Here is a 144179-nt window from a genome sequence, read left to right as displayed (position 1 = left end):
AAATCTAAGCATGTTTCCAGGCTGTAACGAACACACTTTGCATGTCTCGGTAAAGCAGTCTGTCATCTTTGGAATCATTTCAATCAGGGGTGAATGGTCTGGACTAACGACCTTTTAGATTTACAAGACTGAGTTAAAGACACTCACTCTGCGTTGTAATCGAAGCCCTCCCAGTGACCTTCTGCAGTAGGCAGTTCGGGCAAGCTACTAGTATTCTCTGTTTCATCGGTTTCCTGTGGAACTGGTTCTTGGTTATTCCCGTTCAAGGCCGGAAGTCCCCCAACGTCCTCCTGTGTGCCCTTACTCTTCCGCCGTGTCACACTCGCCGGCTCTTTGGTAAGAACTGCTGTCCGAAATCGTTGTTGCAAATCTGCGTCATTGCCGAACCCTGTTGGATGTTCGTAGTCATCCTCCACCTCCACACTCTCATCGTCCTCGTCGACGCTCGAGTGTACCGTGCTGTTCCCCAGAGATGGGATCGATTTTGATCTGGACGAATGTGGGCCGTTGTGGGAGCTCGTTGGCTTACTGTGGGAGGAGATGCTGGACTGTTGACTGTATGACAGGGACAGAGATTCGCTTGACGCTTCCGGGGACTGCGGGTCATTGGCGGTGGAGCTTCTCTTCGAATCATTGCTAGTTGAGCCATCCTGGTGGTGACAAGTGATCATGAAAATGTCTGGTTGTGTTTTCGTTTTGTTGTTGATGTTGTTGTTGTTTTTTGCCTACTCAAGAAGGGAACCCTGACTACAACATGCCGCCTAGATTTACGAGATAATGTAATTTTGAGCAAGCAGTTCCAATTTTTGTTGGAATGGTGGAAATGAATTCCAGTTGAATTGAATAATTGAACTGTAAGTACTTACTGTTCTAACTTTGAATGGTGAAAATGAATTCCAATTGAATTGAGCAATTAAACGGTAAGTGTTCAATGTTCTAACTTTGATTTCAAGATACGTTACCACTGGCATGTTTCGCTGTACAAAAATAGCTCTAGCATCACCACGATTGTTACCATCATTATTACACACGTAACTATAATATATCATCATTGTTATCTTTACTGCGATGTTGTATAGATGTCGTATTATACATTATTATCACTTTTATCGGTATGCCGTATATAGAGATTCATTGTGTAGATGTAGGTATTATTTCACATCTAAAGGAGATCGAGATCGAGATCGAAATCGAGAGAAATTAAAAGAGAGAGAACAAATATCTAAAGAGAGTGAGAGAGGGGAGGAGGATATGGGGGGGGGGGGCATTGAGAGGAAAAGGGGAACTGAAAGAGACACACATACCAGGAGGAATGTGGAACTGGGGTCATCCCACAAGACCGACACCCACGAGTCATGCAGCAAACGAGTCCGACATTGAAAAGAGGTCCATGGGTCATACAGCTCACGAGTCATACAGCCCATGAGTTCGACATTACGCGAAAAAAAAAAAGCCCATGAGTTTGACACTAGGTAAAAACAGCCCACGAGTTCGACAGATACAACACGGGGCTTAATTTGTCGGTCTCTTGGGCCTTCGTTAGCTTAGTGTCGAACGCATGGGCTGTATGACTCGTGAGATCCATGACTCGTTGGCTGTATTACTCGTGGGTGTCGGTCTCGTGACGTGTATCCTGTGGAACTTACCGTAGATAACTGCGATGACGGTCGATCTGAATAGAACGTCTGAAAAATATTGATGGGTCAAATTGTAACTACATAACTACATAACTTCAAGGCAAGTAATAACACATGCACCATCAATCATAAAGTTTGCTCCTCTTGCTAGATTTAGCTAGCTGGTAATAGTATAATCACAGTCAGGGTATCATACTACAAAATTTTAGTCTTTGTTCAGATTTTTTTTTAATGATGACAGTGAACAATGATAATAATACAATGACAGTCAATATAACTTCAGCTGTTAAAAAAAGAAAAGACAAATGCAGCAGTGTTATCGTGAGGACATTACCATGGGTTCAGATCTGTCGGAATCCGCAGTATTTCGCCTCATTCTTTTTCATGACACTATATCATTTCACAGTGACACCATTTTACAGCTGATTTAGAAGTATGTTATAAACTTTCAAAGATTATAATGTGTAGGCATCACAGAAGTAAACATATTACAGTCAAGATGATATCGTGGATGAACAATAGAGAACTATGAAAATAATGACGGACTTATCACACAGTCAACATGATCATCTTGTAAAACAACAAGAAACGAGAAAACAATGTCATTTAAATAATTTTATCATTAAAATCCGCATAAAATGTATGTAAGCATGATTTAAAGAAAAAGTAAATAATACATAACAACAACAACAACAAACTCATCTGAGCTTGCCAACAATTGAGAGCGTAATCTATACAGGGAATAAATACTTTGGTCATGGAAATAAAGTGCCCTTGCATAAACTCTTAGGAACAGGGTGAGAAGCTTTCAGGGAAACTAATGATAAAAAGAATAATGCCAAATCAAAATCAAATAACAAATTTCATTGAAATCACACGAGAAATGACAGAGCCATGATGAAAGAGTGAAAAGTAGTCAGGAGGCAACAAAGCTTATATTGCATGGGGAAGTGGATGGGGAGGGGGATTTCATGATCTATTTGACATTCAGCGATTGATACCTGTTTTTCTCGTCGGAGGTGCTGAATCTTGGTCTTGGCCACGAAGAGCTGCCGCGATATCTTCAGGTAGGAGGCTCGCTCCGTGTTGAGCTTCTTCACTAGATCGTCCCGTTCCACCAAGGACTGCGCTATCTCGGCGAAGGATCGGTTTCTCTCTTGCATAGCCTATATTGGGAAATTATTATCATAGCGACAGAAGTGCTAACGATTTAACTTTTCACAAGTGGTACAGTCCGACCTCTCCTATTCATCTGGATCTCTCTATTATCCGGACGCGATCTCGCCGTGATTTTTTTTTTCCCAATCTAACCTAATTACGGGGAAAATGGGAATTCCAAACTCACATGAATAACAGATTATTCTCAACATAGTATACATTGGCGTATCAATTTTTAATCTAAATAACATCATTTAGATCACTATCCCCAAGTCACAGCAAGAAGATTGACAGAATTTTTTTCTTTCGGTAAATCAGGGCACGACCAAATTATCAGAAAATTCTTAAAGCAGACCAGCTGGTGAGGACGCGACATGTTCACGCAAAACGAATGCATGTGCATGTAGCTATACCATTGGGTAGGTAGTTGTGTGTATAAAACATTGAGTCTCCTATATCCGGCCAAATCCCTTATCTGGATGAGTGCCGGTCCCGATACATGTCCGAATAGGAGAGGTTGGACTGTACTTCAAAACATCATTGACATGGTATGTGCAATGAATACCAGTGATGATGATCAAGAACAAACAAGGTCGAAATTGCTATGTTTGTGGTCTAGATGAAGTATGAAGATGAAAGGACAACAGTAGTGGTCTGTAGCTACCATACGTATACACACACAAATAAACTGTAAACCTCGCCCAGGTCGAAATTGCATATGTCGACAATTTACGTAAAGTCGACGCAGTCAGAATTTTTGCTTATAGGATTTTTATTTCTTGTGAAATTTCTCACATATACTTCTCAGGTTTCCTCATCGAAATGGAATAAACGCTCCAGTTCAAAGCATTAGTTCATTAGGAGAGGAAAGGATGATAAGGTATAGCTCATAATAAGCTGCAACTTGTGAATTCATTTATTTATTTTTCAAGACGACTGGCTGAATTTCCATTTCTGTTTCCGCCATATCATGTATCACAGTGTAGGGAAGGGAGTTCAACGATCATTGTAACTCCACAAGTTCATAACATCAGCAGCATAAACAAAGTGTGTAGTGACGATACCGCTAACTCCGATACCGCTAACTCCGCATAAATTGACATTCGCATAAGTCGTAAGATGTTCTCCTGTCCGTGTACTAGTATGTCGACTTCACTTAGTCGATTTACTATTTTGTATGATATGGATAGACCTTGATAACATATACACTGTACACAGACTCACCTGTGTTCGCTCGGAGCTCACTTGTTCCAACTGATCTTGCGCCATCTGTAGGCGATCGGTGATCATATCGATCTGCTCATTTAGGTGAATCACGTGATTTTCCAGGTCCTCGTTGCTCGTTTCCAACTGAGGGTGAAAAACATTAATTTATAGTTTATTTTATGTTATTCCTTTTCTTATATGAAAGTTATAATTTTTATCGTCACGATCATCTTTAACACCATCATATCACTGTTACATGATTTTCATCATGAATAGGCCTCCAATCAGATTCCTTTGTAATGCAATCCTTTGTTTTCAAAATGGAATGGACAACATAACTTGTTTGATAGTGTGAAAAGTTAATGTTTGCTTATACACCGTAGTCGAAATGTTGTTGTTGTTGTTTTATAGAAAGAAAGAAGAGAGAAAAAATGGGGCCCTATACAAATAATTTGCCCCAGACAGCACTTCACATAAAACAGACATTATAAATCTTAGAAAAATATAAACAAGATTATTAGTCGAAATGCATCGACGAAATTATGTGCTCTTGTTAGCATTTCATTGTTTCTCTTTCAGTGCTCCTGTTCTTATTTCTATCACATTTAGCCCTGTTTTGAATTGTTGCTATAGTGCTGTTAAACAAGCTGTTTGATTGCGATAAATGATCCTTGTCGTGGAAGAATATGCATAAACAATTCATAAAAAAGCACCAGTACATCAGTCTATTTGATTGGAAATAATTATCAAAGAAAGAAAAAAAAATCACATGTGCAAATACTTCTGCCACAAACGAAGATTTAGTTTGATTTATGTCTTGGGATTCTCCTCCGACCCCTTAGTGTGGTTACTGAGGTGGGTGAGGGTAGCCTACTCATAATGTTTAAATCTCTGTCTACTAAAGAGGGAGTAAATCACCATTTTTATTTCGACAGAGAGGAAAAACTTGAAATGTTTGTCGAGCAGACAAACTTGTCAAGCGAACAAATTCCTCGGTTAGCGCAAATGAGGCAGGTTAAATTTGTCTATTCTATATCATGCAAGCATGATATATTTCAGTCGTTGTCAATTCTCTCACTCTTACGTGTATGACTCAAAGCATAGAATGAGATCAACATTTGGCTAAAGTATAGGCGTACATAGATACAGGGCAGACTATCAAATCTTGTTTGGTGCATGTAACAAACGGAGACGGATTGAATTAGACAGTTTCTCATCTCTCGGTTCCACAATCAAACAAACAGACAAACGACACTTCCCTCGTGACACGACAATAGCTTGAGAATTTTGGCGCAGGCACCTTGCACCCGGATTTCAACACAATTATCTCATGTCATCACCGTATCATAGTTTCTTCAACAGCCGTGTATTTAATGAGGCTTAATCCCCGAGTCGCGGGCCTGGGACGTCGTCCTCACCTTTTCTTTGATCTTGCGCAGTTCGTAGTTCGCCTGGCGGACTTCATAGAGCTCCGTCACCGCTTCCTCGCATTTCCGCAGGGCAGCGTCCCGGTCTTCCCTCATGATATCCCGCGCGGTGTCCTCCTGCATCTCCCTCTCCGGTTCAGACACGAAGGATGATTGCTTCAACGTCCCCTGAAGGAAAGAATGAAATGAAAATTAAGATAATATATTATAATGATGATACTAATATTATGGTCTTATTTACCAAAGATAGCCTCTTCAGTGTTGCCACTGCTCTGCCAGAGAGCCCTGCCATTGCACCCTAGAGTTGCCAGGTACCCATTTATACACCTGGGTCAAGAGGGACATTGTAGGTAAAAACATCTCGTCCAAGGACGTAGGCACTGGGCGGGACTCGAACTTGGGTCCCTCAGGAACTTGGGAATCGTGAGTCTTATCCACTTTGCCACAGCGACCCGATCAATACGGTCTAGCTTTCGCGCAAACATTTTGGCAAACAACGATGTTTGTTCGTTCTCTCTTGTATAAATTACATGCAAGGTAAAATGCATTGTTAATACTTAATCCCATAAAGTTTGTACGACCATATGGCCATCGCATCTGATAATGAACTCTTACTGGCCAATTGCTGATAGTATAGAACAGTTAGCCAGTGCATCACCCCAAAATTACCAAATACTATATACCGTATGTCAAAAAAAAAATATATACAATGGAACACTCCACAATGATAACTTCAAAAATAGGGAACAATCCAAATACAATTTCAGAGTATGAAACATCTTACAAGAAACCCCATTCGATTTGCTTCAGTGGTCAAAGAGAAATGAGGAGTTTTGTAGAGCATGTCAGGAATCCTTTCCCTTAAAGTTCTGTCCATTGTGTTTACGCATTAATATGCAGTTCCAAGAGCATTCGAGTGCTAAACTTGGAAGAATCAGACCCATGACATGCTTTACAACAATCCAAATTTCTCTGTGACCACTTAACCAAATCGAATGGGTTTTTCTGAAAATAGAGCTAAGATGTTATATCTTTAGACCCTGGAGTATGATTTAAATAGTTTTATCATTTTGGGAGTTATCAATGCGAAAATCCGATTGTAATCTTTTTTTTTTTTAGAGGGGGGGGGGGGGGGAGGGGTATACTGTATAGTAACCAGACTCACGGCGAGTCTGTCCTTGAAGAGTTCTTGCTGCAGCTGCTCGACGAGCTTCTTGAGGGTGTCCGCTGGCTTCATCTTTTCCGTGGACTCGGCTTGCTCCTGCTCCAGCCGAATCGACTTCTTGCGCTGCAGGTTTTCTCGCGCCCTCGCTTCTCGCAGTTTGTTTTCCAACGTGTTGTTCTCTAGCTTCGACTACAAATCAGGGAATATAAAAAAGTGAATATAATGTATATATGATATATACACACATACATGTATACATACATATACATCAATAAATCTGGATAAAACTTTAGGAAGACATTGTGTAGATAGTAGATAAACAATGTCGGCAGTAAAAGCATGCCATTGAATGGGATTCAATATAGTTGAAAACGACACAATTTGTCTCATTAAGGTCATGTGTCTCCTTATAGCAATTATGATATAATATTGCTGGATCCATATATATATATATATATATATATATATATATATATATATATATATATATCCTATATATTGCGAAAGAAGTCACTACTACAACAGGGTTTTGCATGTGTGAGATATGAGAAAGGAAGGAGAAATCGATGCGTAGCTTTGACATCATTCCTCTCACTGTTCCTCCTTTCGGAAAAGCGCAAGAGTTGAAAAATTGGTCTCCGTGGCCGAGCGGTTAAGGCGTTGGCGTTCCATGCCAAAAACCAGGGTTCGATTCCCGGCTGAGACCAATTTTTCAACTCTTGCGCTTTTCCGAAAAGGAGGAACAGTACGGGGAATAGTGATGTCAAAGCTACGCACCGATTTCTCCTTCCTTTCTCATATCTTATATATATATATATATATATATATATATATATATATATATATATATATATATATATGTGTGTGTATGTATATATATATAATGTCACAACAGAGAAATGCATTAAATGCCAATCTTGATTTTAATGAATAATCCGAATTTTCGAGGATCCTTCCTCTTCATCAGGGATGACTAGTGCTGCCAATACGCAGAGCAACTATTATGTATATATATATATATATATATATATATATATATATATATGAGTGTATTTTTAATAACCACTGATTTACCGCATAATTGAAGACTTACTTCTCTCAGTGCTTCCTTAGCGTACATCAGGTCTCGCTGAAGCTCAAAAGCCTGGGCCTGGAGATTGCAGATCTGCTCTCGCTTCCACTGGTTGTCCATTTTCAGCTTCCATGTAAACAAGATGAGAGAGATAGAGAAAAAAAGGTTTGGTTTGGTTCCAGTCTGGTGCTGACCCGGTGTCCTGGGAGGAGGGCTCGATGGGGTACTACTATTGTTCTTGGACCCAAGGGACAACCAATGTTACTCTTTAATGATTATCACACTCTACACTGCAAAAAGTCGGGTGTTAAATATGAAACACTGAGCTGGTGTTAAAATTTCCGGTGCTCATGTTTGTTGTTAAATTAACACCTCCGGGTGTCACTTCAAAATATAAAACTTTCATTTTTTTTTATTTTTAGACAGGTAATTAGTGATTGTTCTTCTTGTTGATTTTGAAATTTCAACAATATAAACAAGAACTCTCCGATATTTGATTTTTCATTTCAAAGTTGCAAACAAATTGACATCAGAGTAACACCAGATGCTGTGGTGGTCTCCTACTGACACTGGGCGGATGTTATACCATTGACATTAACTATCAGTAATATTAGGTCAACACCATGTTGTGTCATTATTGAATTAACACCAGCGCAGTGTCAAAAATATTACCAGCTACAGTGTCAAATTAACACCACGGAGTGCCAGGTGAACACTTTTCAGTACTATCACAACATAATTTCTACACCTGTCGGTGTGGTCCTCTATTAACACTTGATCGGTGTTAGATTTGACACACATGGCGTTAAATCTAACAACGATCTTTTTGCAATGTATGTATACCAGGTTGATATTGTCGTGAAAGAGGTGTGTGGGTGGGGAAGAGTGCATTCTCAAGTCCTGTGTATTCGTGTTTGTGTTTGTGTTTGTGTATCATTACAGGAAGAGTGTATCTCTCACCTTGTCAATCTCCTGTCTGTCTGACTGACACACATCAAATTCCCTCCTCAAGATGTCAAAGTCGTGCCGAATCTTCATCCTATCTTCTTTTATCTGTTGGGGATAAAATATTAATTAAAAAGGGAAATCAAATTTAAGTATGTTAATATTTCATTTAGAAACACTATCTCGTCCCAGCATCTGTATGAATGTACAATGCACATTCCAGTACTAGGAATTTACCCTGTAAGCATTAGTTGCAGCAATTTTGGGCAAGCCTCAAGGGCCTATCTCTTTGGAGGAGACGTGACATATGCTACTCAAAAGACCAAAAAAGAAAGAAAAAAAGCTTGCGCCCTTCACAAAGAAGTCGACTCTAGCGCAACTTCCGAAACGTCTAAAAACAAGCTAATTTTTCGACCCGAAGTCGCGGTGACATCTTCGAGACGTCTTCTTAATCGCGGCCGGCGACGGCTCCCACAAAACGACGTTACCAACAAAAAGAGAAGAGATCAGAAGTTCTTGACGAAATGATGTCAAGTCAACATACTGTCTTGTTATCTTGAGTGCTATCAAACCTGACGGCACGTGATAGGAAGCAGACTGACAGATTACAATATTTACTTTTGCAGGAAGTAATACTGATCTTATCTAACAGAGCATTACGAACTAATGAACTCACATTGACACTGACGCACATCGTTCAAGCCTATAAATGTTGATATACTCTATGCTTTTAAATAGATCATGAAACATCGTGCTGGTGAATCTTGTGTAAATATCTTATTGTATAGTCGAAATACTTTTACGCAGCACTGATTAACTATAAAACTTTCCAGTTCTAAATTCAATATTGCATCATTGTTGACGTATTCAAACTGTACTTAAAGACGATTGGATCCCAGAGCACTTCAAATAGGACAGTGTCAACAGAAGACAACAAAAATGTAAATCAGATATCCATATTAATTCTTTCGCACCTGAAAACATTTCCTTTCATTTCAATCTGCATCTTTGTCTATCATTCAATTTTCTTTATTGACAAAAGAAATAAAAAATGATAGTATGAAATAAATAAATCGTGAGAGAATAAAATAGGTTTCACATTTAGTGAAAGCTTAGGGAATATTGTTAAAAGCCGAAATATGATTGTGAATTATAAAGTGAAAGCAGCAATAACTACTAGAGTAAATCAGTGAAAGTTTGAGGAAAATCGATTATTTGTTCAGAAGTTATGGATTTTTAAAGTTTCGGAGCCAATATCGCTTGATTAGTAAGGAGACTATACACTTCAGGGCGTCGTGATGGATGAAAATATATATAGAAAAGGTCAACACATTTTCCTTTTTTTTTTCTAGCACGATGAAAGAACACTTGAGTCATCTTCTTCAGAAAGCATGGGTTATGAAATAATCCATTGTATGTCAGTAACAAGTCGTTTGAATGTGTAGAACCCTACTTGTTTTTTAATGAAAAACAAAATTTGTTGAATTCTCCTTATAGTTTCTTTACATATAGTTGCCCATAATCACGCCACGAGGTGAAGAAGACATTTTAAAATTTATAACTTTTGAAGGGATCGTCAGAGTTTCCTCAAACTTTCACTGATGTATTCGTCTAATATTACAGCTTTAAAATCGACGCTATGTTTGATGGGCTTTGGCTTTATAAAGTCCAAAAGCTGTATATGCTATAATGACATCCTGCTTTATTTCATATACAATTGTGATAGTGACCAATATCCTTTTCTTTCTGAAAGCATGAGTAATTTTTGAATTTTTGCCCGATCTCAGTGAAATTCTTAGTCATCTGTTCTCTTGCCAATGCTCCTTTTACAGAAATCAACATGAACCCGTTTCCAGGTTCCCGATTGTGAAAAATCAATGAGGTGACCCGACAGATAAACAAAAATGTATACGTTTGCCAGTTAGGATCATAAGTAATATCGTTAATCTCTATCAGTAAATACGGTGAGAAAAAATGATAAATTCAATAATTTCCTTCTATGCCTTTGAAAAAGAAACTGTCTTGAAGCCCCCTACCCCCAGGCTATGTATACACTATTTCTCTCAGGGTTCCCATCAGCATAATTCCATTATATTCCATTGGTATCCCCCACTATTCCTTCGTCATTTACCATTTCGTTAATGACAATAATGATGATGATGATAATGAGAATAATCATCATCATCATCATCATCATCATCATCATAAACAGTAATAAGGTCTTATTTTTCCAGGGTAGCTTGTTGTCACTGCTCTATCAAAGGGTCCTGCCATTATTATCACCCTAGCGTTGAAAGGTACACATTTATACACCTGAGAGGGACATGGTGGGTAAAACATCATGTCCAAGAACATAAGCACTGGGCGGGAATCGAACTCGCGAGTCTCATCCACTATGCCACAGCGCCCCCTACATTGTTCATTGCATATAGGCCATATATATATATATATATATATATATATATATATATATATACATATATATATGTTGTTTTCATGTTTTCATGTCCAAGTGAGATCATTCAGTTGTATTGCACTTTTTTTGTGGATATATCTAACTTGAGAAGTATATTGACGTAAATGAAATAAACACTGCTAAGATATTACAGTACTTTCTGTTCTCAGACCAGTAATTGCTTTCATTCACGCGGTGGTCTACAAGGCCGGTCGAAGCGCTGACCCTTTGTATATTGCAAAGCTCTATAGTTTCATAGTGGGTCACTAGATCTATTTTCATAAAACAGATAATGCTCTTGTTTAAGTTCGTGATGTTAGTGAAGATGTAATACTCTTTTGGGTATTCACAATGTTTGGCAACATATCTCTACTATATACAGTATAACGTACTCTATGTACAATGTACCATGTCACTGCGCAATATTATGTATATTGTGCACTGCCGTTATAACGTCCTGCAACGTGAACAGATTATCGGCATTTTTTCGTAAACATTTTTGCAAACATTTTCATTCAGTGAGATCAAACATGAACCTTAAACTTTGTCTAACCTTGTCCAGACTTGATTTCAACTGGTTATTTTGGCTCCTTAGGCTGATCGTCGCCTGCTTCTCCTGTTTAAGCGCCTCGACGAAATCGATGTCACTTCGGCTGCTATCGTGACCTGGAACAAGTTTGAATTTTGTATCATTATCATTAGTACTTTTAAGAATACATATAGAGCAAAAGCAGGAGTTTGTATTACTTGGTCCGGTTTACGCTTTCTTTTCTTTTTCTTTTTCAGAGAGGCCCACATTTTACAAGTATAATCAGGCCTATTGTCTTTTCAGTGGGTCCCCTCCACTTTTCGTTCATTACATATTCTTCGTTCCAATTATCTATTACAATGTTTCGCCTTTTTGTATCACATACTCTGTTCATCCCACATTATTTCTTGGCTTCACTACAAAAAACAAAAAGAGAATCTTTTTTTTTTTTGTCAAAGAATAGAAATAAAATTTGGATTGAACTTAATTGAAATGAAGTTTTGGTTTGGAAAAAAAAATGATAAAGAGGTAGGAAAAATACATATTCAAAAGCAATGTGAATGTCTATAATGGTGTTAATACAATTTTCGGTAGTGTTATTAATTAATGTTGATTGGTCGATGCACAATACAAGGCCTATATGTGTTTTGTACGTTTGTGTATGTTTGCTTGTGTATGGATTAGTGCGGGAGTGTAATTGCGAATATAGACACACCTTTATGAAGCCACGCGATCACTATGTACTAGTTTGTCTCACACTTCATTTATCAAAGGGTATGACATAATATGCTCTTGGAAGGCCATTTTAAAACTTTTTTACAATTTAATTTCGATTATAACATTATCATTACCCCAAAGTTGCCTGGTATACACCTGGGTTAAGAGGGACATTGTGGGCAAAACATCTTGTCCAAGGATGAATGCATCGGCAAGATTCGAACCCCAGACACTCTCATAACAAATCCAGAGCCTTATTCACCATACCATTACGCCTTATTTGACTTCCAACTTTGAGCACCACGTGCATGGAGCAAATCACCTGATGACACAAATAAAGATCTATTTCTGTAAAATGACGCCGAGAGCAGTCATGCAACAAGAAAAACATAATGATCGAAAAAGGGGATTGTTACGTACCCTACATATTTTCTTTCATCTACTTCACCCTTGAAAAAAGAAAAGGAAACTGGATTATTGCTTACAGCTGCATGAACAGAGAGGCTTGAGCTGTAGCGTCCATTCCTTCGGCTTGGGTTCTCGTCCTGTCATCTTTTTGAATAGATCACCATGGTCTGCTTCCAGACATTCCAGTACCAGCTGACAGGCCGGGAGACCTCGCTTCCGCACAATGTCCAAAAAGCAACCTAAACAATAACAATAATAATATTAATAATAATAATGATATATATATATATATATATATATATATATATATATATATACATATATATATAAGTATTATATATACATACATATATATATATATATATATATATATACTCCTAGATGGGTCATTTGGGAGACATTTCCATTTGTTTTATATGCAAATTTATTATTACATGTTCAATGGCAGTTTACGCAATGGAGACACGAAAATTGTCTCCTTAATGACCAGTTGTCTCCCTAATGAAGACACTTCCCCCCAATATGTCTCCCTAAGGTGCCAACTAGGGATATATATATGTATATATATATATATATATATATATATATATATATATATATATATAGTAAGTAGTCCACGTGTTGGTGCAATAATATCAAACACAAAACAGAAACCAAAGTCATGCTGTTACATGTGTATTACAAACAGTTTATTTCAGCACACACATTTTCGAGTGATTCGCCTTTTCTCAAGTGTTCTCATAACACTTGAGAAAGGGCAAATCGCTCGTAAATTTGCGCACTAAAATAAACTGTTGGTAATGACAGCATGAACTTGGTTTCTGTTATATATGTATAAATAAAACATAAAGCAACCTACACAAAAAAGACACACACACGCACACACACACACACACACATACACACACACATATATATATATATATATATATATATATATATATAATATATATATACATATATATGTATGTATATATATATCCCTGTCCCTAACTCATATTTTTAGACTATTTTGAAGCACTAAAGCGGGGTTTTGTTTTATCTGCAAATGGTAAATTATGTCTTTAATCTCAGAAATATGAAGAAAAAATATGAACAGAAACGAAATCTAGAAATGGATGTACGAATTTCAACCCGTCAAAACGATACAATTTTACGGGGAAGGGATGCGCTACGAAAAAAAAAAAAAGGCAAGCAGAACCTCGCTGAAAGTATAATATCTATGGATTGTAACAACCAATCAGGAAGTAGCTAGAATTTCTGTCATTATCAAGACTTGTTATACCAAGGAAACATTGCAGCAATGCTGATCGCATGGCAGGTTTTTATGCAGTGTAAAAGCTCTGGTGTCATTAGCCTTTTGTCAAGGCGCTCTCGCTCTATGGTGAAGAGAGCCCAGCCCAGTGGGGTTGTCGCGCTGTCGCGCTCGGCTCGGCTCGCTTCGCTCACCCGTTGCAGCGAGAGGGCCATGACAAAAGGCTATGGTGTCTTTCACTGCTGTCCGTGTTCAGCAGAGCAGGATTATTCCAGCACTATACATAATGGTTGATTATAATACTATCCGTGTGTATCCACCGAAGCCGTGAAATTTACAGGGAAATTCCCACTTTAGAATCTTTCCAAGTGAATGTTATTGCAACACAGCGCTCCGGAAGGTCATAAAACGTTTTGACCTCTCTCTTTCCCTCTCCCTCTCAATCTTCTTCCTTATCTTTCTCACAAATCTCTATGTCCTGTCTGCCGTCTATCCGTGAAGTGAATATCACTTCCCAATCTCTATCAATCGTTGCATAACAACAAAGCCATTCGAGTCGTTGGTAGTCACGCAACAATGCGGGAAGAAAAAGATAAAACAACAACAACAATAAGAACAAAAATAACAATAACAACAACCACAACAACACCACCACCACCAATAACAATAATGATAACAACAATAACAACAGCCGCAACAACACCAATAATCATAATAATAATGAAAATAATAATAAATAATAATAATAATAACAATGATAATAAATAATAATAATAATAATAATAATGGCAACAATAATAACAACAACCACAACACCACCACCACTACCAGCAACAACAATACACACTACACTGACGCTGACTATAATGACGATACATCGCTGCACTTTGTTTTTGTTTTTTTGTTTTTTTCGTGTTTTTTTTTTCTCCTCCACTCAGTGAGTGGCGACTCGAATATCCCTTTAATTTGTCGCACTGAATGCATGATTATTTCTGAGGCCTCATCTGTCTTTGGAAGGCATGCATATAATTATCTAACATTGTGGTTCTAAAAGGGATGACACAGCTTTAGTTGAGATGGAGATTCAGGTTTCCAAGGTTTTGATGATGATTTTGTTGTTGTTTTTTTTTTGAGATAATAGAAAGCCTCTTAACCCTATTTTAAGGGGGGGGGGGGTTAAATTGACCCCCCTCGACATTTTGCGCTACGATTCCGCAACGCGCAAAGATTTTGCCGCGTCGTTTCATGACTTTTTTTCATTGAAGTCTCCCACATATTTTGAGACCAAATTTGCGACGGCCGGGTACACTGTTCTGAAGTTACGCAATGCTTTGCATATGCATGTCAACTCGAAAACAGCTCAAATTCATGATTTCGTGTACAAATCCAATGCAAATTGTGTTTTCTTGTTTAATTGATATAAATTAGATTATTTCAACTTATGAACATTGAAATTAATTAATTCTAATGTAGATAAGCTTGAAAAAGTGCCTGCAACAAATTTTGGCAAAAAACAATAGAAAACAAAAGGTCGAAAAAACAATAAAATACATAAGAAATTGACAAAACAATAAAAAACAAAAGAAACTGATTTTGATTGCACTATTTTTTTACAAGAAAATTGTTTGATATGTCTTGAGGAACTCTGACACAAAAATTTAGCAATCCTTCATTCTTTTTGATGGAGTTATAGGTGAAAATATGATTTCATGCATAAATTTGGATAATCAATTTATTGAAAAATATAAAATCAACATTTTTCTATTGTATGACCATGTAATCTTGTAGTTGACATCCGGCTCTATGTTCGGGCAAAATTTTGCGGCGATCGCGCGATCGGCGGCCGAGATCTGAAGGGGGGGGGGGGTCAAATTGACACCCCCCCCCACCCCAGTTAAAACTAAAAAACTTGGTCTCAACAGTTAAAATAGGGTTAAGACATACTTCTATGAAAGGGCATATAATTCTATGTGGAATCCAAAGTTTATTTAATGAAAATTGCTTGTGAAATGGCTGAGATATCCAAAATCCAAAATTCCAATAAAGATTAGGAAACGCCTTTTATTAGGATCGATTTGTTTTACTTTTTTTTTTCATATCTGAGCCATTTCAAAACCGATTTTCACAAAATAAACTTTGAATCCTCTTAGAATGGTATGCTCTTTAATATTTCATGAAGTGGTTTCCAAGTATCTCGCAAAAAGTTAAAAGCTGAATCGTCACCTCAACTAATCCTATGTCATCCCTTTAAGTTTGCCTGTAATACCTGCTCGTATTCATTTTGTATTGTATCAAGGAATAATGTCGTACGATTAATTAACCACTTATCTGTTATAACTGGTACAGATTTAAACAAAATTGTACTCAATAACTTTGTTCAATTGACTTTATGTTACATTTATGTATATGACAACTACATTTATGTATGAAAACTAAAAGAAATTCAGAAACAAAACCAATTCATCGATCAATCAATCGAAATCGGCAGTTAAATATAATTGACATTATAGGGGACTAATAATCTCTCAGTGCATCAGCAATCATCTCACTTTGTTCGAGAGGGTTTTCTGGAGTCCCTGTAACTATTTGCACAGTTTTCTGAGTCATAAGTCATAACTGCAATAATGACAAACAAATATTCAGTAATTCCTTTTGCTGTTCCCATTGTCGATTGATTAGAGCTATGCCCACGAAATCTACGCTGAAAGATCGAGGTGAATGGCTGTAAACTTCCTTTCCGAGATAATTCACGGCTCGATGGTCTGTTTGTTTGTTTTGTTTTGTTTTTTTAATACATGACAGACATCAGGTCCCAGATTTTCCCCGGAATAGCAAATAACCTGTACTTCCTTTTGGAATCATAAACTGAAAACCTGCCCACATCATTTTCTGTTTTCTTTGTTTGTTTGTTTGTTTGTTTTTTACTTGTCACTCCCATGCATTTCCACTCGAGGTACCTTTTCTATCCTTCTCAATTTCCTTTAACTGAATTCTGGCATCTTCATTTTCACTCAAAAATATAAAAAATGCGTTCGTACTCAGTCACTTTTGCCACGTTTGACTGGCTTGAAAGGGATATTTCATTTCAATTATCATTATCGTTATTATTGTAATTATTATTATCATCATTATCATCATCATCATGATCAATATCATCATCATCCAACTTGTCATTATCATTTATATATTTTTTTTTTGCCAATAAGTAGCGCCGTCAGATTTCAATTATTCAACTACAGATAAACTTCACAGCCTCACAGTTGTGAAACATAATTACAAGATGCAGGTTTTGAGAGTGTCAATGAATGATTTACAGCTTTCGATTAAACTCTGTAAAGAAAGTTTTCACCATAGCACAACTCAGAATACCACGACTTCTAATTGTTTTTATGAGTTAGTGCATCCCATCGATACATTGCCATTTTCCTTCCATCAAGCACAATCTTTGCATAAAAATATTTACTCAGACTCAAACAACCCGAAAATTATCTATCAATGGATGAAAGTGGTGCAACAATAAACACAATGCCAAACGTCAAATTGTGCTATTACTATTGCGTGTATTTGATTATTCCTTACGCTTTTTAAAAAGACTGTTTGACATTTTTGTGTATCAAGTCGCACACTTCGAAAATACAAACACATAAAGAGATTTTGAACAATGATCTGCGCCGTCATTTATATTTCATCACAAAAGTTAATTGAAAACCCACATTTACAATTGCGGTATTTCGTGGTTATTTCAAAAATGAAATCATATGACTCCCGCCATCAGAATAAGTCATAATGATCTGTCGGTCTCGTCTGGAGAGGCTCTTTGAAAACGACGATTACAGAAAGAACACTGGTTTTATAGTTTACCATCACATTACTTAATTCATTGTGCATACAGCAATGACGCTGAATGAAATGCAGCCTTTGAAACACGTAGAAACTAATAAAAGAAAAAATGGTAAATATACAAATGAAATGTGGAAACAAATATCTATGCAAACACTCACGGAGAAAAAGGGCAAGTTCAAATGGAATCACATTTCACACCAATTGCAAGGAAAAGTTACGGAAAGAATTGCAGGGCCGGTGCTACGTTTTTAAAAGATATTGTTTACCACTGGGAGCAGTGATTTAAAGAATGTTAAAGTTATCACATTTGATGCATATATGCAGGTCAGTTGTATCACAAAACATCCTACCATACAAGAATTTCGCAATAAAGCCTAGCATATTATAAGGAGATATCACAATTTTTCTCAATAACCCATAACTGAAGACGGTTTATTTTACAAACAAGTTTATTATAACTATTGTTCATACTTTGTACATTTTACAATACTTAACAATGATTAAACTGATTCACATTTCTACAATGGCTGTTTTTAGCCCTAATTCACATTTTAGAACTATTTTGAAGAACTAATGCGAGGTTTTTGTTTCATCTGCAAAAGGTAAATTACGTCCTTAAGAGTGAGGGTGTCCAGTTTGTGGGAACATTGGCGTCGAATCATTTGGAGGATGGAAGGGGAGATATTTTGATGATATTTAATTGTGTCCCAAAATCGGCTGACAATCAAAATAATAAAAAAGGCTTTGAATATTTTCTGGTGCTACTTCCGGTTAAGCGCCTAATAAACGAAAAAAAAAAAGAGAAAGAAAAAAAAAAGGTCTTCACATTAAATTTTGCATGCCATTTCCAGGTTCCCTACCGAAGTCGGCTGTCAAGCTACACAGTTTTTGATTCCACTCCCCTAACAACATCGGCTGCTGACTAGCAAAGATAAACAACAAAAAAGTCAAACCCTATATTTTCTGCAAAAAGTGTAGGTGTGGGGGGGGGGGGGGACAAGTGATAAAATCCAAAATTATGCATTATGGCCACCGCTAACATGCAGTCGCGACGAGGCGGAAGTGATCGACACATTAATATTCCTTAAACCTCAAGATAGGCAGTGGAGGAATACAATCGGAAATGATTATACTTGTATAGTCGAAGTCAAAAGAGTATGTGCTCGTGTGTGAAGTGAGAGAGGGGTGGGGTGGTGGGGTATGTTTAAAGAGAAATTCCAGTCCAGTTATAAGTTAGTCTGATAAGAAAGAGTTAAATCTTTCGAGTATACAACAGCGAAAACATGATCAAACTCGGAAACATGGGGAACTTATGAAATCGTGAAGTTTCGCTAATTTCTACAGAACAGTTCTTGATATGAATATTCAAATGAGTGAGCTGATGATGTCATCATCTCACAGTTTTCCATTGAACATGTACAAATGTATGACGAAAATTCAATTATGTTATTTGTGGTTTGATAGCTTCATAACATATGATATAATGATACGTTAGATATATCAGGATTTGAGACTTGGGCGTAAATCCGTAATGAATGAAAACTGGAAATGTCAACATTTTATGTACAAACTCTATAGCTAGTTGTGAGGGATGACATCATCACTTCGCCATTTGCATACTCATATTGACTGTTCAAGAACTGTTCCCTGAAAACTTTAAAATGTCATAACTTCCTCATTTTCATCCGATTTTGATCAAATGTCCTTTGCTGCCCTTAGAAAATTTGACTCCTTCTTACAGACTAATTTTCAACTGCCCTGGAATTTCCCTTTAAGGAAACTAAAAGTAAACGGTCTATATTTCAACGTCAAGCTGAAGTTACAATTTTCTACTTCACGCTGCTAGGAAGTATATATCGAAACCAAACAAACAGAATGGTGAAGAAGTTTCGTCAAAACAATGTTCGCTATCCGTCAGTGTATAATTATGATTATATATACCTGCTTTTTTCGCCCGCGTCGGGTTGATGACGTCATTGCTGATTTCTTCCGTGTCTCTCTCGTCCAGGATGCCGTTGGCCCGGAGCTTGTCGAAGTATCGGTCGGGTCGCAGGACCTTGGTCAGCTCGTCGCGAAAGTCCTCCAGAGCGTCCTGCCAATTCTCCATAGTCCTTGTGTCTGTATGCGATCGAGAAATAAAGACGTCAAATTGTTTTGTTTAATCAGAATGGGGACAACAATTAATGTAATGCTATTCGTCGTAAATTTATTTGTAATGAATCATGGAGATGCCATACTAATGTTTAAGTGCATATTAAATGATTTGCATGGTTTGCATTTACGACGTTTGATGTATATAAACTATAGGCAACAATTTTCTACCTCCTGTTTTTCGAAGTTCGTCAAGAATGAAACTGTCCATTCATAAGGCGTACATTCATACCAGGCAATCTGATGAATTTCACTCGCCTTTGACCAGGACTATTTTTGCCAAATTTGTATTCTCTCTTTCTCGCCCGAAATTGTTGAATTCTCTTGATAGCAATATGAAAGGGACTGTTAGTATTGATACTTTAACTTTGAAAGACATTTTCAGCAGACATATTTACATTTCAGAATGAGTTGTGCCTTTATAAGCCTTAATTTCAAATCCCCCTTTTATAACAATCGTTCATCGTCTTCTACAACTCTTCTCAATATACCTCCTTGTGTTTTGGTGACCCAGTACATCCAAAGTCGTGCCTTACATGCCCTTGTTTTGACCCATTATCTCCTCTTTTTTCCTCCCTTTTCCCTGTCTACTTTATAATCTTTTCCTGTCATTCATTCCACGCTTACTGTCTTTTTTTTTTTCTTTTTCTTTTAACAAGAGGGCTGTCTCGTGTTTGTTTATGTATCTTGTGCACGTGTGTACTTCTTTTCTGTCTTTCTTCTTTCATTTTTTTTTCCCGACAATTTGCCTATTTTTGTCAGTTTTGTAATGAGATATTCTTTTTAACGCAAAGGAAAATTAACCAGAAATGTATATGCAATTCATCAGTGAAAAACTGAGCAAAGAATATGGGATTCCCGATGGAATCCCATTTTCTTTGCTCATTTTTTTTCACTTATGAGACATTTTCTATGAGGGGACTGTAAATTATGAGCCCTGCTTTTTAGCAGTTCCTTCCATTTCCAACAAATTTCTTTCGGTATTTTCCATAAAATTTACAAGATTGCATCTCAGTTAACAGTTTGTATGTTTGTACAGCATTGTCGTCTCTATACCATTTGTGTATTCAAATGTTATAATTATATTTGTTGAAGATGAAGTAAATGAAATGAAATTAATGATGTGAAAGTGTATGCATTGGTCACAAATTATCTTTACCAAGAATAACATATGACAAGAATGATAAACAAACATAATATTTACATCCACATTTGAGATACTGTTAAGTCGCATGTACGTGATATCCGCTAATTATAATACCCTTAAAGGGATGGTTCCAGCTGAGATGGTGATTCACGTTTCCAACTTTTTTATGATGACTTTTTTATAGACGTTCCAGCGAATATCATTTACCATTACTACGTAAAATTCTCGCCCGTTTTCACTGGCCCGAGGTTCTGGAACAGCCTTGATAATATTCTAAAAGATGCTCTGACTTTTCCTTCCCTTAAATCAAAACTGAAAAAAAAAATCTTTTTGTCATCCTCACGAAAACATTCAAATAGATGAAAAATGTTTTTTTTTGTTATTTTAATAGAATGAATATATAAATTAATGAGAAGTATTTTTTTTTATTATTTGAGAGTATGTGTTTTAAGCCAAATTTGCTCTTCTTCATGCCTTGATGACCTTTCCAGATAACTGAATGTAGACACTGTCTTGTTTTGTTTCACTCCTGCCTGTTCCGTCCCTGCTTTTGTTCTTGTCCTTGTCATAGTCCTTTTTTATTTTCTGATTACTTCGCCTGACATCAGGATATCAAAATTTTATACATGGAGTCCTTGACGGATCTTGAGATGCCCTTACCTTCTAGTGTAATTCACAAATTTTATATAAGCTATGCTTTTCGTGTGAATTCCTATTTTCCATGTGGAGTTACAAATTAAGATTGTATTGCTTACTTGATTATTTATCCAAACCAGAGTTGATATCATTACAATAACTGTATTCATGTTTTGTTGAAACTTACGTGGTTCAAAGTTCCTTTTATTATCACTCATGTAAGCGTTATGTATATTACTTTGTATTATTTTATAAGGAAATAAAATCATTTTGAATTGAATTGCATTGAATAATGACAAACCCCTTATGAAATATGACAGAGTATATAATTCTAAGAAGAATTCAAAGTTTATTTGATGAAAATTGGTTTTGAAACGACTGGGATATCCAAAACAAAACAATCCTAATAAAAGGTGGGCCATCTTTAATTAGGATCGCTTTGTCTAACTTTGTTTTTGGATATCTCAGCCAATTTAAAATCGATTTCCATCAAATAAACTTTGAATTCCTCTCATAGAGATTGTATGCTCTTTAACATTTCATAAAAACGGTTTCTGAGTGTCTCACAAAAAGCTCAACGTTGAATCCTCAGCTCAACCAATACTATACCATTGCTTTAATACTGTCAAAAAGCAAAGCCTAGCGTACTCTGTCCAAAAAAGCGTTAAAACAAAGCAGACGAATAAAATAGATACTACAGTGTTTTGTTATATACAGTAGCTTGGGTTGGGTGCATTTGACGTAATACTCGAGGACAGGTAAGATTGTTTACACGTTTACTTGGCGATGAATGGCTGTGACATCACACGCCGTGGTAAAATTCATTGTCAGCACGTAAGAGGGAATTTTCCACATTAGAGCCTCTGTTTTTTCCCCTCCCCCTTTTTCTCTTCTAAAAAGATTAAAACGCAGAAGTTCCCCTCATGAGTGATCTTTATCGTGCTTGAAGTTGCAAAGATAATGATGTTGCTTATTGTTCCATGCCTTTTGTTGCGATTGGTATCAGTTTAATCAAGGAGCTACTAAAGTAGCTCCTTGGTTTAATGCGGCACGAGTCTCAATTCCATGTTTTTGTATGTCTATGCCGTACAATCATGGTGCAAGGGTGCTTTACATGTACTGGTGGATAGCAGGCCTAATCGCTAAGTGCGAGGATTGCTTGATATGTATTTTTTTTTTAAACATTGCTTCTTTCCACTTTGGACTTTGAACTCCGCAGACAATACGGCATGGATATCAAATGTATACAAGCTCTATTCCAGTGGGGCCGAATGTTTTAATACGAGTCACAAATGCATGGCAGCAGATCATCATGTAGTCATTCCAGTCGAGAGTTTATCGTACCATGCATGCTGTAAAAAAAAAAAAAAAAAAAAAAAAAAAAAAAAAAAAAAATAATTCAACATCAATTAAATTCTTGAAATGAAGGATCATCTGGGTATGGTTTAATTGTCACTCATTATGATAGTTCATTTTTTTTTTTTGGGGGGGGGGGGTGGTGTATTAATTTTTCGTAATTCCTATACGAACTGTTAGTCTGCATTAAGACACCTATTTAGTGAGGATAAGGCTGATACACAAATTTATATTCCGTTACTGATCTACATAAGTAATAACATATTGCATACCTTATATTCTGGTGACTGAAAAAAAAAAGATGGCAAGATTTAAGAAGACTAGATAAGATCAAGAAAGGGAGATAAGACTTTATTGGCTTTATGACAATGAAAACTGTCGTTAGTCTCATTATTGTTTCATTGAATGTTTATTGACCATCGATGCCTTGCCTCCAAGAAACTTTACACACTTCCCAATCAGCTTGTTTCGTTTTCAATTCAATTCAATTCAGTAGTTTATTTATTTCCATCTGAGAGGGTAAAGAAAACATAATTCAAAGCGGCACAAATTGTCAATTTGACTTTCATTCGTCTGATAATACAATTCGTCGAACATAATATAAAGTATACGCACGAATGATATTATTAAAAAAAAAAAACAATGCACATTTTTTTCATAGTAACAAAAAAGTAAGTTTCGATTTTCCTTCTCATCTCCCTTTAAGATAGTTATATATGATATATATACATATACTATATTATACATATATACATACAACAATATGTACAGAGAAAGCGAAGGTGGAGAGGGATATACTTCTGCTATCATTAATTTGCTGCGTTTATGAGATTGTGACTGAGTTCTCTTAATGACAATAGTCATTACCTTGTATAGATGCAATTAGATATAAAGAAGCCCTAAACAGTATCAGAGTCAGGAAAATGACAAAGTGGGGGGGGGGGGGGGGGTATCACTATCAGTCATAGAAGAGAGAGCTGTCTCAGAATCAGTAATACAGTAGGAGCCTAGTAGTATGAAGAGTAATAGCAAAAATTGTTTTGATATAATACATATCTACCTATCTTCTATCTATCTATCTATCTATCTATCTATCTATCTATCTATCGTAATCACATAGCTCTTGTTGTCGAAAAAGTCGCAGCATAGTGCCCTAGTGACAGGTCATAACATCAAAAACTTTGTTAGGCCTAGTGTAGTGGTACAAAAATGGTACCATCGCACTATCTTTATTGATATGATATGCTATTATTCGATCTGCTTGGTGCGCTTGAAAAGTATTCGTCACACAAAAAGTGATAACGTGACTACCCGTGTAACATTATAGATACCCACGGCACCGGGGTAATATCGGCGCAACTTACTTTCCTTGCTGTCCTGTGTTCGTACTCCAGTGTGGTTGGTCCAAAGCAGTATATGGAACCTTATCCGTCCGTGTGTAAGCTAGTGCGTTAGTTCTCTCAACAAGTGGTCCGGTTCTGACAATGTTTGACAAGAGTTGTGTGGGAAAGCTAATTGAAGTGGTTCCTGACGAACGCACCGTGGCGTTGAAAGAAACTGCGATACCGAAAGCTTCTGCAGCGCAGTCTGCAAACATGCGGTCAGAGACGCGCGCCCGTTTACTGGTACTACATTGTATTGAAGGGGGAGCGGGTTGCTCAGGGGAGACAGAACTTACTGTTCATGTCTAGGCAGCGATTTACTCAACAACAGGAAGAGGATATATGAAATCAAAATCCTTCCCATTATGTCTCTAGAATGCCCACAAGTCCGTCAAATTCACAAACAGCCTAGAAAGCCGTGATGAAAAGATTGTTCGATTGTTGTTGTTTGTTTGTTTGTTTGTGTGTGTGTGTGTGTGTGTGATTTGTTCTGATTTTGAAGGGGGGGGGTGGGATGATCAAGATGTTGGCAAGAGATTGCTGCGCCGAACACTGAAGACTTTACATGGAGCCTGCGACAAAATTTATACAATGACGATGAAGAAATTACATAGAGGCCTACCCTATGGAACATCCACACCACACACAAACAAACACGAACAAATGAACATCCCTCTGTCCGCTTCGTTTTATTATACCGAGCAATGTTCGTTATTCCGCAAGTTCGTTAATCCGAAAATGAAATGAGGGTCGTTATTTCGAAGATTCGTTCTTTCGAAATCACAATAGCTGACGTTAATCCGAAAATTAAATAGGCCTAGGATTCGTTAAAAAAAAAAAAAGTTCTTACCAGGACCTTCGGAATTACGAACCTTAATTCGTTTTCGGCTTAACGAACCTTCGGAATAAACGACTTGTACACCAACCTACAAAACAGACACAGTGACCCAATTATTATCTACAAAAGAAATGTCCTTTCATTTTCAGTCTTCGACATGACACACACACACGCACACACACACACACACTCACACACACACACACATACACATACACACAAAACATATACAAATCAATGGCATCTGATGTGGAACTATAATAGGGAGGAAGTATAAATTTACAACGCAGTATGTACGCGATGTTTGGGATGTCATTACGCCACCAAAGTAAATATTTGAGCATACGCTGTTGATTGGCAATATCTTCGTATTTTTTTTCTCCTTATCTTATTGTTCATCCTCCCCCTAAAACTTCTGTCTTTACTTTGTCACCTTGATTAAGTAACGTGATCACATGATAAACCAAATCAAAGGGCCGTATGATAATATTGTCGCATGTCCGAAGTCTATAAGCCCTATAGATTTAGCGTCTTAATTTGGCTTGTGGTATAACTGACACATAACATTTCTTCCATAACTGAGCATAAAAAGCAATAGGACTGCTAAATGACTAAGTGAGATTAGAGAACCGAAGCGGGTTCGTGTTCCCAAGGGCCTTTTCGAGTTGCTCGTTTCTAAGACACAAGATACCGTAGAAACCATTCGCGTTCAGCAGCCCGCTTTGTTAGCAGTGTCAATACGGCAGACACGGTTCGGTTAAAGCCCAAGCTATTTTGACCCCTTCCAGGACCAAGGGGGCACATTGTGCCCCCCCCCCCCCCATATAGCTTATTTATCATATGATGTATGACCGTCATTTTGGCACATGATGAGTAGAGCAACTCATACTCTACATGACCCAACATTTGAAATTTCTCAAGGTCATCCACTGAGGGCGCTATTTACCAAAATATAAAGAAATACATAGGAAATACGCTAAAATCATATTTTTTCTTTATATTTCTTTATCCCAGTATATATGTTTTTATTTCATATCAGTCATTTTCATATTTACCACAAAGAAAAAGTAAGTCAACCTTCACTGTTTGTTACGGTTGAAATTTCCCAAGGTCAACATATGGGGGCGCTATTCATTACAATATAAAGAAATATATGAAACCTATGATGTATTGCTTGGAATGGGTACATATCTTTGTATCACGTTTCATATTTCAAAAATATTGAAATTTTAAGTTTTCAGATTGATAATGTGATAAACAAGTGACATTACAACTCACAATCATTACTTCACATTTAGGTCCTTCAGAAAATTACAGCCAAGAAAACCCTCATTTCATCAATTTTTATATTGTTAACTAAAATTGGAACAGAAAATCATGCAAAATCTGACGAACATGGTTGTCAGTTTATGGTAGCCATGGCAACCAACAATATCGGGCATGGCTAAATTATATATCAAAATGTTTGGAATAAGATTTCAGGAAATGACACCAAATTTGCTTGAAATCGGGTAAAGGGTGTAGGAGTGGCAAATGAAAATATGGTAGGGAGCACAATGTGCCCCCCCCCCCAACCCTTGGGCTTTTATAGGGTTAAAGAACTGGCAGTAGCAGTGTTGCAGCGTAGAGAGGTTGTGATTGTTGTATAAGTAGTTTGTAGTAATGGTATAGTAGTAGTAGAAGTAGTAGCAGTAGTAGTAGTGGTAGTAGTAGTAAAGTAGTAGTAGTATGGTAAGGGTAGTATAGTAGTAATGGTGGTAGTAGTAGTAGTAGTAGCAGCAGCAGTATAATAGTAGCGGTAGTAAAGGTAGTAGTAGTAGAAATAGTGGTAGAAGAAGTAGTTGCCGTATAGCTGTTGGAATTATAGTTTGTAGTAGAAATTGTAGTGTGGAAATAGTAATAGTATAGTGAAGTTTTACTGCCCTTTCTATTCTGCAGAAAGTGATGTCTTGATAGTATTTCAATAACTGTGCGCTCAACAGCTCAACTCGTCTAGTTGAACTGTGCTACTGATGTGCTGGTTGACAACAACTTGGTTCAGTATAATCATTATCTCCAGTGCTGTAGCATATGCTATATCATGTATATAAATACATATAAATGAGATACAAATATTCTGACAAAGGTTTTGACGTTCCTACTTTGAGATATTATATTTGAGGCATCATGCAGATGTATGACCACAGGATAAGAACACTATGAAATGATTATCAATTGGTTCAGAGGGCACGAGCAAAGTTGTCCAGTTAAAAGGTATGCACTTCAACCTTTGTAGCAGCAGACTTCGCGCACATAAAGGGGGAAAAGAGAACACAAGAGAACAGTACAGACCATCCCCCTTTCACAAGTCTCATGAAGGCTCTTGAATGATAAGAAGCTGTTGATAAGTTTATCAAACTTTGACTGCCTACTGTCTTGATCGAATGTTCTCTATCGCAGTTGTCACGTGGCTAAACTTCAAGCAATTTTTAGGTCGACGACGACGTTCTGAATATCATTAGGAGATTTTTTCGTTTTTGTTTTTGTTTTTGACGAATGAGGGACTCGAGCGCCTGTTAGAAAAGAAAGGTTTTATCACCATTGCTGTCATTATTGTTGATTGCATACTTGTTTTGTTGTTGTTGCTACTGCTAATTCACTTTGTATATGCTATTAATATGATAACGGTGCGTCGGGACGGTGTAAGGTTAGGATAAGAAGCTTTTTTATTATCATTTAAACTAATGAGGGACTCGAGTGCCCGTTAGAAAAGTTTGTCACCATTATGGCATCTTTGTTGCTATATATATATGTATATATATATATATATATATATATATATATATATATATATATATATATGTATTGTTTTTTTTTAGTTTTAATTCCCTTTTATAAGGTATTACTGATTTCACGCAACAGTCGGGAAAGCTCAACTCTCCTATATATTAACTCAAGACTTTATCGGAACCATGCATTGAGCTACACAAATAACGTTAATATGTATAATGCTTTGCACAAGAATAATATCAAGTGCATGCACACACATACAAACGTAAGAGGAACGAATGTGAAGGAAAGCAACAGAGTGTAACAAGCAACCGCGCCGGAACACTTCTGGTTTTGGGGGGGGGGGGGGGCAAAATGTCAACGGGGGCACATTTATGTGCGATGTGAGATCCTCGGCGCGGGAGCGGAACGAGCGAGCGGGGGGGGGGGGGTGGGGAGGGGGTGTGGAAAGGGGATCTCCCCCCCCCCCCCCCCCACTGTAGGGAGCTTTTGTAAAACAGGGTACAAAAGTCGCGTTTATAGACCATTCAAAAGCACATTTCTAAGGAATTAACATAGTGAAAAATAATCAGTGCGAAGGACTATGATTATTACATACGGGAGGTACATAATAATGTGATGGTGTGAGATCCTCGGCGAGGGAGCGAAGCGACCGAGCGGGGGAGGGTGTGGGAGGGGGGATACCCCCTCCCACGGTAGGGACTTTTTGTAAAAACAGAGTATAAAAGTCGCGTTTATAGAGAATTTAAAGTAAATTTCTAGGAATTAACATATTGAAAAATCAGTTGGAAGGACTATGATCATAACATACGGGAGTACATTAATAATGTGATGGTGCGAGATCCTCGGCGAGGGAGCGAAGCGACCGAGCGGGGGAGGGTGTGGGAGGAGGATACCCCCTCCCACGGTAGGTACTTTTTGTGAAAACAGAGTATAAAAGTCGCGTTTATAGAACAATTAAAAGCAAATTTCTAGGGAATTAACATATTGAAAAAAAAATCAGTTGGAAGGACTATGATCTTAACATACGGGGGTATATTATGTGATGGTGTGAGATCCTCGTCGAATGAGCGAAGCGACCGAGCGGGGGAGGGTGTGGGAGGAGGATACCCCCTCCCACGGTAGGGACTTTTTGTAAAAACCGAGTTTAAAAGTCGCTTTTATAGAGCATTTTAAATTAAATTTCTGAGGAATTAAACATAGTAAAAGAAATCACTGCGAAGGACTATGATAATAACTTATGAAAACTTTCATTTTACTTTAAGTACGGGCAGATGTACTCATTGAAAGCTTAAACGTGATCGCATCGTTCGAACAATGAAAAATATTCTTATAATGCTAGAAAACAAAGAAGAAAATGAAAAATGTAAGGTTTACTAAAGGTATGTTTCAGCGGGCACACTCGAGGACACGAGGCTACCATCTATACACTAAATTTACTCATAAGTTCCTATTAGTGTATAGATACAATACTGTATGTTGTTAGTGTATCGCCCCGTTAGGGGCGAAAATTGTTGCATTTTCAGTTATGAAATTACTACATTTAGACAAGAAATATGCCTTTATTGTTCATTTTGGTCTTTAAATCAGTGATTAATTATTTGTTACAGGGGGCACTTTGGGGGGGGGGGGGCAAAAACTCACCACGTTGCCCCCCCCCCCCCAACATTTTGTTTGGGGGGGGGGGGTAAGTGCCACCCCTGCCCCCCCCCCCCCCCCCCCCCCCGCCCGCGCCCTTGGTAACAAGGGATATGATATTATGTTATGGTCACGACTGGAACGAGTGTGAACTCATTTGTTTTTTCATCATTACTCTGTTATCATCATCATCATAATTTACCATATCTTTATTCATATATGCACTAGAATATTAACCTAATGCATTACTCATGTTCAGGTCTCCTTTCCCATTCTGTTAAACAATAGTGTCTACCCCGCCCTGAACCCCCCCCCCCCCCAGGTAAATTTTCTGGGCTGCCACGTAGTTCAAGCAACCGCTTAATAGTGGTAGTCCTTCTTCTCTATAATTTCTTAGTTAATTATTTGCAAATTCGGTAATGCAATATAAATTTTGTTGATGGAATCAATGTAAACATTTATTTTCTGCCAATCATGTACATTGCAATCCGTTAATTATTGATGTTTTCTTTGATATTACTGAAAAGAAATTAAACTAATGTATAAAATCATGTTGAAGAGAAAAAAACCGAATACTCTCGGTATAGAATTCATTTGTGTGTAAAGAGCAGGATAATGAATGATTCATTCGGTGCCTCCGAGTTTCAGTTTTTCTCACGCCATCAAGAATATCTGAAAGAACTATTTTGCAAAGTTGGGAGAAAAAACTATTAATAGGAACCTCAAAGATGAAAAAAAGTGGAACGAGATTAAACGAATTAACGCGTATAATGATAATTCGTTTAAATTTGTATTATTTATTCTCTCTTCGACGGACACTGCTGAGCTTGCTAGTAGTAGCACACACATACACATACGCATACATGCATATAGTAATAAGTAAAGTAAATCATAAGTAATTTCAGAACATTAATGAAAATCAATGCGATGTGCGTTTTATAACCTTCTTCTCAGTCGTGTTTATATTTTTATTCACTCGCGATCTGTGATCACAGCCCTGGATGCATGGCAACTGAACTGAACTGATGGCAATTGAACGTGGTATATCCGTTCATCAGGGCAAGAAAGAGGAAACGGGAGGAAGTGTCCTCTTGAAATATAACAGAACGAATAAGATAAACAACAAAACAAAATAAAACAAAAGGCAAAACAAACCGCAGAGACAGTGAACACGATCATGGCCGGAAATCGTTTTGTCGGTTTCAGTTAAGGCCGCATACAGAGAGAGAGAGTGCTTATATATTGTATATCATGCCTTTACAAACACAATAGGAAAAGGAAAGGGAAATGCAGAATAAGTTGACTGGGAGGAAAAAAAAAAAGATGCGGTTAAGGAATGGAATGTTAAAAATTACTAAATGATGTGTATATGTTTCTAGAAAGCAGCCAGCCGGCAGCGTCGCGAAAATGTGTCTAAATCATTCTACAGCGCAGCGGTGTGACCTTGAAATGGTCTCTCGTGCCGTGTTCGAGGACTGGTTTTCAATCTGCGATATTTCACTTCATGTGCATGATATCAAACCAGGTTTTTTTGCAGATGATCAGCGAAATTCTGAATTTTTCAGAAATCATAATATCAAGTAGAAAAGACTGCGATAACATTTTATAATTTCACATCAAAAATCGTGTCGAAAAAAAAATAATTCAATTCAAAATCATCCGGTAAATTTCACTTTTCTAGACAATGAGTTAATAAAAAACATCACGAAATGGGGGGAAATGTATCAATCAATCGAAAAATGTAACTCTTTATGGGTCATTTCGTGTAGATGGGTCAGGATCCAGCAAAATCTAGAGCAACTACACTGTCAACTAGCCCTAATGAAGACAATCCGATTTCCTTGTGCTGTGATTGGTCGATTACCGTCTGCAGAGGCTGCCATGAATGACGTCATAGTGAATCTCCACTTACGGCTTCTGCTTTTGCCGGGCCCGACGTAAAACTAACTGTTTATAGACTAACATCAAACCATTTTTAAGTTGATTTGAACACTTATTATCACATTTCAGTATGTACCTCGTCTTTTGATGAGTCCAATCGATCAAAATAAATGAAGGAATCGACAGAATAATGTGATATATACAGAGTGCAAACACGAACCCGTCAGTGTAGTCCCAAGTATTTCGTTTTGCAGTGTTGCGATTGCAGCAAAAACGGTAACTGCACCGAACACTCGCTGCGGTGAACCACAGAAGCAGGTATTTCCGTAAGAAGTATCACGTGTAGATCTATACGTGCCTATGATTGTTATGAACTAGTAGTAGTACACTGTAGTAAGTAGCTGTAGTAGTAGTAGTAGCACTAATAGTAGTACTAGTACACTGTAGTAGCTATAGTAGTAGTGGACTACTAGTACATTAGTAGTACTAGTACACTTGTAATACCATACCAGTAGTGCCAGCAGCAGCAGCAGCCAGTGGTAGTACTAGTCCAGCATAGGTGTACTTGTATTTCTCTGGACACTTGTGTGAATGGGTGCATTGGTCATTGTAGTGTCCAGATGACAAGACGGTACATAGGCTGTGGTAACTAAATGCACTGATGGGACTCGGAGAATGACGATAGTCAAAGCAAGCTGGCTTCCTTGCGGATCTGTTATGTTCTTAGATATTTAAATACAATGTATATATCTTTCATATTTTATTATTATTATTATTATTATTATTATTTTTTACATTTCATCTTTTGTCTCTGGTGGATGGAAGCAAGCTGCTAGCAAGACAAGAGAACAAAAGCTGAAAATCTACTATGGATTGTACAGATTGATGTACATGTATGTGTACTCGAGCCTTTTTATCAAAACAGAAAAAAGTAATCGTCAGTGTAGCATTCATTAATTTACACTGATTTGAAATCCACATTCAAATTCCACAAGACACGACTTTCACACTTTTGCTTGTTTTCCCCTCCTTAAACTGGACATCTCTCTCTCTTTCTTTCTCTCTCCTCTACCCAGTTTCCACAACGCTCTTCAGTTATTCTGCATTATCTTTTCAACTACTTGGCAGTATAGGATGACAGGAAAAACTTTTCATTATCATACGGATTACCCTAAAGTTCATAACAAACTAACAAAATATTGTAAACATTATTGCTCTTTGTTAAACAGGATGTGATGCAAAAAAACAAAAACAAAACAAAAACATTTCTGTTGGCAAGGTTGGTTGTTTACATCTTTTAAGGCACATGTACCACTAGTACTACATGTATTTGGCAAGAACAGCATATATATATGCTATATATATATATATATATATATATATATATATATATATATATATATATATTGTCGCTGGGGCGACAAGACCACGTATCTACAAAATGTCAAAGGTTCAGGAGAGCCAAAAAGCACTGTAGCGAATGGGATAGCCTTTCCTTTGACATGCCGTGGTGGCTTCATTTTTGGAGTAAGACAGTTGGGATTTGGACAGGACATCACTTAACCCATTATTTGACCATTAATCCAAAAAAGTCATTTTCACCAAAATTGCAGATACAAGGTCTTGTCACCCCAGAGACGGACTATTATACAGTATATGAAAGATGGCGAAGTAGAGTAGTAATGCATTTCAGTCCAACAGCGCTATTTATTCAGGCTGAATTTTCGAAGAATACATGAATGTCTTCCTCAGGGTTCACAATAACAATTATGAAAATAAACAAAATGAATATTTCCTTTAAAGTGGTAGTCATGGGGAATGCTTATGGCAATGCACGAGTGTGGTATCTGAGTAGAGGCATTGTGCGTTTCTTATGAGCATGCTGACTTGCAGTCAAGATCAATTTGTATTATTATGATGTAATAATGATAGCAACCACATGAATTTGTACATGCTTAACCAATCAGATCATCAACGCATGTAAGTGTATCATACATAAGTGGTAGTCATAGGAATGATTGTGACAACACGCGTATTTCTCAGTGTAATAACTCAGCTGTATATAACTCACATTTTCATAGACTGAGGTATCTGATGTCCAATATTTCGTTATTCCAGTTCTCTCCCAATCTTATACGTGTCTTTAAAAATGTTGGCTGCATGCCTGGTATCTATTATACATACAATATAATACCATACCAAGGAGGCTTAGTACCTCCTTTATCATACACAGCTACTTTCAGTGATACACCTGTATTTGTACTTTCCTTTTCACATACATAAAAGCTTTGTAAGAGAATGATTACTGTAAAAGTGGAAATTTTCGCGTTGTTGAAATTTTCGTGCATATTGCGCAACCAAAAAACTAGCGCGAAAATAAAAGTATGTGGATATTTTTGCTTGCCATATATTCCTGTGTGGGATGTCTTGATTCCGTGAAATTAAAATCACGCGAAACTGTTCTTACCCGGCCAAGCGCGAAAATACCCACTGTTACAGTATGTGGAACTTCAAATTTGATGAGGGTAGGTATTTGGTCACATTCTGCCCATCAAAACTTTAGTTTGCCACACAAACCTAGGGCAAATAACATAATTCATAAATGCATAAACTACAATACAGGCTTTAAACGAGAAAGCTAAAACAAAGAATCGGTATACTAGTAGTATGCAGAGGTAGGATTGCTCTTAGATGAATACATGTTCATTATTCACACACATTCTTCACACACTGCATTAGACAAAATAACTTATCAAAACTGACTGACACATCTTCACAGTGGCGGATCCAGGGAGGACCGCAACTGGCGCACACCCCCCCCCCCTTAATTTTTTGTTGAAACAAAAGAAATAAAAAGAAGTTTCTGTAAACAGGTATAAATGCACATATGCTTGGTTTGTGCAACTTTGATCACAATGCAAGCAAGGCTATACATTTGTACCATTTTCAGACAAATCTGCAGTGTCTAGATTTTACATTGTCACTATCACTACCTTCACTTTCCATAATTACATGGTTATCTAAATTTGTAAAATTCCTGCATGTACAACCAGGACCACAATTTTGCCCCTGTTTTTTACATTTGCACTGCTTATTCACACACTTATTTTTCTTACATCAACATTGTCTTGTTAAATATGCAACATTATTTCTTCTTTGTTCACTGTCTCTTGTAAATCCCAAAAAAGTCAGCAAAAGTAGAATCTTTTTCCTGAATAACTGAAAAGCAGCCATATTGAGTGATGTCTGGATACATGAATAGTGGGACATGTCTGGGGCATTTGCCCAGACAGTTCTCACCCAGCATGATTACAACCTGTGAAACCTAAGAGCAGAATGAGGGGGCAGCAGTTGATCTTCATGAGCATTCTACTGACTTGGGGATACACCTTGAGTGTTATACTGACCAAACAAAATGGGTTTAACTAGAATAATAATTTACAGATGCAATCCTGTACAGCATTCAATTTACCAGTTCCTGCGGGAGGGTCATACAAACAAGCTGTAATGGAGCATTTCCGGCATGTTCCATCTCTTGAGCACTCTTGGCGTTGAGCAAGAGCTGACTGGGTTGGTATCCCTGCAGTGACTGGGTTGGTATCCATGCAGTGGCTGGCTTGGTGGGGCATTGTTGGCTTGGGGCAGGGGAGATGGTGTTTGGTTGGTGTCTTCATACACCTTTGGCAAGAAGCTGCTTTTGTGGCACATATCTGGTAAGGGGTTGGTGCTGAAAGGCAAATCAGAGTTTAAAAAATATTCTTCAAGAAGAACTACAATTACATGACAGCCAGAGAAGGATTACAGTCATTCAAGCTACTGCCCATAATTCATTTGACTACTCTTAAAATGTGTACAATTAAATTTCATGACTTAACGTTCAGTGGCATCTTAAATAAGAACATTACACTTTTTCTATTGCTCAATAATCATTAACAAAAATTTACAATACAACTGTACCAACTAAAATTTCAATTTATTAATCCCTGTTTGAGGAACTTGAGTGCAAGTTGAAAAGAGCAAGAATTATAATTTACAGATGCAATCCTGTATCCAATTTACCAGTTCCTGCGGGAGGGTCACACGCTTGGATGTTCTGTCTCTTGAGCACTCTTGGCGTAGAGCAGGAGCTGACTGGGTTGGTGTCCCCGCAGTGGCTGGCTTGGTGGGGCATTGTTGGCTTGGGGCAGGAGATGGTGTTTGGTTGGTGTCTTCATACACCTTTGGCAAGAAGCTGCTTTTGTGGCACACATCTCGCAAGGGGTTGGTGCTGAAAGGTTAATTCAGAGTTCAAAAAATATATATACTTTGAGAAGGACTACAGTACAATTCAATTACACAACAATTATAATTATTCTAAATATTTGTCAGGAATGAAACTAATTGCAAAAATGTATACAACTGGAATTTATACAGTTCAATTCCAATGGCATTTATAAAGGAGAGCATTGTCTTTCTATTGTTCAAAGATCATTATAGAAATTTTACAAAGAGGCAAAAGAAAAAAGTGAAATAGCAACAATTGAGATGAAAATAAAATGACATTTGGCATGAACGTAGTATACGAAACATGCATTTGTCAAGTCTATTAAAACACAGTGGAACCAGAAGTAAATAATATTTCATTTGTCACAAAAACATTGGTACATCACCCCATTGTATTCAAATTGTCAAAATGCTAATGCTACGACTGTGATAGTATGACTAGTATGAGGTGGTACATTATTATGATTGTACATATTCCCATACCATCATAATGTATTTTGAATTCATCAAACTATAGAATGTAGAACTTAACTGTTGGTTCTATTAAAAATAATGATAATAATGATAATAAAATAGTGCAGGGTCTCTGCCAAATACAACAAGGGAAATTGACTGATGTCATGTACATTTTACTAGTAGATCGTACTCTGTCATGATCTATATCGATCTCTGTACTTTTAGTTCTAAAGTAGTAGCGCTAGCTGTGATACGATACCGTGGACGACTATTTTACAGAACAGGACATCTAATTGTACATACGGGACTACGGCCAGTGCGTGCGCGATCAAAACTTGCCAATGCAGAGACAAAATCGAGTCCGGAATTCTCATTAACGTGAAGGTCACGTGACCCTACATGCATACAGATGGCATCGCAAAACCAATATTTTCGGAAATTTGCTTCGACTTTGGGTGCAATTTTGATCACTTCGTTTATTTTTGAGCCAAAATGAGGCTGGTATCAAAATTTCCGCTAGAATCTCATCTATTCAAATAACTGATTAAAATAACCATAGGAGTTGTAGATGGGTCAGGATCCAGCAATGTATCAGTGCATGTCAAAATCAGATTCTATCGCAAGCAGCTTCTTATATCCATTGTATCTCCCTCAAAAAGTGTCAAATTCGGCTAAAAAAAGTATGGAATTAATCGTCATTTATTGGACTACAAGACTTACCCGGTCACGGCTCCGGAAACAAGTTCATGGCAACGTAACAACGAGCGATGTTGGGGATATACATTTTGCGTCGACGAAAAGCCTCGTCGCCAGACACATGCGCAGAATTCCTGCGCGTGGAATAAATTCGGTGGATTTGCTCATTAGCATACGACGCTGCGGACTGACTGAAAGGAATTAATAGAACCAACTTACGACTCCTTTAATAAAAAAAAAAAAGAAGTAGATTGAACCAGGAGGTCAGCGCATTAATGAACGAGTCAAATTGACATATTACATGTTTAGGTCTTTCAATACATTTCCTATTATCTTACACATATACATCATATGTATAAAATCTTATATGTGAAATACCATAAATATATGGATAAATAAATGCACATGTATATAGTGTATATATGTATATATATATATATATATATATATATATATATATATATATATGTGTGTGTGTGTGTGTGTGTGTGTCTGTGTGTCTGTGTGTGTGTGTGTATAATATATATATATATATATATATATATATATATATATATATATATATATGTGTGTGTGTGTGTGTGTGTATGTGTGTGTGTGTGTGTGTATTATATATATATATATATATATATATATATATATATATATATATACAGATATATATATATATTATTCACTTACATATAACCGGTATGTACATGTACATGCTCTGGTAATAATAACGGCAAGGTCCTCTGAAAGAGACCTCCTAACCCTGAAGAGGCTACCTTGGTGAATAAGACAACATAGCTATCATCATTGTAATTATCTTTATTGTTACTATTTTGCTCAGATGTATGCCAACTTCCATTCAATACACAAAATATAAAACGTAAAACGTAAATGAGGGATGTTATGCAAAAATACTGTAGAAATAAACTGCGAAATTTAAATTTTGTATATCACTATAACATTGCTACTGTGCGAGGAATCCCCAAATGCCCCAAACTACGCTTTAAGCATGTTAAGAATTAAATAGAACAAAATATATCACCTCACTGGATTTTTTTTTTTTTTTGGGGGGGGGGTCTGCATTCTGTTGCAGTATAGTATCCACTGATATAGTAAGAAATACACGGAAATAATCTAATTCATATCCAGTTATTACACAATTTTAGTGAAGCTAAGCCTAACGTGCACTCTTAACCAGGACAAAGTGCAACTTGTTTGCCTAAGTGAGACATTGGAAATAAATTTGGAATTGTAGTACGTGACGTCTAATCAACAAGACAAGGCAAGACAAGACAAGACACAACATAACATAACATTACAATTTAACACAACCCGACACAACACGACACAACACAACACATTTCGAGTTCATTATGTCATTACGTTGTTGTACTGATTTCGTGACATAAATACCCAAACATTTCATTGTATGCTAAATTTGTTGGAGATATAAAACAACTTGAAACTTGAAACACACCAAGGACAGCATTTTTAACGGGAGAGGAGCATTTTTTTTTTGTAAGTGCAAAAAAAAAAACAAAAACCACACAACACAGCACAACACCCAAGGACACGCACTTTTGACGAGAGGCAGAGAGATGAACACTTTGTTTTTGCAAGTGCAATACTTTTGTTTGTTTGTTTACGGGTTGTGGCATAACGAGATGTGATACTGCCAAGTACTTATTGCATGTTCTAACAATATCTAATCTAATTTGATCACTCAGCGAATAATGTTTAAGAAGAAGGCGAATGGCAATCCCGACCTCCGGTGTTTTTAAAAATTAGACAATTATTTTTGCTTTGATAAATCCGTGGCAACATAATAAAGGAGAGCATTATCAAAATCAAAACGAGAAGAGGGAGGTACATGCACTTTTGTTCTCATTAGCGGATCTCATCAACTCTTACTGCCACTGATCTCGTGCAGATTTTACAGAGTTTCGATGTTAATTTGTCCATAGTTCTGCAAGATGCAGCATTAATGACATTCAGCACAGTTATATAGAATTAACCTAGCAAGAATGCCAAAGGTCTGGCATAGTTGCATGATGAAGGTTTCGTGTCTCGGAATGTCACCGACATTACTCAATTTGATTGGACTAGAAAGTTGGTACGAAATATGGGCCTACAATTCAATGGAGGTAATCTCACGAGCCCGACACCCATGAGTCCGACATGAAGCAAACAAGGCCCACGAGTCCGACACGGCTTACGTCATGAAACCCCGTTATGTAATGTCAGTTTCGTGGTTCTTTTTTACCTATAGTGTCGGACTCGTGGGCCTTTTTTGGCTAATGTCAAGCTCGTGACGGGCGCTTACGTTTTATGGGATCTGCAGAGTAGGAGTTGAGTTTGGGATCAGATTTTTAAAGTCGTCACCCTGTATGAGCATTACTGGATCGCTTCCATACACGTACTACCATAACTGCACTCGAACTTCACTTGGAGGCTACTGTACTTACGCTCTTCCCCGAAAAGTGATCTTTTCCCCTCCTCACAATGTTGCCGCCAGATAATCTGGGTCACCATCATTACACTAAAACTTTTTATTACGGGCCTTAAAATGACGATTAGGGTGATTTTAGGTACTTGACTACCTCTCCCTGTCCAGAAAAAAGGGAGGAAAATACAAGGAAATATGTAACGTGAAAAATGTTTTCCTATATCAAAGCACAGTGATCTATATACTGGACTGCGAATTCAATTTACCCATCAAATCCCTTTCCTCATCTTATTACATGACTTTGTTGTTTTCTGAATATCTTATAGTATTACAATGACTGTTTTATGTTCAACAGAGTAAATGTAAGCGTTGGTCATAATATGCAATACCTAAAGGCATATAATATACAATTAGATCAGTTTCCTTTTTGCGTGAATTATACTTATCCTCATTATTTTTGTGTTCTTTTTTTAGTTACGACTTTTTATGTATTTCTTAAATCAAAATCCGAACAACATGGAGTGCAATAAGAGGCATCCATAGATTGTTACCAATGTCGGCCTTATTGAAAAAATACAAAGTGCTTTTTTTCTTAAAAGGTTGACTCTTGACCTGTCCTTTTATAACATTGTTCTGCCAGGACCCTGCAATACGCTTCTATGCAGTCAGCGTGCTCGCCCTTGGCCGTTTATTCCACATACACAGATTGATATTATATAATGACGTAACACTGCAAAAAGTCGGGTGTTAAATATGAAATACCGAGCTGATGTTCAATTCCTGGTGCTCATTTCTGGTGCTAAATTAACTCCTCCGGGTGGCACTTCAGAGTATAAAACCCTTTGTGAAAATATCACCAGGGGCCCGTTGCATAAAACTCCAACCGGATTTTTTTCCGGTTGAAATCACAAAATTCCGGTTGGAAGCTCCCAACCAGAGTTTTTATGCAACGGATTTTACATTCTTAGATTAGCAACCTTAAAAAATTCAGGTTGGGCAAATCCCAACCAGAATTTTCTAAGGTTGCTAAAAAAGTTTTATGCAACGGGACCCAGCATATAAATTGGTGTCAAATTAACACCACGAAGTGCCAGGGAAATACTTCCAACACCATCAAACAATATGCTTTCTACACCTGTAGGTGTGGTCCTCTAATTGACACTTGGTCGGTATTAGATTTAACACCCATGGTGCTTTTTTGCAGTGAACACATTCGAGTAGAACTCTCAATGTAGTATAGTAATGTGCACAAATGCTTCATATTTAGCCACTCCTAGTGGTATGCTCATTAGTAAGAAGTTTTTTTTTTTGCTTGCTTTGCACCCTGGTATACATACGGTCCGACAAGTCAAGGAAATGCTTGAAAGCGCCATAATGTACATCAATATCCTGTAAGGATCTGATTACTCTGCCTATATTATGCTTTTAATCGTGTCGTGTTTCAGAGAACTCCGGCCACGCCGAGATAAAACAACATCTCGGAGAGAAAAATCTGGGAGGTATAGTTTAGATAATCATCCCGTTGTATGTATAGTCTCAAGAGAATAGTACTACAGAAATTCATAATCTTGTCTTCATGCAATTCTCACCTCTAAATTCATCTCACTATACATGCTATATTGGATAAAGATAAGGTACTCATTGATGAACTCACTATTATCTGCCAAACTTCGAACTATTTTTTCAGAATTACTTTCTTTACCATTTCAACAAAGAAATAGGAATAGATCTCTTCTAAATTATAAGAATCCGTCACACAATTTTAGCAATTCAGCGACTAGTTAAAAAGCATGCACCTTAAAGGGACTATGCAGTGCAAATGCATGTTTAAATTGTGTTGAATCATGTATGATACCCTAATCGTCAATACGTGGCCAAACCAATATCTGAATGATATGTGTATATTTTAATGATAATGATAATGATGATGATGATGATAATAATGATAATAATAATGATGACGATGATGATAATAATGATAATAATGCTGTTATATCCTTCTTCAGATTACTTACATACCCCCACCAAAGAGAGAAAGAGAGAGAGAGAAAAAAAAGAATAATCCTTCAAAAGCAGGATTCTGGCGGTGACGTCATTCTGTTAATCATTGCTAAAGTGCCAATAATTATGTTTAACAAAAAAAAAACAAAACCATAAAATACACATACCCCTATAGACGAAGCATAACTTGCATGTTTCTGTGCAATGTCTTTTGTTAATCATATCAGTAATGTGGAAACGATGCCGCAACAAACCACCGAACTCTCTAAGAACCAACGCCTTCGTCAAATGACCATTGACTTTGTACAAGTTGACGATCGTAAATAGACAATAAAGAAATTCTTTACTGGAATGATAAAAAAAAAAAATCATTTGAATTTACTCCTACCCCCCCCCCCCTTTATAAGGTGCCATTTAGCGACCTTCAGAGATGTTTAGCAATAAATAGCAACTTTTGGGCGAATGTTTGCAAAGGTGTTTGCGCAAAGCAGTTGGCGAATGTTAGCGACCGCAAGCAAATAGAGACAATTCTTGAGAAGATCAGCAACTATTTGCCAATCCTTTTATTTACCACTATTTGTGAATGTTTGGGAAGTTTTGCTAATTCCTGGAAAAGTACCAAGCGAATCTATATATGGACATAACCCTATAACAAGGGTGAGCAAACGTTCCCCAACTTTGCGATTTCTTCTGACCGCAATCGAAGAATATTTTCGGGATGGATTTCCCGAATATGAAAATGAACTTCTGCCGGGAAGAGGCCCAACGTGCTGCTGCCCTTGTAGAACTGCTTTGCCTATAGCTAGTGCTGCCACAACTATCGTGTAAATCAAGAGAAAGAATTAAAGAAGATGAAGAGAAAGAAGAAAGGACGAAAAGGAAAGATAATTGGGTCAGTGAATACCTTGTTTCTTCCGCATGGCAACCTTCATAGCAAATTTCTTTCAATAGGTTGATTTCGTACAGTAAACATAATGGTTACTTGTCGGTAGCATCGGTGAAGTAGACAAAACTTCAACAACAACGTTTTACAACCGTTTGTAAAGACTTACGATTGTTTTGCAGACGCATACAACTATTTGCGGAAAATAAATTCGCAGAGGAGTTTTGAACACGTTCAAGATGTATTTGCGGCAAGAAAAACTGTTTGCAACAAGGAAATCTGTTTTCGAAATTTCCTTTTTCAACTTTTTACGAACCCTGGTGAAATTCCAAATTCTTAAGTTCGCAAGCATTCGCCGCTCAGTGAGATACCCACTTAAACGGATTGGTATTGACAGAACGACGTGTGAAATTCATCTATCAGCACATACCGATACTGATACATCCACAATGGGAGGGAAAATCCCTTTTCTTGCTTATCAACCGCAACGTGGTAAAAAAGTCAGACGGCTAATGAATGGCTTATAGATTTGTGTTGATCAGCCATGCATTATTCGTCCGTCATGTCTATTCAAAAGTACTCCAGTTCAATTCAATTCAATTCAATTCAATTCAATTCATTTATTTTTCATTCTTCTTTTTTTTTCAACAAAACATAACGCATAATAAATTTGGAATACTCCAATAACAGGGGCCGCGGAGCATTTGTTAGTGTGCATGTGTGTGTGCGTGTGTGCGTGTGTGTGTGTGTGTGTGAGGGGGGGGGGGGTTAGTGTTCGTAGTTTATCGGGTCAAGGGTCAATGTCCCCTATCTACTATTCAGACTGTTTGGAAAGTGCATTTCTTTTCTAAATGTACCAGTTCTGTGAAGTATCTACAAAGGATATATCGAAATGGAGATTGTCGGCCATTGGATATGAAAAAAATGGATTTTATTGTGAAGGGTGTAAACAGCTGCGTCATCGTTACCATTTGAAAGAACACGTAATTATGTGTGTTAGGAGATATGAAGTAGATTTAGTGCAAAGCTCTTGCCTGACATTCTTTTTTATTATTATTTCGTTACATGATATGATTGATGTCTTCATTTTCATTGTATAAATTCACGGCCTCTCTATTAAAAAAACAAAACAAAAACAAAAACAAAAACCTCACTTGGCTGATCGAGGACATTTTACTCCCCTACTAGATTAAACAGAACAAGCAAAACCGATGAACAAACAAACATTAAAATGACTGATTATTATACAATCATTATTGCAAATAATATAATCAACGTGATCAGCAATAATGCTTAATATTTTTCATCATAACCTTCCCCATTGATTTTGTCAACACACCATCACGAAGAATGTTATCCTATATCATTGTTACATTTACTCCTTCTCAAGTTGAATCATCATTAAAACCCAAAGTCTCCAAGCATTATACGTGCATGCTGTCACAATAGTGTTGAATGCATGGTATTCTGCATATGAATATCACACAATTCATTTTTCATGGTAAGTTCACCTTTCCTTGACCAGTCACTGAGATAATTGATATGTTGAGGCAAATTTTGTTCTTTATACGGTCTTGAAGAGCGAGGTCAAGTGCTCTTCCGTTGTTCTAGATCTTTTTGAATCCCACTTATATTCTCTTTATAGCATTCAGTTATACTACAGTGACGTGGTGAATTGTTCTAGGGTTCACATCTACAGAGATAATTACAACCTCGAAGTATTCAAACTTAAAGAATTTAAAACTTTGATTATTTGATTTTGCTGACGCTTTCATTGAATATTCTATTTAATCTTTTCAATCGTCATCCGAAGAAACAACTTTCATATGCATGTATACATGAACGACTTTTGCGACTGCTCGGATCAGATTACATAGATATCTTGAATGTGGACAGAACTGTACTAGCTGAAGCGTTGACAACCAGCAAGGTGCAAAATTAACTGTCAATATTCTCTTGAGAGAGAGAGAAAAAAAACAGGTCTACGGCTGGGTCGAGTGCAACGTATAATGTATATAGTACAGGAAGGTAAGAAATCGACCTATGTGCTATAGGGGAAAGATCCATAATGTAACTATGGTGTTGGACGATATATATATATATATATATATATATATATATATATATATATATATATATATATACATGTATATATATATATATATATATAAATATATATATATATATATATATGACCATTTCGTAAGTGTTACATATATTGTTGAAAATGAATAAAGTGAAACTGGAAGAAAGATTACAGGAGAGAAATACACGAAATATGACTGACATCAACTGATTAAATGAAACTTTGAAATAAAGATGGAATCATGAAATCAATGATTATTCAACAGTGAAATATGGGAATTTGACGTTTTTAAATGCGGTATGAATCACAAAACAGAACTTGTTTATGTTGATTGAATTCGAAGGTTTAATTTTTAAAATTGTGTGCCTATAAATGAAATTGAAATTGGTAGGCCTACTTAAGACGAAATTGAACGTCCATCCATAAAACAGCTGGCGCGAAATTGACTGGAAAGTTTTGCGTCGTCATAAGTTGAATCAATTTCTCACTAAACTGTGTGAAATAGAATTTAAAAGGAATGACATGAGACGAACTTAAATGATCAAAGAAATGAAATGAATCGTCAGAGCAGAGCGTTGACGAAAATCATTTGAATATGAACGCCTTCACATTGATTTGAATGCAAATCTGCTAAGGTTGGGTGGGAAAACCTCAGAATATAACTCAGCTCCAATATTCTACCTTCTTGTTTTCATATTTTTCTTGCAGTAATTACACATACTCAAAGAAGCAGAACTGCCAGCACGTTGAAATAGGCTCAAGATATTGCTACAAATGCGATTGTAATGCGAATGTCATTAATGAATGGTCGACCTATCGAGGAGCGAAGATGGTGTACAATCACTTATCAAATCTTTTAGAATCCAGTGCCCCCGCAAACTCTTAGGCCCGAATTCACGAAGGTGGTACAAATGAAACCATGGTCTAAACCAAGGACAAAAACCATGGAGCGCCAAGTGTCGCATGGAAAATTTCGTTACAAAATCAGTCATTTCGTCGGTGAAATGATTATTTTGTAACGAAATGACAACATTTTGTAACTAAATGAACATTTCGTCCACGAAATGATAATTTCATTATCAAAACGGTCATTTTGTCGACGAAAATGACCAATCTTGTAACGAAATATTCCGTGCAACACTTGGCGCTCCATGGTTTTTGTCCATGGTTTAAACCATGGTTTACTTTGTACCACCTTCGTGAATTCGGGCCTTAGATTCGGACACATTCCAAGACTGGAGATCCAGCGTCGAGATCGCTTTTTCGTGTCTTGTATTGACAAACCATCATCAAGTTATCGGGTGTTGCAAGAAAGTCCAGTTGCAATCAATCGCAAATATCTATTGCAAACTTTTTTTTTTCTAATTCGATTCAACTTATTTTCAGATTTCTCAATGAAGGAATGTACATAATAATAACATGAAGTGAATCACAATATCCGGCTTGGATGCACAGTAAATCAATATAAACACATAAAACATGGCGGTCAATCTTCATGGGTTTCGCTCTATGTATAACGCTAAAGAAATATGATGGAACCTACTTAAAAGCGAGCTTGTTAAGCGAAGGTCTCAAATTCTGAGCAGAGTGTATAAGATACAGATGAGGAGCACGGTTGCAACATAGGACCAAAAATAAAGAAAACAAAAATGATTCGAAAGGCAAAAATACCCAGGGCAATAACATAATCTTCTCATACAATACAAATAGTGATAAACAGACAACCACATTCTGCAGACGTAACAACACAGTTGATTTAGCAATGTTGACTTAGCACCATATTCAAACGTGTCTATAGCGGCTGCTCAAGGAAGACGAAGAGGTGGCCGCTATAAATAGGGTCATAAAAGTGACTTTTCTCTCGGAGGGATTTTCTTTTAGTGGCCGATACGGCAAGTGGCCGCTAAGACAGGTTTGACTGTATAAATAAATGAATAAATAAAGATACATAATCTTATACTATTAATCATCTTTTTTTTTTTCCTTTGGTAATGACATACTGCATTGGGTAGTAGAAGGCTTCACGGTGCACCACGTATTCTTTCTAGGGTAAGTGTGTGGCCCTGAAAAGGGCCTACCCAATCCCTGTGGCTTTTCTTGGGTAGGCCCTTTTCAGGGCCACACAGTTACCCTATAGAAAGAATACGTGGTGCACCGTGAAACCTTCTACACTGTACTACCCAAAGTTCTACCACCACGGAAGCCTTCAAAGATTTCGACATACACTGTACTGCATATAACATAGTACACATATGCATACATGGTGTATTTATATAAACATAATATATATATATATATATATATATATATATACTCCTAGATGGGTCATTTGGAAGACATTTCCATTTGTTTTATATGCAAATTTATTATTACATGTTCAATGGCAGTTTACGCAATGGAGACACGAAAATTGTCTCCTTAATGACCAGTTGTCTCCCTAATGAAGACACTTCCCCCCAATATGTCTCCCTAAGGTGCCAACTAGGGATATATATATATATATATATATATATATATATATATATATATATGTATATCATCAAACTATGAAAGTTCTGCGTCGATGTGTAATAAACAGATATCAAGAGTAAAGACAGTCGTATAAACAACACAGGAGCCACAAATTTGGCTCCTGTGGTGTTTATACGACTGTCTTTACTCTTGATTTATATATATATATATATATATATATATATATATATATATACACATATATGAGATATAATATATATATACATACATACATACATACATACATACATACATACATGTGTATATATAATATAAGTTGGTCAGATGTCGCAGTGAGGTAAAAACAACAGCGGTACTAGTATATAAAGGAGGTACTATATACGCGTACCTAGTACCTCTTTGCTCTGACAGACCACGATTTCATATTATACTTCCGGTAATGGGAAGTTTAGAGTTACAGTGGTGGAGCGCATGATAGAGTCATATATGTAATCATATATCATGTAGCATAATATCATATCTCCGAGAGATCTGGCATAATGCCTAGTGTTTCGTTTTTCAATGATATTTATTTAGTGTGAGAAGTGTGCGATGTATCTCGGGAGTCCAGCACTGATGAAAGTGAGTCAGGAGACCGAAATGCATTGATGAGAGTAGACTTTGATAATTTATTCTCAAATTCCAAGCTTGGGTCTCCCGGGCGAGTTGGCGTCAGCACAATCTCACATCATTGGGCTATAGGTGTCACTTAGGCCCTATACACTGTATATCGAATATCTGAATCGCAGCTGATAGAGTAGGCCTATATCAACACGCAGCTCGATACTGTAATAACAGTTATAGCCAAAGAGAGATCTGGGCCACGTTGCTGTAAAACTCGACTTGCGATTAATCGCAACTTCACGTCACACGCAAGTATCGCCCGCAACTTGGGTTTGATTTTGGAAGTTGCGTTTAAACGCAAAGTTTCTATCAACGGGGCAGTGGGTCCTGTATCATAAAACCTGTTATCAAGAACAAGTTACGATAGTTGTTATAAGCTACTGAAATCCTTGCATTTGATTGGCTGATGGCAAATTTGTCATAGAAATCTTGCAATTGTTACTGATAACACGTTCTATGAAAGGGGACCCTGGATTGTCTCTGAATGTCTTGAGCATCTCAGACTTTCATAACTGGAGATCTTTACTCTAACACGTCTAATGAACTGAATCCTGATTGGTTTATTCTAAAGTTTTATAATAATCTAGATATATCTAAATTAAAGTAGTAGCTATAGAATAGTGCAAGCTAGGAGAACCGGAGTGTGGTGTGATTCACATTAGTTTGACACACAGAAAGAATAAGAAAGGAGGAGGGACATGCAGCTGTGAGTGAATGCGGTATTATCCAAGATAATAATAGCTGTGCATATTTGGACATGAAAGGGCGTATGATTCACTAATGGGCTGGTATTATGTTCAAGGACGAGGAGAAGCCAAGGAGGTGCGACGGTATAAAAACTAGGAACAGGGCCCTATGGTCAGGCCGTGGTTTAGCAGAGGAGAGACAATTTAGAGGGGCTACTTAGAAGACAAGTGATGTTTGATTAATGATTTGATTTGATTTGATCTCTGCTTTTTCACAAAGTAAATTTAATGTAACAAACAATTTTCCAAAATTGATACATTGGACAAAGAATGAATACGTATATAGTCATGCATATATTATATACCAATCATATAACATAATCATACAATATGGTATACGTAAATTGTACGCGTCATAATAATACACGAACAAAATGGAAATCGCTGATTATTCAATAAATAATTGTTAGGAACAAAATGCAGAAGACCGCCATCTATAAGCAGAAGCTTGCTTTTAATGACGGTCTCAGAGAATACCTGTATGGTTTCCTTATCGTTACAAATCATTTCAAGGTGCTTCGGGTCGGAGAGTTATAGTCCGAAGAGGGCAGTGAACTTTATGTACCTATGATAACCTTTTAGTACCTCCTTGGTATACTGCATAACAAGTACAAGGAAATAGAGTGCATGCACTCTCTGCGTGCACTTCTAAATCCGGTGACCGGGACTGATAATGATGTGGTTTAATGGCGTTGAAAAGGCCCTGTTAAGTTAGTTGCTAATATAGATTTAGTATATCCTCACTGCTATACAGAATTAAAGTAAAGCCTAATAATTGAAGACGTCTTTCTTGTAAATTGAGGTTATTGGTACCGACGCTTTGTTTCGTTATAACTATCAAACTTTCGTTGTAATAACTAACCGTAGTTCAAAGCTAACTTCTTTTTATTTTTCTCTCTGGTGGCCCATTCGGGTCACCAGAGATCACAGGTTCACATCTCATTTAAAGATTTCGTGGCTCATTCGGACCACTAAATCTTTAATTTTGAAATTTCAGTGACGCGAAAAAGAATTGTAGTGGCCTGAAATAAACGAAAACACACTACGATCCATTTTGGATCGTCAGTGCCTCTTCGGGCAACCAAAAGATAGCATTTTGGAAATTCGGTGGCCCGACATCAATTTTTAGTGGCCCTGTCCCGGGCCACCGCTAATGTCGAGCCCCGCATAAAAAACGTACAGGCTAAAAACAAGCATCTTTTTGTGAATATTGCTTTGTATTTTGTGTACTGACATGGGTATTGTCACACATTCAACAGTATAACTGCACATACACTTGCAGAAACAAAAGTCGTATGCTCGTCAACATCAGATTTGACGACTGTTTGATGAACGCGTTGTATTCGCACGCTGAGTGAAAAACGCGCGAAAAGAGATTTGAAAGACCGCCAAGTTTGATTGACCGATTTTATTTCAGATTCCATCAGATTAATAAAAAAAAGATGTCATTACAAAGCATACATCAATAAAATATTAATAACATTAATTGCAGAACTGTCAACATGAATACATGAATGCAAAGTTTAGAGAACAGAAATAAGGGAAGATCAAAAAGCTCAAAGAGCTTGACAGTGGATTATCCCAGTACGTCATTATAGTAAAAATAATATGAAAATGAAAAGTTATGGAACAAAGTGGGGTTTTTTTTATGTTTTATTGAAAAATTATACAGAATCACACTATTTACAACAATTAACTTGATTAAAATAACACAATCACTGAACAATGTAGAGGAATTGTAAAAAAAGAACAAAAAAAAAAAAGGCAGAACATTAAGTTACCATATACAAATCAGATCTTGTTCAAGAGCGATATTCCGAGATGGGGAAGGAGAATAGAACAAGCAAACAAGCAAACAAACTAATGAGTGACCAATTAACAAAGTTTTGCTAACAACACTTGCGCGTAAAGTACATTGTAATAGATATTAGCGGTCTTTAAGATTCAAGATTTAAGATTCAAATAAGATTGAATTAGATTAAATTAAATTAGATTTAGATAAGTAACGCGAACGCTGTAGACGTGAAAAAAAAAAGAAAAAAAGATGGTGTTCTGCACATGCGCGAGACAGCTGTTTCCATTGTCCGACCAGAGAGGAGGCGTCGTCTTGTTTTGTTTTATTTTGTTTTTGTGAGGGTTTTTTTTTTCAAAGTCATTTTTCCACCTGAGAAGATGGCTGGATAGCCAAGGCACTAGCTGGTCTTCCATGGGTTCCAGTCCTGGGGGTTCCAGTAGTGTGGTTATGCACTCTGCTCTTCGCAATGAATGAATGAAGCGGCATCTTCATTGTCTCCTACGTGCATGACACACGGAACTTCCATTTTATGCCCTATCCGAGGGACAGAATGTTTTACCTCTTACTAGACGGGACGGTATAATTACACACAACACTAGTTGCTCATTTATGTTATAGACTCTGGAATCGAAGCCGGGTCTTTTGGATCCGGAAGCAGACGTGCTATACCGACTGAGCCAAATTACCGTCTTAGCGTGCGCGTCGCAGGTCTAAAGCTCACTAATAATAATAATCATAATAATGATAATGATAAATGATAAATGATGATGATAATGATAATAATAATAATAATGATAATAATAATGATAATAATAATAATAATAATAATAATAATAATAATAATAATAATAATAACAATAGTGATAATAATAGTAATAATAATAATAATAATAATAATAATAATAATAATAATAATAATAATTATTATTATTATTATTATAACAACAACAACAATAATAACAATAATGATAGATTGTGATGGAGGCGATAATGCTGTCTATCACAGGAAACGTGAAAAGTGAGAGTGAAGGTAAAGTGAGGGAAACCCATATTCTTCATTAGACCGCTTCTGTAATACTTTCAAATTCTATGCATTCTTTGTTCACAAAAGTTGCCCTTAACAACCACAAAGCTTGACGGAGGCTTGCCTGACATAGCAACAACTAGGCGAACTCCTGCTCATGAATGGAACTTAATCGAATTCGTTACTAGGAACTAGTTACTAGAAAAGAAACATCCATAAATTGTAATAAATTGCAGAAACGGTCTATTTGCACGATTCCCACAGACAATATTTACAGTGTAAATGGTACTATAACCAGACTGCACAACACAATAATTACACTGTAATGATGAACGCTGTAAATCATCACAGTTTCATTACGTATACAACACTTTAATGTCTTCCTTTTATCCATCGAGGTCTGAAATGGTTTCTGTTCGGATATCCCTGTTCGCTGAAAGCACACCAAAATGGTTTCTGGTTTCAGTTCGGCTATCCTTGTTCGTTGTAAGTCCATCAAAAAGTGGTTTCTGTTCAGCTGTAGTCATGTTTTTGTTGTTGTTGTTGTTGAAAGGACATTTTCTTCCAATGACAGCTATGACTCGATGGGGACGTGAACTTTGTGTTTCAAAATCTCGTCATATTTAGCGTGTTCTTCATCAATGGGGTGCATTATATTTAAAAAAAAAAAGCGTACCAATGAACCTTCTCGTTTTCGGATAAGCGAACCTTCGAAATAGACACAGTGACATATCTGTGAAAGAAATGCCCTCCAGTGTCCATTCTACACTGTAAAAACATCGGTGTTAGATTTAACACCATAGGTGTTAAATCTAACACCGATCAATCTTCAATAGAGGACCACACCCACAGGTGTAGAAAATGTATTGTGACGGTGTTAAAAAGTGTTCACCTGGCACTTCGTGGTGTTAATTTGACACTGTAGCTGGTGATATTTTTGACACTGCGCTAGAGTTAATTCATTAATGACACCGCATGGTGTTGATTTGATATTGGTGGTGTTAATTTCAATGGTATAACACCCGTCCAGCTTCAATAGGAGACCACACCAACTGGTGATACTGTGGTGTAAATTTGTTTACACATTTTTTCAAAAATCAAGTACTTTCTTCATCGTCTTGTTGAAGTTCAGAATTAACAAGAAATTCAGTAACTAAGAAACTATCAAAAAACAATTTCATGTTTTGAAATGACACCCGGAGGTGTTAATCTAACACCATGAATTAGCACCGGAAATTTAACACCAGCTCGGTGTTTCATATTTAACACCGGACTTTTTGCAGTGTAAGTAAAAAAAAAATTAAAAAAAATCAAACACAAGTCCCTGAATTCTCAATTATGATTGGCTGATAACAGACTTATATTTGATTATCTGACTTACGTTGACTGCACGTTTTATTCTTATTCTATTTATTTCTTACTATAAAATACTTTGCGTTCTGGATTGCTTATTAATCAAAGGTGGTCAGCTGGTAGGCCTATATACTGGATGGAGGTTGTTGTTATTTGCATTGATATTCACTATAAAACGATGTCCTGTTTCAGAGGAGAGTTTTTCATGTACAAATTGACTGCTGAATATAGCATAACTTATCTTTTGCAAATTTCACAATGATAACGGAGTATAATATCGGCCGTCACTTCAACGAGAATCACACTCAACTAAACGTACTGTACGTGAATTCTATAATAAAAGAAAAAGAAGACAAAGCAGACGTATACGCAAAAAAAAAGAGGAAAGAAAACAAGTTATTTATTTATTGACAGATCTGCATTCCAACAGAAACACATTTATTATGCATGAATAAAGGCAGAGGCATTTCATTTCTCGCATTTCCCAGAAGAAAAGCAGTTACTCCTGTATGCATTACTTCATTCCATGCCCTGTTCATAACTTAAATTCATATTATCTCAGTAAAGCTGAACTGGAACAAAAACTAAAACAGACAAGACACTCACGTTACAAGATTATGATGCACATAAGGGGGGGGGGGGGGTGGGCATTTCATCGAGCATTTGGTCGTTTGTTTGTTTTTTTCCAGACACTGGATTTGCTCTCAGCCAATCAGATGCAAGGATTTCAGAAGCTTAAAACAATTTGTCAGAAAAAATATCTGACAAAACGCTTGATGAAATGCCCCCCCCCCCCAACGTGCATATTTCATGCACGTCTTCACATATATAAAGCAATTACCCTCTTTATAAAAAGTTCAATGGAAAAGAGTCACATAAAAAAACAAAAACGCAGGAACTTCATTACATTTTCCATGACAAGATGATTTCTATTGAAGCAGAAATGTTGCTGCTTGGTTGCGTTTGGAAAATTCCACTTTATAGTTATTAGTTATAAACACATTCAGGTTTATCGTCATATCTTTAATGGCAAAACACCTTGGGGGAAAAAGGTTGGTTATACGTACATTCAAACAAACATGTTTGCGCCAAAGACTAATACTGACTCCAATCAAATTCATAATTGTAATATGCAAATCAGATAAGGTGACGTCATCACCCAGTAGCTCATATACCTTTTCCATACTTTGAACGTAAACTCTCGTATTAATGATCCAATTTCGTAATTGCAAAATATCCAATTTGTAATCAATAGATCCATAAATCTTTGTTAAATCATTCAGCTCCAACACGGAAGTTTCATGCAGTGTATATGATTCCACTTTGTAAGTCAATTTCAAATTTCAAACGAGGATATTTTGCAAAAATTTTGGCGCGCAAGCCAATAGGGAGTTTGCGAGGCGATGAAATCAACTGAACTACTAATCTTTACATATGGATGTTTGCAGTCGACATCGCTGTCTCCTGAAAATATATAACTTCCATTTCTAAAACTTCCTTTGATGTAAGGAAGATTTGTCTAAGTAAAATATCTGCCTTTTCGAACGTAAAGTGGAAGCTCCCCAATGCGTTTGTCACTTTTATACAATATCATCTTAGCGGTTACAGTTCGTTATTCCGAAGATTCGTCACTCCGAAGGTTCGTTCATCCGAAAATGTGATAACATTTGTTATGCCGAAGGTTCATTAATCCGAAAATGAAATAAGGTTTGTTATTCCGAAGGTTCGTTAAACCGAAATTGAAACACAGCTCGTTATTCCGAAGGTTCGTTAAGGACCCTATTTCATTGTTGGATCAACGAACCTTCGGAATAACGAACTCTATTCCATTTTCGGATAAACGAGCCTTCTAAATAGCGAACCCTATTTCATTTTCGGATTAACGAACCTTCGGAATAACGCCTCAAATGTTCGGATTAACGAACCCCTTTTCATTTTCGGATCAACGAACCTCTAGGTACAGGAATTTGTGTGTTTCGGATTAACGAATCTTCGAAATAACGAACCTTCGGAATAACGAACAGCACCCATCTTGGTACACACTGCTCGGAAAATTTCCTGTTATACAATGAAACACGCCGACTCGATTTCAAATACTGCTACAGATAGTTTGATCTATAAATATCCATGACGGAAACATTGGCCTTCACACACTTATATGGGTGTGCTTAATGATTTACAGCGAAAGTGACGTGATGAAGGAGAAATTCTGAAACAGATCTAGAAAAGGAAATGCAATGAAACTTTATCCGACAATTTAAGGGCTACCCAGACATGAAACGACATGCACAAACATCAGGAGGGTGCAGTGAATGTTAAAAATGCCATGACAACGCTAACCATAACAGCTAGGTCATAGGCCTGCACAAGAGGTGACATATTTACAATGTAGTGTTTGCTCCTGATGTACGTGACAATTGCTCCGGTCTATTTTCTCCAAGGACCAGTGGGGCTACAGGGTTAGGTTTGTGATAGGGTTTTAGGTTTAGTTTGACGTAAGGGTTAGGGTAATGTTTGTGGGTAGAATTTATGTGCGGCTTTAATAGCATGCAGATATTTCATGGGAGCAATATTGTCGCAGGAGCAAATGTCATGGAACCTGCACAAGAATTGCTTGAAAATAGCACTGTCTTAAAACATTTCGCCGGTTGTGTGTGACCAATCTCACATTCTCGTGAAAGGAGATAAAACTCACAAATTCAATTTATTTTTCTCATATCCATCAAAGATTTTCATTTTCAATAGTTTTGTCCTGTTCATTCTCTAACACAACACTTCCATGTGTGCTTACCCCAGGCCGTATACTATACAGTACCTTCGATATTCCCATGCTCATGTTTCATAATATTAGATAGCGTACTGTGGAATGTAAAACGTTCCTGTTAATTGGTGTTACAATGTAGTAGATAGCAGTCATTGCCAGTGTGTGTATCGTACGCACGAGTAAGACCACTGTGTACCCAACACCTCAGCATTTTAACGGGGCACTTGTCTATTCAGAAATCTCTTATTGGAGTCATTCTGACGTGTAATTTGTCCTATGTAAATATGTTACTATTATACTTCTTGTTAATATGTTTAAAACTTTAGTATGTTTTGTTTTATATGTTTATCCGGGACCCCTTTTTTACAAGCTCTGCTTCTTTTGGGGTCCCCAACCATTCATTATTCTTAATGCTGTATCCTTAATGTCAAATGTTTAATGAATTGGTTAAATAAAACTTGAACTTGAACTTGAACTTAAATCAATGTCACTGTGATTGATAAAAGCTTCACCTACAAATTGTGGGTAACATAGGGAAGGGGGGGGGGGTCTCTGTTTGTTTAAGCATTTCACTTTAACAATGCATGGTTGTGTGATTTCATGATTTTGTAAGTCAAAAGTGTTATTTAGGAGGATTAAAATATGTGCCAATGTATCACTCAAATTTGTCCTGGCTTTCCGAGTGGAGCGTTCACACTGAAGTATGTAAAGAGGAAACATGCTTGGTATTTAGGTATTGAATATTGTTTACACCACGAGTGCAGTCCATGGTTCAATCTCTCCAAGACGAGGTCATCCCACAAGACCGACACCCACGAGTCATACAGCCCACGAGTTCGACACTGAAAACAGGTCCATGAGTCATACAGCTCACGAGCCATACAGCCCATGAGTTCGACACTAGGCAAATAAAGCCCATGAGTTCAACAGATACGACACGGGGCTTAATGTGTCGGTCTCGTGGGCCTTGTTAGCTTAGTGCCGAACTAATGGGCTGTATGATTCGTGAGCTCATCTTATGACTAAAAAGCTTGCAAGTCAATGATACATCTATGAAGTACATGTGAAGAGTTTGTTTGCAAAAACCGATAAGTCCATATTTGCCAAATAGAGATATTTGCGATTAAAGGTCAAGAAAAATAAAGAGAATAATAAGAAAATGTGTGCTTCTTTTGACCATAACTTCAAAAATATACCTTTATATGTAGTGACCAATACATCATTTAAAAGGTATTATTTTGTCCTTTATGATAGAGACCGTAACTCAAAATCTTTAAAAATGGACTTATCGGTTTTTGCAAACAAACTCTTCATGTATACATTACTGGTTTTACGAAATTGAGACTTGCGACTTACAATAAAGGTGATGTCATGATCATCAAGTTAACATTTTCAAGATTGTTGAACTTGATATGATTTGTAGATAACAAAAAAATCAAATATGAATATGAATGATCTCTGTAAATGTTGATAAAAACCCCAGAATTTAACAGGAAGGACACTGGGAAGTCACAAAAACCCCAAACTGAACAACTGCAGTATCTCGGCAGTGATGTACGAGATTAATTGCTGAAAATATATGAACTTGTATTATTGAAAATGAAATTAAAACTAACATTTATGACATTATCATGACCTAAACTCGACTAGTGAGAAACTGAATGCAGATGTTGTGCCAAAAAAACAAACAACAACATAAACAAACAAAAACTAATCTGTCACCAATTAGAATGATATCATGATGCCAAAAATGATAATCTTCAACACAAAATCGAAAAATCCTTCATATCGAATGTGAACCAAGGGGGAAAAAAACAAAGTGAATCGCTCACACATAAATGCTGAAGTTGATTGACATTTTGGGAAAGAAAATGTATAACAAAAAAATTTGAAAAGTCTACAAAAGAATTGATATACTGTAATGCATTCATATAATTACAGAAATGCATCATCAATCCTCAAACTAATGCATATCGCTGCACTATTTTGCTAATCAATGTCACTTGCTAATACTGTAATTCATATGTGAATATGGTATAACAGCAAATGTAGCTCTCGATGACACAGCATTTCCCATGCTCAAACTAAACACCAGCACTTTAAACTTCAACAAACATAAACCATTACAATGTCACCCCTAAATAATACTTAATGTTAGAATCAATACTGATAGCAAATCAAACTTTGACATCAGATAATGATTAAACAATTAATAGACTTTACTCGCCAACCCATGACTCCAGACAGACAACTCTAAACGGTAGTGGTTGAGAGCACCCCATTACACATCAATTTCCGCTATATACTTTTTATCACAGTTCCTCTTTTGGCACTAATCAATGTTGACTTACGACGCAAATACAAGGAAATGAAGTTATAAAAGGTAAAGGTGCAGGGTAGCATACTATTCCTTATACACACAAGTACTTCTTCTTTTAATGTGAATGCCTGTTTCAGCTATAAATGACTTCCATGTAAACTCAGGAGTTCCAGGTTGTTAAAAATATTATCTTCTTACTATCCACATTAACCTGTTGCTTCCGAGATTACTTGTAGACAACAAGTTAAAGGACATCAACGTTAGTGAAGGTTCCTCTTGAAATGCCAACTAAAATAGTGCTTGTCTTCATGTGTTTGTTAACGTGTTCCTGTTTAGGAGCACAGCAGGAAGGATTTATCTCTTAAATGGACAATGTCCCCCAATCAATTCTATATACCCGTAGTCCCTGGCAACCTGCAAGCTCACGGTGATTGAGGCATTTTTGAGGTGGTATCTTTCCATCCAACTGACATAACTAGGACTATAAATTTCTCCCTAACCTTTCGAACAAAATTAACAACAAACGATGAGAACTAATGCAGAAAACAACTAGGTTTATGCTGCTATGGGCCTGTTCAGCAATAGTAATGTATGTATTTGTGCTCTTGCTATTAATTTTGCTGAAAACTGAACAAATGACAGTCTTAAGGTTTGACTTGACTATGGTCTTGGAAACAATTCACCTGAGCACCAATTATAATATACGACCAGCAAACTAATGGTCATCTCTTGCGGTAATACGATGTATCTCATCTATCATTTGAAATACCATATGCAAAAGAAAACCACTGACTCTGATTATGAGTTTGGCATTTCATGTTATATTTGTTGGAAGCAGGAAAATGTTCCACAGGAAAACATAAACGTCGTGCAACACTAACACATTGACCAAACACATACAGGGTTATTAGGTAGGACTGCACTAAAACAACAAGCAAACTTTTCCTTTTATTCCACTTGAGGACCATGAGGAATTAAATTTACATCCAGAAATGAAATGAGATATGAAGGAAATCTGATTATATGGGTTTAAAAAGACCCATAAAACTGAAACTACATGTATGTTGATCTTATTTGAAATGAGGACAGTTATCCTGGTATAAAAAAAAAAAAGTCCCTCTACTACAAACACGAAAGTAGAAAATATGACACATTTTAACAGGGGTGAAACCAGCAAAAAATAAAAAACAGAAAAAAAAAGAAGATAAAAGTGTACGCATTCTTACTATTGTCCACACAAATTTACATCATCATTAGTGAAGGGTTGAGGGTCAGCAAAATCTTTACAAATGCAAATTTTGTCCAAGTACCAACTACGAGTAGTAAAAAAATGTCTACTTTTACAGCATTCAAGAACCTGTGTCATACAAACTACTGTATATGCTGAATATTTCGCGAGGTTTTTATTTTCGTGAAATTTCGCGAGTCAGGAGCTATTCGCAAAATTAAAGACATGCGAAAATATTGACTCTGATCCTGATGGGGATGTGACATAAGTGTGTACATTTCTCCGTTCATTACAGGACTCCACAATCGCGAATTTAACCACTTGCGAAATCGTCGGGAATTCTTGATTCGCGAAAATTTAGAGTCGCAAAATATATGCCATATACAGCAGGGCTGCACACTAACCCATTTTTTCTACCGGTCCAACCTGTCTCTGTCGGACCGGTAAATGCCCCATTTTACCATTTTTTACCGGTCCGAACAGAAAATTTACCGGTCAACAACGACAACCTAAAAAAACATTAAATGACTTGCAAACTTATTTTCTTGTTTTTTTTTATGGACGTACCCCCTTACCCATGTACATTTTACAGATTAATATTATTTTTTTTTAAACTTGCATTATTAATTGCACAAGAAATAAAAAAAAAAGATAGGAAAAATGGAATGTTTGTGAATTACAGTGTAAAATGATAATGAACAAAATCAGATTGTATCAAATGCGTTTGTGACTTTTTCTAAACATCGGCGCACGAACTTGCTGCGTAACCTGCTCTTGGTGGTCAGTTGGATTGCGACGATTTAATGAATTATTTTAGCTGTGATATTTTCTGATGCACGCGCTACAAGGGGTTCTTTATTTTTCTCCCGATAATCTCTTCGCATTTGTGCATGCGTTCTTGAAAGGTACTCGACATGCAGGGCCGAATTCGCAATCCTTTTTGCGCCCATTTCCACCTCAAATATTAGCGGGATTGTGACGATTTCATAAATTACTTCGGCTGTAATATTTTCAGATGCAAGCGCCAAAAGAGGTTGAAAATGTGTCCTTTATTTTTCCCGATAAACTCTTCGAATTTCGTAAGTGCGTTCTTAAAAAAAGATGCACCACATGGCCGAATTCATGATACTTTTTGCGCCTATTTCTACCTCAAATATCAGCGGGATTGTGACGATTTCATAAATTACTTCGGCTGTAATCTTTTATGATGTAAGCGCCGAAAGAGGTTGAAAATGTGTCCTTTATTTTTCCCGATAAACTCTTCGAATTTCGTAAGTGCGTTCGTAAAAAGATGCACCACATGGCCAATTTCATGATACTTTTTGCGCCTATTTCTACCTCAAATATCAGCGGAATTGTGGCGATTTCATGAATTACTTCGGATGTAACTTTTTGTAATGCACGCACCGGCGAGAATGGTTGAAAATGCGTTCTTCATTTTTCTCCCCATAATCTCTTCGCATTCCGTACATGCGTTCTTGAAAGGTATACGACACGGCCGAATTCACGATCCTTTTTGCGCCTATTTCTACCTAAAACATCAGCGGGATTGCGATGATTTTATGAATAACTTCGGCTGTAATCTTTTATGATAACGCGCCAAAATGGGTTGAAAATGTGTCCTTTATTTTTCCCGGATAAACTCTTCGCATTTCGTAAATGCGTGCTTAAAATATATACGTCACGGCCAAAAATCCTGATTCTTTTTGCGCCTATTGTTTCCTCAAACGTCAACGGGATTGCGATGATTTCATGAATTATTATTCGGCTGTAATCTTTATGATGCACGGGCCAAAAGGGGTTGAAAATGTGTCCTGTATTTTTCTCCCAATAATCTCTTCGCATTTCGTACGCGTATACGACACGGCTGAATTCACGATCCTTTTATCGCCTACTTCTACATTAAATATCAGCCGAATTGTGGCAATTTCATGAATTACTTCAGATGTAATCTTTTGTGATGCACGGACTAGCTAGAATGATTGAAAATGCGTTCTCTATTTTTCTCCCCATAATCTCTTCGCATTCCGTACATGCGTTCTTGAAAGGTATACGACACGGCCGAATTCACGCTCCTTTTTGCGTTTATTTCTACCTCAAATATCAGCGGGATTGCGATGATTTCATGTATGACTTCGGATGCAATCTTTTATGATAACGCGCCAAAATGGGTTGAAAATGTGTCCTTTATTTTTCCCCGATAAACTCTTCGCATTTCGTAAATGCGTTCTTAAAAGATACACGACACGGCCAAAAATCATGATTCTTTTGCGCCTATCGTTTCCTCAAACTTCAACGGGATTGCGATGATTTTATGAATTATTATTCGGCTCTAATCTTTATGATGCACGGGCCAAAAGGGTTTGAAAATGTGTCCTGTATTTTTCACCCAATAATCACTTCGCATTGCGTACATGCCTATACGTCAAGGCCGAATTCACGATCCTTTTAGCGCCTATTTCTACATCAAATATCAGCGGGATTGCGATATGTCATTAATTATTTCGGCTGTAATCTTTTGTGATACATTCACCAGAAGGGTTGAAAATGCGTTCTTTATTTTTCTCCCGATAATTTCTTCGCATTTGTGCATGCGTTTTCAAAATTATACATTGCATGCAGGGCCGAATTCAATATTCTTTTTGCGCCTATTATTGTTTACTCTAAAATTCCAACGGGGTTGCGAAATTTTCATGAATTACTATTCGGCTGTACAAATGATGCAAGCGCCAAAAGGGGTGAAAATGTGTCCTTTATTTTTCTCCCGCTAATCTTTTCCCATTTCGTACATGCGTTCTTAAAAGGTATACGACACGGCCGGATTCACGATCCTTTTTGCGCCTATTTCTACCTCAAATATCAGCGGGATTGTGGCGATTTCATGAATCACTTCAGATGTAATCTTTTATGATGCACGCACCAGAAGGGTAAAATGTGTTTTTTATTTTTCTCCCGATAATCTCGTCGCATTTGTGCATGCGTTTTTGATAACCAACACGGCATGAAGGACTGAATTCAAGATCCTTTTTGCGCCTATTATTTCCTCAAATTTCAACGGGATTGCGTTGATTTCATGAATTGTTATTCGGCTGTAATCTTTTATGATGCACTCACCAAAATGTGTCCTTTATTTTTTTTCTCTCTCCTCTATAATCTCTTCGCATTTCGTATATAAGCTTTTGAAAGATACAACGCGGCCGGTCGAATTCATGATCCTTTTTGGGACGATTTCTACCTCAAATATGTAAGCGGGACTGCCATGATTTCATGATTTTTTTTCCTCCCTAGTATTATCTCTTCACATTTTGTGCATGCGTTCTTAAAAAGTACACGGAAGAGCCGATTTCGTGATCCTTTTTGCGCCTATCTTCATTATGAGACCATTCTGAGCGAATGAAAATATTCATTTGTGAAATGACTGTGTAAAATGAAAATGAACGCAATCAGATTCATTTACTGTATCGCTGAATATCGAATGTGTTTTTACTTTTTCTAAAAATCGACACAAGTAAATTAGTTCTAACAAAACTGCCACGCTGCTGCGAAGCCGGGATCGGATCGATCTTGCGTTAAAAAATCATGAGTAAAATGAACCAGAAATGCGTGCGCTTCTATCAATGCTTCTTGTCTGGCATGACCGCCGATCGCAAGCAAACGAAAAGCAGTTACACTGTACATGCTCTGCATGTATTGCATTGCATGGCAGTGCGTGAGCAGCGCCAAATGCGCAAGCGCGAGGGCGAATAACTGGTCGACTGCTAGTGCTCAAAACTAATGTATGTTTACTGTACAAAGTGCACCGGTAGACATAAACGAAAACTTGCGTAAAACTTGTTGAACAGTGCGATATCTTGCATTCTGTTTCTCCCTGATCGGGGCTGCTATTTTTCTTTCTACTGACCCCACCAATGCTTTTTTTTACTGGTCATGTCGGACCGGTAACTTGTGGATTTCCTGAAAAGTTACCGGTCCGACAGTGACTTTTACCGGTCTTTGACCGTCGGACCGGCGCCAGTGTGCAGCCCTGTATACAGTATCGTAACCTTCATGAAAGTGTTCTTTAAATGTTATGCACAGAATTCTCTGCAGTTGGAAAGGGATGAGGAAGGGGAAAAAACAACAACAAACAAACACTTGTTCCAGAACAGCTGAAGCACGGTGAGTATACCTGGACAAAAGAAATGAAACATCCAATGTACTCAGTATCCTCTTTCTTAGCATCCCTTTGCACCAAACTGCTTCATATTTTCTGCAACATCCCATTTGTATTGAACTCACTCACATTTTTTCACAACATCCTATCTGTATCAAATTGTCTGATTTTCCTGCAAAATTCCACCTGTATCAAACTGCCATCCGGCCGGCTGAACAGACATATAACTTCCTAACTTTTCTTTTCACAATCTGAGCAACAAAGAAGTCTCAAAATGAGTTGAAAGTATTGATGTTCTCATTATAAAAAGAATAAAAAATAAATAATGCTGCAGCCATGAATGGAATGTTGTCAATTACAGACTTCACAAATGAAAAATTTTCAGGCCAACTTGAGAATGATGTCGATTATTGTCTTGATAAATATAGGCCTATAAACAGTACATTTCCACACTCAGCTTAGCATAAAGCCTCATGCGAGACCACCCCTGGAAGGAGTTCTGCAAATAAAATACTGTAACACTTGTAGACGATGCCCTTTTTTTGCTGCATGAAAGTTTGACAAATTGCCACTGGTATGCAATGCATGTAGTGTAGACAAGAACTTTCACACGCACTTTAACTTCACACAAATCTTGGCTCTTCATAAAATTCGCAAAAAAAACTTCAGGTTCTACAATATATTTCCTTGGGGTGGAGGGAGGGAGGGCATTGGGTCATCAGCCTCTAGATGTACAGGGTTGGTTTGACGGTTCTTTTCCAACTCTCCTCCCAGCGCAGGCTCTGGAATGTCTTCAGGTTCTCCCGGAATCGCTGTAGCTTCTCCTGCTCGGCGGGGAAGTTGACGAGAAGCTCCTGAGAGTAGAAGCATACGAGGAGGAGGAGGAGGAGGAGGAGATGGAATGGAAGGAGGAGAGAGGAAAGGAGGGAGGGTGGGAGGGAATGATGGAAGGGAGAGGGTGAGAGGGAGAGTGAGAAAGGAGAAGGAAGAAGAGATAGATTGATAGAAAGAGATATATCAATGGAAATATAAGAGAGGGAGAGAGGAAAGAGAGGGAGGGAGGGGATGAAGGAAGGGAGAGGTTGAGAGGGAGAGTGAGAAAGGAGAAGGAAGAAGAGATAGATAGATAGAAAGAGATATATCAATGGACATATGAGAGAGGGAGAGAGGGAGGGAGGGAATGAAGGAAGGGAGAGGTTGAGAGGGAGAGTGAGAAAGGAGAAGGAAGAAGAGATAGATAGATAGAAAGAGATATATCAATGGACATATGAGAGAGGGAGAGAGGAGAGAGGGAGGGAGAGGGTGAGAGGGAGAGTGAGAAAGGAGAAGGAAGAAGAGATAGATTGATAGAAAGAGATATATCAATGGACATATGAGAGAGGGAGAGAGGAGAGAGGGAGGGAGAGGGTGAGAGGGAGAGTGAGAAAGGAGAAGGAAGAAGAGATAGATTGATAGAAAGAGATATATCAATGGAAATATAAGAGAGGGAGAGAGGAAAGAGAGGGAGGGAGGGGATGAAGGAAGGGAGAGGTTGAGAGGGAGAGTGAGAAAGGAGAAGGAAGAAGAGATAGATAGATAGAAAGAGATATATCAATGGACATATGAGAGAGGGAGAGAGGAGAGAGGGAGGGAGAGGGTGAGAGGGAGAGTGAGAAAGGAGAAGGAAGAAGAGATAGATTGATAGAAAGAGATATATCAATGGAAATATAAGAGAGGGAGAGAGGAAAGAGAGGGAGGGAGGGGATGAAGGAAGGGAGAGGTTGAGAGGGAGAGTGAGAAAGGAGAAGGAAGAAGAGATAGATTGATAGAAAGAGATATATCAATGGACATATGAGAGAGGGAGAGAGGGAGGGAGGGAATGAAGGAAGGGAGAGGTTGACAGGGAGAGTGAGAAAGGAGAAGGAAGAAGAGATAGATAGATAGAAAGAGATATATCAATGGACATATGAGAGAGGGAGAGAGGGAGGGAGGGGATGATGGAAGGGAGAGGTTGAAAGGGAGGGTGAGAAAGGAGAAGGAAGAAGAGATAGATAGAAAGAGATATATCAATGGAAATATAAGAGAGGGAGAGAGGAGAGAGGGAGGGAGGGGATGAAGGAAGGGAGAGGTTGAGAGGGAGAGTGAGAAAGGGGAAGGAAGAAGAGATAGTTTGATAGAAAGAGATATATCAATGGAAATATGAGAGAGGGAGAGAGGAGAGAGGGAGGGAGAGGGTGAGAGGGAGAGTGAGAAAGGAGAAGAACAGATAGATTGATAGAAAGAGATATATCAATGGAAATATAAGAGAGGGAGAGAGGAGAGAGGGAGGGAGGGGATGAAGGAAGGGAGAGGTTGAGAGGGAGAGTGAGAAAGGAGAAGAACAGATAGATTGATAGAAAGAGATATATCAATGGAAATATGAGAGAGGGAGAGAGGGAGGGAGTGGATGAAGGAAGGGAGAGGTTGAGAGGGAGAGTGAGAAAGGAGAAGGAAGAAGAGATAGATAGATAGAAAGAGATATATCAATGGAAATATGAGAGAGGGAGAGAGGGAGGGAGGGGATGAAGGAAGGGAGAGGTTGAGAGGGAGAGTGAGAAAGGAGAAGAACAGATAGATTGATAGAAAGAGATATATCAATGGAAATATAAGAGAGGGAGAGAGGAGAGAGGGAGGGAGGGAATGAAGGAAGGGAGAGGTTGAAAGGGAGAGTGAGAAAGGAGAAGAACAGATAGATTGATAGAAAGAGATATATCAATGGAAATATAAGAGAGGGAGAGAGGAGAGAGGGAGGGAGGGAATGAAGGAAGGGAGAGGTTGAGAGGGAGAGTGAGAAAGGAGAAGGAAGAAGAGATAGATTGATAGAAAGAGATATATCAATGGACATATGAGAGAGGGAGAGAGGGAGGGAGGAGATGATGGAAGGGAGAGGTTGAAAGGGAGGGTGAGAAAGGAGAAGGAAGAAGAGATAGATAGAAAGAGATATATCAATGGAAATATAAGAGAGGGAGAGAGGAGAGAGGGAGGGAGGGGATGAAGGAAGGGAGAGGTTGAGAGGGAGAGTGAGAAAGGGGAAGGAAGAAGAGATAGTTTGATAGAAAGAGATATATCAATGGAAATATGAGAGAGGGAGAGAGGAGAGAGGGAGGGAGGGAATGAAGGAAGGGAGAGGTTGAGAGGGAGAGTGAGAAAGGAGAAGAACAGATAGATTGATAGAAAGAGATATATCAATGGAAATATAAGAGAGGGAGAGAGGAGAGAGGGAGGGAGGGGATGAAGGAAGGGAGAGGTTGAGAGGGAGAGTGAGAAAGGAGAAGAACAGATAGATTGATAGAAAGAGATATATCAATGGAAATATGAGAGAGGGAGAGAGGGAGGGAGTGGATGAAGGAAGGGAGAGGTTGAGAGGGAGAGTGAGAAAGGAGAAGAACAGATAGATTGATAGAAAGAGATATATCAATGGAAATATGAGAGAGGGAGAGAGGGAGGGAGGGGATGAAGGAAGGGAGAGGTTGAGAGGGAGAGTGAGAAAGGAGAAGAACAGATAGATTGATAGAAAGAGATATATCAATGGAAATATAAGAGAGGGAGAGAGGAGAGAGGGAGGGAGGGAATGAAGGAAGGGAGAGGTTGAAAGGGAGAGTGAGAAAGGAGAAGAACAGATAGATTGATAGAAAGAGATATATCAATGGAAATATAAGAGAGGGAGAGAGGAGAGAGGGAGGGAGGGAATGAAGGAAGGGAGAGGTTGAGAGGGAGAGTGAGAAAGGAGAAGAACAGATAGATTGATAGAAAGAGATATATCAATGGAAATATAAGAGAGGGAGAGAGGAGAGAGGGAGGGAGGGGATGAAGGAAGGGAGAGGTTGAGAGGGAGAGTGAGAAAGGAGAAGGAAGAAGAGATAGATTGATAGAAAGAGATATATCAATGGAAATATAAGAGAGGGAGAGAGGAGAGAGGGAGGGAGGGAATGAAGGAAGGGAGAGGTTGAAAGGGAGAGTGAGAAAGGAGAAGGAAGAAGAGATAGATAGATAGAAAGAGATATATCAATGGAAATATAAGAGAGGGAGAGAGGAGAGAGGGAGGGAGGGGATGAAGGAAGGGAGAGGTTGAGAGGGAGAGTGAGAAAGGAGAAGGAAGAAGAGATAGATTGATAGAAAGAGATATATCAATGGAAATATAAGAGAGGGAGAGAGGAGAGAGGGAGGGAGGGGATGAAGGAAGGGAGAGGTTGAGAGGGAGAGTGAGAAAGGAGAAGGAAGAAGAGATAGATTGATAGAAAGAGATATATCAATGGAAATATAAGAGAGGGAGAGAGGAGAGAGGGAGGGAGGGAATGAAGGAAGGGAGAGGTTGAAAGGGAGAGTGAGAAAGGAGAAGGAAGAAGAGATAGATAGATAGAAAGAGATATATCAATGGACATATGAGAGAGGGAGAGAGGGAGGGAGGGAATGAAGGAAGGGAGAGGTTGAGAGGGAGAGTGAGAAAGGAGAAGGAAGAACAGATAGATTGATAGAAAGAGATATATCAATGGACATATGAGAGAGGGAGAGAGGGAGGGAGGGAATGAAGGAAGGGAGAGGTTGAGAGGGAGAGTGAGAAAGGAGAAGGAAGAACAGATAGATTGATAGAAAGAGATATATCAATGGAAATATGAGAGAGGGAGAGAGGAGAGAGGGAGGGAGGGAATGAAGGAAGGGAGAGGTTGAGAGGGAGAGTGAGAAAGGAGAAGGAAGAACAGATAGATTGATAGAAAGAGATATATCAATGGAAATATGAGAGAGGGAGAGAGGAGAGAGGGAGGGAGGGAATGAAGGAAGGGAGAGGTTGAGAGGGAGAGTGAGAAAGGAGAAGGAAGAAGAGATAGATAGATAGAAAGAGATATATCAATGGACATATGAGAGAGGGAGAGAGGGAGGGAGGGAATGAAGGAAGGGAGAGGTTGAGAGGGAGAGTGAGAAAGGAGAAGGAAGAACAGATAGATTGATAGAAAGAGATATATCAATGGACATATGAGAGAGGGAGAGAGGGAGGGAGGGAATGAAGGAAGGGAGAGGTTGAGAGGGAGAGTGAGAAAGGAGAAGGAAGAACAGATAGATTGATAGAAAGAGATATATCAATGGACATATGAGAGAGGGAGAGAGGGAGGGAGGGAATGAAGGAAGGGAGAGGTTGAGAGGGAGAGTGAGAAAGGAGAAGGAAGAACAGATAGATTGATAGAAAGAGATATATCAATGGAAATATGAGAGAGGGAGAGAGGAGAGAGGGAGGGAGGGAATGAAGGAAGGGAGAGGTTGACAGGGAGAGTGAGAAAGGAGAAGGAAGAAGAGATAGATAGATAGAAAGAGATATATCAATGGACATATGAGAGAGGGAGAGAGGGAGGGAGGAGATGAAGGAAGGGAGAGGTTGAAAGGGAGAGTGAGAAAGGAGAAGGAAGAACAGATAGATTGATAGAAAGAGATATATCAATGGACATATGAGAGAGGGAGAGAGGGAGGGAGGAGATGAAGGAAGGGAGAGGGTGAGAGGGAGAGTGAGAAAGGAGAAGGAAGAACAGATAGATAGATAGAAAGAGATATATCAATGGAAATATGAGAGAGGGAGAGAGGAGAGAGGGAGGGAGGGGATGAAGGAAGGGAGAGGTTGAAAGGGAGGGTGAGAAAGGAGAAGGAAGAACAGATAGATTGATAGAAAGAGATATATCAATGGACATATGAGAGAGGGAGAGAGGAGAGAGGGAGGGAGGGAGGGAATGAAGGGAGAGGTTGAAAGGGAGAATGAGAAAGGAGAAGGAAGAACAGATAGATTGATAGATAGAGATATATCAATGGAAATATGAGAGAGAGGGAGAGAGGAGAGAGGGAGGGAGGGAATGATGGAAGGGAGAGGTTGAGAGGGAGAGTGAGAAAGGAGAAGGAAGAAGAGATAGATAGATAGAAAGAGATATATATCAATGGACATATGAGAGAGGGAGAGAGGAGAGAGGGAGGGAGAGGGTGAGAGGGAGAGTGAGAAAGGAGAAGGAAGAAGAGATAGATAGATAGAAAGAGATATATCAATGGACATATGAGAGAGGAGAGAGGGAGGGAGGAGATGATGGAAGGGAGAGGTTGAAAGGGAGAGTGAGAAAGGGGAAGGAAGAAGAGATAGATAGATAGAAAGAGATATATCAATGGACATATGAGAGAGGGAGAGAGGAGAGAGGGAGGGAGAGGGTGAGAGGGAGAGTGAGAAAGGAGAAGGAAGAAGAGATAGATAGATAGAAAGAGATATATCAATGGACATATGAGAGAGGGAGAGAGGGAGGGAGAGGGTGAGAGGGAGAGTGAGAAAGGAGAAGGAAGAAGAGATAGATAGATAGAAAGAGATATATCAATGGACATATGAGAGAGGGAGAGAGGGAGGGAGGAGATGATGGAAGGGAGAGGTTGAAAGGGAGAGTGAGAAAGGGGAAGGAAGAAGAGATAGATAGATAGAAAGAGATATATCAATGGACATATGAGAGAGGGAGAGAGGAGAGAGGGAGGGAGAGGGTGAGAGGGAGAGTGAGAAAGGAGAAGGAAGAAGAGATAGATAGATAGAAAGAGATATATCAATGGACATATGAGAGAGGGAGAGAGGGAGGGAGGAGATGATGGAAGGGAGAGGTTGAAAGGGAGAGTGAGAAAGGGGAAGGAAGAAGAGATAGATAGATAGAAAGAGATATATCAATGGACATATGAGAGAGGGAGAGAGGAGAGAGGGAGGGAGAGGGTGAGAGGGAGAGTGAGAAAGGAGAAGGAAGAAGAGATAGATAGATAGAAGAGATATATCAATGGACATATGAGAGAGGGAGAGAGGGAGGGAGAGGGTGAGAGGGAGAGTGAGAAAGGAGAAGGAAGAAGAGATAGATAGATAGAAAGAGATATATCAATGGACATATGAGAGAGGGAGAGAGGAAAGAGAGGGAGGGAGAGGGTGAGAGGGAGAGTGAGAAAGGAGAAGGAAGAAGAGATAGATAGATAGAAAGAGATATATCAATGGACATATGAGAGAGGGAGAGAGGAGAGAGGGAGGGAGAGGGTGAGAGGGAGAGTGAGAAAGGAGAAGGAAGAAGAGATAGATAGATAGAAAGAGATATATCAATGGACATATGAGAGAGGGAGAGAGGAGAGAGGGAGGGAGAGGGTGAGAGGGAGAGTGAGAAAGGAGAAGGAAGAAGAGATAGATAGATAGAAAGAGATATATCAATGGACATATGAGAGAGGGAGAGAGGGAGGGAGAGGGTGAGAGGGAGAGTGAGAAAGGAGAAGGAAGAAGAGATAGATAGATAGAAAGAGATATATCAATGGACATATGAGAGAGGGAGAGAGGGAGGGAGGAGATGATGGAAGGGAGAGGTTGAAAGGGAGAGTGAGAAAGGGGAAGGAAGAAGAGATAGATAGATAGAAAGAGATATATCAATGGACATATGAGAGAGGGAGAGAGGAGAGAGGGAGGGAGAGGGTGAGAGGGAGAGTGAGAAAGGAGAAGGAAGAAGAGATAGATAGATAGAAAGAGATATATCAATGGACATATGAGAGAGGGAGAGAGGGAGGGAGAGGGTGAGAGGGAGAGTGAGAAAGGAGAAGGAAGAAGAGATAGATAGATAGAAAGAGATATATCAATGGACATATGAGAGAGGGAGAGAGGGAGGGAGGAGATGATGGAAGGAGAGGTTGAAAGGGAGAGTGAGAAAGGGGAAGGAAGAAGAGATAGATAGATAGAAAGAGATATATCAATGGACATATGAGAGAGGGAGAGAGGAGAGAGGGAGGGAGAGGGTGAGAGGGAGAGTGAGAAAGGAGAAGGAAGAAGAGATAGATAGATAGAAAGAGATATATCAATGGACATATGAGAGAGGGAGAGAGGGAGGGAGAGGGTGAGAGGGAGAGTGAGAAAGGAGAAGGAAGAAGAGATAGATAGATAGAAAGAGATATATCAATGGACATATGAGAGAGGGAGAGAGGGAGGGAGGGATGATGAAGGGAGAGGTTGAAAGGGAGAGTGAGAAAGGGGAAGGAAGAAGAGATAGATAGATAGAAAGAGATATATCAATGGACATATGAGAGAGGGAGAGAGGAGAGAGGGAGGGAGAGGGTGAGAGGGAGAGTGAGAAAGGAGAAGGAAGAAGAGATAGATAGATAGAAAGAGATATATCAATGGACATATGAGAGAGGGAGAGAGGGAGGGAGAGGGTGGGTGAGGGAAAGGAGAAGGAAGAAGAGATAGATAGATAGAAAGAGATATATCAATGGACATATGAGAGGGAGAGAGGGAGGGAGGAGATGATGGAAGGGAGAGGTTGAAAGGGAGAGTGAGAAAGGGGAAGGAAGAAGAGATAGATAGATAGAAAGAGATATATCAATGGACATATGAGAGAGGGAGAGAGGAGAGAGGGAGGGAGAGGGTGAGAGGGAGAGTGAGAAAGGAGAAGGAAGAAGAGATAGATAGATAGAAAGAGATATATCAATGGACATATGAGAGAGGGAGAGAGGAGAGAGGGAGGGAGAGGGTGAGAGGGAGAGTGAGAAAGGAGAAGGAAGAAGAGATAGATAGATAGAAAGAGATATATCAATGGACATATGAGAGAGGGAGAGAGGGAGGGAGGAGATGATGGAAGGGAGAGGTTGAAAGGAGAGTGAGAAAGGAGAAGGAAGAACAGATAGATTGATAGAAAGAGATATATCAATGGAAATATAAGAGAGGGAGAGAGGAAAGAGAGGGAGGGATCAAGATACAGAGAGATGAAAAGAAGGATGGAGGGATAGGGAGGTGAAGAAGAATGGAATAGCATGACAGGGATAGTGAGAGATGAGGATTGAAGTAGATATATATATATATATATATATATATATATATATATATATATATGTATGTATATATATATTTTTTAAAATCAATGGAAATACATACAGAGGGAGAGAAGAAAGAGAGGGAGGTAACGAGATACAGAGAGATGAAAAGAAGGATGGAGGGATAGGGAGGTGAAGAAGAATGGAATTAACTTGACAAGGAGTGTGAAAGATAGGAAGGGAAGAGGAGAGATCAGCAGAAATGTGTAGGAAGATGTACCAAAAGATGGGATGGGGGAGAGAGATGAACAGAGAGAGGGTGAAGCAAGAAAAGGAGAGTGAGGGAGGGAGAGCACAGAGTGTAAGAGCACAGGTCACTCATTACACCACACTTAATTACTAAACCTACATAATAACAGTATACTGTAGGTGGTTCCATGACATTTGCTCCTGCGACAATTGCTCCCAAGAAATATCTGCACGCTGAGCCAAACGTAAATTCTACCCATAAACATACTGTAAAGCAAGATAATATCGTGGCATAAAACTTTTGCAAATTGGAGCCAACAGCCTTTCACACGGCATGAAATTTTTGCGAATTGCCTTTGGCATTGAAGCATATAGTGCAGACAAGAACTTTTGTGTGCATTTTAACTTGCCAATCTTGGCTTGAGCAAAATTCATGAAATTAAAATGAACATGGACATTCCTCGTTTTACAGTAACCTCAACTCAAATCCTAACCCCACATCAAACTTAACCTAAAACCCTATCACAACCCAAACCCTAAGTTCTCAGAGAAAATAGACCAGAGCAATTGTCGCTGGAGCAAATGCTGTGTCACCACTGCAGGCAATACAATTCAATTCTTGCAAATGCCTGAAGTCCACACATTAATTTCTTAGATATGTTGCTTTCATCTTTTACTAATATATATATATATATATATGTCAATTCTTTCCTACAATTGTAAAAAAAAAACAACAACCCAGCATTCCTCAATATAATATTAAAAAATGAGAAAGTTCTCTTCTACATGTTATGCTGTTTCCTATGATTAAGTGACATTTGATGAACTGAAACTTTGATAAATGTGAATGTCTGGAACAATTCCAGAGGTACATACTATACACCTTTAGTAAATGAATCTTGATGAATCTTGACATGTAAAATGACAAGTAAATGGGAAAATATGAGTCCCAAAAGTGTTTTTCATGAAGTACAGTCATCAGATGAGAATTGAACACACACACAATCATTGTCACCTCATTACGTTATCATTTCATCTCAGATAGGCTACCGTAGTTTGCAAATTAAAGCACAAACCCTTGTCAGTCGTATGGGAATCTGTGCCATTGCATCCCTTTCAGGGTCTTTACATGTGCCATATTCCCTGCACCGTAACTGCTCCATCATTAGGGGAACAGCTACAGTATTTACACAGCCCATGGGACAGTGCCGGTGGTGAACATAGTCTTTTTGGCACAGACTCCTTTACGACCCACGAGGGTTTGTGTCTGCAATCTAAGGCTACCATGCTTGCAGAATGGGCAATGACTGCAAACCATTCCGACTGACCTGCAACTGCTTGGACAGTTCGTTGGAATCTTTGAAGATTAGTCCAGTTTCTTCGTGCTTGACCAACTCATTAATGCTGCATATTTTGATGTGGTTTTTCAGGTGTGGGAACAAAAGAAATAAGAAAGAGGAGAAACAGTCTGATTATAAACACTGTAGAGTAGAAGAAAAGCCCATTTTTGCCAACTCAATCTGTAAGGCAACTCTGCTTTATTGGTAAGGTTGATTCCACTCAATGAAAATCGTACAAAATGGCGAGCTTTCATAACAATCAAAAGAAAGCAAACACGTGGAACTTCGGAGACCACCAAGTTTTCATGGAACAGTGAAAACCATTACGACTACTCTTTTAAATTAAGAAAGGTGATAATGTCGCCATCTCACACCTCCCTCGTTTGTTTGCTTACAACAATGTAGACACATATCACAACTCTTTCCATCTCAAAAATTTGTCCGACTTCACATGAGAACTTTTGTGCAATCTTTTTGCCAGATTGACACTGTAACAATACATCATTATATGCAATTCATGCAATGCAGAGCAATGTGTCGCTAGCCCTTGCATGCATCAAGTCGCAACCACCATGAGTGTATACCTGACTACAAGAGCTAGTTACCTCCTGTACATGAATGCTTATATGGTTGATGCTTAACTATCATACATACAATTGACAAGAAATTTACAAGAAAAAGCATTAAACATATGTTCAATGCTTAGATGCACAAACAAAAGTCACACACAGAGTTTGTGCACTTGATAAAATCTGTAAGCGCCAGTAATCATTTCTTGGTTTCCTCCACAGAAATCACAGCAATGCTGTAGGTGGCGACAAGACATTTGCTCTTGTGACGGCTGCTCCGGTCTTATTTTCTACAAGGATTTAGGGTTAACCATTAGGGTTAGGGTTATGTTTGTGGGTAGAATTTATGTTTGGCTTGGCGTGTGGATATTTGATGGAAGCAACTGTCGCAGGAGCAACTGTCATGGAATTGCTGCAGGTATTTCATTGCCACATGTTTTCAATGAAAAAAACAAAAAAAACAAAAACAAAACCAACAAAAACAGATAACCAAAGTTTCCTAACCCTACCCAATCAAGCATGTAGGTTTTGATATCCAGATACTTTTAATTAAACTTCAAAGACATATCTCAAGGAATAAAGAGGTAGTTTCTAACAATATGCCAGTAAAAGTGTATACATCCCTTGACACAGAATTAGCACTCTACATACACATGTATATCCTGAACCCCCAAGAAACGTAACCCAATATGGAAATGTAAGCTAGTTGATACAGTGCTCAGAAGGATCAATGGCTTTGAGACAATTGAATACGGTTTCATTTTTTAATAGTGCACTGCACTGTTGGTAAAAGACAATGGTAAATTTCAAAATGAAAGGAAACTCACCAATAAACGGCCTCTAGATGTCAGAGGTGACATTTAAAAAAACTTTCAGTTTTTAACTGTCCTGGTAGAAATCACAACAGCAAGCAAGAGATGTGTAAGGTAAGATATTTTTCTTTTTCCCACCATTCCCTGTTTCAATGCCTAGGGTACCTTTACATTTGTACACTTGAGTGTTTGTGTGTGAGTCAGCCTTGAGACGGCAAAACAATGTATCTGCGTCCAACCTCATTTCCAGTAAATCGAGTTTGAAGTTTCGCAAACGTACAGCTCTTTTTCTGCTTTTGTTCAACACTTCATATCTTACCCTAGAAAGACCAACACTATCAGGAATACAGTGCATGCAAATTGATCTCACCAGACCCTTTATTTTAGAATAATTTGCATTTAATCAAAACATACATTGTTTTGACGTCTCAACATAACCACAGCATCGCCATTGATATGGCAAAACAATATAAGTCTCGATCACTGGCACACGTATACTGTATTACAATGTCAATATGCGCGAGTGACGTGCAGTCTATTACTGCGTAAACATGGAGATGGCAAAAGAATGTATTGCATTAGATACATTGCTTTGCCAAGTCCATGCCCGTCATGTGTTGAGCAGGGGGAAGCGTATCGCCGCTTACATTGTTTTGCCAACAAAATTTGGACAATTTCCAATGGGAGGGAGCATCATATCTCAGTAATGGAATGGGTTCTGATTTCAAGATTTGGTCAAGAGTTACATTATACTAAAAATAGGCTGAAATATGTGACGAAATCAATTTTCATGAATTTCGACATACATTGTTTTGCCATCTCAAGGCCGCAGTGTGTGCATGTGCGCGCGCGTGTGTGTGTGGGGGGGGGGGCAGGGGTTAGTTGCATTGGATGGTCTGCAAAGAAAGAGAATTAGGATTAAATTAATATTTCTGTTTAATGTGCATAGAGCTCAAAATCCTTCACACTGTACTTAGGGAGGGATCAGATTTTTGTGTCAATGCTAATCACTTGGGGTCATCTCTCGAGACCAACACCCAGGAGTTCAACATTGGAAAAAGGTCCAAGAGTCACACAGTTCATGAGTTTGACACTGGGCAAATAAGTTCGTCACTGGGTAAAAACAGCTCATGAGTTCGACATTACAACACGGGGCTTAATGTGTTGGTCTCGTGGGCCTTGTCTGTCAAACTCATGGGCTGTATGACTTGTGGGTGTTGGTCTCGTGACATGCACCCAATCACTTTTCCCTTTAACTGTTATGACAGAATGTTTGTTTCTCTTATCTCTGCATCACTTTTTGATACGTCATGATGATTTGGTAACTTATGCTTGATTTTCCTCATTTACTTCTTCTCCAACAATCTTTGAATAACTTAGTCACTGGCCTATGATCCCTAAATTGACAATGGAGTTGCCATGTACCCAGTGGTTTCAAATAATTCCACTGATTCCCATTTGCCCACTTCTCACCACTGCTAGCAACTGAACCTCATTCTGCTACTAGCTTTTGAAGTTCTAAATTAATAAGTTTGACTAATAAATATTACAGAAAATTCTCAGGGGCGGATCCAGGAATTCCGCAAAGGGGAGGCGCCTTTGCAAAATTAAAGGGGTTTGCACACACCCCCTCCCACTTTTTTTTTTTTTTTTTAACCAAAAATAAAGAGGGGGCCCACGCCCTGTGCAACCCCCCCTGGATCTGTCACTGATTCCACCAATCAATCTATGAATTCTGAAGAAAAAAAATGGAGGAAGGACACCATATCATATCAGGCAAATATGTGATAACACATGAGAAATAAACTTGAGAGCTAATCTTTGCCAAACCTCTCCACAATTCCCTCCTTGAAAATCCCCAGGCTGACAGTTAGAAATGACTGCTATTCATCAACAAGGAATGTTCATGTTCATTTGAATTTTGTGAATTTCACTAAAGCCAAGATTCTGTTCATTTCAATTTTGTTTTTTGTTTTTTTTTTGTTTTGGAATTCTAAAGGTAGATTTTAGTCTGATAAAATTCTTCTTTTATGTCAACTAATATGGCAGTGATTTTGAAAATTATGATGTATACTTCTTTATGTCATGTCCTCTCACATGAAACTGAGTTTATTTTATTCAAACCTTGACATGTTCTGAACTCAAGACATGCCATCTGTAACCCACAACATGCCACATCACTGTGCATACACATATGGAGGAGTCAAAAGTTTGCTTATATCGGCACATACACGTGTCCCACACTCGCATTCCAAACCACATGATTGTGTCGAGGCTGGGCCAAATACGTAAGGGTCTAACCACTTGGGCCCCCACTTTTTCTACTCCAGAAGTGGCACCAGAAAATGTGGTTAAGCCTTTTTTGTTTTTCTTGTCAGCGAATTAACCCCAGAAGTTGTACCAGAAAATTGCGCTAAAGGCTTTTTTTTTTCCCTTGTCAGCTGATGAAACCAGAAGTGGCAACAGAAAAATATGAACTTCACGCCGGAACCTGTGTCAACCTGTAGTAACTCACCACTTGTAGTTTATTGCACACACAGGAAGTCCACAGCCGTACATGTCCACCACCTTCATGGGTAGGTCAACACCACTGGAGGAATAGTGGAGGCAAACCCCCAGGTCTGCCGATCCTGGGGTGGAATAAAAACAGGAAGAAAGAAAATCTTGTCATGAAATACAGAAACTGAACATACAGTTGAACCTCTCTTATCCGGCCTCCCTTTATCCGGATCTCTCTATTATACGGACGCAATCTCGCCGTGATTTTTTTTTTTTTTTTTATAATTACGGGAGGAAAGGGGGATTCCCAACTCCTAAAGAACTCCTACACAAACACACATGAATTACATATTACTTCCAACATTAACATACACCTCTATTTTGGGGTTTGTTACTGAGTGTAACAATGAAAAGGTTGCAGTATACATGGGCTACATCAGTACATGTGTATGTATATGTACATGTATAAAGCATTGAGTCTCCCGTATTCGGCCAAATCCCTTATCCGGATGAGCCCCGGTCCCGACTTGTCCGGATACGAGAGGTTCAACTGTATGTGTGAATTGAGAGTGACATTTCTGTGGCTAGCAACTTGTATCAATGGACATCCTTTAATAGGAGGTGAGAAGATGTCTTAATTCTTAGCCCAGGCCTCACTCTAATAGAACTTTTACGCCAATCATCCATTTCAATAAAATCAAGGTCCCTTGTGGGATGTGATTTGAATTCATATGAATATATCTGCAGGCTGGTTCTGACTATTTAATAATGTTATTTCTGCAGAACCTCCTGTCCAATGACTTGACTGTTCTTTATGAACTGCAAAGGAAAATATGTACCAAAGTTGGTATGAGAATGAAGAGAAAGGAATTAGTCGACAGAAGAACACTGCAACTGCTCCATTACTAAGAGCATCCAATAATCAACCATCTGAAGGGCACAGTTAAGCCCATGAACTGTTCTTGTCTCATTTTTCCCTTTTTTAAAGCTTCAAAAAAAAATTATTTACATCATGTAAACAAAGAGCATCTTGCACCTGTCTAGTGTGGTAAACAAAAACAAAAAGAATAAGAGTCATCAAGCACCAGTTCACAAGAATTCTTGACAGGAAAAAGAAGATAAAGGAGTACAGAAATAACACTGGTACTTCTACATCATTTTATTGTTAAATCTAGAATTCAGCAATTTCTTAATGATGCATGGAATACAGGGAAAATGGGGCAAAAACATGGACTCCAAGGTGACAAACTCTTTGAATATAGTAACTTGTTTGATATGCAAAAATTATCAGGCTGTTAAATATGGACCATCATTTACCAAACTCTTTGCATATAATGACTGCCTTGTGATGCATTCATAAAGAACAGGAGCTGCTCAGCCCTGATTTAATGTTTGCAAAGCTAATTACACACAGTAAGCATGCATCAGAAGCACTAAATACAGAACAGGGAAAGCTAAATCTCGACTAAAAACTACTCGAAGCACAGCAATTTGTTTGATACATCAGGTAGGAAAATAAAGCCTGGTAAAATTGGTGGCGGGGAATCTGGACTGAATGCTGCCAAACTCTTCCAAAGGGACTCCCGGTACTAACCCAGTAGCCTGGGGTAGTCCTCTGCCTGCAGCCAGGGGGTGCAGACACGGATGTGCTGGAACTTGCGCTCCTTTATGAGTTGTTGGTAGTGCTCCTTCTGTGGGCCCTTGCCAGTGATCGCACAGACCAGGCGTGGCAACTTGGACCCCGCCCCACCCGCACTCTTTGCTGCCTCATACTCTGTGAAGTAAATGATGATGATGGTGAACTTAGCAATGCATGACAGAGACAACAATCATGATGTTGATGATGACAGTAATGATTCAAATTTGAGTTGTTTTTATTGTGACTGATTGAGAAATTGCCCTTCATTGATGTAACTAATCACAAATTTAAAGGTCCAGTTTACCTTTGAGAGAAGTGATTTCAAAAATGTTCAAGATATCACATTTGATGCATATGAGTAGGTCTATTGTACCACAGAACATCCTACCATATACAATTTTCACAATAAAACCTAAAACATAAGGAGATATATGTATTTTTCTTAGTAAACCGTAACTGTAAACAGTTTAGTCTGGAAACATTTTTATTATAACTATTGTTCACAATTTGTATATTTAACAATACTTAACTTGATTTTACTGATTCAAATTTTTACAGTGGTAGTTTTTATCCCTAACTCACATTTTAGAACTATTTTAAAGCACTAATGCTGGGTTTTTGTTTCATCTGCAAATGGTAAATTATGCCTTTAACCATATAGGTAGTTTTGTGCTGTGTGTGTTACTTACTGGACATCTCCACTGGCAAGTTCTTAATTGAATACTATACAGTCTACACTACAAGACTCCATTGTACGATGGAGAAAACCAATGGAATTCACAGCCAACAAGTCATGAGATACGAGCTCTGCAATGGTATGCCGAGCTCTGCATTGGTATGCTGCCCTCTACAGATTTTTACTTTACAGTTGTACAAACCGAGCCTACAAAACAAACACTGAAATTATTTTATCTTGTGTAAATGTTAAACTAAAAGCTGATACATGCAAAAAATGAAGATGTGATGTACAAAAGAAATGCATTTATTGTGCATTTCCATGTCTGAATGTATCGAAAAGGACACTTTACTATGTAATTACAGGCATAGAGTACCATCAGGAATACACCGTCAGTAATTTATTGGAAAATGAAGTGGCATTCAGGACGAGAAATCAGTGGTATGTGCACCAGAGCATCATACATCTTGGGAAATTAGAGTGGTTAAAAAAAAAAAAATGAAAAGGAGGCTTTCACGATCACAGATTTGTCAAGCTTGCCATCCAAAGGGGTTTGGTTATGTGTAAGTTGACAAAGAACATTCTGGAAGAGAGATCAACACAACTCACCATCCAGGGCTTTGAGGAGAATCGAGAAATCTTCATCCTCCGTCCAACTCGTGCTGCTGATAATCAGGGCGGGTCGGTCGTCCAGCTTTCGCACACCGTCCGACGAGCTCGCACAGGTGAGGGCCGTCTGTTCGCTGCTGTCCTCCGACGAAGAACGGAATTCTGGGTAGTCCACTGCCAGCCTTGTAAACAACTGAAATGATGCAATGATGCAGCATAAAATAACTCATCTCTGAAAACATGCAAATCTAACTAAGAACAGCCCCCCTTTTACAGACTGAGTTGGCAACATCTTTATTGCTTCTCCTTTTCTTCTACCTCCCTTGTCTTTTTTTCAAGGAATTAATTCATCTCTCCTTTTTTCTCTCTCTCTGTCTTCCTCTTCCTCTTTTTATCTGCAGACTCAAGAATGAGCATTGGTCTAATATCCTTTGGAATCCAAGTCAAAGTATAATGTAACATTTCTTCACTCAAACAACATTCTTTTAAACATATTTGTCCTGAACTTGCTCAAGGAGGGAAGTGTAAAAATTATGCCTGAAGTACACATGACTTAGATTGTACATCTGACATGATAAAATCACACCTATTCCATACTGCAAGCGTGACAGTCACCTCATGCTGATCTTCTAATGAAGTCTCCTTGAATTTCTCGGCCGGTCTGTCGTAGAGTGTGACGGGCCTCTTGATCTGCCAGTTGTCCGTCAGGTCGGCCTTCATGGCTTCTGACACGCAGTAGTGACCGTCGGCACGGCGACCAAAGAAACGCTCAAACCTTAACAGAGATACGAGAAACAAGACTTTCTTCAACGATGGTGACATTAACGAATATCACTATACATGACAGAAAAGATGATATTGATTTGTTTTCCGGTAAATAATTCTCTACTCCTAATGCGGAGTACACCACGTCTGACAAGGCAAGTGTTATCAATGATGACAATAAATGTACTGACAATACTCATGATGAGAATCATCAAGTGATCATGATATGATAGATACAAACTGTACACTGTATCTGTAGCATCATAAGAAGAATAAAAAAGAAGCTGAAGAAGAAAAAAGAGAAGACAGGTAGAAGAGGAAGAAAAAGGAGGAGAAGAAGGAATAGAAGATAAAGCAGCAAAAGGAGAAGAAGAAAAGGAAGGGAAAAAAGAAGAAGAAGAAGAAGAAGAAGAAGAAGAAGACAAAGTAGAGTTGATGAGGAAGAAGGAGAAGGAGAAGAGTTACAAAGAGTAGAAGAGCAGGAAGAGAAACACTGTTGAAGTCCTCTGCCCTTACTTCTCTCCAAATCTGACAAGCGGGTGGTCCTTTCCCAAGCTGAGCCCCAGGATGGTGTACCCGTAGTTGTGCATGTCCAGCATGAACTTGCTGCCATAGACCTTGCAGGCAAACCAGGCCACTGCTAATGTCGGTATGGCTGGTGGGTTCTGGCAAAAAAGAAAGTGAAGGAGGGTGTTTCACAAAAAAGCAAAGATTGTAATATACCTCATATCCACTTCTTTGGGTGATACAGATCATGGATTTTTTTAAATCTTAATTTTGATTTTTATTTATTTTTTTATTCTTTATTATTATTATCTTTTTTTTTTGGGGGGGGGGGCCATGCGATGAGGCACTTATTAGACAGTTTGGAGTTAAGTTCTGCACATGAGAAAATAAAAGTATATTTGAGAAAAAAAGACATGACAAGACACATGGGTAGTAATGAGCAATGTCAGGGCAAGCACCTGAACAGTTTCTTCACATAGTGCTCAGTGAAATAACATTTCTATACATCGAGGGAGCTATTTAACATGAAACCAAGTTCAATTACTAAAGAGGGTGATATCTAGCTTTAAAACTGTTTCATTTTGATGGTTTGAAATTCAGGGGCATTTGAACCATTACTAACTGTGAACAGGTCTATTGAAACTGCAATTTTTGGTTTATTTTTAAAAATCATAACCACACAGCTCAGTTTTTCAAAACTATCTAATATATCTTCTACACATCCAAACATATGCAGACACCATTCTGGAATCTCTCTTCCAAAATGGTAATGATGATAATCAATAGTTCTGTTTTACCTCATCCTCAACCAACCTGCACTAGTATGTGTGAGGGCCATCTCATCTTGAAGAAGAGAACCCAACCAAGTTGAAAACACTGGTACAGCACCTTCAGAAAATATCTTGCAAGGGAAGGTACAACTGCAGATAAAAAGGTAAAACCACAAGCACACAAAACATTGGTAATCTTCAATCTCATTACATTTGAATGTATGTGAGTCTCTGCATGAAATTCTATCATAAGAATACAAAATGATGAATTTGTTGAATTTGAAAATTTGAAATGATGGCTACATAGTACTTCAAGTAATAAAATTGTACATTTCATGCTATAAAGGCACACTAAATTATATGAGTTTTGAGTTATATCAGTAGAAATTACTTTATATTGCGGAGATAAGTACACCAGAATATAGCAAATATGACAGCAAAGCCTCTTACAGCTGTATAATATTACCTATAATTTCTCATACACGGGATAACATGCAACAGAATCTTTATAAAGTAAAATTGTCACCAACACATCAGGTGAAAGGCATTGCATAAAGGCTTCCATGTATTATGTAGTTACCATAATCCTCAGAAAGTCCAAAATCTAGTTATTGCACAGATTAAACAGACTTAAACATAACAATGATTATCCTCTTACTGATATGATCACATTCACCACAAAAGTTCATATTGTCATTACTAATTACAGACAAAAACATATGCGACACTTATTATGATTGAAAATAATTATCCCTGCAACTCCCAAAGTATATAACTCCATTAATGTGTGAAAATGTTCAATGACATTTTGAATGCATGGATGTGTTTAATGACATTCTTGAATGCCTGCATAAAATGCTTTTGCACTTTGTATTTTGGTAGCATCGCATATGACAATGAGGGGCCACACACGTGCGCCAAAGTTGTCGACTCACATTTAAACGATGGCGGATCTGACATGACATGCAGCACAATGCGTTCATTACTCAGCAGGTCTTCATGTGGTTTGGATCCTGGAAAAGTGAAAAAAAAATGAGAAGATACACCTTGTGGAAGACTAGGTTTGGGGGGGGGGGGGAAATATTGTGGAACTGAAAAAGTTAATTGACAATACCATGGTGCTAATGAGAACCATTACCATGAAAGGTATTCACTGAACATCTAAACAGCTGTGTCAATCTCTTTTTCCCATCCTCTCAACCTTATCATGACTTTGTACATCACTATTGGTCATCCCTTCCATACCTGCCAACATTTCAAGATGAAATATCTTACTCGTGGATTGCAAAAATCTTATTTTATATGCAAACTGAAGTTAAAAATCTTACTTTCGGTCAAATCTTCAGAAAATACACATGAAAGGTATATCTAAATATTTTTTAAAAATCTGATTTCCCTGACAAAAAATCTGATTTTGCTATTTCGAACGTAAAAAATCTTACTGAATCTGATAAAATCTTACTAGTTGGCAAGTATGCCCTTCCCCTCCCTACCCCATCTTGTCCCATTAACCAAAATGAGGTATCATGATGAGGTACATTAAAATTCAACGAGAATGATAACTTAAGATGAGCTTGATTTAAAAAAGGGAGATATTTCACTGACCAAATAAAGTGGATATTGACTAAGTTCTTAAATTGCAATCTTTCAGCTTGTTCCCTTGTTGAACTAGCCCACACACTGTACAAACAAACGGTCTACTCACGGACGGTCACGTACAACTCGACGGAGTAGTTATTACTCACAGGGTCGAAGTCCATGAAAACAGCACATGGTAGCATTTATAATCAGCGACACATATTTTGAATACCATTAGCCAGTGGTTGCACACACACATTGAAAGTGTGCTCCAGTCATTTCTTCTGACTGGATAGATTTCCATGATTACCTTTCTTATCTTGTTCAAAATCAAATGCTCCATAGCTACAGCATATATCTTCTGAATGTTTTTGTCTATCTCCTGAGATTTCTTCGTAAACTTTGACCTGCAGTCAAAATAGATATTTACTCATACCCACTCTCATACTTTTGTTATAATTTCTAAAAGGACAAATAAGGTAAAAGAAAAGCATGGTGCACTTCTACTGGTACTGTAGGCAACAGTGAAGGGGCAGTAGATTTTTTTTTTTTTTTTTTTTTTTTTTTTGGGGGGGGGGGGGGCTGTGGTGTCAAGGGTAACTGTACCTTTGGAAGGATTTTTCCCCCTTTTTTATGAGCCAAAAGGTGGGGGGGGGGGGAGCCCCACCCCCCCCCCCCCAGTTCTGTGGCCCCAGTAAATGACTATTTCATCATCATATAAAAATGGATGATGTAATCTTTCTCTTCTATGAAAAATATGTCTTTTGGCAGTACTGTGAGAGCATTATATGTTACTCACCAGACAACGTGAATATGTATTAAATATTGCTTGGGACATTGGAATGTACTGCCTGAGCTAGGACCACATTGCAAGTCAATACAATAAGTTTAATATGATCCAAACAAGGGCAATTATGCTATTCTTGTATCTCCTGGAAAAAGGCTGACCAATATCACTACTATATTCATTTTAAATGATTCATTTAAAACGATTTACTTCAACGAATGGATAGTTAGCAATATCATTACCATCATTCATCACATTGATTCTTAAATGATTTACTCCCTCCCTCGAAATTACAGCAATGCCTTTATCATTCATCAGATCATGGAGCCTCAGTAGTGTTTGTCTTGTCTTGCCGAAGATCCCCACAATCAATAGGTTGATTATCATGACACTGTTTGCAAAGCACTATTCCTGCATGATGACATCTCTCACAAATTAAGCAAGCAGTGCTACACTACCGAATGTGTACATTTCAGCATAACTATGTTTTGTTTTGTTTTTTCTTCATCATATTGTGCTGTTTAATTTTACAGTACATGTGTGAGTTTCAATACAGTAAGCCTACACGGGACAAATATTAATACAATACCCATATATTTTTGTATATTATGATACATAATTTGCAAATCAGAACTGGGGTCTATTTAATTTCCAAGCTACATTGATACCTCGGAAGTAGGCGTAAAGTTAAACCAAACTTATTTGCCTCTTTACTGTTAAGTCGTCGTATCATGCTGAAATTAATAACTCTGTGGTACATCTGTTTTACCGTTTTGTTGTTTTTGACAGAATTACCATCTTCGATCCCTTAAACAACACATCTGCGATCTTGTACCATATTTTAAGTATATATTAACTTGCCTGTTAGGCTGAAGCAAACAAGTTCTAATTCTTTACTTGGTATATTTCTACCTGAATGATTTAGACATTATTTTATCAAGACGATGCATGTACAATATGTCTGTAAAGTTTATGTAAATTTCTAACTGGGGAATATACTGGTCCAGATTTAACCCCGGGGCGCTCCTTGTACACAGTTATTATTTTAGTATTGACTTAGCATTCTAAATAGTACGTAGCAAACAGCTTTAAATTTACTTCAAGAATTTGCATTCCCTTCTTCCGCTAATTAATAATCCTGAAAATACATCGATCCAGACTGGCATTAATATTAGGCCTATGTAATAGACCAGAAAGGGAAGTGCACACACGAATCAACGAAGGCGATCTATGATGAAAATAAGAAGCTCAAACTGTACCTCCATAACCGACCAATTCAACGTCGAATTTCTCGGCAGCCAGCGACAGCGCATGATATTGCATGCGGGGACTTCTCCCGATGTCGCCCAGCACCAGCACGCACGCCCTACTACCAGCCCTGGCGACTCGGTAACCAGAAGCCATGTAGACGAAGAGCAGCGACACAAACATGACGCTGTACAGTCCCTGGCTGTACAGGTAGACTTCCATAAACACAATCAACCCTCCTTGGGTCAAAATGTCTAAATTAATCGGCGTTGGATTAGACATCTTTCTTCCGCCGCGTACCTTAACGAAGACAAATTTAATGTAAGGTGTCGAGTAATGCCGCACCCGTGACTTGACTCAGCTCAGATCATGGGTGAGAAAAGGCACGTAACTAGCTAGCTAGCTACGATTACGCAAGAGCTGAATGCGGTAACTTTACTGCGGTACGGTGCAACTCAAAACAGCACTGACGACAAGATAATCAAAGGTGTAAAATAACTCAACGGGTCTTCCAAAGTCAGTAGTTTTTGTTTGTTTTGTTTGTTTGTTTTTCGAATACAGATGCCGTTTGCAAAGATATATGAATGACTAACATCATCACTACCCTTGCGAGGTTTTTTAAGTTTGGATCAGGAGTACAGTATTTCACATTACTATTTGTATCTTCAAGGAGGTACAATTTGTACTAGGGATTGACAGATATTGTAGAACCATGGAGGTTCAAACTCTGTACCTCCATGGTAGAACCTGGTAGAAATAAAAAGTTGGGGTAGAGGAATTGAAGGAGGCATGAACACAAAAATGGGAATATGTGGAGTTTTCACATAGGCCTATTTATAAGTAGTTGCATTATTTCAGTGAAAAGGTGTTTGTTTGTTTTTTTTTTTTTTTCATTCCAACCCAATCTCTGATTAAGAATCATCAACAGAACATAACTAAATTACCGGTACATATTTGTCCTAAAAATGTAACACAAAAGGTTGAGGCTGTAATATATTGTGCATAATTATATCAGGATTGCTTTTTTTTTTTCCTCTCGAGTTTTTTAGGATCAGCACGACATTATATGAAATGTATGGAATGTCAGAGTCTCTCACTCAAAGGATGAAATTTTGCAGGCAAACTTGCATGACCTGCGGTATAAAAAAAAAAAAAATCAGCATCTCTTCACACATAGTCTTGATACATGATACATCAATACAGTAATACACTCATAATCATGTACTATACAGTACAACTGTATGTTCCACCCCCCCCCCCAAAAAAAAAGAGGAAAAATACAATCAGATTTTAGCATTGATAACTTTCAAAATGATGAAATAATCTGAATGCTATTTCAGAGTATGAAATTATAACTCCTTACTTACATCTTACAGGAAACCCCATTCGATTTGGTTAAATTGTCATATGGATCATTGTAAAGCATGTCATAGGTCTGTTCTTCCAAGTCTAGCACTTGGATGCTCTTGGCATTTTGTAAGATGTGAGCAGAATGGTCAAAACTAAGATGGAAAGGATTCCCGACATGCTCTACAAAGATCTCAGTTTCTCTGTGACCACTGAAGCAAATCGAATCGTGTTTTCTGTAAGATATACATAACAAGTTATAGTTTCAATACTTCACTGCATTTTTATTGATTCACCATTGTTAAAGTTACTTCTGCAGAAAATTTGATTGTATTTTTTTTTTTTTGACATACAGTACAATAAAAGGGTGTATGTATGTTGGTTATTGATTTAAGTACATGTATGTCATGCATCATTCTTTCAGTAATTTGTCCAACTGCACATAATGGCTTGTAAGTATTTGGAAAATTATTAAATCTTTTGCATTAAAAAACATAAACTTTGATCTTCATCATCAGTCACACACACATACACCCACAACCCCACATTCACAGACACAGACACAATGTATGCTCACACAGTAATATGCAGACACAAAATATACAGTGAAAAAAATGAATTCATTACATTAAAATCTATAATTTACTCATATCTCACCCATTTACAATTTCACATGACAATATGAATATAAAAAATGTGGAAATTATTACATTATAAATAGTCATTCTAAATACACTGTATTCATATTCCAGTTCATAATAGGAATCGCCACTGAATTGGAGTCATACAAGAAAAAAACAGCAATTCTTCACACAGTGACGCAGGCCTGAACAGTCAAGAGATGGCCATCACTGAAAACCTTGCCTCCCCAAAAATCAAGAGCTATATGTTGACACTTGATCAATTATTGCAGACATAGCATGGAACAGGTATGGATGTATAATACAGTAATTATAATTACACTTGCTCAAACAAAAATACAAGAAGTGAGATCAACATTCAACTACTAGAACTATCACCCAGCAGCTCAGACTCCTATGAAAAAGAATTGAACAAGGGTTTGATAAAAGGTTTTGTTTGTGTATGTGTGTGTGTGTGTGTGTGTGTGTGTGTAGCTTAAATGCTTCAGTTTGATACAAAATGTGTGGTTACTATGGCAACCCTTTGTCTGGCAAACACAAAACTCAGGTCTCCACATCTATACCTCAATGCCACAACATCCACCAAATTTGATTTCAATTGCTTCAAAATTGTAGAAGTTGTTCACTCCATGAGATTTTCAAGAAAATATGCACTTACCGTGGCAATTCCTTGTCGGGTACAAACACAAAAACATGTCTTGCACATCTACACCTCAAGAGTACCCTAAGTTTCATCTATATTGTTTCAAAATTGTAGGAGTTCGTGACACAAGATTTGCAATGGACTGCCCGACCGACCACACGCTGATTCCTATATGCCCTCTTATACACCTTGTGTAAGTGGAGGTATATGTGAAGATGACCTCAAAAAAAAAAAAAATATGCAAGTCACACAGTGAAATTATGATTTGATACGAGATCTTCCTGATGGAACTTCTTACAGGAACTGTAATTCAGTTAACTTCATTTTTTTTCTTACATTCTTATGACACTGCTTATTCTCGGTCCTCTTTTGTGTGAAATATTGCATAATAAACTCAGTGAGCAGCAACAGTTAGGACCCTATTTCTTGTGTGAAGAACACGCTAAAGCAGTTTGGTCCATATCTCAACAAAATGATGCTGTGGCAATAGATCTATGTAAATTCTCTGGAATTTTTAATCTCTTTGATGGTTGTATCGTTTCCCTTCTGTCACAGCGAACCACATACATCACTTTGCCGCAAATCACTGCAAATCACAAATCAACAGCATGTTTGATATACATATTGGTGTATAAGAAGTTTGATTTGTGAATTCATTGTGCTTAAAATGAAATGTTTCCCTGATGCAGACACTTAAGACATTATTTACTATTATGCACATGAAATAAAAACCCAGCTTTATTGCTGCAAAATAGTTCTAACATGTGAGTTAGGGAAAGAAACAAGCAATGCAAAAAGGATAACCAGTATAATCAATGTTAAGTATTGTTAAATATACAAAATGTGAACAATAGTCATAACAAAATTGCTTCTAGTACAAACTGTCTACAGTTATGGTTTACTGAGAAAAATAGCAATATCTCCTTATATTTCAGGCTTTATGGCAAAATTTTTGTATGGCAGGATAGTTTGTGATACAACTTTCACATATGGATCACATGTGATAACTCAAACATTTTTTAAATCACTGCTCCCAATGGTAAACAATACCTTTAAATCAGAATTGCCAGAGTGAGAAAAGAAAGCACAAATTTGATAGTGAGCTCATCATGATTTTTCATTGACCTATTTGGGGGGGGGGGGGCAGAATCCACCCCTTCAACATTTTGTGCAGTAATTCTGCAATGCAAGAAGCCTCCACATGAGGCTTCTTTATCTTTTTCTTTCAAGTCTCAAGCAACTATTGAGACCAACTTTGCAATGCCATGCGTAACATTACAAAGCCACGCCCAGTTTTATAACTGTATGTCATCCCAAAATGGGCACAATTTTGTAAATTTGTGTACATTTCCTATGGAAAACAGTGCTCTGTCATGAAACTCATATAAGCCTTTTTTTTTTACTATTAATCCCTTTGATTAATTTAAGGCTAATTATGGTAGAAAAGCAGTCAGTGATAATTACCAATGAAAAAATAATGATAAAACAAAAGTTGAAAAAAAAAACAATTCTGAAAAACAATAAAATACATAAGAAATAAAATACATGTAACTTTTGGCAGTTTTATGTTGTATAACTGTTGAATATGTTAAAACAGATATACAAATTAAGATGTTGACTCTCAATGCTTGTACAGTATAATTAGTGTCTACAAGGGTAAAGAAAAAGATTTTGGCCTAAAATGCACAATTAATTAATTCAAATTAGAAACTCACTCACTATCTGCTCAATCAGCAAAATAATTAAAATTGAAAACTTTAAACATCTGTGATTCATGTATTCCACACAGCGAACTTTCCAAAGAAACTGCCTATGAATACAATGTATATCAAAGCCACCGAGCATGAATAGCAGTATTTTCCTTACTACACACAAATACTCAATAATTTTCATTTATCAACAGTAATATAAATTCAGTCTCCATGAAAAAAAAAAGAAGAAGAAGATGAAGAAGTCGCTCTGTTCAAACCCTTGAATTGTTTGAAACTTCCTATTCCTTTCCAATATCAAGCTTTCTGTGGATTCCTACCATCCATGTGCATAAATTGGTAGATAGTACACTGTATACAGCATGCTGCAGACACAAAGCCTATGAATGCAGCACAGTGATTTTCTACCTCATCACTTTGTGTGTAATGAGATGTGGCATGCACCAAATGTCTGTATGCATGTCATCTTCACAAATTCTGCACAGCAAAATAACCAGTGGTCATTCTGATATTCATATGATAATGCACATTTTACTCATTGAGTTACGAAACAGTGTCAAATAAAGAATATCTAAATTTCTTGCCTAAGACTGTGTGATTGAACATTTAAATTATCATAACAGGATCATTCAACCTATCAAATATTTCAAACAAGGACTGGCTTTCACATTATGTATATTAAGAGCAATCTGTCACTATGATAGATAATAGATCCTTGCTGATTTATTCAATATTTTATACTGCTCTCTCATTCCCTCAATCCAGTACAGACTAATGGAAGAGCAACCATGGATAGATATCACAAAGGTAGTTTGAATTTACCATGGATTATGCAAAATTCATCTGACTACATGTACATGACAGATTGCTTTTGCCAAAAGACATCCCATCATGAACATGCTGACAAGCTCGCATAAAATGTACATGCTAATGTTCTTGTTTCAGTCCATGGACTAAGTCTAAACCATGAAGTGTATTCAAACGACCGATGCAAATTTGGGCCACGAGAGGCTCAAAAGGTTCTTCGGTTGGAAATGAAATGAAATTGTTTAGAGCAAATGAAGATAGCAGCTTTAGTTTGACCCTTTGAGGATGGGCTGATTTTGCTATAACACGCATTTCCCATAGACACCTGCCCGAATATACTCGGGACTCGTCCCCAACGGGTTAATTAAAAGTAAAATTGAAAATACAACCGATCATCTCAATCTAAAACAACCACGTCATCATAAGGCCTTTTCCGTGATGCTGCACGCGCTGAAGATCTTGAGGAGCCGCGAGCTGAAGATGAAGAGGCTGATGATGATGAAGATAATGCTGAGGATGCTGAGGAAGATGATGGCTTGGAGTCTGTCTTACTCTCTTCAAACATTGAGCAGAGTAAGTCCCGTTGGCCCCCTCCATTGCAGAAAAGGCGCATCTTGAGGGAGGGCTTGGCGGGAGTTGGTAGCCGATCCTCATCCACAGAGGGTGACAAACAATCACTCACATCTGCACGTTGGATGAAGTTGTAGGACAAACCAAAAGATGCGAATGATTCATTAAATTGACACTACCTCCCTTTCATCCCGAGCCTTTTTTCCCCTTCTCTTCATGTGATTTGGAGTCATTACAATTTATTTGAATTCATGATCATATTGCAGCCAAGACTGTAGCCACAATTTTATGCAAATCTTCTCCATTGCTTTCCCCTGGCAATAATCATTGAGCACAAGAAAATTGACTAAGATCTTAACCCACTGAGGACAGACTGATTTTTCTACAACACCTATTTTCCATAGACACCTGCCCGAGTATACTTGGGACTCATCCTGAATGGGTTAAATCAAGTGACTTCCTGAGACAACTATAGGAATTGGTGCTGTGTTCTACATTCCTGCTTATTATTTGTACCATGTTAATCACACTGATCAGTTTGATTGGAAATGCACTCTACAACTGTACACAAGACTGTTTACTATCACTATTGCATGCTTAAATCTTGAAAATAAAACAGGTTATATTTCTATCATAATTTTGAAGCTCTGATCATGAATCACATGCTAAAGTAGTATTTGACTCTTCTGGAGTAAACATATTTTGATTTTGTTCACTTGAATCTTGCTTGACTTTAGGTCCGTTCTAGAAAAATCTAGAAAACTTTATTGCCAACATTCTATCAGAAATGACCTTTTTTCCAAACCTGAAGTTATGTACAGCTGACAAAAATTGTAAATCAATATTGACATAAACAATGCATTTCCAGGCTCTCCGTGGAATTGACTCAAAACAACTTTTTGTATTTTTGTGCCACGCACTCACATATCACATTGTTCTGGAACAGATAATAGCTTTCTGCACTTAAGCGTAATTGCACTTGTGTGATAGTGTCGTTGCACATGCACAAAGGTAGTTTTGTGACTACTGGTACAGTAATGTACCTGAAGTTGTTGGCTGTATCTGGATTTCAGCCAGGACAGTCTTCTCCTTGTGCAGAAACTGCGGCAAATTGCGGGGGTTGAAGACGCAGGATTTGCGATGGGACGACAGGTTGGCCAGCTTGCCAAGAAACTCGCAGCCCTTTCTTCGGAACGGGCAGGCCACAGTTTGGTCCCCGATGATGTTGGCAACGATGAAGTCGTAATGGAGGTCAGAACTCTTCAAGGGACGCCTGAATTTCAAAGAAACGACATCTTCATGTAGTGGATTCCAAACAAAATCTACAACTTGGTCACTGCTTAAAAGAACTCCCTACATACCATCCAACATATTTGCACGTCAGTGCATAATGTCTACCTAATAAACATCAAATGAGTCAGTTTTGCAACGGTTGTACCTCTGATATTTCCATCTGATGTTTTGATAAATACCTAATTCATGTATATAAAGTTGTTGTCCCTGCTTTGAACCTAAAGGAACTTACTTTCACAAAAGTTTAACTGTGCTCTTTATCAAATTTCTACAGAAAAAACAACAAAAAACAAACAAAGAAACATACGGAAGCCTTTTCATAACCCCCTGCCGATTTTCATTGGCGTGGGTAACAAATGTTTCCCTTTTCATTTTTACACTACAGAAAGTGTTTTGACTCCAAATATCAACACAGATGAATAAATGAATGAATGAATGAATGAATAAATGAATGAATGAATGTATGTATGAATGTATGAATGTATGAATGCATGAATGTATGAATGCATGAATGTATGAATGTATGAATGAATGAATGAATGAATGAATGAATGAATGAATGAATGAATGAATGAATGGATATACGAATGCATTAATAAATGAATGAATGCACAAATGAATGCGCAAGAGAGCAGAAATAATGCTCACCGGTCTTCTGGGCAGTTCTTCTTATGCTTCAGCCAGGTGAAGATACACTGTGGTTTGAGTGACAGTAAGAAACAACACCTCATTTATCCTCATCAGTGCAGTGAACTACATTGTAATAACATGGGACAATTGTGTAAGGTTTATTTCTTCATGTTTAACACATAAACAGCCCTGGATATCATGCAAGTCTGGGGACCCAATGACAACTCTTCTGAATGTTGAAAGAGAATTGCAGATTTTGACCCTGACCTTTGACCCCGTCTAGATCAACAGATTGACAGCATGGATGGATGGACGACCAAGAATGAAGCCCCCAATTCCTTGTTGCAGAGGTGCAATGGTCTTCAACCATGAGAGATCACAGATGGCCATATTGTGGTCATTTTGAGCTATTGTAGTCTTGATATGAAATCTACACAGATGCATGACTGTCACTGCAGTCAGCTCTTGAAAAATTGAAATATTTAAACATGTTGGGGGAGATAACTTCAGAGCAACAGTCTCGCATATGAAGATGGTACATCATGTATATCTCCTATGAGGTTTTACTGTTTATTTCAAACAAACCAGAGCTTGAGATTCAAAGAGGTCTCACAATATGATATTGTCATATCAAAAAGATGCTATAGTCAGGGATGCAATAGTCGTGTATACCATACCACAATGAGTTTACAAACTGCATATAACGTCACTACCAATACCTCTTTGCAGAAGCTGTGACCACATGGGGCTCTCTGTGGCTCACAGAAGACTTCCTGACAGACGGAGCAAAAAAGGTGACGACTTACTGCCTCGGGATCCAAGAAATACCTAGAGAAAGAAACATTTTTCACAAAAACAATGTAAATGGCAAAAAAAAGAAAAGAAATGAGATCAGAATATTGGAGGGAAGTTGCAAATAAGAACCCTCACGCCAAACATTAAACAGGCACTTTTAAAGCAGCTAACATAAAAAACGAATAAATAACAAACAAAAAGTGCCTCATCATAAATGTAATGAAAGGGTATGAGGGCATGTGAGGGTATGACATGGTTAGCTCACTCATTTGCATATCATATCCACTGTACAAGAACTGTTTTGCAGAAATTAGCAAAACTTCAAAATGTCAAAACTTCCTTATTTTTCATCCAATTTCAGTCAAATTTTTACCATAGAACTCGTAAGATTTTACTCTTTTTTATCACACTAACCTATATTTGGACTGGATTGGATTTCCCCTTTAATACTAACTTAACGTAGCTAGATATCTGCAGGCTACACTGGACTAGAGTGCAGATCTATTTATAAACAGCTTCAGATCGTAACAACAATTGCATTGTTAATGTTGTTAGCAATGCTATGTATAATTATTCAATTTGAATGTCGTATGAAGCCATTGAAGTTGAACTTGGTTTAGCCCGACCAAATGCTGTGCGAAGCACAGCCAGCGACTGGGCTGTGTATTATAGTGAAACTTGGTTAGAATTAAGTTAATTTATAGGAAGAATGAAGCCGAAAAACTCTTCCTTTTGTTCAGCCAGGTCAGTACATCAGTAGCAGCCAGATATTCGGCCAGGCGAAACAACTTTTAATGATTTTATAAATTATATCAAAGATTGTACACTATATAGATCTAGTGTACAATCTTTGATTATAATAGGCCTAAATTTACATCTAGATTCTAGACTGCATGAATGCATGGGGACAAATCACCACTTTTTTTTTGGGGGGGGGGGGGGAGGGGAGGTGGTTTCTCGCTCGGCTAGCTGCGGCTTGGTCAGGACCGATAGATATAACGTTACAGTCCAGATGACAATTTTCAGTCTGGTTGACTTTGCCATAAAAATTTGCAACTTCGACAGTAGTAGTCAGTAGGGTAACATCCCCAGTATTCGGTCACTTAAGCTTTTTTGCAATATTTTTCAAACTAAAGTAATACATACATACATCATATCTACAGCAATGTATGTGAAATATATCAAATTTCTTTAATCTCAACTTTCATTTCGTTAAATATCTCACAGAATTGCACAAAATCGCGAAATATTTCACCTTGAAAATTCCCCAGTATACGGTCATCGGCTCCAGTATTCGGTCACGCGATGTGCGCGTTCAAAGTCAATGCGTGTTCAAGGCAGCTGAAAAACGCCCACGCGCGCTACCTTGTTGGCGCAAAATTGCATCGGGGAAGTTGCGGCGACCGTTGGTGACCGAATACTGGGGCCTCGGCACTTGCATTCAACCCTTGTACATTGCCATTGGGACACTGTATCGGCACGTACGGACATTTTGTTTTTCTTTTGCGTTTTTGAGGATACCATTACACTCCAAGCTTGCGATAAGCGAAAAATCCCGCAAGAGAACGGCGTATTTCTCGATTTTTAGCGCTTTTTCGGCGACCCGTACTCTTAAAACTGGGCCTTATCCACGCGCGCTTTTGGAAAGTAGCGCCGATTCTGCACTTTTGACGGTACAATTTGGGATTTTGGATGGATTTTGGGAGGGGGCTAAGGGAGTTTCCTGTTGTGAATGAGTGTGCCAGTATGTGAATTAGTGTGATTTGCGTGTGTTGTGACTGTCGAACTTACTGGCTGGTGACTAGTGATAAGTGACCGAATGCCGGTGCCTGACCGAATACTGGTGCCCTTACCCTAGGAGTACACGCTAACACTAATTATTAAACAGTTAGATAATCTAGACCTAGACCTATATAGATCTGGACAAGCGCCCGGGGCGGGGCGGGGCGGGGTTAACATAACACCCGACATGCATGCATGCCCATGCCGCATGCGGGACCCCCCCCCCCCCCCCGACATGCTTGAGAATTACCAGTGGCAGTGCAGTGCCAGCAGCGTACAGTGGTATTTTGCCGTAGAACCTACCGCAGTATCATATCAGTACCGGTACACAAAATAACACACTCGGGACTAACTAGCACAGCAGCAGAAACTTTGTTTGCGCAGTCGAGTCAAAGCATCGTTAAAAATTGCGTTACCTCTCATTGTATTCACTTTCTTCTTCCAGATGCCCCACGGCTCTTGGCTCTGTCCTAATCCTCTTCATTTTATATCATAAGTGCAATAGGGCGTCTACATACTCTATAAAACACCTGTTTTACACTCAACAAGCACGGTGGCTCAATTTTCAAAACTCGTACTGCTTACGGATTCAATTATGCTGCCCTCAACGTACGGGATAAATCAGCTACTCGTAGCCTGCCTGATTTTTTTTATTTATTTTTTTTTTTTATGGTTTTTCATCCATTACCCCTATTTCGAGGGTGCTGAATCCGAATGAATCTGGTTGATGCAAGTCTTGTATCATTGAGGTTTTTGAGATATTCAGGTGATGGCGGCCTAAGTGAATATATTTAACAAAAAAACTTTGATAAATTATTAAAACAAAACAAAAAAAAACGACAACAAAATCAAGAATTCAAGAGTTGAATCAACCAAATTTGGATTTAACACCCTCGGAATAGGGTAGAGCCATATATATATATATATATATATATATTTAATTGTATTGATTAATTCACCATTTATGAGGACATATCTAATTTGGTATTCAAATTTTTGGCGGCCATCTTTGACATGAAAAAAAAAAAATCATTGATACAAAGATTGCATCAACCAGTTTTGGATTCAGCACCCTTGAAAAAAGGTACAAACCATCAATTTGTTCTCAATTTTGTACAATTAATAGGGCCTACGGAAATACTTAAAATTAAAATTTCAGTTTTGGCGCGGCCATTTTAGATTTCTCAAAACCCTCAGAAATACTTGAAAGTTTGTCATCTCCAGGCGAATTCATGAATTAGGGATCGCAGTTTTGGTCGAGACCTAATGTCATGTTTATAACATTTTTTTTTGGTGATATAATGAGAAACCTCCTATGAAATATGAAAGAGCACGTAATTCCAAGAGGGTTTCAATGTTTAGTTGATGAAAATTTGTCTTGAAATGGCTGAGATATCGAAAAAAAAAAGTGATCCAAATAAAATTAACAGGCCACAACTTTTATTAGGATCTCTTAAGTTGTTTTACCTTGTTTTTGGACATCTCAGTTATTTCCAAACAGATTTTCATCAGATAAACTTTTGATTCCCTTAGAATTGTATGCTCTTCAGGGGTGGATCCAGGAATTCTGTAAAGGAGGGGGGGGGGCGCATTTAATATTTCTGGCGACACTTCCGGGTTTCATTTCTTTTTTTTAATTTCTTTTGTTTTTGACAAAAAAAAAAGGAGGGGGCATGCTCCGGTTGCACCCCCTTCTGGATCGGCCACTACTCTTTAATATTTCACAGAGTGGTTTCTAAATATCTTGCAAATCGTTACAAGCTGAATCTTCACCTCAACCAGTACTGTGCATTCCCTTTAAAGTAACCAAAGCTTTTCAACATTTCGTCATCTAAAAGGAAATATAGGCCTACAGGAATTTACATTTTTGGCGGCAATTGGAAAATCTGAGAATACTCAAGAATGCAAAAGTTGCATCATATCGTGATATGGATTCAGCAACCTGGAAATGTAGTCAAACCTCATTTTGTGTTCTTTAAAAAAAAAATGTATTTATAAGGAAATTTAGGAATTTTCAGATTTTGGCGGCCATTTTGGCGCATTTTTAATATCTAAAAACCATCAAGGATGCAAGAGTTGCATCATCTTGATTCGGATTCAGCACCCTGGAAATAAGGTAAAACCATTAAATTAAAAAAAAAAAAAAAAAAAAAAAAAAAAAAAAAAAAAAAAAAAACATCGGGCCGACGGTAAAAGGTTAGACCAAAATGACTGTGACACCCAGACTACGCAGGAGTGTAGCTGTAGCCAAAGAGATTTTTCTCCTCCCCACCACTGATGAGGGAAAATCTCTTTGTAGCCTACTGGTAGCTAGCTGTGTAAATAATGAGTGCGCTACTGATCTCTGTACTGAGTGATAAAATGGGCCGCGGTTGCACCACCGAACTAGTTCGGTGGGTTGCACGCTGTTGCACGTGCCGTGCGTCCAGTGCGTTGTAAATATAACCTTTGACATGACTTGAGTCGCGGATGTATACCACAAAGCCAACTCTTGTAATACGGTTCTTGAAACTTTTTTATGTTTTTTATTCTTCTCGATCACGCACTGAAAGTCCAATACATATCAGGATTTATTTCGAACAATAAATTCAAATCGATAATTTGTCAAAAAAGTGTATCATTTTAACAATCAATCTCTACTCTCAACATGCACTTATCTAACGATTGGCGCATGAACATTGTGCTTGTGCGTCGGCGTTGCCAGGCATCCTTATCTGCTTACCAAGCAAAGGCATCGTCCGCTCGAGCATGGATACCGGTATACAACCTGTTCAATGGCAATGCATTCTGTCTAGCGTGTGTGTGTGTGAAGCGGAAACCTAGAGGCTTCAATCCCCGATGTCCCCGGCGAGGATGCACCGACAGGGCCGCTGGCAGGCAATGCAACGAGTGCTCAAGTAACGTTAGCTGTAACATATTTAACCGACCGCATATATTTTGTAAAGGAATATAAGGAAAATATCTGACAGAATGGCAACTACTGTAGACATCAACTTTGCAGAACTAATTGATTTATCACTTGGGACCCCAGAAATTGTAAATTACAAGGGATTGAGAGTGTTGCTTTCTGCTATCGTGACCAAGCTTGGCGTAAGTTCTGTAAACTTGGAATTAAATGAGGGCGACAAGAAAGACCTAAATGCTGCGAGGGAAGCTAAGGCAAAAGGAGAGGCCGATGGCAGACTTGCTCATCTACCAGACAGGCCTGCAACTGGCGCAAATCATAAAGACGTCACGGTTACAGATGGTATGGAAAAGAGCAAAAGTAGCAGTGATGCAGCAGGACTCTCGTCTGATAAGTCAGCTCTCCAAAACATAGAAGACAAAGTTTCAAGGATTGAAGGACAGCTAAATTCCTTGAACTCCCTGCCATCGAACCAGAGTTTGATGGCAAGGTCAGGAACAAGTGTGGATGGAAACAAAACAACGCCTGTCTCGGATATGTGGCAGCTCATGCAGGTTCAGAAGAAAGCAGCAGCAAATGAAGAAGGTGTTTCAAAGGTGAGAGATTTGTTTGCCTTCACTGAGATTATTAATCTCACGAGTCACATGGTCAAAGGTCCAAAAAGTCACAACATTTTTCTTGATGTATATTTATTGTATTGAATTCGAAAAAGTATGATGTTATTTGAAATATGATGTATTACGTGTACAGATTAAAGAGAATAATAAATATCCCAGTGAGGGGGAAAAAAAAAGTCACAACATGTTGCTGTTGTTGTTTTAAAGGGCTTCATCATTTTTTAGTGTATGATATCTAGTCTAGACTTTCTATGCCTTTATAAATTCATGTTCAAACATTTATTTTTAGAAACAGAAGAACAAAATGATATTAAAATGTATTAACATTAATGATCAAGTGTACTAAACTAAACAGTTAAGAAGTCTGGCAATAATGTATTGAGAGCGTTCTGCTTACATATTCAGTTGAGAAAGAAAGAATGTATTTCTGTGAGACTTGTTTTCTTCTTTCTTCTTTGGACAGGAAATTGAGACTAAAATTTAATAGAATATAGAACCCAACCCAAATGCCAAAGCCCAGACTATCGCCTACAATGTTGTCATTAAATAAACTTGAACCTTCTAGTTTGGAGTTTATCTACAAATTACAATGTAATCAGTCTAAAACTGAATACACTGTATATTGTACATCTGCTATGTGCTTTATCATCATATTATGAGGATTATGAAATGTGCTTGAGAGATGTGGGAATAGGAGTGTCAATAAGAAGATAATGACAAGAATAAGAAAGATCTAGCATTTCTATACTAATACAAATGTAGGTTCTACAGTGTAGCAATTAGTTAAAGTCCGAAGTACAATTACAGCTTCAGAGTGCTCGCGCTTATCATGTTTTCAAGCAGGTATTTATCAACATGTGTAATAATCAGATATGCAAATTCCGTATAGAAAGTGCCCTTCACAATACAGTGTGTTCCTAGTGATAAAATAGAATTGTACTAGATCTATTTAGTATCAATTCATTTGAGGCAATAACATCACAGAGTCAAGAAATATTTTACAGAATTCAGTGGGTTAACTTGCGTGCAGATTCACAATTATGATGAAATTTTCACATGTAATTTTTTTTCCCTCATAACAATTGGAAGCTCTTCTGAACATGTTTTTCATTGCACATTTCTTCCTTCCTTTGTTACACTTCGATCTTTTTAAAAGTGAAATGTAGACAACTTACAGTATGTTTGTGAGACATACAGCTGTACACGTAGTATAGCAGGGTTGTAGTACTTGTACATCATTTGTTTGTCAACCAAATCAACTTTTGGTAAAAATAGTTTAGTTATAGGCATGTGCTGTGGACCAGGCCATGAATACTTCTGTAGGTCATATCCATGATAATTTTCCTTTTGATCTCTGGTGTTAAAGTACACATAATTTGTATCCTGATCAAAAGGCCCAATGGACTTGACTATGTGATTGTGGAGATTACTTTGTGTTTTCAGAATTTAAGGTGTACCTGAGCAAGTGTGTCAGATACTGTCCTGAGTTCCAAGATATAATCGATTATTAAATTCCTCACCACACAGGCTGCCATAGACTTACCATAGAAATCAACTACTAGTATATTAATCAATTACAAGTCTTCATAAAACAGGGCCCCATGTGTCTGAGAACATGGTCTGATTTCTCTTCAGTAAATAACATTTTACATTTTAGTGAATTAGAATACATTGCAGTTCATACAATGTAGCAGTTCAAGCCAAGGAGTTGTCTAGAACAATATCTATACTATGATAATGTTAAACAATAATAATAATAATAATAATAATAATAGTGAGACTCTTATACAGCGCACATTTCTACCTAAAAAAGATATTCAAGGCGCTATAGAACAGATTACATATTGTGTCACGTTACAACAGTATCACAAAAAATAATAAGACAATAAACCAACAAACAATAGGCCTATATAATACGTACATACAGTTTGTACTATACATACAGGTATACAAAATTGTCAATTTAAATTGAAAATATATGTCTTGAGATTCTTTTTGAAACCATCAATGGAAGATGCTTCTCTAAGAGATTTTGGTAGGCCATTCCATAGTTGTGGGCCCATATATATGAAAAAGCCCGATCCCCCCAATTATGCTTGATTCGAGGTACCTGTAATTTTAGCGAGTTTGATGAACGGAGATTACATGGTGGTTGGTGAAGATAAAGAGTATTTTGAAAGTACATGTAGACAGGGGCAAATTTGTGCAACTCACTAAGGAGGATTTATTTTTGACAGGAAAAAAAAATAACCTGTTCATTTGGGGGACAAATAAACAATGCTGAGTACTACACTGTATCTGTCATCTCCATGTACACTGTAGGCAGCCCATTATACACCACAGATGTACAATGTACATATGTGTACACTTATACAAAGGCATAGCCTGTAGATTCTTGTCCTGAACAAAAGACGCCATTCACTAAAAATCAATGAGACAACATGGATCTTGGGAGAATAAAGCACCTTCGGGGCAGAATCGAAAACCGCAACACCCCTGTGGTATTTTATCTTGGGATCCTTACCACTGTTTAAATGAAATAGCCATTGTAATGTAGAGTCGTCATTGATGTGCTTTTTGCCCTTCTTTTATCGGTTGAGCAGCAGGGTGTTTGCTTACTACGGTTGATTGACCCTATCTCACAGGGATTGATTGACGCATCCTGGTGTGGAGACTCATTAGCTTGCGCAAATTACCACACATCAAATGTCTGGTTGCCATGGTGATCACAGCTCTTGAACCATGATGCCACTGAGTTTTCTGTGAATCTTCTCAAATCCTCATTTATGTGAAAGTTGTTTTTCCTCAAGGAATTTCTTGTTTCGTCACAAGAATGAAGATTTAGAGCCGTATGATCACCATGATAAAATATGAGGAACTTTTAACAGTAAGGGGGGCGGGTGCCCTGTACAACTGTACTTTTACATAATAGCATAATGTACATTGTGTGTAAACATTTGATCTGTTAGTTCAAAAAAGGAAGGAAAATGGTCTATCCTTAACATCTATTACACAAAAACATTGTTCTCTTTCCAATATGTGGGTATTTTTTTTTTAAGGATTGTATTGCAAAATGAGGGTGATGTATTTTTGCTTGCAATGGAGATTTAGAATTAGTGTATTATCATGTACAATGCAATCCTAATCGTCATATTTACTTTATTTCTTTGTCTCTGGAATGAACATCAGAGCCATATAAGATTACAAAACACAGTGCTTGAATAGAAACATTTGAAACAGGAACTGAACAAGACAAAGTCTGCAGTAATGACACTAATTACAAAAAGAGCTTCCCGTGTGTATTGGTGTTTTGAAATCAAAGTAAAATTCCTGTTGTGTATCCAAACCATGCATGCACATTTCTCAGAGATTTAAAAAAAAAAAAAAAAAGTTCAATATTCCATGTAACACATAATGTGTGTATATGATCAGAACACTTCCAATCCATTTCTCTAACTACAAATTTGTTTGTGTTTGTATAAATGATTCTTGCAGTTGATGAGTATGGTTGGAGACATAATGAGAGAACTGCGTGGCGTTGCCGGGCAACTGGATGAACACTCTACCAACATCTCAGACCTCAAGAGGAAATTTGCAGCTCTTGACAATAAGCATGGAGATCTTCAAAAGGAGATTGAAAAGGTTTGTTATTTTTCCATATCATCTTGTTTATGTGTCTAGGCTTTGTCGATATGTTGCTCAATAGCTGAACATGTACCGGTATACATACTGCTTCTACATTACTTTGTATGAAATGTTAACTTTGCTAACACCATGCTTTGATATTTTGTTAACATTACATACATACAGTTTAGCCAGCTGGTACAACCTGTCATACTAATTACCATTTAACCCGTTGAGAACGGAATGATTTTGCTACAACAAGCATTTTCCATAGACAGCTGCCCAAGTATACTTGGGACTCGTCCTCAACGGGTTAACAAGCATCAAAACACTGCCAGCCTTTGCATTTTGAATAACTTTGCAGGCTCTGTGTCTAATTTACCACGCATACATGTAGGGCAGGGGTAATTGATGAGTTGCTGTCATGTATTGTAAGATTGATAACTCCACTCTACATATTTACAAAATTTTGTATTTCTCATGTAGATTTCATTTGACCCAATCCTTTTTTTTTTTTTTTAAACACAAAATTCTTAATGTTTAATGCTTTGAATTCTGTACATGTAGGTACATGTAACTTGGTCGAACAACAGGTATGACATGAATTATATTTCTCCCAATGTCCCCCTTTGAAAAGAAAGTGACACTGTTGTTGTTTTTTCTGCTCTTTTACAGGTTAATGAGTACAATAAGACAGTAGAGAGCAGACTCAATAAATTGGAAATGTCAACTGGTCAGCAGGACAAAATTGATGAACTCCACCAGTTGCTGGTAAGTCAATATCTAACACAGATATTATCTGTCTGTCTGTTTGTCTGTTAACAATTACTCTCTCCCTCTCTGCTGTATGTATAAGATACACTGTACATATGTATTTCAAATGTACTGGAAGTAGAAATTTCATAGTGAACTTGGCTTGTTCATGAAATCATGAAATCATGAATGAGAATGTATTGTACTGAGAAGTTTAATATCCAGCCTCCTGATTGCTCAGGCACATCATATTCAATCTTGTGTGGCCTTCATGGTTTTTGAATTTTCACTCTGTGGTAAAAATGTCAGATTGTATCTGATGTATGATAAGTCGAGTTGCAGACAGTATAGTGGATTTTACCATCAAAGTCCATTCTTGCCTCAGTGGCATAGTTATGGTTCAGACACTTCTGAACTATACATGTATGTCTTTCTGGAGACAAAATTACATACCGACTCCTGGCACAAATTCAGCAGCCTGGGCCCTTATCTTACAGAGTTCATTACAACTTTGTGCCATGTAATGGAAAGTGGCAGAAACAAAAGTGCCCTTTCTTTGTCCCTTCTCACCTACAGCATAGCTTGGATGTCATGGCAGGTTGAATTGATTTGAGATACTGCAGGTCAGGATAAACAATGGTATCTCTTTTTGTGCTTTCTGGCTGGGGCTAGTCATGCGATTAACACTAAGGCATCTTGAATGGCAGTTTTCAAGTACATGAGAAAGGCGAGGAGAATCACAAACAATGGCATCTTTTTCTTTCTTCCTTTCCCCTCTTTCTTTCCTTTCAATGTATCATTGTAGCAAGGTTAGATTCTATAGCAAGGGTTTACTGGAACATGTACATTTCAATGCCAAAGAAAAGGTCAATTGATTTTGTTCTCTTAACACACACACACACACACACACACACACACACACACACACACACACTCCCTCTCTTTTTCTCTGTTCTGTGTCTCTTGCCCTCTCTTTTCTTGTCTTTCTATCCATCTGTATGTCTTGCTCCTTCTGTACTTCATGAATTAAATGCAGACTATAAACAAAATAGTGGATCGTGTTGCCTGTCCCAAGATAGCAAGGTTCAAAGAGTGATAAGGCTCAAATGTCATATGGTAGGTGTGCCGCAGTGGGCATGCATTGTTCAGGTCAATTCACCCATTTGCACACAAAAGTAGCTCTTTGGGGGAAAGTGACACCAAACATTCATTGTTTGCCCTTCTTTTCTTTCCCCTGAATACAAAGAGAGCGAGTATCAATATGTGTTCAATATGAAATGCAGACAGGAAAGTGGTCCAAATATTTACAAACAAACTAGGGAGATAAAATAGAGGTGATATCCACTGGGAGATGCAGAAGTGCAATGTTAACTCAGGTTTAGCTTATGGCACGAAACCAAACAGTCTGAACAGGTGTATTTAAAAACAAAAAAAAACAAAAACAAAAACAAAAAAAGCAAAATACAGAAGTGTACAAATCTTGATATCAGTATCAAGGTTGTCAGCATGCAATGAAAAATTTGTTTGAGTTTCACAATTTGTTGTGGTTCCACAAGAAAATGCTCCAGTTGCTATCATTCATATCACATATGTTGTGTACATGGCACTGATCGTGACTCATTTCATCCAAATGAAAGCCGATGAAACCGGGGATATTTGACTTGCATTTGACGGTGTCGATGTCACCTGCTTTATTCGGTTGATCTGGCTGTCTCCATGGCAACAAAATATACATAGGATTGATATCATGCTTCTTATCATGGTACCTCATCGACGAAGGTCATATCAATGGGTCCCCTTTGTAGCCGTATTGATTTTTTGATTTTTTTTTTTTTTTTTTGCTGCAAGAAGCCCGAATCATGAACACGTTATACAAGATATTCCATGACATATACACCTGATATGACTGCAGTGAATGTATACATCAGTGATAAACAACCGTTATTGATTTGCATTGACAGGTGGGCTTCATGCTCTGCCTTTCAGGATAGAAAGCTTGAATGCTTGATCTATTCTATTGCTTTGTTTCTCCTAGCTACTAGCTCTGTAACTACTGATGTGTAAGACCCATACTGATCACTAACTGTCAGAAGGGCAATAGTGGTAAAACCCCAGGCTGCATGGCATATTGAAAATTCCAAGCCAGGCAACTAACAAGTGTACAATGTACATGAATTTCCTCTTTTTTAGGTGATCCGAGTATCCTCTCGGATCACCTTCTGTTTTTGTACGGATTCTTTCTTCTTCTTCTTTTTCTTCTTCTTTCTCCCCAAAAGTTGTGCATCGATTAGCTCAGAAAGTCCTCTTCCTATCAATTTCAAACTTATACCATATATGTATCGTGTCCCAAAGACGACAGCGCAAGTAAAATCATAGTGATCAGTCGACCGTGACGTCACTATGACGTCATTATATGAAAACACATTTTCATGCATATCTCATTAATAGAATGGAATTCTTCAATGAAATTTACGTCACTTATATTTTAAGTCAAGCGGATTCTACTCATATTCTCAGAATTCATATTTATTTTAAAACGCACGCGTACGCGCGCGTTGAAATATTTGTATGCTCAGATCGAGCTCAATTTTTTTTGCACACGTTTCAGACCATTTAGAGCATTTTTTGAAAAATTGAAAAAATTTTACGGACGCGTACGCGCGCGCGCATATACTCACGCACAGCTCATATGCAATAGAAATTTCCCGTTTTTTCACACTTATCGCCTGCCTGAAATGTCAGGGAATATGTCTACCAAGTTTCAAGTCAATCCGACTCAATATGACGTCATACGGGCCCGTCAAAGTTGAAATTCCGCGCGCGCGTCAATGGCGATATACAGTGCAACAATGCCAAAAAACCGCCAATTTTAAATCCGATTTTACTCGTCAGGATGGACGGTGACCCCCCCATTTTCTTTACATATTCTGAAAGCTGATGAGTTGTACATGTCATTTCATGGGTTGGCGATGCTGGAAAAATGATTAAAAGATATCAAATTTCTTAATAAAATAAAAAGAGCAAATTTTCAAAATGACGTCATCAAATTACAAGTTCACTCGAGCGTATCTCACTTATCCTTGGCCAATTTTCACCCAGATTTCAGTATGTTGCAGCTTACTAAACGCTCTTTCATTAATATATTAACAACATTTTGATTAGATGACGACATCACCTCGTAATATTGGATTGAAAGTAATCTTGTCAAATTTGACCAGTTTACGTGTTATCTTAATGGGAGTGCAGTTTTTCTGGAAATGAAAATTGACATGACTTTCTTTTTCGAGCACTAGCTCACCTATGCTTCGGTGAATTTCTCTAAGATTTTATTATGTTGTAGCTGAGACTTTGGGCTATCGTCTCTGTGCCCTTCATTTCTTCATACGGTATCGGGATCACGTCCAAAAACTTGGTTGAAATCAAAGCCTATCTTCGATTTATTTTCATATTTCTTTCTTTTTCCAACTTTCTTTGCAATAACTCAAGAAAAACATACTCTATCACCACCATATTTTGCACATGTTTAGTTCATGTCAAGACATTATTTCATAAAATAACAACTACTTCATCAGACGCCATCTTGGGTATGTAAATTAGGGTCAAAGGTCATAAATGTTTCATCCTGTATCTTGGTGAATACATGTTCTATCTTCCCCATATTTTGCACACGTAAAGACCGTGTTACAAGGATCATTTCACAAAATAACCACTTTTTCCTCAGATGCCATCTTGTCTGTGCAGATCGGGGTCAAAGGTCATAATATTATGTACTTCTTTCTTTATCTTCGTTATGACGTGTTATCTCTATGGGAGGGAATTTTTCTAGATGTGAAAATTGACATGATTGTCTTTATCGAGCACTAGCTCACTTACCCTTCGGTGAATTTCTCCCAGATTTTAATATGTTGTAGCTGAGACTTTGCGCTATCGTACATGTCCCCTTTGTTCTTTTATATAATGTCGGGATCACGTCCAAAAAAGTGGTTGAAATTAAAGATTATCTTCGATGTATTTTCATATTTCTTTCTTTTTCCAACTTTCTTTGCAATAACTCAAGAAAAATAGCCCCTATCAACCCCATATTTTGCACATGTTTAGTTAATGTTACGTACATTATTTCATAAAATAACAACTACTTGATCAGACACCATCTTGGGTATGTAAATTAGGGTCAAAGGTCATAAATGTTTCATCCTGTATCTTGGTGAATACATGTCTTATCTTTTCCATATTTTGCACATGCAAAGACCATGTTACAAGAATCATTTCACAAAATAAATACTTTTTGCTCAGATGCCATCTTGGGGGTGCAAAGTGGGGTCAAAGGTCAAATATACTTCATTCTGCATCTTTGATAGTGTATACGGAATTCGGTACCCAAGATGGCAGGTCTGACTCCCTTTTCAAAATGAGAATCCAAACATCACACGACCAATGTCCCTAATCTGAGGTGAAAACTCGAATCATTGATTTAAAAAAAAAAAAAAAATTGGATCACCTAATTTGTCACTCTTGACAAATTCCGAGTCTAGTTTTTCCTTTTCTTCTCTTTTTTTTGCCATGTGATGTCCCTCCATAAGTTTGCTGTGACCAAACCAATTTGTTGTATTTCCAGTATGAAGTTCAGCCTCATTGTTGACCATGCAAAGCTTGGAAAGTAGTCCAAATGACAACAGAGAACTTGAGATTTCCTTGTATGTTTTGTTTCTTGGTCATTGCATTTCCAGCAAGCACATTTGTAGAGAGAGATACAGCTGTGGAACATTCAGTATTTCTTTGTCTTCATTTCATAGGAAGCAAAATAGAGTATTCACCTCTTCTTCTTCTTCTTCTTCTTCTTCTTCTTCTTCTTCTTCTTCTTCTGCTTCTTCTTCTTTTTCTTCTTTTTCTTCTTCTTCTTCTTCTTCTTCTTCTTCTTCTTTTTCTGCTTTTTTGTTGTATATTTTGAAAAAAACCCAGAGCCCATCCTAAATCTTAAGCCTCAAAAATAAAATTCTATTGATTATTCAAGCTTTATTTCGTTTCACTTCTAAATTGCTCATATCTGGATGGCATACCAATATGTGTGCAGACAACCAGGCATATTTCTTACTTTCCTATTTATGATTGAAAGTTGTAGTACCTGGTACAAAGGTATACCCGAATGTACATTATACAGATCCGTTATTGCAAAATAATGTATGATCTATTTTTCTGATATGACTTGGGTTTTTAAAAAAAAGCATGAATCTAGGAAGACCCATCAAGAGTTTACTTGCCTATTCCTCTTCTGATCATACATGTATCATTACAAATTCATGTGTGTGCTGTGAGGATCAAAGTGAACTTCGTTATATTCGCTTTACATTTGTCAAAGAGTGATTCATACAGAGTACACATATGCATTGTTGTTAAAACTCCTGACAAAGTAGGGTCTCTGGGAAAAACAGTGGTTGCAGCCACTGACAGAACTACCCTAATGAAACAAAACAAATAAATAAATAAATAAAGTAGATTGGCATTACTCAAGGTAGGGTGTACATATACTGTAGGCCTCTTGATAGAGACTTTCATACTCCTTTTGAGAGAGAACTTTACTACCCCTTTCATGCTAGGCACTCAAGGGATCACCCACAAGATTTACTGGGGAATAAAACTATTAACACAGAAGAAATGTTTGTTGTTTTTTTTTTTCACACTGGTGAATGAGCTTCTGGGTGAATTTCTCTCATCTGCGGTTCAGCAGCAGAAGTAGGTAAACATGTAGAGCGTATTTTATTGCTCTTGCCCGAAATTTGAATTTCCTGCATGCTGGAAGTTATTGGTATTTTGGCCTTGTGCTTCCAGTGTTTCAAAAAATAAAAAAAGCGTAAAGTATTTTTATGACCAGAAACAAAACATGACTTTTCACGTTAATATTGGGTTTTTTACCCAGGATTTTAACTGTGATGTCTTTATTCACTCTAGAACTTCATCTGGGAGCTCGTAGGAGCCTCTGGAAGTTTTAAGAGCAGAGATTGTTCATGGGTAAAATTTCGTAATTTAGTGAACCGGCACTTTACCCAGGATTTCACCTGCAAGACCCTTTATGCTATAAGATCTCCACCCTTCACCCAGACCCAGGTGCACTCAGGTGAAATTTGATGAAATTAGCTGTAGGTGAAAGAGGTACAGTGTACATGTATAAGGCTGCCACCAGTTCTGTAATCATTTAAGTTCCTCTCATCAAATGCACTTTGTAGAGTACATTGACCCCAAAGGAAGGACGATGTCTCCATGGAGACATGATATGATGCTTCTTGCTTGCATCACAAAAGACTTTCCACTTCTAGTCATAATTTCCTTCATCTCAATACCTTTCAAACTCTTAAAACTAGATAATCATGATTATTTTTATATTCAAGTACAGGTGCCTTGCTTGTTTCCTCTTTGGATGATAAAGGTGTTTAAAACTTCTCTTCTTTTGCACTAGGATGCCCTACGGAACCAGCTGGCCTCTCTGCCCGACGTGGATTCCATTGTCACCTGGCCGGCCTTTGAGGATGCCCTCAAGGGAGCGTACAAGGAACCCATCGACTACAATGACTCCAGCATGCAGACGGCTCCAATTGTAGATGTGAGTGTGTGAGATGACAAATGCGTTTAATACCAAAGAGGAAATTGAAAGTGCATCAAACTCTGACCGGGAGGCGCACTTTTTGTGTCAGTGAATGGAAATGGTTCATTAAAATTGATCTAAATATGGAAATCTTTCGATTTGTTTTTTCCTTGTAACGGTATTTATATGAGCAGCTACTGACAGGAGCCGGGATATTTGTCTCCTCACTCAAACTGTTGTTGTGATTACAGGGAAAGAGTACTGATTGGAGAGGTGCTTTAAATGCAAAGAAGGTCGTTGTATATAAATTGGTAGTACTGTAATAACCTTTTTTGGATGACTTCAAAGAATAAAAAACACACAAAAATAGCATATCATATTGTATGGCTTCTCTTTCTGTAGAAGGACTAGCTACATTTGTACTTCTCAATACATCATACCGTAACTTCATCTAAAATACAGTAGGCCTATATCAGCATCAGAAGCATCAGTCAGAGATTAAGTTCACATGGCAGAGTTACAGTTTACCTTCCATGCCATTACTCTTACATTCCCCCTCCCTAATTCTCTTAATCTAATTAAGATTTTAAATGTTCCATCACTGGTGATGTTCACAGTGTAGAACAGACCTCTTTTGTGTGGAACATTTCAATGGAAACTTATACAAATTTCAGCTGTTATGGTAATGGCTTTTTAAGCAACAGCTATGTTTGCTGTGATCACGTAAATTAAGTAGTTTTAAGTAGTTTTATTAGGAGCTAGAGTTCATGTATCTCACAGTAAATGTAAGGGATCTTTTCTTCTTTTTTTTCTATCAAGCCAGATTTACTTTGTAAATACAAACTTAGAAATTGACAAGTCTTTCACGTCTTAAAATTTTATTCTTTTCTTCAGAATACCCGTATGCAGACTATGCCTACAACACATGCTTCAGCACAGACAACAGTAAGTACTCATATCTTATGTAGCTAATAATTCTATGGATGTAGTAAAAGCTTATTATTTTCTAATGGAATACATTAATCATATCATAGTGATTGTTTGTATGTGATCTGTGGCATCTTTACCCGGTTGGAGTAGTACTCTGTGTGAGCTCACATACTGCAGTATATCCTAGTTTGCTACCACAATTTATTCACTTCACCTTGCTGAACAATTAGTAAAAGATGCTTTATTGAAGTTCATGACTGTGTTTTGTTTCCTTAGTACTTCAATAATACTTAACATTGTATTTGATGTTGATATGCACACATTTTCTCAGCCTTGTAACATGTCACATGCAGTAGCCAAGGATGGCAACTAGTTGAAGTCCAGAAACTGTCAGGAATGCAGACTGACAAACCAAACAACGTACAGTTGTAGCTGTTAATAAATTGATACCAAAAAGTGCCCTTTGAACTCTGAATCTGTGGAACTATAAATACTGTGACTGTCCCTCAGAATTGCAGTATTAAATCAACTGTGGTGTGGGGTAACACCTCATGTAACCCTCCTCCAGACATATCCCTTAACATGGATTGCAATACAAAAACAACAAAATACTGCATTATCAAATGAATACAGGAGTGGATTCAGGAGTAAGAATGTAAACAGTAAAAACTTACCACAGCTCTTGATCTCTGGTGCCATGTTTACATTCGAGGTCCATGTAACTTGTAGATCCTGAAGTGGATTAGAATTGACAGTTTCCCTAAAGCTTTTTATAGCTCCACAAACAGCGTAAGATACTTGTTGTTATCATGAGGGAATGTTGAGGTCTAGATTGCCATCCAATAGATCCAGAGGCATTGTATCAGTTTACTGTTAAATCAGGTTGAGTGGGATGTAGTGCTGACTTCTCTTGAATCATACCTGAACAGCAGTTTAATAGGGGGTGTTGCAAGAAAGTCGAGTTGCAATCAATTGCAAATCGACTGCAGAATTTGTAACTATCCCTGAATCTATTGCAAAGTTGCAATTGATTTGCAATCAATTGCATCTTTCTGTAACAGAATTGATTGCAACTTGCAATTGATTGCAAATTTGCAATAGGTTTTGGGGAGTTGCAATTAATTGCAACTTTCTTGCAACACCACCTTTATACTGTACATGTACATGAAGTCATCACATGGAATGCTCTTGGGGACTACACTTGCAGAGTGATCTCTAATTTTGCAAAACCTTTGCATAAATTTAGATACATGTATACACTGAATGTGTATCCCATATTGATTGCATACACATTAGATGAAAGTATGGAGATTTTTTTTTTCATCTGTCAACTATCATTGCAATCATATCCACCTACATTTCCTTTTTTCTGTGATGATGACAATGACTTCAAAAATATGATCTCTATTGATGTACAGGTCTATTAATCATTGCTTTTATTACCGTGCACATAAACTATACTTTGTAAAACTATATCTCTGTAAAACAGGTGAGTTCAAAATGTTTTTCAACAAAATTTTTGATAGATATCATCTGTACAAGTGCAATGAAATACTATATAGAAGGAAGTGTAGGGTGTTTGTCAATACTATATTACAAACCATGTTTTTCTCATAAGGTGAACTTGTGTTTTTTGACATATTTTCAATGCCTTCCAGAAAACATTCATATTCTCACACAATAGCATATTACCATGTATGTTCAAGGTATCAAACCCCTCCCCCTTTACCCTTTGCCATGACAGACGCCCACCCCGCCCCCATCCCGTCCAGTCTCCAGCAAGTCTGTAAGGTCGGCCGTGTCGTCGGTCTCCACACAGCAGCCCACCCAGGAGCTGCAGCGAATCCTGAAGGAGCTTGGAGAGCTGACAGGGAGACACAACATCCTAGAAGACAGGGTCAATGGTCTGGAGGTAGGTCAACTAATTACAATATTACTGTACTCCACTGCCATAATAATTGTAAAGGCCATCTGAATCGTAGGCACAATGTACTCTTATAGAGTACTGAAGTGATGTAACAGTCTTTTGTAGTAGCTTTCTGCTATGGTTCCAAACGAGACGTCCTTGCGCAAGAAGGCTTCGGGCGGTGATTTGGAACCAGGTACAAGCGTAGTTTAATAACAATTGTTGTTTTCAAAGATATTCGGACTATTAAAGTGAGGTTGCATAGAGCCAGTTTCCGTGGCGATGAATGGTTGTGACGTAACACTTTGGTACTCTATTTGTTTGTGTTGTCATCCTGTTTCTTTGGGTGTGTTTTATTTCTTTATATAATCAAATCACCAAAGGCGGCACCAATGAGAACTGACACTCAAAATACATGACATATGTATTTTGGTATTTAGTTCCTGTAATTGAAGATTTGTTGTCTTTGTCAGATAACCTACTCAGAATTGGGTGATGGTCTGTCAGCTGTGAAGATGACATGCATGAAATTCATCCACAATGCATGTGGGAAAGGTTCGAGTTTGGGCTGTCACATATCTATTCTGCCATTAAACACTGTATTTGTTTTCGTAATGAGCAATTCTATGGCTGCTGCCCTTGTGCAGTTGGTTGAATCACTAGAGTGCACCACAGTAGGCAATACTACAGTGATATTGAATTGAATTGAATTGAATTCAAAAGGTATTTTATGGAGCAATATCCATCGCAGCCCGCAGGCTGAATTGCAGACATAGTACAGAAAGATCATGAATTCATTGAAAAATATGCACAAGATAGTAAAAAATAAGACAAAAAGAAAACATTAAAAGAAAATAAAACATATTCATCTTCACATACTGGCAAGTATGTTGAGAATGTATTTTCATACAATCCCATTTTGTGTTCTCCCTAGGAACTCCTGGCCAAAAAGGCTGACATGTCCGAGATAGAAGCCCTCCTATCGCAGACGAATGTTCCAGAAGACCTGGCCAACAAGCTGGCCGAGTTAGAAGAAGGACTCAACCATTTAAGAGATAGCAGGGAAAAGGTAAGAGTCCATCGCCGGCAGAACTTGAGAATGATTGGTACTAAGTAACCTGCCATAAAATGCAACCATCTACTTGCAGCAGCTTGATTTTCTTATCCCTATTGTGTGGCGATTCATTTCATTAAAAACAGTGACTTTAGGGTTGTAGCTCTATAGCCCTGCTTCAGTAGAGCGCTTTTCTAAAGCCAAAAAATTGTAACTGTGCCCAAGCGTAAATGTACACTGTACATGGCAATTTCTGATTGGGTCAAGGTATCAGCACATCATTCTCTTGCAATATGCAATTTGCATTTCATGCATTGAGAGATTATCATGCATTCAGGGGCCTGGACTATAATGGAAGTAGAGGCAGAAACAATAGTTTTTTGAATATCTTTATCCTATTTATTGTTATTATTATTATTTTTTTTTTGTAAAGAATCATGCAGAGTCCCTCCTCTATTAATGGACAGGTCTTAGCATCAATTCAAAACATTGTGACATTTGTACAGTAAGCCATGGTATGACTTTTTTTTTTTTTTTTTTTTGGGGGGGGGAATCACACGTGTGATGTACAATAATAATTCCTAGTCCTTTTGAATATCATACCAGAAATCATAGTGACAGACTTTTACCACATGGAATTGACGGCTACTCATGAATACATCCCTTGTGATATAGAATTAATCAAACACTCTTTTACTTTGCTCATGCTGTCATTAATTTAACACTCGGCTGCGTGCTACCTTCTCCTGCCAACACTTAGGCACTTTCCGTGTTTGTGTGGATTTCTCCTTTCAACAACCTCACCCCTTGTGCAAAGTTCATGAGTTCGAGCTGAAGCCCAACAATGCTGGATCTCATCAAACCCATCATGAGAAGAACAGTATAGATAGCACGCTTATGACGAGTGTGCATTAATTGTATCTAATCAGCATTGTGTACTTGTACAGGAGAATGCATTGTCATCACGTGCAGTGCATGTTATCAATCGATGTTGTGTTACAAATTGTATGTACAATGCAAATGTCAGTATGAGTTTAATAATTACAGTGTCTGAGTCCATCATTCCAGCCATCTCACCCACAGTGATCTTTTCATTTATAAATGTTATAAACATTTTTTTTTTAACATTTCTCTTCAGAAATGAAGAGAAAGGGGGAGGGACATGAAATTTTGATGGGTAACACTCTTAAATGAGTTCTTTCCTGTAATTGGAGTTTCATGTCATCTCTGAAAAAAGTTTTCTTGTGTCTGTAGGAAAATTCATATCCATTCCAAGAGAAAGGTGGAAATATAATGCAGATTTGTGAGGATTTTCCTTCACTTTATTTTGAAGTCATGTTGAGAAACCTGAAATGTATTGATTACATGCCTTGCTTTTATTATGACCCATTAATGTAATGCATGTTTCCTCCAAATAAGAGTTGTAACTCTGATAAACACATTCTTCCAGTATTTAAGAGTGAGAAAGTATGCTTTAACCAGGTACACATGTACTCATTAAAGGACAAGTTCACCTTCATAAACATAAGGATTGAGAGAATGCAGCGATATTCAGTCAGACCACAACGCTGCTGTTAATGAGCTCAAATCAAAAATTTATCATACGCTCAGGTTTTTGCGCATGTCCTTCTCAACACCCGAGATTTTGCGAGATAATTCAGAGATAAAGTGCATGGTCTACGAGATTATTTATTTATTTATTATTCATTCGCTGTAAAAGTGGAAATTTTCGCGGTGTTGAAATTTTCGCGCATTTCGCGCGACCAGAAACTAGCGCAAAAATAAAAACACGCGAATATTTTTGCTTGCCATAAGTTTCTGTGCGTGATGTCTTGATCCCGCGGAATTAAAAACACGCGAAACTCTTCTGACCCGGCCTAGCGCGAAAAATTAGTCCCGCGAAAATATCCACTTTTACAGTATTGACGACATGAAGACCTACTCTCCGTGACTAATTGACATGATTTGTGACCTTTTAATGCTTATATCATGTGAAATGAACTTATGATACCGTTATTCTTATCACCGCATCCTAGTAGTACTGACATTTTATAAAACGATCCTAGAACATAATTATGACAAGGCTTTCTATTTATTGATCACCCGACCTGTTCCAAAGTTGAATCAACTCATTACTGATATCCAACGTTCTAGAGATTCTTGTTATAATAGCACAGTAAGAACTGAATTGGTCTCTCGCTTAGAAAACTATAAAAAAGTCTCGTCGAGTGAAAATCGTGAAGTGGCAATTTGAGAGACATGCATGATCATGTGCTCTCAGGGTATCATTAGTTAAATTACTCGGCGATGTATACAGTGGAATTAGATGGAATAATTATTGTAATTCACAACAGAGATCCCCAAAGAACTATGTGTGCACAATAAGTTTTAGATCTTTTATTATTGATTAATGATGAGCCATTCATTAAATGCAACAGTTACTGCTAGCTGAGTAAGCAAAGTCCAAGCCAAAGTTGAGCTGTCGATCAGAGTGGAGTGTTGTTCTTGTTGTTGACGTGGATATCTTAGCCCGAGCGCGTATACATACATCGTGCGCGCGCATACACACACTCATAGGGTCCTACACTTTTATCTACACACAGAGTATTACTGTATGTGCAGCACACGTTTACTGTCCTTCCGCGCTGACCAACTGTTTCAACTCTCCACTCAGAGGGAATTAACCAATCAGAAACGCGTATTCGCGGCAAACTGAAATCTCGTCAAAAATTAACTGTACAACGCAATGGTTTATTCGATCACCTGACCCGTTCCAATAATCAGTCCACATGAAGTCATCATATTTCCATAGTATGATATTTCCTCTTTCATTTCATACCTCTTCGATTTTGGTCCACGTTTATTTAATTGTTCTAATGTACCCCCTAAGAAGAATGAAAAATATGCAAATTTTATGTTTTATAATGTCCTTGTTCAGTATATTTTATATGTCACAACCTTTCAAATAGTCGAATGCCATCAAAGTACAACTTTTCCGCTTTTTATGCCTCTGCCACGAAGTGGTGCCGGAGGCATTATGTTTTCGGGTTGTCCTTCCGTCCGTCCGTCCGTACGTACGTCTGTACGTCCGTACGTCCGTACGTCCGTACGTCTGTACGTACGTCCGTCCGCATTCGTTTACGCGATAACTTGAGTAATATTGACTGGAATTTTACCAAACTTGGTCCAAGTATAAAGTATGATGAGGCAATTACTTGATTAGATTTTGGGTGAAATCGGCCAAAGGTCAATGATCAAAGGTCAAGGTCAAATCATGAAATTGTATTTGTTTGCGCGATAACTCAAGACTGGATGAAGCAGCTTTCACCAGACTTGGTCCAAGGATGATGTATGATGGGGCAATTAGTTGAGTAGATTTAAGTGACATTGGCAAGAGGTCAAAGGTCAAAAGGTCAAGGTCAAATGCTAAAAATGTTGCTATTTTCCCCATATCTATGCAATGCCCAAAGATATTTTTTTAAAACTTAGCGTAGACATGTACTACTGTGTAAAGATTCTCCAGAGAGAGTTTCATGTCATAAGGTCAAAGGTCAAAAGGTCAAAGGTTAGGTGAAAATGTTACAATTTCACTTTTCTCGCAAATGGTTCAATGTATTTTCATGGAACTTGGTACATACGCATGTACTGACTGGCAGGGATTATCTAGGGAACTTAGGGGTCATGGGTCAATAGTCAAGGGGTCAAAGGTCAAGGTCAACTCCTTAAAATTTTACTATTTCCCCCATATACTAGTATATTATGCAATGCTTGCATTGTTAGTTTTAAAACTTAATATATACATGTATTACCTAATGGAGATTCTCTAGGAAATTTCCAGCCAGAAGGTCAAAGGTTAAGGGTCAAAGGCCAGGTTTAAATGCAAAAAAAAAACCAACCGATTTTGTAATGTACTTACACTCTTTCTTCATACCTTGAGAATTACTCAGTGCATAAACTTATAAAAGGGACGGTCAGAAGTCAAGTAAAAATCCTCAATTCCCCAAATATGTGTACCTGCCCTCTTAGACAATTATAGCAAACCCAGTTCAAGGAAAGTGAACATTCAAGATATTTCTGACAAACCTGTCATTTGAATATTTTGCCATTTATGTGAAACTGTCATCACACATTGTGAAGACATTGTACTATACACCTATTGGGAGAATCATGCATTATGGCGGAGGCATCAGTCGCCATAGCGACATTTCTAGTTATCGATGTATTATTCAGGAAGATCGGTAATGTCGTTTAGATTTACAGGGACTCTAAAAATATGGTCTTCCAGCTCATTACGTATTCATGTCGGCAAGGTCTATGCATACGCGTACGATAAATGAGAAGGCTTTTCAAGGTGTTGCGGTCTGACTGTATTAGTAGAACACATCAGTGAAAGTTTGAGGAAAATTGGACAATCGATGCAAAAGTTATGAATTTTTAAAATTTTTGTGTTGGAACCGCTGGATGAGGAGATTACTAAGGCTCGTGATGTCATATGTGACCCGCTACAACAAAAAGGTCCTAAAGTCGCGCACGGTCGAAGCCGTGAAAATCGAGTTTGAAGTCAGAGCATTAAAATTTGTCAAAACTTACGATTTTCTGATTTTGATATATTATTGGAGTCTAACATGTCTTCTATCATCTGTCGAAATTTTGAAGCAAAATGATCAAAGGAAAGACCAAAAAATAGCGTTTTTCTGAGCCATGTTTTTTGGCGTTTCAACGAAGCAGAAACCGGGTTCGAAAATTTGGATTGAGCGCCACAGATAGGTTCCGCCCCTAACAACGACCAGAGTCATCTCATTGGTCAGTTTGCTGATTGCTGCTAACCGAAGCGTGAAGCTCGCACACTGCCCAGTCGACTGGTGCGTGCGGGCGGGGTGCGCTATGCTCAGCCACTTCTCACATCCTGGTCACTGATTGGTCGGTGAGGAGACCACCGACGCTGATGTGCTTGAATGAACTCTTCGGGGGTTGCTAGGGCTTACCTTCTATTGTCCAGTGGTGAGAACTGACTTGCATGTCCCTTGATCGCGATTGCGTCGAAAGGAAGACTTTTAGGGCGCTTTTCTCGAAACAGTGATTTTCCAGACGTCTCGACATGCTCTCTTTTAAACATCGATATCTCCGCAGCCGATTATTTTTATAAAATGTGTTATATATCAATTTAAAGCAGAAAGATTAGGGGGTTATATCATGCAATTTTCAAATAATCGACCTCCCCCGACTTTAGGATCATTTTGTTGTAGCGGGTCACATAAGTGACCGGCGACAACGGTTTCAGGCAAAAGTCGGGCATTTTGAAAATTCATTTTTTCACTGAATCACATTGCCCATTTCCTAAGCTTTGCATTGATATAAAACACTTGCATTCTTCGGCGCCATAAGTGGGCATGGAACGCGAAATAAAATGCACTTTTTAAGTTGTTAGCCAGACAAAATTGCGAGAAAATGGGCTTTGAAGATTCACCTCTTTCTCGAAGACAATGTCCGAGCGGCGATGCGAGGTGAGAATCACCCATCCGTACGATGATGCCAATCGATGTTAAGCTCCGCCTCTAGCAACCACATCGCCTTCTGATTGGCTCACTGAGAGAGTCAAATTTCCCGGGCACCCTTCCTAGGAGCTCAGCGTATGGAGCCGAAAAACAACACGGTTCGCTCGGGTTTGTTTTACCATTACGTCTTTCAAGATGGCGGATAAGATTATTGCACGTATGGTGTACACGTGTATGGTGCACGCATTACGCAATGGCATCCACACGCCACGACCATGTGCATGTAACAGGAGCGGGTGGCGAATCCACACATTTACAAATCGCGTTTTCATTGTTGTTGATTTGACTTTATCATTGCCGACCCTTTTGAAGGCAGAAAAATGCCAGTGCTGGCAAATGTCACGCTTCCTGTTTGTTTTGCTTTTACAAGCCGTGCATATGTTGCCTTGTTCGGTGGTGTTAATTATATTAAAACTAACAAACAAACACACACTTGTTAGTTTGGTGCGATCTTGATGTGTAGTATTTGAATATAACTGGTTTCATGTCACCTCTCCTTTCCTCTCATCTACCCTCCCTTGAGTCAGTCTGCTGTCATAATTTTTACTACATGTACAAGTAGACTATTGTTTTTTGTTTCTTTTCACACGATTATGTTGTGCTACGTACATGATATTTGTTTCACTTCCGTTGTCGAACATTGCGGTAGAATAGTTTGGATAGAAAGCCAAACGAAGAGCACGCACTACAGCGTATAAACCACTATAGCAAGAACAAAGGAGCATGTAATCATGCACGCGTGGACAAAACATTCCCCAAACGCTGCAACTGGTGTCTCCGAAAGCCGAATTATGTAAATGTGTGCGACGCACCAGCCAATCGCATGCGAGACCTTGCGCCGTAGCAACGCTGGGGATATTGGCGCGGCGTTCGAAAGAAGCTCGAAACTGACGAGTGCGATCCAACATAGGGTGCTTAAAATTCCATTTTCGATAGAAAAAACGTAGTCTTATGCTACGAAATTTAGTGTAGATGTAGAAAACATATCAAAGATTCGATTTCTGCAAAAAACCCAAATCGACAAAAATAATGGTAAAGATCTTTGTAACCCGCCTAGGAGGAAATTTGTTATTGCGACTTTTGCCTGAAACCGTTGTCGCGGGTCACATATGAGTACAACAGTATAAAGAAAATGTAAAGAAAATTCAACATATTTTCACTTTTTTCGCATAATAAAAGAGCACTTGACTTGCTTCTTTCTAAAGGCAATGGGAATAATATTACCCATAACATATGTCAGTAATGAGTCAAGGGAATGTGTACTTTTTTCAAAAGATGAAATTTTATGAAATTCTCTTTATATGTTCCTTATATTGTTGTACGCATGTGACATCATACACTGCAGTAGTCTTCTTATCCAGTGGTGACTGCACAAAAAAATTCAAAAATTAATAACTTTTGAACGGATTGTCCGATTTTCCTCAAACTTTCAATGATGTGTTCTACTGATATTACTACATTCTCTCAATCCTTATGTTAATGAAGGTGAACTTGTCCTTTAAGTCTTAGAGGGATGACCACTGCTGAACAATTACTGTATACTGTCACTTTATCCGCATTTCTGTGAACATCTTTCCATGTCCATACTAATGAGACAGTTGGGAATGTAGGAACTGCACACTTGTGTATACTTATTAAAATTACATTTGTTACATTATGTTGTTTTGTGGAAATGTCAATGAAAGCAAACATCAGTAATTAGCCAGCTACATGTAATCCCATAATCTGATTAGCTGTGGACGGAGGCAGCGAGGGTTGGCCATCATCACCATGGAAACATACCTCCTTTCCGTCATCAACCCACCCACCATGTACCTACAACAGACCTCCATTCTCTGAAACCCTTCATGAGAAAAAAGGGCACTGAGTTCATACAGCAGATACAGTGCACTCCCCTTATCATGAAAATAGTTACATAGTGTACATACTACAATTCTTGTTACAGCAAAGTAATGTTCAGGTCTCAAAATCATCATTTACTTTATACGCAGAATATTTCATGAGGCTTTTATTTTCGTGAATTTTGCGAGTCAGGTGCTGTTTATGAAATTAAAGACATGCCAAAATAATGACTCTGATCTGGTATGAATGTGACGCACACGTATCTATTTCTCTCTTCAGTACAGTACTCTACGATTGCGAATTTAACCACTTGTGAAATTGCCGGGAAGTCCCAATTCACAAAAAATTAGACTATGCCATATACAATATACAACCGTATGTCTTTATATACTTTACTGTTTGGCTATAGCAGTTTATTTCAGTTCAGTTTATTTTATTTAATCACGGCAATTTGCTTCAGCAAAGCTGTTCTTCTGCAAATCTGGCAAAATTTCAATAATATAACGAAAGAAAACTGCTGGTCCTGAGGGTTTGATTATAATGGGAGTGCACTTTGTACATGTATTTGTGATTCTATGCCAAATGACTTTAGCTCGAAGAGTTAGAGCAGAAAATGATGGAACAGCGTGAGACGTGTCCAGCAACCCTGGCCGACCTGGAAGCCTTGCGTCGCGACCTGGAGCAAGCCTTGGCCGACCTGGCCGAGGCGCAGGATGCCCTCGCCAAAGACGTCTCGCAGATTGGCGCCGTGGAGCCCATGGTGGGGGAGGTGCCAGGGGTGGCGGTGACGGAAGTGAAAGAAGAGAGACGGGAAGAAGGGATTGATGCAAGGGTTAGTGTAGAAGACATCAAAAGGGATTTAATGAAATCTTTTATCATGATGTCTTAATGTGTCGCTATTAGAAAGCAGACAGAGAGGTCAATGCTGCCATTGTAGATCTTTTTACTCATAATGTTTTACTTACAGAGATAACTCATAAACAAACCAAGAGATGATTGTAATTCTTTCCTTGTGATTGTTGTACATTAGCAAGGTTTTAAGTTTAACCAAATTTGATAACTTGAATGAATGTTCGTCTGTTTTGTGATTTATTGTAAGAGTGCAATTATCAGGATCAATGCCAACATGATTGTTATTGTAGATATCATTTGTTTATTTGTTTGAAATAGAGGTACATGGTAGGCAAAATTCAATCTTGTAGTTACGTGACATACTATTTACCCAAAATATAAACCAGCAGTATAATGTGGTACGTTGTGTTTACAAGATTTAACTACAACTGGTATACAAATAGAATATTTTCCAGGTATATTGTCATCTTGTTACTATCATGAGCATCATATATCCTTTACTTGCACCATTGTATCCATATTCATCATTGTATTCCACTTGTTTGTGTTTTTAATCATCATGTGAATTAGTAGTTGAAAGCTACATGTAAATACAATGTATTTGAGCTCATGACTAGTTTCACATCTTATATAGATAGAAACAGCATGCACATATTATGTAGTGTACATCATAGTGGATTGAAAAGTCAGCATGATTAGATTTTTCCCAAATACATAATATGAGGTTGTACAAATCAAATATAACATGAACATGAAGTAAAGATTGTTTTAAGAGGTTTAGTGACTTTCAAAGCTTGCACCTTGCCATTCTGCAGTAGTGTACATTTCACAGACTTTGCTGTTATGTTTAGCTCAAGTATACAACTACAGTAGTTAGTGGAATTCACTGGAAAAAAAGAAAGTGAATATATTTATGCTTCTATGTAAACAATGATTTGAAAAGAATATGCATGTATGCAGACAGAACTGTAACAAGGCCTCAACACTTCAACTTTTACAATTGAACTTGCTGACATACGCTATTTGTTTTGCAGGCAGCAATTCTTGTAGTTGTCATGTGTGATCACATCTGTGTTTGTAATCTGGAATGCAACTGATAGGTGGATGATGTTTGTAATTATGTTGTCATTCTGCAAGTTTGCATGATTGATAGTTGTAACCTTATGTAAGAAATAGTTATAATGTACCTCCTCAGAATGAATCCAGCCAATTCTTCTGAAAATGAATAATGGTCACCAAAACAATGGTGAGGGTTTTTTTTAGATAGTCTCTCAAATTCTTGAATGTGGAAATAAAGATAGCTCATTTGTCATAGACTGAGAGAGATTGTGTGCAGCGCATTCTGTAAGGTACTTATGTCATGCTGCAAGATCCGGCATAGTACAGAAATTTTCCTAGCTCTATAATCGCGAGAGTGATATCACTATGGTGACATGACTCTGTGATTGATGCGTCGTATATATTTCAAATTCCCCCGTAGCCAGGTGAGGCGAATACTTCATTGAGTAGATGTGAAGGGATGCTTCATCAAGTCATGACACTGTCTTTTGAATGCATATTTTATACATACCTGGTAGTTTTTTTTCTTACACCATCAATCTTGTATCATGTATCCTATGCATTATGAAAACAGAAACCTGTCATATTGCCTGTGTATGCAGACATTGTACAACACATGTGCTGCTCATGTTAAAGATGACATTCATTACTGGCATTCATTTCCTTCTCTTCTCTCTCCCTCTCTCATCCTTATTTTCCTGTTTTCTTCCATCCTCCACTTATTATGTGAACTGATAATCTGATCCAACATGTCACTAATGACATTTTCTTGCAATAACCCCATTAACCAAATATCCCCATCGTCATACTTTAACATCCTCTTTTTCACATATACGTCCAAATGTGCCTCGCTATGTGTAATAATAACAAACACTGACTAATATGGGTTATAAATCACTTTCAATATATCATGTACACATTCCTGTCAGTCATTTCCCCATACAATTGGTCTTGTGTCCCTGTTTCCATTTAATTTAAAATCATTCTTTCCTTTTAAAAAATGATCTAAAATAATCTCAATTTGGATGGGGAAAAAAAAATACCATCGTGACGCAAAACACCTCCTTGTAGTTGTTGGCAGAGCTCGAGCATAGACTCCAGACCAGCCTCCAGGCGCTGTCTGGAAATGTCCAGGTTGAATTGGGTCATGTGGGGGATAGGATCAGCAGCCTGGACAAGAGCCTAAGGGATAAGCTGCAGGAGTTGCGGGCCATGATCAGCTCCAACCTCGCCAAAGTTAAATCAGTTCCCAGGGTTGGCAAAGTCGTGGAAGAACAGGTGGTCCTGGCACCATCAGTGGTACGAGTGATGCTTGGGGGTTTCTTCTTTTGAACCCCTCTCTAGCAAGACTGTTCACTTTTCAGTTCAATGATATGCATGAAACACTTTCTTTTAATTGCTGAATTTATTTCTGCGCTTGCTCATCTGGTAGAAACAGCCGCATTCAGTAAACCAAATGAATTGACAATGTTTTTCTTTTTATTTTTTGCATGTAGCTCTTTTTGCATGCAACATTTCTTTTCCATAGTGTGTGAATACTGAGTTTTATGAATTACATGAAGAGTATTACCGCATGATTTTGATTTTTTTTTGTGTGCATACATGTACTTCTTTTTCACAGTTTTCTTACTTTTTATTTTTGTTGTTTCGGGGTCTTACGTGTGTTTAAAGCTTCAAGATAGAAGTTAATTTAAGATGCGTGTGAATATTTGATGGCAGTGTTTTTACATTTATAATGTTATGTTGTTCTTATCCTTCCCAGCATGCATTACTTTATTGCCTTTTTTTCCCCCTGATTTTTGCAACTTGGATAGAAAATACAGATCATGCATTTTTATACATTCATCAAATTTTGTATTATTTAGCTAGAAGTTCCATGTGCCTGTGCCATATTGAAAAATCTATATATTCATTTCCCTTTTCTTTTAAAGAAGATGATCGTAAATATAAATACTTAGTATTAATTAACATGCAGCTGAGATCATGCAGCAAACATATCTACCCATGTATTATAGGGGAAAGGTTGATCCTGTCCTGCACTATTCAGTTTCATTTACAATATTTGTTGTATTGAAAGGCTATATTTCATTTTTACCTTTTTATCATTTCTTCAAAGGAGCTCTAATTTGCGGATTTTCTGATCTAGCTGTGGATCTTCAATTACAAAATTATTTGGACGTGATTAGCAATTAATGTGTTATTTCTACTTTTGACGTGCATTTTTATGCATTAAATTGCACTGAAGAAAAAAGATGGCAGAAAGCAGGAAATAAACACAACAAAAACCTAATTCACCCAATCTGTAAAGCATGTCAGTTTGCTACATGATTTTCGCCAAGCAAATGAAATGTATGCTCTTTATGTAACATTATTCATCATTCGCTGTATGAGTTTGCTGATATACAGTAGGAATATATAGTGTCATTATTTATATCCATGGAAGTATCATCTTCACATGCCATTTTTACTTCCTACCCCTATGTAGAAAGAGTAACATACAGGCGTGTAAGCGATATACCCCCATCTTAGATCCCCATCACTGCATCAAAATGCAACAGCTTCGGTGTTTGACACACATTAGTTCTCATAGCATTCCCAACAGTCATTTACCAAATTATATACTTCTCTCACATATAAACTGTAAAGCAGTTAGATCCAGTGACAGGTGTACAATGTATGTCTATATGTTAACATGTAAGATTCATGAGAGTGGAGAAGGAATAAAAGATTTGAAAATCTTGGATAATGATTGTATGTCATCCCTAAGTTTACAAAAGAAATAAAATGTGATGAATTTTTGAACTCAGTTCGTTCAGAAATGGATCGATTATCATTAAATGAAAAGTAGTATAAGAGTATGCTAACATGATGGTGAGCACCTTCCAAGGTATGTAAAGTGAAGCTAATGATGGGCTATGCATCTATATACAGGACCAGGATGCTCTGGAGAAATTGAAGAGCACCATCGCCCAGCTCCAGGCTGACATAGACAAACTCAACTCATCTTACGTTCACCTGGTGGATGAGCACAACGTCAAACAGAAGCACATTGATGTGAGTGATGGTCAAATCAGATCAGTTTAAATCAATCTGAGTCAGTTTTATGTGATTATTATCTAGAGAAGTAGAGACTGCATTGCATTGACTGGACCAAAATATGATACATTTAACAATAATCAAGATGTCTTTAGATTCCTGTTCTTTTTATGTACAAGTATGAAAACTGTTACTGTTTAGAAAGTACATTACCCAACTGAAATTCATGGAATGATTCCCACTGTACAAGGTGTAGCCTTGTCAAATCCATATTGCACAATAAATTGAAAAAAAAAAAGTTTCACCTGGGCTATATTTGTAGGGTTTATATGATTTACACAAAGAATTGATATTGGACAGTACACTCCACCATGTATATCTTTTGTAAAATACAAATCGCCGATGGTTGCGCACACATGCACTGTTTGCAGACAACAACACTACCAAAACAGATGGCAATGAATATCAGAATTGCACTGTGCAGGACTGTACAATTGGAAGAAAAAAAAGTTGTCGCTCTCATGCATTACTGCATTTGTTCTGAATACTGTCATGACTGAGTATAGTTTGTGTGTGTGTAAGAGTGTTTGTGTGTGTGTGTGTATGTGATTGAATGAAGTTGAAAAAAGCACTGTTGAGTGTGACAATATTTGGTGTCCTAAAATGACGCTTTGATGACCGCCCCCCCCCCCCATTCTTACCCCAGGCACTGTACACCTTTGTGGATCGCCTCCAAGAAAACAAAGCCGACAAGGAGCATGTCATTATGGAGATTGACGTGGTGAGATATTTTGTCTATGACAACTCTCGTTCACTCCAGGAGAATACCAACTGTGTAGATGTTGCAATATTTGCCATATTATTATTAACAAGGCATAGAGAAACTTAGAGAAATTAGGAAGAATGAATGTTTTGCTTGTTTGCTTGTTTCTCTAAAGCTTTTATATCCAGAAATTTCAATCACAATTGAAATCTTAGATTTATAACTAATTGCTGCAAGCAAATTGCAGGAACATGGCTAAAAATCAATCAGTTTTGTGATGTTGTGTCATTCTTTACACAAAATGACTTGCGTTCATAATAAAGTTTAGAATCAGCAATGCCACAAATAGGAAGCAGAGGGTTATGTGTTTCCTGCATTGATGCATTATCAAATTTACCACATAGTATGTGCAAGCCGCTGAACATGCTCAATGTTTCTTTCTTCGTACAATTCCCAACACAGAAAGCAGACAAGCGCGCCTTGGACAGCAAGGTCAGCAGGTCACACTTTGATGGAGCGGTGGACGAACTGTCCAAGAACCTCAACGACGTCATGGACAAGATGACTGGACATGTGAGTCTAATCCCTGTTTTGAGCTTTGATACAATTTGTATGAGAGCATTTTTACCTAAAAGAAATAAAAATTGCGTGTTTTAGTAATACATGATGGCGTAAGTTACAAGAAGCCCATTATTCACTAGCGTTGTTGCAGAACACCACTGACTGTAATCCCCATTTAGTAGCGTTGCGCATTGGAAATCACCTTGACTCTAACCTGTCATTAAAATCTTAAACTGGACGCTTCTTTTGATCCCTACAGAAAGTGGCCTGGGACTCGGCGGTCAGCGAGCTCAAGCTGGACATCGACAACAAGCTGGACCGCATGGAGCTGGACCCGCTCAAGTCCTACCTGGACAACCGCATCAAGGCGGTCAGCGCCAAGATGGTCCGGTCCAAGGAGGTGGAGACAGGCGAGGACGCTGCTGGCTTCAGGAGGTGAGGTCAATGGTCGCTTCCTAGATGTGACTATAACTATAACTGCTGAATTCATTGCATATCAGTCTTATATGGACAATTTTGTGGTATTTCATGGTATTTCATGCATCAATGCATCTGAGGAAATTGTCCCGACCTGAAGGGAAAAGGCAAACAGTAACACTGCTTAAAATATACTTCATGCTCCTGTGTATCTGGACATACATGTATTGCATGTACAGGTACTTTGAGGAACCAGAAATCCACCCTGACGTTTCTGATGCTTTCAAAATACAATAATAAGTGTGAGAGAAATCATATATCTATGTTCACATTGATGGTCAGAGAGTGGTCAGATTAAAATTGGGCTGAAGTAAGGACAGAAAGAGGAATATGTTCTTATCTATATATGTTCATTTGATAGTATGTATGTCATGCCAGCATCATGCTCCGTATGCATGTCTGTATCTTCATCTTTCTGTGTATAAGTAATCATTTCTTTTATAATCTCACATTTCTCCACCACAGACCTCTGCAAAAGTTCCACTGTATATCTTGCGATCGGCCTCTTGACATGACGCCGCAAACGTGAGTTGTTGTTTTGTTGTTGTTTTTTTGTCGTTTTACTGAGATCAGATTGTATGTGCGTAATTACAATAAACCATAAATGAAGGCCCATGCCATCCAAATATTTCTTGTGAATTTGGCATAAAGCACAAATGGAATTTCATGTTTCCTAAATGTTATGTCGCTTGTCAAAGTGCAACCACTATTTGAGGGTGATAATATACATGTCTCCCTACCAGGTCATCTACCCGAGGCATCATGCTAACTCCTTCATGGGATGTGACAGAGTATATTATCGGCGTATAAGCCCTCATTAGAAGAATGAATATACTTGTAGGCTTTTTGTCTTTGTCTAGAGTTAATAGATTTCTATATTTGTTTATATCATTTCATTGTAAACCATTTTACATTTATCTTTCTATCTTTTTTCTTTTTTTCTTTTTTTTTTTTTGGAGGGGGGGGGGGGGGTTGGGGCACACAGGATGCCCAGTGGGAAATCAGTATGATACACAATACATGTCAGAACCTAGAAAGGATAAGCTGGAAACAGATAGAGACTAGTATATGGGGAGCGATCCATTAGAGAGCATAATATGTACGGTATCTAAACTTTTATACAATATCAGTGACTGTCTGTTAAACAATTCTTTTGTCGCTGCCCTGAACTGGTTTTCATGTGAGTCTTTCTCTCTTGTTCCTGTTAGAGTATATGTGATGACATTAATACTTTGATGAATGAGAGCTATGTTTGTACATGTATGTGTGTAATGTTGTATAAGTTAGAATATATTATTCAGTTTTATTTGCTGTTGTTGTAATCATGTACGTACAGACCTATAGCCTCGCTGCCGGAGAATAAAGGTCTCCCAGCCAACAGGTCGGGACGACCCTACACGACCTTTGAACTCGAGCAGATCAGAGCAGCCCAGAAAAAGTGAGTTCCCTAGATTCATCTCTGAAATCATTTGTTCAGTCTCTGTTTATGACAGCCTTTAATCTGTGTTCTTTCTGCATGCTCTGTCTGCGTTCAATAAATCTGACATGGGACATTTTGACCTCCATATTTCTAAATTTTCGCTCTAGCGATGGTATTTTGTGTTTCATCCACATCATAATCTTCTTGTTTCTTTGATTAATAGCAGGTGCTTTGAAATTATCTATAAAAAAGAAAAGAAAAGAAAAGGAAGCTTGCACAACACTGCAGCCAGATTGATTAGTTTTCTGTACAGTGTTGTTGTATAGCACCCTCTTCCCTTGGTGCTTTAATCCTTCATTGTTTGCACTTAGTTTTTTTGGGTTTTTTCACCGTGCTACATGTACATAACATTTCTCTTTATGAATCATTATTGTGCATAAATTTCATACTTAATTGAAGATTTTCTTTCAAGTATAAACTCTCTCTGTGCCCTTTTAATAAATGTGGACGCTCTAACACAGCTAAAACCTGCTTTACATTGTGTTCTTCACTTCTCAAAGTCACAAATAATCACTCTATGTGTAGCCTGTCTCCCTCTCTTCTCTCTTTCAAACATATTTCTCTGTAAAGCTCTTTATTTCCTCTTTTACCCAATCTCTGTCTTTCTGTAATTCCCCTTTCTCTATCCCCCTTTCCTTAAAGCTGCTTGTTCTCTTTGCCACTTTTTTTTTTTGTTTCCAGTACTTTGTCTGCTACCTTCATATTGCAAGTCTTTGTAAAGATATTTACTTTAATCCTTGAATACCTTTCTTCATTGTTGGATGCATCTGTTCCCCAGCATCTTTATGATTTATTAACAATTCTCTCATACCCAGATCCCTCATTTGCTCATAACTTTTCTTGCCTTTAAGAATCACTTTAGTTTTGATACTGATGTCTAAGTACACTTGACCCCAATTCTCTTCTGACACTCCTCCACACTTTCTCTGTGCAGTACCTTTCTACTGTTCCTTTCCTCTGTTACCATTTCCTCACTTGTCCATTTTCTCCTTTCACCTTCACTCTTTCTATCTCCCTCTGTCGTGTCTTCTGCTGGGTTGTTGCTAATGTCACGCTGCACACGCCAATCAGTACGCGTCCCGGTAGAAATGTGCAGCACTATCAGAGGGCACTGTACCTGCAGGAGCTGGCGCGCCAGCGTCGCCAGGACATCCTGGCCTACCTGGTGCACTTTGACAAGAAGGGCGGGGCCGCCCAACCCGCCAGGGGCCCTCTGGAGCCCATTGGCAATAAGGGGGTGGCCCTCATGCCCCCACTCAGAAACTTCCAGTACCAACACACATATGGCTACAAGATTGGGGATAGGTGGGTCAAAATATCTTGGGCAAGGTTTTCAACCAAAGTAAACGCAACCTGTCACCATGATATCCTGATAAAGTTGCCAAACATCAATATTTTTATTCTAAATTTATTTGTTTCTCCATAGTTGTAGCTGAATATTTAGTGGTATATTATTTTCCTCATCCTATCTCTAAACCCACTACAGACACAAGAATGCTGGCTGCCAGCTTTGAAGTTTAGATGCATTCAAGCATATGGGAGATAAAATAGCAAGGTTTAAGATTAACACTTAAATAGGAACATCTAATGCTCCATAAAATTGAAAGTTCAGATTTCTTAACATTCATATACTGGCAAATTCAGACAGGATGTATTTCATAATTAACTGTCTGTTGCTAAACAAATATCAAGTCCTCTATATTTTTCATCCAAATCACAATCCCACTTCGTGTCTTTCTCAATTGTGAGGTTACAATTTTATCAGTGTCGTGGTGACGAGTCACAAATGTTGCTCTTTCAAGATGATTCTGTAATAATCAAGGTTCAGCGTACTCTAAAATTACTCTGTAGACCGCGTCTTTCTATTTGCATGAACATGTCTGTCTAATTGCATGAACATTTGCTTTATATAAGTATATGCTTTGTCATCAACTATGACTGCGTGTTTCATTTTTATGTTACTTGCTGATCTCCATTTCATTATGTCTTTATCATGTGTTTTTATTTGCATGCTGCATGGATTCCTGTTTTCTCCCTCCTCTCTCCTGTTTTATACATCATTACGATTCCCCCCTTTACATGATGAAATTATTTCACATTACAATGCTGCTTTTCCACATAATTTTCCATAAACTAAATCAACTCAACCATTTGGCATTTTTTATATTCATATTATCATTTGGCATCCCGACAACTCTGAATCTGTCATCAACATCAAAACAAAACAAATAACATTAAACAAAACAAAACAATGGCTAACAACATCACTTTCAAACTTCCACATTACTACAAACTGGATATACTCCATCCAAATGATAAAAAAAAAAAAAAAAATCTTCATGTATTGTCCATACCTACCTACTGATCAAAATGAATCAAACTTCGACATCCCCTCCCACCTGCCATGCCCCTACCTACCCTTACTCCATCTCCCCCTCCCCTAAACACCAAAATCCCATTTTAAAAATTGCTGTTGGCATCCCCAGAATGGCTATGTCCCTCCCCCCTGAGAATGAGCTCCCCTACATAGACAACACCCCCAGCCCCATCCCCGGGGAGCTCATGCGACTCAAACATACCCGCCAGATGACGGACTATCTCCGAGGCCAAACTTCCTCTCCAAGGTATACAGACCAATCCTCCGCCATTTTGACAAAAGTTTTTGTGGCTTAATTGCCTTCTCGGAAGGCATTTGCGGTGGTTTTCTCTTAACATCATATCTCACTTCCATTTCAATATTTCTTTGTCACGCATCATCCAGATTTGTGTTGGTCATATAACAAGAAATATTGTTGTACCTGTGTTGGAAATATTTTTTTTAGGTTACTTCATGTTAACAGGACCATCAATCTAACAATAGGACAGACTACTAGTGTACACATATAAATCTAACATCATTATCAATATAACATTGCTTTATGCATGTACATATCTATGTCAAATCACATACATACATGCAGATGTACAGAATATTAAAGCTACCAAAGCTTTAACTTTGTGATCAATGAATATTTTGTCAGTAAGAAACTATACAAATATTAGCTTATGTGGTTGTTGCTATATGTTCATATACTCAGTCCCCAACCAAGAAAGATCTAGAACAAATTGCTGCTATATGCTGAAATTGCATCAATTCAGTCATAAAATTTGCTGGCATTTTATTGCTTTCTGCACTTATGTTTTGTTTTGTTTTGTTTTGTTTTTCTAATGGTTAACACTTTGCTACTTGGCCCCCCCAAAAAAAGAACAATAGAATAAATATGATATTTATTAACTTGGGCTTGAGTAATTCGTTGCTTGACACTGATCACTATTTTACTATATTTAATGCTTTGAATTTGTTTTTGTTGTTTGTTGTATGTAACAAGCTATGTATTGTCATATTATTTCATGGTTTGCTTGTATATATGTATGTGTACTGTGTGGGTGATGTGGTCAGTCTTATGTGGCTTTGGTACTGATATTCAAAGGTCGTCAATTCTTCTAATTCTTATATTCTAAATGGTTTATTCTTCTCTTATGCATGGATATTATTATTCTGAACCAAGATGGCGGTAAGTAGTCCTGTGAAAGTGAGCAGTGATGTTAGCCTAATTAGTCCATGCAGTCATCATGCCTGTCTTTTTTCCCCCTTTATCTCACATTTTCATGCAATATATTTTAGCAATTACCTATTTTCCACCTATATCCACATGTGTGCCCTATCCTTAGACATGTTGAATGAATACCTTCTTTTTGTTTCATACTGTCAGACTATTGGTGGAGGTATACTACACTGCTATGTGAACATGGGGGCCCATTTCATAAGAAAGTTTACAACAGTCGCAACTTACTGTGATAGCAGCTACATGTATGTGCCATGGCCGGTAGCAGCCATGCAAAAAACCACCTCTAAAAAAAAACCAAAAATAAAATAATAATAATGAAGTAAAAGATGTATATATAAATAAAAATACAGCCGTGGCACTTGAGTCGTGCCTTGGTAGCTACAACTTTCAATGAGTGTTATCAAACCTTCTTATGAAATGGGCCCTTCACAGCTCAATAATGTAATATGTCACTGTTAATGTCCCCGAGGTCAAACTTACCTGTTTGGCATGATAGAATGAGGAGCTCTCGTTGATTGACTAAGACTTTCACTGCATTTGATATAGCAGAAGTCAACCCCAGGGGACAGCTACATGTAGGCTCTTATAACCTTGCCATCCCTGCCTTGATTATCTTGCATGCCCTTCACACAATATAAACCCACTTTTTAGTCACTCGATCATTTGAGTTTGGTCTCTGCGCATCTCAATTACAAGCTGTAGAACATTTTTCACTTGCATATGTAGATACTAACAGTATGGCAGATCGATAGGTGCAAAAACTTAAAGGAGGATATCAATTCATATACTAGAATTGATCAACAGGTTCAGTTACTTGTTGATTTATGTGTCGTAAGCCCAGCTAGATAACAACTTTGTGTACTGATATATTCCTTTAGATATTTCCCACACCCAGGCATTCCATCTTTGGGCCCTAGTCAAGGCTGAAATGCTTGGCATTACATGCTACACGATAAAAACAACATATCTCTATATTTCATTTCCATGTGACTGTGCCCAATAAAATGATAAAAAGCAATAAATAACAACAAAAATTCAAATTATTGACCTAATGGTCAAACAAAGTGGACAAAATAAACATTAGGTCGTTTATAACAATTGTGAGTGAAGATGATTGTGGTTGATGTTACAACAGGGGAAATAACAATCAATCATCTGCGAGGGTTTTGATTATTGCTGTGGTACATGTATATGCAAGTGCTGTTACTGTAACTTACAGTGATACTAGTCTCTCCATATAAAGTGGACCCTGTAAGATAATGACAGCTGAGCTGTACTGACATTGATTAAAATTGCCTCCTTTTGGGGAAAGGCGTAGTGTGTAGTGAGATTATCATATGCAGGGAGTTTTGCTGTTTGCGTTTTTTATTTTGCCTGCCGTCTTGGTTCTAATGGTTTCTTGCCTGCCTGTGCTCAAAGATGAGTAGGTCCTCTAGCCTCCATTTGATTTAACAACAGTGACATATGTAGGATTTGTTTGTTTGCCATGGGCAAAGGTGTGTGAATTACATCAATTCATAGTCCTGAAAATGATAGTATTGATAATAATCCAGGCATAGCACTTCTATTGTGCAATCTACCGGTATCTAGTATTAAAAATGATTCTGAGGCATTTGCTATGAAAGTAAAAATGAGAAAAAGTAGATACCAGTGAGCTGCAGAAATCTACAAGATTACCTAGCTATAATGGGCTGTGTGAGATTCGACTTTAATGTATGAACACCATCCCATGACAACAGTTAAAGTGATGAGATAACCAGTTTAACGAGCGTTATCATGAGACTCGGCATACCTCAGTGTTGGATCGGCAGACCAAATTCTCAGGGTTGGAAGTGTACTTAAAAGCATTTAGCTAAATATAGCACTTGAATAAGATACATCCCTGTAGTAGCGACATGCAGAGTCAAAATCCACCGTGTGATGTACTGTACTTCCACTTTGGCTAGATTTTCATATTTATTTACTTTTTTTTTTAAGCATGAAGGATAGCGCAACTAGATGACCAGTTAGAGTGAGTTGCCATACCCAGTGGCTGTGTGAAAAGCTACAGAAAAGAAGCTTCCGGTAGTCACATAGCATAGGACTTCCTTTAATAGCATTAAATCCAGCCCAGATAATCAGGGCTTCCATTTAAAGGAAACCAAAACCCAAAGAGCAATGTGGATCGAGTGAAAGCAGCAACATTAGTAGAACACACCAGTGAAAGTTTGAGGAAAATTGGACAATCGATGCAAAAGTTATGAATTTTTAAAGTTTTGGTGTTGGAACCACTGGTTCAGGAGACTACTAGAGTTCATGATGTCATGTGTGGACAACAATATAATGAAAGAAAAAAATATAAAGAGAATTAAGCATGCTTTTACTTTTCTAGCGTAATGAAAGAGCACTTGACTATTAAACCACTTTCAGAAAGCAGGGGAATTATTACTATACCTTTAACATATGTCAATATCAAGTTGATGGAATGTGTAATTTTCATGAAAAAGGAATTTTTGTGGAATTCTCTTTATATTTTCTTTGTGTTGTTGTCTACACATGACGTCATGAACTCTAGTAGTCTCCTGATCCAGTGGTTCCAACACCAAAACTTTAAAAATTCGTAACTTTTGCATTGATTGTCTGATTTTCCTCAAACTTCAACTGATGTCTTCTAGCTGCTAGTGTTGCTACATTCACTCAATCCACATTGCTCTTTGGGTTTTGGTTTCCTTTAATAGCTGGTGTGCTTCCACCACTCTCGGACAGACCTCATAGAATATACCACCACTTCATGCATGCACTAGCTGACATACTCACATGATATGATATAACTGCATCCGATAGTAAAAAGTGCAGCTGTAAGCCACACCGGCACCCATCCCACCCTGTCATCACTTCCAGGATGATCCTGGGACAAGTCACCCTCCCACTTCTCTCTAGGATCGATTCCCTGCGCACGAAAAAGGACATCTTGCATCGTGTGTTGCCATGCTCATGGCACTGACTGCACAGTCACATCTTACTTGCATGAGACTGTTAGTGTCCCTTAGAAAGTGGATAGTGGAATATCTTGCAGCCAAGAAGATGCTCTTAGTACAACATCTTCTTTCCTTGGCTCAGCTGTCTTAAATACAAGTGTATGGGTCTATACCACAAACTATTTTATTTTGAAAGTCATGGTTATTTTTCTTTAAACACACTAAACTAAAGGAGTGAGTGACCACTTTATTTCATCCACCCATACGTACTCAAGTGCATTTCAATACCTGGAATGCAATATACATGCTGTGGTTGTTGCTACATCTGGCAAGCCTCATCAAGCAAGCTTTTTATATTTGCCAGAAGTATCTTTGTTATAAAGGAATGCATAAGCTTTGAATATCTTAGTGAACTTGTCTGTTTGGATATCCACGGGAGAGGGGAATTTATCTACCACGGTATATGATTGATGAAGAGATCAAGGCTACGCATAAAAAAAAACAAAAACAAAAAACAAAACTAACCTAAACTAAACTAGATAAAAACTATAACAAAACAACAAAACAAAATGGAAACAAAGGACAAAGAAATTCAAGATAGTGAGTCATGAGGATGAACATCATGAACAAGTCTTCATGTGATTCAAGCTGTCATGATTTTATATGTATCACTTCACACATAACACACATGCAAGTCAAGCTGCCACACTCTCTTGCACTGCTTGAATTGTCAGGGACGGAGTTTCTTGTCGATGCATTCTCAGTTAAGTTGTAGGGTAATGAACAGTTTAGATAAAAAATTATATCCTGAAGATTAGAAGATACCACAATGTCCTAGTCCCTTCAGCATAAAATGGGGGGGGGGGGGGGAGGAATCCTTCGAAATTCGGGGGTCTCAAAAATTTTAGTGAGCATGATTAATACTGCTTCAGAGACAGGTAGCAGGAGTGAACTGCAATCATACAGGATGAGAAACATGCATAATCCTTGGATTTTACCGGGCCCTTTTTTTCTTTTCTCCCATCCTACCATTGTAGCTCTCATTTCCAAGATGTCCCAGACTATTTTGTTGCCAGCCGGAGCTGCGGAGGAAGTCACACGCTCACGTACCCTCACCGTCGCATCACGCGGGTCTCTCAGCTCACGTAAGTTGTAGAGATGAGCATGTGCTCCACCAGTAAGATAGGGTGGATATATATATACATATATATATATATATATAAATTTTTCTTCTTTTTTTACAAAGTAATGATGCACAGACAAAATTATGTTTTTGTTTGTATGTTTTTTTTTGTTATTTGAGTGAATGGCATTTTTTTTTTCTTCTTCTTCAAGTACAAAGCAGATTCAAAGTGCTGAGCATTAGATATGTTTGTCATCGGCCAAAGATACAACACTTGTAGCAATAGGATGTGTTTCAGAGGGCTTGTGGCATTCTGTGTAAAATGTTGCATGTCCGTATGTCCGTTTGACAATTATACATTGTAATTCATGTGTCATGATAAAATTAAAATGGAAATGGAAAGAAGTTTGAGTCTAACTCCATCATTTTGATTTTATATGTCAGGTTTTACATTCTACTGTATTTTGACTGGTTTTCTCCAGAAGTCTGTCAGTTTTTTTGTCTTTTCTTCTCTTTTTTACAGGAATGTTGTCACCACAGCAGAAGATATCACTCCTGTAGTCAATGGACGGTGAGTGATGTGATTTGCAACCTTCATTACCCAACCATGTTCATCCCTTGCACATCATTGCTTAAACATGCACCTGTACAAACAGAATCACTCACCTGTCAAACATGAAATGTTTGCGTGATTGGAGGAGTGTGGACTATTCAGCAGTCTGAGATCTTATTCATATTTTCCTAGAAAGCAGTCTTATCGAGATCTTATTCAATCCACAACCCTTTCTGTTTGAGATGACGTTACTGGTGGAAGTGAAGCTCCAGTGCATGTGCATATATTGATATTCTTGATATATATGTCCCTTTTTGTTTCAAAACTATGTTTCCCACCTACAGCTGTACGTTGTATTCATAACACCCAGAAATAAAGAGCAGGTCCCATAAATTTGTACACCTGAGCAAATTGGCGTGGGAAAAGTGACAGTTTAGTTAGTCATTGAAGTGGTGTATTCATTCATTCATGACCACATTTAGTCATTCATTCATTCATTTATCTATGCATTCATCCATGCATCTCTTTATTCATACATGCCTCCGTTCATTCATGGGTCTTTCGTTCCTTCCGTCCGTCCTTCATTCACTCATTCATTCATTCATTCATTCGTTTATTCATTCATTTGTTTCTTTCTTTATGTGTTCATTCTCAGAGTCGAGGCTGATATACAAGGCCAGGATGGTCATATATACAGGGCTCGTCTGGACACGGGTCACATGACAGAGCGTTTGCCAACCCTGACCCAGCCAAGGGTGAGTTATACTCTTGCCTAAAATATTCAAGTTTCCTTGTCCAAAACACCAGTAATTTTAAATGATTTGTCAAATACTTCCCATACTGTTAATGAGCCTCTACTATGGAGAGACTGTGTTCTGAGATTATGGTGTGCTTACGTTGCCATGCCTTGACAGAAATTTATGAAATTGGATATACCCGAGCAAGGTTGTATAATGAAATTAAAAAATCAAAGATTCACGATCATAACACCATGTTCATCTACATGTAATGGTTTACTGGTATTTGACTAACCCATATATACTCTTCTGCATCACGTAGATGTCGGCTCGTGCAAAATCACCCCGACTGGGCAGTGCAAGAGGGCGTCGCACTCAGCCGCCAACGCGGCAAAACACCGACGTCATGGACAACGCCCCCGTCATACCCACTGGTGCCACAGTGCCACGCCCAACCTCCGCCAGAGTCGCCCAGCGCCCCACCTCGGCCCGCCCCGGCAGCGCCAAACCCCCGAGCTCTCCCTCTTCCGGCGGGCGTGGCTCGCCCATGGCCGCCCCCGCCAACACGGTGGATGCAGGTGAAGCGGGAGCAGTAACAGGTGGAGGATCTCCTCCTCCTCCCACACCCAGGGAACCCCCAATGCCACCAGCAAATGATGTGACCGTACCCCAGCCGCCGCAAGACCCGGTTCAATCATAGCATAATGGACTCCACCCTCTTTGAGTTATCTCTCATGGACCCTAAGTCACTCTCAGTGATTGGTGAAGACTTCATCCCTTCTTCAAGGAGGAGCATGATTTGTTTTGTTTTGATTTTTTTTTTCTTGTCTAGTCAAACCATGTACAAATTTGATTTCTGCATAGCTGCCATTTTTCGCATCTCCGTCCACACGTCTCCATCCATTCTTGCTGTCAAAGTGAATCCGTCTTTACACTGTGTAGATAAGATAATGTTGCAGTTTTAGCACCACATGCTGAATTAATCCATACAGCATCACATTTTTTTTTTCTGCAAACATTGTTGCCCCTTCTGGTACGGGACTGTACATTTTGATACAAATGCTTCGGTTTAGCATGCCAACATTTTTTTCTTTCTCTTGTGGTATTTCAAAAAGCAGAGATAGAGAGAAAAAAAAGATATTTCTGGGTCAGATACCGGAATGTAGAATGCATACAGACTAGCATCATTTCATTTTATTAGATAATGAGTCTTCTTAGTCCGCTTCATATGACAACTTGCTTGGGTTGCTTCATCTGGTGTTGCAACTTGTGTTTTTACTAGTACTAGGTGTAATAACCAGCAAACCTTGTGCACATTTCATACCATGTAGACTTTGTACATAGCTATATGAACAGAGAGCAGAATTTATTTATTAGCTAGAGCATTCCATTTCGCCAATAAAAGAATGCCCTTTCTATAAAACCGTCCGGGAGTGTTTTAATCATATCCTCACTCGTGCCTTGTTTTGCTCGTGGTGTACATGCCTGCTGCCAAATGATACGTGTGTGTGTCGATATGCAAATGAAGTGTTTTTACAATTGATATATTGCTCAGTGCACTTGAGGTTTATTTTTCTCTGTGAGCAAAACATGTGAATCGATCCCAAAACTGCTAATCAGTTGTTGTATCTCTGGCAAATTACATATGGAAACAGTGCAAGGTATTACAGGAGCAATTTGTGACAGTTTTCGGTACATATTGCAAATGGAATGAAGTGCTATACGATTCTAAAGATCATGATGAGATGCACATGCAAGTACAGGAATACCAAACAAAATGGAAACTTTTTTTTTTTACACTATTTTACCAATTTATGCATCCATGTATTGATAGTATCTATGGAAAATACAACTTTCTTGAAATATCTTTTAGTAAAATATCTCGTAGTTTGAAAGGTTTATTTCTTTCTACCCTGTTGTAGTACCTTTTTGCACAAATGTAGAGTGTAAGATGTGCTACTAAGGATAAAAAAGAAGAATATGAGATTTTGTGTTTATGGTGATAGGTAAAAAATTTAATAATACTGAACATATAGTGTGATCACTCTTATTCCGATCTTTAATATAAAAACTTGATAAAACTTGGTATCTGATAGGTTATCTTGAGCATTTCGTATACCGGTACACTTCGAAACATTGATGAAAGGGGTCAGAAATGTACTGATATTTATTCACAGGGTCGAAAATTTGCTTTTCTGTTTTTTGCATGTTTGGTTTGTTTAAAGCATATTTCAATGTAGAAAGAGATTTCATGCCCTTGAACTGCAATTTCATAAGGAAATTATTTGATGTGCTGTATGGAAGAGCTGTGCTCCATTGAGAATTATGTATATATGTACCTATTATACTTATGACCTGAAACAACTCTTTTTTGTGACTACACTCTGTATTGAATATCAACGCTGCCGCAGTAGGAAGAGTTCTCATGATACGGTTGATGTGCAAGTAAAATGATTGTAGCTGTGATGAAATCAGTATGTCTTGCACTTTTAAGATTTACTGAATAATTTTGCACCAATTCCATTAATTCAAGCCTAAGGCACAATGTGCCTGCTTGATGCCGTGTGCTGACTATTGCTAGTTACCTGGGGGCGAACCATGAGGGGTTGGCATCATTTGCACTTAATGGTTTATATCATATAACGCCCGAAGAGATCCTTGTCATTTGATAGGTTGTTTGACATTGATCATCTAGTCCATTTCACTATGACGTCATCATCCGTGTAATTGTGGCTCCATTTACCGTGCAATTTTGGATCCATACGATTTGCTCCATTACACGCTCGCCTAGAGCCCGGCACACTACGCGTGTAAAACGCTTGCGTTTCATGCAGTATGTGTATGTAAAGCACTCAGTGAGCACTCTCGCAATCTCAGATTTTCTCTTCTTTCTAATTTGATAAATATCAAATGACAAGGATCTATTTTAGGCGTTATATAAGACAAATAATAAATGTTTTCTTTTGTGCAATGGACACAATATTTCATTCGGTGAAAGATATAATGTTTCCTCCATTCATCTCGGCTGCGCCTCGTTGAATGAATCATTTCATCTTTCACCTCATGAAATATTCTGTCCATTGCACTCATAAACATTCATTATTTGTATACCATATACTGAGTCTCAAATGCAAATGCTATCACAAACCTGCTGTTCTTTTGTTATGTTCTAGTTCTCTAGAAAGTCCTCGTGTTCTCTTCTCAGGCATATAGACTAAGGATACAGGTTTACAGCAAGTTGTACAGTCTTTAAAGATACAATGGTACAAACTCACTTGTGTGTATAGGTAAGTTAGGTGTGTAACACAGGATTATCCGCAACCAGTGCCAGTAGACGGGGCACGCAGCTGGTGTCCCTATGCCTAATACCTGTATGTGCAATATATCACAGTGTCATCTACTGTCTGTAATATGAGTTTACAACCGATTCCGTCAAAGTAGAAACTGCTTTTTATTTCATACAAAATCTCATCACAGTTATTGATGCAGTTATTGACTTTGTCTTACTGAATGTAAGCATTCTCTTACGCTAGTGAGTGTAGATTTTCAGTGTCTAGTAAAATTTTATCCCACCTTGATGTACCATCCAAATATCAGATAGCTCTTCCAATACCAACAAATTGTACTTGCACACACTAACTGGAGTAATGCCAATTAATTCCTATGAATAAAACCCAAATCATGTACACGACATTCTCTAGAATGAGCCTGTGTATTATAAGCGATGCATATATGCCAATTTCTGCTATTGTCAGTGCCAGATGCAAAGAAGTAAAATAGCAAGTATTGGTTTTTAGACCATTGCAACATTGTACTGTCATTTTGCTGTAACATTTTTAAGTGCCTTTACATCATCTTTGTTCTGTGTTTCTCACAAGTACATGTAACTCTCTCCTGACAGACCACTGTCACTGTTTGATATTTCTTTGTAGAAAAAAGAGATAGATTATAAGAATCGCTTGGCACTGTAATACAACCTCACATTCACTTTACAGTGTGTGCTTGGAGTGTAGGATTCACAGAATCCATAAGCTGACTTGCATCTATTTAAAAAGAAATAAAAAAAGATTATATCAGATATGTTCTTGTTTGATGCTGTTTTGCTTTTGACAATTTTTGCTGGCTGTTTTGAATAGAATCGGACTGCATTCATATCAGTTATGAAGTGCAACAGATGTTTTGTAATTTTCTGCCAAAATTTGTGTACCTTGACCACTAATAATTTGCAATCGTTCCCACTCACAGGACACCCCACACAACTCCAATACAGTTCAAATACTGTAAAACCAGAAATAATATCGGCATGAAACTCTCGCGAGTCAGAGCCAGCAGCCTTTTTCGCAGCACGAAACTTTCGCAAATGACAACTAGCATTCAATGAATACTGTGGATGAAAACTTTGGCGTGCTTTTTACTTTCGCAAATCTTGGCTCCTCACGACATCCACGAAAGTTTGATGCATGCGAAAATTTCTGGTTTTACAGTCGACACCAATCTTGCAATTCACTGCAACTCTCTATGACACATCAGTCTGATGATCCTCTACGAAACACGATCTGACAGCAACACCCAGCAATATATCAAATCACAGCGGAAGCGAGTGTTCCTTTTCTTCATCTCAAAGTCTGGTGAAGTTCAATAATTTAATCAAGTCGGTCCCTTCCCACGGAACATCCTCAGAATCATACGACACATGAGACAGCTTTTCAAGTTGACTGGAATACAATGGCTTGGCAAAAACTCTCAAATTGAACGCGTGCAAGTAGAAGCGTCTCTGTGGGGAATCATTGATGAAAACACACATATATGTGTAGTTAGTACTACTATATGAATTACACATGACCTGGGCAGTTTGAAACTACCATAGACAGAAATATAACAACCGTGATGGACATTGATGTGTAAGATGAAGGGGAAAAAAAAAAGGGAGTTGCATCAAAAAGTTTAAATGCTGCTTTCATCATTGACACAAGAACTCTTACACATAGACTTGCAAACAAGTGGCGTGGGTGTATCTGGATCTTTTCAGAGTAAGACTATGACACACATGCTGACAAATAAATGTGGATTCAGTTGCTGAATTCCACTTAAAACTAAACACAGTGACATCACTGAGCTTTAAATAGGAGTCAAATTCAATTTCAAAGCATTATAATATCTCCCATGAATTTGGCAGTTTTATGACGGAGAGAATGAA

At 38.0% G+C, this 144179-nt stretch overlaps 4 protein-coding genes and 1 pseudogene across 4 annotated transcripts in view; 1 reads left to right on the top strand and 4 right to left on the bottom strand.

The window, feature by feature from the left end:
• LOC140231823 (uncharacterized) overlaps positions 1–19929 on the bottom strand; it is a 21929-nt gene extending 2000 nt beyond the window's left edge. Inside the window, exons 1-11 of the mRNA XM_072311974.1 lie at positions 19759–19929; positions 12797–12958; positions 11619–11731; positions 8626–8718; positions 7687–7791; positions 6594–6782; positions 5420–5596; positions 4020–4145; positions 2639–2803; positions 1647–1685; positions 148–650 (exon numbers count right to left, since the gene is read on the bottom strand). Coding sequence (XP_072168075.1) covers positions 148–650; positions 1647–1685; positions 2639–2803; positions 4020–4145; positions 5420–5596; positions 6594–6782; positions 7687–7791; positions 8626–8718; positions 11619–11731; positions 12797–12958; positions 19759–19924 — 1838 coding nt within the window. The 5' untranslated portion in view covers positions 19925–19929. The remainder of the gene's footprint in view (positions 1–147; positions 651–1646; positions 1686–2638; positions 2804–4019; positions 4146–5419; positions 5597–6593; positions 6783–7686; positions 7792–8625; positions 8719–11618; positions 11732–12796; positions 12959–19758) is intronic.
• A 13376-nt stretch (positions 19930–33305) lies between these two features.
• On the bottom strand, positions 33306–36297 carry LOC140231893 (uncharacterized; annotated as a pseudogene).
• Positions 36298–63481: 27184 nt separating this feature from the next.
• On the bottom strand, positions 63482–86123 carry LOC140231571 (chitobiosyldiphosphodolichol beta-mannosyltransferase-like). The gene is made up of 10 exons (XM_072311709.1): positions 85808–86123; positions 83119–83196; positions 82227–82333; positions 81423–81571; positions 80757–80916; positions 80142–80334; positions 78812–78991; positions 77234–77348; positions 73326–73401; positions 63482–63809 (listed from the first exon to the last, which is right to left on the bottom strand). Exons 1-10 carry the CDS (start codon positions 86076–86078, stop codon positions 63681–63683), a joined length of 1458 nt encoding a protein of 485 aa, XP_072167810.1. The 5' UTR covers positions 86079–86123; the 3' UTR covers positions 63482–63680.
• A 5212-nt stretch (positions 86124–91335) lies between these two features.
• LOC140232365 (ligand of Numb protein X 2-like) lies at positions 91336–96517 on the bottom strand. The gene is made up of 5 exons (XM_072312490.1): positions 96430–96517; positions 94156–94264; positions 93455–93501; positions 92557–92786; positions 91336–91627 (listed from the first exon to the last, which is right to left on the bottom strand). The coding sequence occupies exons 1-5, from the start codon at positions 96495–96497 to the stop codon at positions 91341–91343; spliced, it is 741 nt and encodes a 246-aa protein (XP_072168591.1). The 5' UTR covers positions 96498–96517; the 3' UTR covers positions 91336–91340.
• A 2252-nt stretch (positions 96518–98769) lies between these two features.
• On the top strand, positions 98770–140424 carry LOC140231568 (uncharacterized). Its single transcript, XM_072311707.1, has 20 exons — positions 98770–99514; positions 103031–103177; positions 103835–103930; positions 110364–110507; positions 111384–111434; positions 113164–113331; positions 114260–114394; positions 122369–122608; positions 124759–124986; positions 126619–126741; positions 127430–127504; positions 127949–128059; positions 128307–128482; positions 128990–129049; positions 129861–129962; positions 131076–131309; positions 137607–137714; positions 138216–138263; positions 138901–139000; positions 139305–140424. The coding sequence occupies exons 1-20, from the start codon at positions 98984–98986 to the stop codon at positions 139680–139682; spliced, it is 3255 nt and encodes a 1084-aa protein (XP_072167808.1). The 5' UTR covers positions 98770–98983; the 3' UTR covers positions 139683–140424.
• The last annotated feature ends 3755 nt before the right edge of the window (positions 140425–144179 follow it).

This window comes from Diadema setosum, chromosome 8 (genome assembly GCF_964275005.1).
Source record: "Diadema setosum chromosome 8, eeDiaSeto1, whole genome shotgun sequence".
NCBI classification, from domain to species: Eukaryota; Metazoa; Echinodermata; class Echinoidea; order Diadematoida; family Diadematidae; genus Diadema; species Diadema setosum.
The sequence above is the reverse complement of the archived record's forward strand: the minus strand, read 5'-3'. Positions and strand labels throughout refer to the sequence as shown.

Coding starts and splice junctions, on each gene's coding strand:
- LOC140231571 (XM_072311709.1), bottom strand. CDS start 86,078: ATGTCTAATCCAACGCCGATTAATTTAGACATTTTGACCCAAGGAGGG. Junction 83,197..85,807: donor TGAATTGGTCGGTTATGGAG/GTACAGTTTGAG, acceptor TCACTTTTCCAG/GATCCAAACCACATGAAGAC. Junction 78,992..80,141: donor TCTCCTCAAAGCCCTGGATG/GTGAGTTGTGTT, acceptor TTTACTTCACAG/AGTATGAGGCAGCAAAGAGT.
- LOC140232365 (XM_072312490.1), bottom strand. CDS start 96,497: ATGAAGAGGATTAGGACAGAGCCAAGAGCCGTGGGGCATCTGGAAGAA. Junction 94,265..96,429: donor GAAAGTGAATACAATGAGAG/GTAACGCAATTT, acceptor TTCTTTCTCTAG/GTATTTCTTGGATCCCGAGG. Junction 92,787..93,454: donor AAGAACTGCCCAGAAGACCG/GTGAGCATTATT, acceptor TTTGAAATTCAG/GCGTCCCTTGAAGAGTTCTG.
- LOC140231568 (XM_072311707.1), top strand. CDS start 98,984: ATGGCAACTACTGTAGACATCAACTTTGCAGAACTAATTGATTTATCA. Junction 124,987..126,618: donor TGGTCCTGGCACCATCAGTG/GTACGAGTGATG, acceptor ATCTATATACAG/GACCAGGATGCTCTGGAGAA. Junction 137,715..138,215: donor ACGCGGGTCTCTCAGCTCAC/GTAAGTTGTAGA, acceptor TCTTTTTTACAG/GAATGTTGTCACCACAGCAG.